The following is a 116,487-nucleotide window of genomic DNA, read 5'->3' on the forward strand; positions in this document are numbered from 1 at the left end:
CGTTCGTAGTGTGCGTGCCAGCAAAGTGCGAAATATAAGGCTGGCTAAAAAGTTTGGACGATTTTTGCGTGAATTTCAAGAGACGAAAGAAGCTTCAAGCTCAAGGTCTCTATAATAAAGAAAATAACAACAACAATTGCGTGAATTTCAAAACATCATTTAAGATACTTTCAATTGTCCGATTTGCTTCAAATATGCACCATAATGTCTCTCTTGTAGAAGGCTTAGTCGTTATTGGCTAAAAACTCGAGCAATCCATTTTTACAACCATTTGTTGATCTCAGTTTTGAATCAGAAATTGTGTAATGCGCGAAAAAGGTGTCAATCGCTTGGTGCAAGGTCCGGTCTATACGGTGGATGCATTAAAACTTCCCAACCATGCTCCCGGACTTTCTGGCGAATCACTAAAGACGTGTGTGGCATTTCGCTGTCATGGTGGAATACAAAACCTCTTCTGTTGGCCGGTTCTGGTCGTTTCTAACCAATCACCAGCTTCGAACAGTACAGTTCTTGACAGTAGAGATTTGAATTTAGTGTTTGGCTACACGGAAGCAACTCACAATAAACGATACCTTTCAAGTCCCACCATATACCCAGTAGAACCTTCCTAGCCGTTATTCCTGGATTTGCCACCGGTTAAGCTGCTTCACTACGCTTAGACCACATTTTCCACAAAATTACACGTAACTAGCTGTAGAGTATCGTGACCATAAACACCATGCACAATTTCAGCGACCGAGCTTGAATTTCCGCCTTTTTCAAACAAAAAAAGTGAAATGTACCCAATTTTCTCTTAGCTGACCTCCATTCTTAACACCGTTCAACTCACAAACGAATGGAACAAACAATAAACAGTGAAAGCATTAAAACAAGCTTACATTTGCAACTGCACGATCGATACTTCACGAGATATCGATCACTAAAGGCATCTATCGGGAAAAACATCCATGACTTTTTAGACAGCCTTATATTATTCGGAAGGGGAAGGGGAAGGGGAAATTATTATCTGGAAGGGGAAATGGGCGCGCAAAACGAAGCATAAAAAACAAACCTCAACTGTGCACGCACACCACCGTACGGCACCAAAGCTTGCTTTATTTACGAATACGGTGTGAAAAAACACGGCCCGATGAAGCTTTCGAGGGGAGGTTGACATTGGCTTTGCTGTTCGATTCCCCTTCGCAAACGCGCACTGGAAAATGATTGCGCTTTCCCTGTTTACAACGGGTCGTTGAAAGTTCCCAACAGAAGCTTGATTTCAAAATTACTATGCATTGCGAACAACCGTACATGGAGTTGTTTTATTAAAGCCTTATTTCGGACCTTCTAGCTAGTATTGGAATGTTTTTTGCTACAGCCACTGCAAGTGATGGTTTTCACCGAGCAGATGAAGATGCTCTTCCGGAGGCCGTTGATTCATGAAGAATCCTTTTGTGTGCAAACCTGGGCCTAGCTCTAGCCGGTGCAATCGCTTCGCTTTGGCACGTAACTCTTCTGCCGTCAGACCCTTGTAATCATCGAATGTTGTGTGGTCCGTTACATAATCGTAATCCTTTGGATATAGATCATCACCGGGCAGAGTGAGAACTGTGCCATCGGAAGTATTGTACGCTACAGGGCAGAATGCAGAAGATCCTTTACCACCGCGCGTTTGCTTAGCAAACGATATCAGTTTATCGATATCATGCACATAACTAAGCCGCTTAACTTCATACGCTTGCGGTGGTGTTAACCAGATGCGATTGGAGGCGTGTGCTTCTAGCAGATTGCTCGGAGTATCCCACTATTTGAAGAAGCAAAGTAATGTAGAATCCCTTTTACGTGACCGATTTCATTATACTCACGTAATGTTCCTTCACCTCGTTCACCTCCGGCAACACTGGTGGCAACGCATTCAATGCCACGAGAAAGAAGGCCGTTTCGAACCGCTTCTTGTGTATGATGGTTGGCGTTATCCAGGTGGCCCATTCGTACAAACTGGCAACATCCGGGACCAGCCTCTGTGCCTCACACAGCTCTCGAAACTCTCGCCTTCCATCGTGCACGTCTCGTTGCCAGAAAGCGACATCAAACATCGGGTTCCCGGTGGTCACTTTCCCGTACCCGCTAGTCTCTTCTGTGCCTGGCTTCTCGGTGGCCAACAGAACACCCAACTCTTCGAACGTTTCACGCAACGAACACAAACGCAGGGAAACGTTCCGATCAATAAAGGAAGGACCGTCTGTTTCGAAAATAGGTGACCGTGGACCTGAAACCTTGGCAAGCTGTTGGGTTATCTTCGGCGAAAGCAGTCCATTCCATCCGAGGGTGCAATCTTGTTTGGAAAATGCTCCTCCTGGAAACACCACCGCGTTCGGCATGAAGGATGATCGTTCAGGACGTTTAAGGACGAGTACCTTAAATATGCGGTTTCAATTAAAACATTTCTGTTAAAGCCGGAGGCGGGTTTACCTTGTAATTGCAACCAGTGGCATCCATTCCGGATCCGGTACGGGCGAGCACGATGAGGCTGGCCGAATCACGCCAAAAACGAGCAAATCGACGCATTTTCACTAAAACTTTTTAGCACTTTAAGAAGAAACCCTAACAAAGTTGCTAAATACATAAATTTGTTTGCAGCCTGATTAGATTGATAAGATGACTTAATTTAAAGAGAGTGGCAGCACACTGTATAGAAAGACGAGTCAATGTCGATCCCTAACAGTTTCGTTTAGAAGCAATTGGAGACAACATACCGCCTTCACGCACACAAAAGCATGGCGATGGCTTTCAGTGTGAACTCTACATAAAAATGTATGCTCCGCAAAATGAGAGCGCGTGTACAACACACTGATGTGCATTATTGCTCTCTAATTGCATTTTAATGAGGTTGCGATCAACAGGTTGGCTATTCACTAGTCTTCGAGTCCCGTATGAGTTATACTGTCTTTAGTCGAGCTGTCAGCATGCCACTTCTCCAGCAAAACCGCGGCACTTTTGGTTTTAACTTTAAGCCTTAACTCATGCCGTGAAAGATTATGAAACTGTGAATATGCGTAAGTATGCAAAACACTGGCGGGATTCCGCATCGCTGATCATCGTGGCACGCAATCACGGCAATGTGTCCGATGCCGATGGATACAATTACAAGGTAAACCTTTAGTATCCAGAGCGAATTGTTGCTGGTCATTCTCCGACGTAATAAACTTCCGTTTTAGGTGCTCGTTTTCAAACGCACCGAAAAAACAAGCTTCCTGCCGAACCACATCGTATTCCCGGGCGGTTCGTTCGATCCGCAGGACGACTCACCTCGGTGGTTGTCGTACTTTCGTCAGCAAAACGTTCCCGATAGCTCCGTACAAGCACTGGCCAATGTATCCGGTCCCCGGCCATACATTTTCCAAACCACCGACAGTGACACCCTCGACCGTAACCTTTCCCTCCGGCTTTGCGCCCTGCGGGAAGCCTTCGAAGAGCTCGGAGTGTTACTAGTATCCGACAGTCACGGAAAGCTCCTGGATGGTTTCAGTCAAGCAAAGAAAGAGTTCCCCGCGGTGCAATGGCAGCAAGCGATTCACGAAGGGGTAAAAAGTTTCCTAGAACTGTACGAAGAATTAAACGAACTTCCGGACATCTTTGGCCTATACGAGTGGTCAGTGTGGATCACGCCGACCACGTTTCGCCAGAAACGCTTCGAAACGGCTTTCTTTCTGGCGGCCCTCAACGAACAAGCAGCGATTTATCCTGAACCGTTTGAAGTGGCCGAATACATGGTGAGCAGAACGTAGGTAAGAAAATTTAACTCCTCTAACTTGCACCTACTTTTAGTGGGGTTCCCCCCGGAATCTGCTTGATAAGCATGCCGCAAGGGTGCTATGGTTAGCACCACCACAAGCCTACGAACTGCAACGTATGAGCCACGTGTACGATATCGATGAGCTTGTGGAGTTTGCTCGCAAACGGAAGGATCACGGAACGACCGCGTTCTGCCCGGTTGGTTACAACGCGTCTGACGTGTCCTTAGGAGTACTCCCGGGCGATGATCTGTATCCGGAAGACTACGATTTTATCAGCGCAAACGAGCACGTGGACCGATATAACGCACTGTCCGCCAACGAGTTGACCCTAATGGCACGGAATTTGCATCGAGTTGAACACCGTGATTCGAATGTTCAAAAATATCTTCACAACGGACCACCCGTAGACGGTCATTTGCATGTGCTCGGACATAACCGAGGCAAGCTAAAGGGAAAATTGTGATTGGTGCACAAATTATGATTTATAATAAACTACGGGGTTTCGGGTTTTGTTACTGTTATTAAGTGAACAACATCTTATCGTTACTCATTAAACTAGGTCCTTTCTAACAAAATAAGAACTAACCCTGCCACAGGACAGGTGAGCCGAAACTTACCGAAATCAGGCGCACACCTCCGGTAAATGTCGATTGTCTCCAACTAAATGAAGATGCCCATCGGGCTGTGGTTGGTTGAAAAAGTACGACTGTCGATGCGTCCCACGATGCTCCACCCGATGGAGCCTTTTCCCCTGTTGCCGCAGCTCTTCCAGGGGTAGTGCCCCGAACCGATCCAGATCAGCGTGTTCGGTGATGTGATCGTAATCGTGGGGATAGAGATCATCGCCCGGCAGGACGAATAGGACTCCATCGGCTGCGTTATACTGTACAGGACAGAGTCGCGTCGAAGCGAGCCCGTTACGAGTGGCCGCGAACCGCGCAATACGATCGATGTCCCGCACGTAGCTGAGTCGCGTCAACTCGTAACACTGCGGTGGTGCCAGCCAGATCTCCTCCCGGCGGTGTGCTTCAAGAAGTGCGGCCGGAGTGTCCCACTGCGTGGTAGAAGACAATGTTGGAAAAACAAATCCCCATTTGTCCTTGATCGTTCGATGATACTCACAAAGTGTCCCACTACTTCGTGTGCTTCCGGATAAACTTCCGGTTGCGTGTCGAGTAGCGCGAGATAGAAAGCGGTTTCGAATCGCCGTTTGCGAAACATCGCAGGCGTCAACCAACAGGACCACTCGTATAGGTTGAACAAATCCGGCACTGTCCCCAGCTCTGTGTGGAGCTTCACGAACGTAGCCTCCCCATCGTGTATCCGGCGCTGCCAATTGGTAACATCGAACGAAGCAAGACACTGGCTAAATGTCCTTTGATGGCCGCCCGTTCCTGGAGCTACCAGCAGAAGACCAAGCTCTTCGAAGGCTTCGCGTAACGCACACAGCCGTAGAGACAGGTTACGGTCTAGTTCTTCGGGTCTTTCGGTATGAAATATGTACGGCCGAGGACCACGTACATCGGAGAGCGTTTCCAATGCAGCTGGCTTCACGCCTCGATCGGTGAAGAAGGCTTTCCAGTCCGGAGAATCGTCTTGCTTATCGAAAGCACCACCCGGGAAGACGATGCTGTTGGGCATGAAGGACATCTTGGCTGGCCGTTTGAACACTAGCACCTATCGGGTAAAAGAACAATCCCATTGTTTGCAATTGAGCAAGGTTCCGAGCATTTCTACAGCCTTTGCTACCTTATAGTTGTATTCACAGGTCGACGCGGTGGGTTTTGAGCGCGCAAGGACCAGCAGAGACGCCGAATCACGCCAATATTTGCCAAACTTTCGCAGCATCTTTTTCGTGGTGATCTTTTACGAAACACGGTTCTATTGTTTTGGTTTCGTCCACACGATCAACTGTGGAACATTATGACGTTAGCAAACAGTAAGAAGACAAATCTTATGCAACGAATCACTTTTGATTGTTAAAAACAAAGCAGGGATTACTAAAACATCCAAAAAATTTATCAACAACCTTGCAAAAAACTTAAAACAATATTTTAAACCCTTCCGCGGCACGCAAATTCGCCGACATCAACAACAGAATTCATCCGCTCAGCTGACAGATGAACTCACTCAAAAATGGGATAATTTTAGTACATAGCTTTCAACCCGTTTTAGTACAATCCAACAAAACGGCTACTTTTGAATGATTATTAAGAATTTTTTCTCATCGAATAGGCATTAAAACACGCACATTTTTTCTTTTATTTATCGGAATAAACGATTTTGCTCTTTATTCATCTTTTGTGATAATAGTGACATCGTTCGTCGTTTTCATCTATTGCAGTCGCGCTGAGTTCGTATGATCGTTTGTTGACGGGTTTACGAGCGAGGCCTTTCTCTCTCTCTCGGGAATCTGATACTGCTTGGAAACCCATTGGCCAGAGAGAAGGAACGACCTGTCCTTATGTAAAGTAAAGGCTTAAAGTGATTAAAATTGTCGACAATATTTTAATAAATAAATCTTAACCGTATACACCGTACCAAAACAACGCGTACATTCTCACTCGTTCACACCGCTTAAACTAGGGGAAAAACTAATCGATAGTAAAACATAACGCTTTCAGTTTTGATTGAGGAAAACATTTAGAATGAAGAAAACGATACCAAGAATGATAGACAAACGTTCTGAACGGCCGATGCAAAGAACATAAAACATTCGACAGTTTACATCTTTGTTCCGCACGCAATGCGCACTCTGCATTCCTTCCGATAGACCAACAAAAGCATAAGCCACACGACACAGAGCCAACCTGACGTGCCCTGATACACACACTGCAGTCTTTCTTAACATTATTAACCATTTGTCTCCATAGTAAGCTACCGAAATATAAAAGAAATTCACTCCACTAAAAGCGTACAGTGTGTGGGGTTTGCTTCGAAATCCGTTCTCTTGGCATAGTTTAAATAGACAATTTTTTTCTGCTTCCCCTCTAAATGGCCATCGAAAAGCATTCACTTTCTTGAAACAAAAAAAAATCAGTAAACAACCTTTGCTCGTTTACCCCGAATTTTGCAGCTTTCCATCTTCTAAATTTAGCCCCATGTCCGTTCTTCATGCAAGAAGTATAACATTAAACTTAAAAACTCTTATAATCGACCCCGCTTCGCTTGTTGTTTGTATATAAAATTCGATTACTTCTGCTTGAATTTTGTGAACCGCGCGTATGTTGCCTAAAATAAGTGTTGTTTTTTTGTTTCTTTATATAATAAAAGTGAAACCTTCCGCAAGAATAATTTTGACCCTAAGCTCTAGCGTGAAATTTTGTCTTAATGTTACACCGAAAACCCAAGCTCCTTGCGAATTATTTTTAACCTTTTTTTTCATATGCCTGAATAATCTTATACGTTTACACCGGAAGAGCATTTGCCGGAAAGCAACCTTCAAAGCAACGCAGCAGTTAGTGGATGCACGCTTAGCCATTGGCGAATAGTAGTTTACGGGGTGGAATTCGGTCGTAAGTGTCAACATAATTTAGCTCTAATAGCGGCTACTGTGTCTGCATCATCGATTTTGGTCGTTTAACACCATACAATACATTTGAGAAAGAGAGAACAGATAATACAAAACGAAAGTTAAACAACGTCCCACTTATGGGACAGAGCTGGGAAGGGACGATCGAAGGACAGGATAGGACACGGGGTGCACTGTACTACAAACAAACACTCATCATTACATCAATTTAATAACATGAAATCAGTCTTGTAAGTTTCGTATTTCCTCCTCTTGCTTCCGTCGCTTGAACGCTCGTATTATCGCGAAGGTTTAGTTGTCTTCCCACTTGCACTACTTTAGAACCTTCTCCACTGTTCTGGTATTAATCGCTGTATTTACACTGTTGCCATGCGTAAGGAATGAGAGAGGGACCAGATTCAACAGGATTGTGATGAGCGATGGTAGAGCAAATGATTCAGATGATGAGCAACAAAAACTTAGGGAACAGGATTGTAGATCAATTTGTAACAAAAGCAAGAGAACATCGGATATCAGTAAAACGAAAAAATCCGACGAAGTGATCCTCTCGAACGGCACCATGCAGGATCATCAAACAGTAGCGATCGGTGATCTCTTTTTTCTTGCCCTCTTTACTCTCTGTCTCTCACTCAATGCCTCATTGATCGTTGAATCGATGATTTGGTTGCAACTAACAAAATAAATAGCACTAAACGTCTAGGAAATATTATATAATAGCAATACTTGTACAACGTTCCCCTCCGGGCTAATGCCACCGTCGTGCCACTTTCCGTTCGGTTTCACTTTGATTTTTGTACATCTTTCTTCGTGCGGCCTTTTCTTGCGCGACAACAACAAGCACAAGCGTTGAAGAAACAATGTTCACTTCTTGCGATAGGCGAAGCAAAAGCAACGCGGCCATTTATATGTTATCTCCCATAGGTTTGCGAGGAGAATAGTTTAACGAGACGAAAGTAAAAACGATGCGCTCTGTACAGTGGGGGAGCTGTGGGCAATTCTGGAGAAGACTCCAGAAACCACCGGGCAGTGTGTTTCCGCGGTTTGCACTTACGTTCGACAGGGAAGGTTCGCGAGATTCATAAGTACGGAGCTGAGAAGCCGTGGCGTTGAGTGGTTTGATCGCTCACTAGTGAAAGCAGCAGAACCACCCCGGCGTACAAGTCGACCGTCCGGGACGTTCCCGCAGCGTGGCCACCAGCAATCACGGCGGTGGCACCGGTGGCAGAGGCGGTGAAGGGTGCGACGGGACCGGTGGCTCACAGAGTGCCAGCCAGCGACCGGGCGCCTCCGCTGGCGCCGGCAACTGTAGATGGGCCGAGTACCACCACGATCAGGACTCGTCGGGATCGTTCTCGAAGTGGTGGTAATGGTGATGGATGTGCTCGTGCACGTACCGATGGACGGCCGTCGTTGAGGCAGCCGATGCCGACGACACGGAGTGCGGCCGACCACCACCTGCAGCAGAGCAGAACCGTTGTTGGTGCTGCTGTGCGTGATGCTGAGGAGACGCTGGCTGAGACTGGGACGATTGTGCCTTGCGTTGGTTTGACCGCTGAATGCCAGGCGCCTCTTCGTCGCCGTCATCCGACATGCGGATCAGATTCTCGCACTCACTCGGATCGGCATTGACCGGTACGGAACCGTACTGCAACTGCACCACCTGCCCCGTGGCACTGCTGACACCAGCAGCGTTTGGTTTTTCCTCCGCCATCAGCGCCGTACGCTGGTGGTGGGTTTTGATGTTCTTCTTCGTGGCGGACGCAATGAGCGATTCTTTGTTGTACACCTTCTTCGGTGTAACGACCGCGATCTCGGCAATATCCTCACTGATCTTCAGGTTCTCCAGCAACAGCTCGGTGGTGAGAAAAGTAGCCCCAGCAGCCTGCGGTGCTTGCTTGCCGCCGACCGCCGTCACTAGGTCTTCCTTGCTCTTCGAACGCTTCAGCGGGCGCCCCGATGCGGCCAGCAGTTGCACGGTTTCATCGGTCAGCTTGCTCTTCGTCACGAGCTTCGGGCTGCGGTGGTCAAGCCACTGTTCGACTTGGTTGATCGACCGCGTCAGCTTCTGTTCGGCCGAGAGATTCGGGTACTGCTGGTTGAGAAGGGCCGTGCTGAGCTTCACCGGTGTCGCGTGACTGCCGGTGCGCGCGATACTAGCCGCTGCCACCGTCATGCGGTGCTCCTTCCTTCGTGGAAAGAAAAACTATTAGCACATTCCGGAGTCACTTCCATTCGTCTTGTATCGGAAACAAAATACCCACCTTTTGGCCTTCGAATGATGGTGGTGCTGGAGCAGCAAGCGGTTTGGGGTGTGGGTTGCCAGTGGCATCGGTCCCACAGTGCCGGTGATGGCTGTCGTGGCCGCCGTGTGGGTCGCCAAATGTACGGCTGACGCCGTTCCATTGGTTGCCGCCGCTGCAGCACAAATCGTTTTGTGAAGGTACGAATCGTAGCCGCACAGATTGGTTGTCTCGTGGCCGGCAGCCACCGAGACGAGTGCTGTCGTGGCGGTGCCCCCGCACCGCCCTGCGCTGACCTCAACGCCGCGAGCCGCCACCAGGGCAGCCGCCGCCGGGTGGTGGTAGTTGAAGAGTACCTGATGCTGATCACCGACTCGGGAAGCTATCGTGTGCGAACGGTGGCGATGTTTCGGTGAACTTTCCATCGCTTTCCTGTTGGCGGACGGAACACAATTAATTAGCTCGCTCGTCACTCAACACCACGATCGACGGCCCCGAACTTACCGATTGGGTTGAAAACAGAGACTGTTCTTCACCATACTCTCGCGTATGATCTCGATCAGTTCGCGCCGACACAGCGAGCTCTTCCAGCACTCATCCTGGGCCACCTGCCCGATGACGTTCTCGTAGCAGTTCTCGTTTCCCACCGACAGGCTGCGGGCACGCGGTCGACCCGCAAACTGTTCGCCGCCCTTCCCCGTTGGGACCACCTTTCGCGAGGAGCGTGTCTTTCGCACGAGCTTTCGCTTCGAGCGGCCGGCAACGACGGCAGCGGTTAGGGCCACCGATGGCGACAAGACCACCGTCTGGAGGGACGGCAACATAGGGGTACCTGCTGCTGCTTCCTCACCGATACTACACTCCCGGCATACCAGGGCCGCCGTCGAGGCAGTCGAATGGTTCAATCCGCCGGCACCGGCTGACTGTGGCGAAAGCGGACTCCGGCCACCACCGGTTGCATTGTGCGTCGTCAACTGTAGTTGCTGCTGCTGCTGAAGGTTGCAGCATTTGAGGTTGGCAATGCTTTCGTACACGTTCTCTTGTCCCTGCTGCTGCTTAACGGAACTGGCGTTGTTTAGGGAAACCTTTGCCGTGGTGAGGTTGTTGTGGTACGTCGTCGTTTCCGTAACCGGAGTTGCCTCCGAGCTTTTGCTTAGTCCTGTCGAGCGGTGCGCGGGGCTCGATGCGTCGCCGGCCAATGCGGCCGCTTTGGAAAGATTCGATTCCTTCACCTTGACCGCAGCACCCGTCGACGCCACCGCTGGCGAAGCGTGATGGTGATGATGGTGATGGTGCTGCTGCTGCTGCTGCTGTTGGCCGCCACCGCTAGTTGGTCCGTTTTTTGGTGGTGTTCCCGCACCGGCGCTACCGCTGCCGCCATTGTTGGCTGCCGTCGCCCCGGGCTCGGTTCGGTTTCGCAGCATCCGCGGCACGTTCTCCGACGTGTCGCTCCCGTCGTCGTCGGAGATGAGCTTCCGTGGCCGGTAGCGGCGGCGGGGCGTGATGATGGCTTTCTTTATTGCGGCCGCCGCCGAAGACTTTGTGGCCGACTTGCCGTCCGGCGACACCGTCAGCCGAACGTTGATGGTTTTACTACCGTAATGAGGAACTACTACCGATTTGCCTATGGATTCGTATATTGTAGACACTATGCCGGCAATGTCCTGCGGGGGGTGAAAAGACGGCAAAACATTAGACACGGAACAGGAGCCAGGTGTGAAAGTGACTTACATCTTTGGTTATTTTTCCGTGACCATCCAGATCGTACAGGGTGAAGGAAAACTGTAGCGGCTGCGGCTTTTTGCCATCTTCCAGCGATACATCGCAAGTGAATTCCTGCAAAGGAAAAAGGAAACCAGCGGTTAGGTGACGTTTGGCGAACTCAGGGCGATAAATAATATATTTTGAGAAAATTTCAAACACGTAAACATTGTACCGAACATTGTTTGTGAACGCAGCTCATTAGAATTGCTAATCACCGATATTAACCACTCCACGATGCGATGCGGTAAGTGTTGCGTGTTTCGGTAAATTACGGTGGAGAATCGGTGAGAAGTTCGGCTCTTTGAAGCTATTGCTTCCCGCAATCATCCGCCAATCACCGCCGGTGGCCGCCATCGACTTATGATTAGACTGCAACCGGCCACTCAGCGCTGCTCGGGCGCCACCGGTGATTGACTGGTTCACAACCCTTGCCACTCACAGCTCGACCACACACAGTGTCCTACTCCGCATCGCAATCAGGTTGTGAGCGCTTTGAAGGCTAAAAAATCTAAAAGAACCGAAAAGTTTCCCATCCAGAGTGCTGGCGAAGTGTTCGGAATTGCGAACAACATTTGGGCAAGGTCGTTACCGGTCGCCCTGTGTTTATCGAAAGGTGGAAGGCCTTCTCGATCCCGCGACATCCCCCACCAACCCGGTTCCCCGCTCTCCCGGAGAGATATCACCGACATCGAGTGCCGCCCTCTGTCGGTTCCGATAAGATAACAGCGGGGGGCTTCGTTCCCGTCACAAACCCGAGGACGCTTGAAGTGAGGAGGACACGCTGTCGGCACTTTCCGGTGTATAACCGGTGTAGCGATGGTTCCGGTGTGCGCTTGGCGCGTTTCTCCGGTCCCGGCGCGGCGTTTATCAGCCGTCTAATTAGCAACGAGCTGCAATAGCGCCTGTACGACAACAGGTCGGCGTGGCGGCGCCTGATAAAGCGCGGCGAATCGATTTTTATTTGCCAGCCACACACATATTGGACACGGCACACTAGTGCTCGGCTGAGGGTGGCCCCGCTGGGGGTTCTAGTTTTATGAGAAGTTTCTTTGAGAAGCATAGGATAGGATCTTTTGGGGGGATTACTCAACTTTGGACCCTATTTCCTTAACTTCTCCGTTTGATTGATAGATTTGACAGACGAGCAAACTTTACACTGTGGATAATTCGTTTTTTTTTTCTTGGCAGATCTTTGCCCCTCTCCGAGCACAAGAGGGACAGAGACGGGTGCAGCATGCGGCATGTGTAAACAGTGATTGCGGATCGTCTCTTTTTTTTTGGAGGAGCATCGTGCCGTGGCCACAACTCATACAAACGACAAAAGAAAAAGAAAAAGACGTTCGCTTGTGAAGTAAGCTCGGGGATTAACTCGGGGAGGCCATTTCGTGAGTCAACAGAAACGTAAGCCAAACACAGTCCCTTCTGGGGCGGTCCCGCCTGTCCGCCTTCGAGCGGGGATGTGTAGACGACGACAAAAAGGAAAGCAATGCTTGGCCGCCAAATCCACGCCGCACCGATCACGGTGTAATCAATCTCCATATAAGACTTATCGCCGTCAGGCGGGACCTCGCGCGGCTCCCAGGTGTGGAATCCGGCGTGAGCCAACATAAAAATAAATGCTGCGAAAGGCAGACTGTGGGACATGAGGTCGCCGTTCAATCAGGCCGTTTTTACAGCGTAGTTACGGAAGGGCCCATATAAGAGAAGATGCGAAGGCCACCGTGAAGATGGTCCTATAATTATTAACCTTTGGCCAACCAACCGACGAAGGCGAAAGTGGCGTAGCTTTGGGTGGAAACTTACCAAGCCTTCTTCACAAACTATACTACAGAGATCGGCCATCAGAGCCCTAACCTCGCGAGTTCCATTGGCTTCAAACCTCCAACTCGGCCCAGCTCTGAACTACATCGGCGCCAGATTATCATCAAGCGCGCAAGACATCAATTTCCCTCGTAAGCACCGACCATCGGCTTCGGCCTTTTCAGGTTACGTAAACGACCCTCTCGGCGTGTCCCCGTGGGCTATCGATAGTGAAGATGTTCAATGAGCACGCATTTTAACGACAATGTCTCGCGGCCTATCGAAATGGCACATCTCCTCGTGAGGCGGCTCGGACGATGCTGCTTCTTGGGCAACGGCAACTGTACCGTCAACTGACCGCCTTCATTAGCGCACCCTGCTTCTTGGTCCACGTCCAGCCATTAAGTGGCGCGGTTTATGGTTTTCGCAGCACACCGACCGCGACGACCACCGGATCACGCTATCTCGTCCTCGAATCGCGGTTCGACGACGTGCGGCGCATCATTAGCGTCGATCGGAGAGTTGGGCGGTGTGTGCCACACAGTCGGTGCCTGATGGCCATCCGTTCGATGTGGTCGATAAAACATGGCGCAGATTTGCGCCGGTCCCGTTCAGAGGGCTTGTATCCACACAGTCTTAAGCTGGCCCATTCTTACGAGCAGGCTTTACGAGCTTACGAGCAAGTATCGGTTGGGATTCCGACTTACCCCCTTTTGGGTCTCCAAGAGTGTGAAAACAATTCCCCATTCCGCGCTCTCGGTTGTTGATGGCACACCCCGCGCACGGAACATGATTGGCGCGTCCGTCGTCATAGTTTCGTCGTCTGCCCAACCTCAAAGCGCCCCGCGAAGCGTGGCGGATGAAACTAGTTTGCTTCACTTTTTGTCTTCTGCTCACCTTTCCAAAGATGCCGGCGTCGTAATCAAAAGACGCTCCCCGCGAGGAGCAAATGGGAATTCGAATGGAATTCGAATATGACGCGCTGTGTCTACGACGGGATCGCGGAGAGGGACCACATTCCCCAGACGGCGCGCACATTTGGCTGAGGCGCCCACCAACCCACCACCAACTGCTGGAATGTCTACCCAGTTCCCCGCCCCGACTGTGGGGCAATTTACATAAATTCGATTCGACTCACATCATCCACGCACAACAACAGGACGGTCCCTGCTCCACGCATGAAGCGACCGACGGGTGCCGAGGCCGTTTGTGGATTTAAAGTGGAGTTAAATTTTGTAAACGGTCAAAGCTCGGCCGGTCGAGAGCTCGGAAGTCGGATTACGAATCGGGGTACAGACGAGGGGCAAAAAGGTGTTCATTTTTCGACACCAAAAACCCCCGGATTCGATGCAATGAAAACGGAACCATAAATGAGGTAGAAAATGTTCCCAAAAATCCCAACTAACGAATTGATGAATAACCAATATATAAATATGGAACATTAAAATGATCGAAAAAAGAATCCAAACACGTCAGTGTCCCTATTCCTATTCAAGGTACACATTCCAATAGAGTTGGTCGGCACGAGGTGACGCCGTTTTGCTCGAGTTTATCAATGAAACCCCCCTCAGCATCTCGTTCCAGCGATCGGCCACTCTCTGCCGCTCGTCCGGAATTTAATCACCCGGGTCACTTCCGTGAGTCGCGCGCCGTCTGATTTCACCTTCACCTTTTTGCATCACCCGCTGGGCAGACAGACTCGCTGTATCAGACTCTTTGGTCTGCCGTCTTGTTTGCCGGATGTTTCACCAAACAACAACGAGAGAGAGAGAGAGCGAGAGCGAGGGCACGGACAACGAGCATCAACAAGAAACAATCGTCAACTCTCGCCGCCGATCCAAAAGATGGCGGCCGACCGTATGGCGGAAAAATAATTTCAAATAACGTTCCGCCGGTGGGTTCGGGGAGAGAAAATAAATAAATCAAAACATCGTGCGTACCACCTCCAATCCAATCCGCGGTTCAATCAACAAACACATCCGCACTCACACACACACACACACACATTATTGCCGATCCTCACGGCCCCTGGTGGGGCCGCTTCCTTTTAAGCAGCCGCCGCCACGCGGTTGACGGGCCTCCCCGCCGAAGCGTCATCGCCGGTCTCGCAGTCTGGACCCCTGTCCTCTGCGATTGGCCCTCCACCTTGCGCTTGCGGTGGCGGTCGACATCACACGGCGCACCCGGCATGATAAGAGCGCCGTTGTCAAACGAGTGAACCCTCCGAGCCGTGTGTACCACACCACCTTCCTTTTCCCGTCGGCGGCCGCGGACGACAACACAGCACACTGACAGCTAGATACACCATCTCGCGGGTCGATGCCGTCGCCGGACGACGCCGACAGATGAATTGGACTTGCTTGGTCCAAGCAAATACCCTTCCCGGGTGCGTCCTTCGAATCACGGACCCGTGCCACGGTCGACTCACTTCAAACCGCGTCAGAGTCGGACGCGGTGGATTGATATGTTTCGAAAAGTCAGCAATTGAACGGGAATGAGAAAGTCGTTAAAAGCTCGAGAAATAGGTGCGCGATTGATTATCATCATGCCTAGCAGACGTACTTCTGACACAAGAAATGTCCCGCCAGGCTTCAGACTGACCAACAACTCGGGCAGAAGGCACAGACCATTCAACTATTCTGCTAGTGTGGCAGCAGCTCAAGTAGTTACCATTGTTTCATCGGCTTTTATTGCATTTTGATGATGGACTTGGCCGATAAACAAAGATTGTTGAACAGGTAAATCAACAATGAGAAAATAAACTTGAAAAGATCTCTCGCAATTATTGCTTTCCATTAGAGCAAACCCCGAAAGAGTTTGCCTGGCTAGAAACTTATCAATCCACCACTCTCCATGACACGCCACGCAGCATGAGTGTACTCTCGCGTACATCGGGGCCCACCTTATCTGCTGACCCCCCGCGCGCCTCACCAATAGCCCTATGCCTCGTAGAACCCTGCGCTGGCGGTCGGTCGGTCATGTTGATCGCGGGGCGATGCGACGCGATGCGCCGTGCGGTATGTACTCATTGAATGAATGTAATCGCGAATCATAAAAAGTAGTACAATAAATCGGCAAACTTCAAACGGCCAGCAGGGCAGCGCTACGGACCGGTGCGCTATGTTGATCGACCCTAGAGCGAGCGCGCATGAAAGGAAACCAGAAAAAAAAACATAAATAACCACGGAACCCGTCGGGAGACGGAACTCTAGAAGCGTGCACGCGCGATAACCGCGCGGCAGATTCGCGGTCACGCCGCCGGCATTGATTTCACGCGAGAGGTCGCGGGGCACACCGAGAATAGGCCATCAAGAGAGGAGGGTATGATGGCATAAATCTATCTATATTCCATGCGCTTCTTTTTCCGCTCGATTAAAGCAGAACAGCACCGCTAGTAGAAATCAAAGACCGAAAGGGGTGCCCTCTGACAGGTTGGAGAGTAACCATTTTGCATCGCATGGCACACGGTGGAAGAGGGAAGCATCGACAACACCGCGTCATACCGGACGCGAACAGATAAGGATAAGCATTTCCGACAACAGGGGCTAGGGGCTCTGTCCCAGTCACCGCTTATGGCTTTTTATAGGAGTGGACGGCGATTTTGTGTAGGTCAAGAAACAATTAAAGGCTCCCTGGTGGCTAGCCGTCCAACGCAGTCTTGACTTAAGACAGGATCATGGCACGAAGTCAATGTGAATTCAGAGGCAGGACTATTCGCACCAAGTAATTGGCTTGCGGGTTCTTCTTGGACTCACAAATGCTGCTATCTGTCCACACCGCGCTTCAACTCTGTGCTCTGTCCATACAGTATTTTCGGGTTTCTCGTGAGAAACTTCACTTCAGGCGACTCTAAGAATCAGCGATCGACCTACCTCCAGTCGCACCCGATCTGGATCGCTCCGGATGGTGGCGGCCGTCGTGTTCATCGTGTTGGAACCACCGGCCGCAACCACTGCCTTCCCGGAGCACTTGCGCAGGCCCTCCTTCTGCGATTTACTGTGCTGATGTTGTTGCTGCTGCTGCTGTTGCTGTTGGTGATGATGGGAGAGTGCTGAGTGTTGATTGGACTGCTGCTGCTGATGCTGCTGCTGGGCCGCCATCGACCGGAGATGCTGATGATGCGCCTGCTGCACGTGATGGTGATGATGGTGAGGGTGATGATGTTGGCCACCTTTGCCACCGGTCGGCCCACCGCCAGTGGAGGACGACTTAACCTTCAGCATCTGCTCGCGGTCACTGGTCAGCAGTAGATCGGGCGGGGCGCTACAGGCCGACGGAGCCCGTCCCTGGTAGATGAGCTCCTCCGAATCGGTCGCACATTCTTGCAGCACTGTAAATAGAACCAACCAGAGAGAGAGAGAGAGAGAGAGAGAGTGTGTTAATAGCTTCGTTCCAATTTTTTAGACAATTTTCTTAAGTACAGCCTTGTGACCACGTGCGGCCGATCGCAGCGAGCGGAAACGGTTTGTTTGTCCGGAAGAGACGATCGTCCGGATGTGAATTCGTTTGAAGGCAAACATGAAAGTGTGGCGGGAAAGAAATATCAAAGCGCTCCAATTTCCGTACGCTGATCGTTCGGTGGACGCCGCCGCCGCTAATGTTCTTAATTTTCTTCGCGCACACACATCGTACCGCTGGTAACGAGTCGAACCCATTATCCCGTTGGTTCTCGCTCCTTCCCAGGACACACACGAACGGAATGTGCGCCTCCCATGAAGGCCAGCAATCACAGCCGCGGCGCAGCACTTAGAGGGGCTTTGATCTTCAAACGGATGCTGCCACACACGCGCGCGGGACGCAATTTTCGCGTTCCTCGCCCGAAGATCGTCATCGAGGCGTTTACCGCTGACGACGACGACGGGGCGGCGATGATGGTGCTGGCGCGTGAAGGCTTTCGGCGCGTCGCGAGATATTTACAAACCGGCGATCCCCGCCGGCTCACAGCGACACAACACTTTTCCACTCGTTAATGGATTCTATTTTTCCGTCCAACGCTGCCCAGCTGCCGTCGTCGTCGCCGGTCGAAAGAATCTTCCAATTTGGGGCGCGCGGACCGTTGAATCTCTTTGAAGATCAAAACAGCGCAGTCCGTTCGGGAAAAAGGAAAAACCGAGAACCGAGATGTTTTCCGTGAGGAGTTTTTCCCAAAGCAAAGAGGGTTTGGCGCGAAAGAGGTGTAGCTTTTAATTGCCGTCCGTTCGGGTGACATTTCGCGCGAATGGTGTCTTTGTTTCGTCAGCATTGGAACGCCAGCAACAAGGTAAGGAACACAATCCTCTAGAGGACCTACCTAGGACGGCCAACGTTCCACTGAATGAAACATAATTGGTGAGTCACAGAGTCACGCTGCAGAAGTTTGCAGAAAACCGAGCGACGCTTTCTTTCACGTTGCTGCCTGCCTCACATTTCGTGTATGTTTCGTAATCTCCACTTTGGTGTCCCCGCGTTTGTCCCGAAAACTCCAACGAGATGACAGTCGACTGCGTGGATGTCAATCAACACCCGCGAACGATTTTCCCAGCATTTCCCAGGCGACGATATTTTATTTTTCCGGCTTTCAAAGTAATGTGTTGGCAGCGGCCATCAAACAACCCGGCCGGGGGGCGTTGTGCCAGATCAAAGGAACCGGGAGCGACGTTTGTTCCGGTCGGTCAACCCCAAAAGCGGATCGGTACCGATTGACGACGTTCAACTCACGAGGCGCGATCACAACAACTTAGCGAGTGCACAATCGCATCGCGAAGACTCAAAAGCCACGGGGTCTGGTGTCAAGTTTTCCGCACGGAAAACACCAAACCGCCTCTCGATATGCGATCCGACATCAAACGGCAGCAAACGGTTTCGAACGGAACTCTTCCGCCAGGTTAGGCGTCGGGCCGCGTGCTTTGAAGGATCGTGTTACATTTTCCCAATTGAGCACGGGAAAGCTTTGAAGTAGCGCATCTCTTTGCTGGAAAAAAAATTCCTTTGAAAGTGTAATTTACGAGGCGTGTTATCGTAAATACTGGTTCCGACACACACCACACCAAAGGTAAAAAAAATTAAATTCCTCGCCGAAAGTCATTACACAGAGCAACAGCGGAAAGCCCTCGTGTGTGTGTTCGGTCTGCGAGACACGAAAGTACAGCACAACTTTGTAATCAATTTACGAGTACACCCCTCTCGATCGATACCTCATTTGACTGATCCCGAATAATTCCACTCAATTTCCGCATCTCATTTCCATGCATCATTTCCACGTTTTTCCTCGTTAATATTAATGCTACACGGGATTCAGGGGGGGAGAGCCTTATCGGAAATTGCCTGCTCTGGCTGACACACTGCAGAAACACACACACACACACAGAACAGAGCTACGGAACTAATACCCGTGCGCAACTCTCCCCCCAACTATTCGTGTCAATAAACCTCCCTGACCGATTGAGGAAAATTTATCTCCAAATGAAATGTTTAATTAAAATTTAAATTGAACCGCCAAAAACATGCATCTCCCGGAATTGCTGCGGGGGCAGGCTCCGTGTGGGGTCTAAGCTGACGACGGGTGGGTCTCGGAATCTACCATCCCGGTGCAGCAAATATGGGCAGAGAGAGAGCGCACAGATAAAGTGGTTAAATTGGGCCGGAAAAGTGCCCGTAAATTGCGCTTCGCTGCATGGCGTGGGGCGCCCGACACACGCCGGGCGCAGGGGGGCCAAATTGAAAGAATCGAATCAAATTGATATTTAAATCCCTCCCGGTTCTTCGACGGTTCCGGAATGCTGCCAAAAATATCCTTTTGTCGGCGAACGGTGGGGATATTCCGGGCCGGGTTTGTCGAAATTTCGCACAGGACGCCGCCGATATCGATTGGTGCGCCGGGCAGCAACGGCGTGGACGTGATTGGTATCCTCAACGAAGGATTAGAAGTACCTTTCTGACCAACTTTTGTGCCCCACGAATGCACTACTCCACACATGAATGGACCTCCACAGAGGGAAACAGAGGTGCTCACATCGAGGGAAAAAACCGCCCCGAATGCCGGCAGGAAATCTGTGCAGAACCATCAGCGCCGGCATTCATCAACCGGCCAACCGGCCAGACGGAGTTCGTTTCGAGCGGTCGAGACACGTCGACACGACGTGATAACGATTGGGGTTTTGGTTCCGCCTCGAACGAGGCCGACAGACAGACGGCCGAGCGCTGGCACAGGATTTCCGTTTTTTTACACTCCACTTAATCGGATTTTGTGGCACGAGGTTTTATTCTGGGACCCCGTTAGTTTGCGAAGGACTTGGGCCTCGGTTCGAGTTGACAGACTCACTCAACGATTGCGCTGCTGCCACCGGTACCGGGATAGCGTATGTTTAAGTGTAAAAAGGACTCAAACATCATTCATCCGATCATCAAGGGGGAGGCATGTGGTCAGCGTGAAGCGCATTCAGACTGTTTAATTAAATCCCACAAAGTCACCGGACATCGGAGCCGAACATTCGAACATTAGGGAATGGCGGGTGAAGCGCACAAACGGTGTGTGAAATCATTTTACGATCCATCGACCAGACCGCAAGACCTGACCAGACCGCCGCAAGTCTTTCGGATTGGTCAATCCCCCACCGACCACACCACATTCATTTACTGCCGCGAGGTAATAAAACGTATCGATTTTTGGGAAACCCACGAACCGGACACCGATCGGGACAATTTGAATTTTCAATTCCAGCCCGATCGAAGGTGCCAAATCGATTTGGCACCACCGAAAGCGAAGTAGCCAACAACACCCGTCGTCTTAAAGGTGGTGCCGCGACGGCACTTGAGCCAAGTCGTGGCATAAATTTACGCAGCCCCTAAACGGGAACACCACACAGCAGCTGCCAGCGTCCTCGTAAAGGAGAATTGATTGTAATTGTTTCGGACCAACGGAAGGTTCGTCGCGCGCAAGAATAATTGGGCAGCGAGCAAATCCGGCACACAAATGGCACATAATTTTTCACGCTTTAGCATAGAGGACATCAAAAGGAGGAACGCATCCCAAAAACGCGCCACTGCACGGCTGGATAAATAGCTTTCCAGCCATTCTGCGCCCGGGGTCCGGAGAAGATCAAACGAACCCGCGGTGTAGAACCCCGCGGTGACAGCTGCACGCCCGAAACCCAACAAAACGGGGCCACAGAGCGATGTCGCGTAGAGGTCCCTCCTCCGAGGTCCAACCATTTTATTTCCGATTTTGCTTTCGATCTTTCATCTTACGGCGCGGCGCAATAAACCACATGCCAGCGAAGACGTAAAGTGCCATCGACGTCGGCCAGACCAGACCAGAACCGGGAACCGAATGCTATAAAATTCTAGACCAAAAGTCGGGCCATTTCGGTTCTCTCCGATTGATGATGACGTTTGACGCTCCACAGCCACAGAGCGAGCCGAACCGAGCGCTTCCACAAGACTAATGGCCAACATGTCAGCACTTCACAGGCAAACGAATCGCCCGTCGGGGTTCACGGATCGATAAATGTCACCATCTGTGGCTGATGGAACCGCCACAACTACCACCACCGCCGGCCAGCAGGACCGCCGATGGTTCTGGGGACTTTTTGTTGGAAACACTGACAAACCGCGGATGGCGGGACGGATTTGAAGATCGCCCGAAACACAACATGTGGCCAGAATTGAGCACCGAAAGTCGCGCAACAATCGTTTCAACAAAACAGCGAATTCTACAAAACGGTGCACTTCTCACTAGCGATGATGTACTGGGGCTGGGTTCTGTTTGCATCGGTGCGAAATGGCAGTTTGCAGATGTTGGTTCCGTTCGAGCGGAAAGCCAACCGCGTGCGATACGGCCAACATACCGCGAGCTGAATCAAAGAAAACGCCAGCCAGCCAGCGTTCGGTGCAACCGTTATGGACAATTACAGTTTGCGGAGTGAAAAACGCCGATTTTCTGTTGCTTTCCATGAGTCCTGGTCGCGGCCAACCATGTGGTTACGGCCGTACACGTAATCGGTGGACCTTTGCGAAGCGTTTTAATGGCGCCTTGTACGCTGCATTAGTAGCCGCCATTGGCACACACAGACCTAACACTGGATCTTGGGAAGAATCATTTGCGGCAGTTTTTAGGGAGTCTACTGTTGCACACCGGGCGCTGTTGCAACTGTTGTCAAATAACTTACCAACATTAGTGCACTAAAAAAAGGTGACCACCAAGACGGAACCATCGAAAACATTTATCTCCTTCCGAGCAACAACACCTACCCTGGCGCTGTCACGACCTGGCCTTCTTCCAGTCCAGCTTGCATCGAAAAGACCCGCGTTGTGTCCCTTCGGAATCCGTTTTAAGTGGACCGAAAAAAGTGAAACATTTTACAGGGCCCACTCTAGAGCCTAGAGCCGCGGCGGATCAGTAGCGCGAAGACCTCGCGCGGAACCCCCTCCGCGGGCCACCACTTCTCAAGTGGACTCTCGCCGACGGTCGAACAGATTGCCCGGTCTGGAATTTCGATGGATGTCACACACTTGAGCCGTGAGCTTGAACACGCCAACGAAACTAACTTTCAAACTAACGTTTTCCGGCCACGTAGCGAGAGTGAGCGAGACAGCGGGCAAAAACCCAATAAACCACAAAACACTCTAAATATTTCTTCTCCCCGTCTCCGACGGCCAAACACGCCGCATGTGGGACAGCATATCACTTTTAGTGGCCAACGTCGTGAAACCCACCGCACTGCACTTGGGAAAGGGGTGCTGCTGACGGAAGAGAGGCGATCGCGGCAACGGTAGCATACCGGAGATTGAGTGTGTGGTCGCGCTTCTGTTTCTGTTGAAAACGAGGCCATCGAACGGAAGGCATTAGGCACTTCAACAAGCCTGTCTAGGCCAAGCACAGGATTACCGCAAACGCGTTTTTGTACGCCTTCGACTAATCTTCTTGCCTTTGCTTGAACCTCTCTCAAGTGGCCTCAAAGGACCTTCGCCGTTCCCAGATTTCCCGGGGGACATTCTTCTCGTTTTCTTTTTTTTTCACAAAATTATTCACATTCCACGAAAGTTCCACGAATAAAAACTTAAAGCCATCACCACCACGCGACAGTGAAATATTAGTTTTCGTTCCCCGCGTGTCCACGACGCTCTCTACCCACGAGACCGAGGGCCATCCCGAAAACTGCTGGCGCAAAACATGCAAGTGTGTCCAAACATTTCCATCTTCACGCTTTTCCTAACTAAGGCTGCTGCGGCTGCTGATGGCAAATGTCACCGTTGGCTGCTCTGCTGCGGCGTAATGGCACCCATTTCGTACACTATTTTCGTGCCTGAAAAAACAAAATCATCTCCGTGTCGAGCCGTGACGAGCGTACGCGACGAAGACGTCCCGCCAGCCAGCCAGCTAGCCAGAGTCACGGATCAGATGGTGTGGTGCGCCCGGTTTTGGATGTGAGAATTAATCAAAATGTGTGTCACGCACGTCAACGGCCACGGCAACGTGCAGATGCACCAGGATGCACCACGGTGCTGTGTCTCTTTCGGGGCTAACATTTTGACGGTGCTGCATTTGTCTAGCTCACTGACGTTTTAGGTTAGAGAACAAAAACACAAGATTTATGGTGAACGCTGGTCGATGCGAACGAACGCACGATGATGTCCCGGAAAGTTGACCAGACCAGGACCATCAATCAATGTTTCTGCCCAACACTCTCTCTCTCTCTGTTACATTTTTGAAGTGTGTTTTTACAAAAACTCCTATCGTCCATTTTCTAAACAACTCACAAAAGATAGCTACAAAAGTCTCCAGTCTGTTTGAAATGCATGATGTGCTTGGGTCACACTAAATTTTGCCGAACTCCGCACCGAAACAGCGCAAACATAATTGGCCGCCTCCTTGCCAAAGGAACTCTATCATCATTCGTGCCAGTTCGTGCGCCATTTTCGTTGCCCACGAATGGTTCGTTCACTCACGTACCGATGTTTTTTCTTTCTGTGCTGCCTTATGCTTGATCGACGTGCAATTCTATCTCCTCACGACGCTGGGCGGCGCCGTGTCGTGGGTTCCCCCTCGAGTGTCATTCACTGTTACCATCATCATCAACCGGTGGACCCGGATGGTTTCAATTCCATCACCCAGCGGCGAGGCCCACCGCTCAGATTGCATCCGCGAGATTGTGCGCGAAATCCTTCCGCGTTCTGCTGACCGAATGGACCCATTTTTCCATGCTTCTTCTTTCACCAACTTTTATTGGCCAGTCGTGACGCAACTCGTGGCGAAGCACCATAGACCGGTCTCGGGCCCTCCCGGGACCGTTACATTTAATCAAACCATCATCAAGCGTTTTTATGGCATCCCATGGCCCGGTACTTTCGCCCGTCCCGAAACGCGAGGGGAGCAGCTGAAACTCATCGCGAGCATCAAATCGTTACCACCGCGCCGAGGGGGACGGACGCCGCTGCCGCCGACCGTTGGCCTACCGCGAAAATGTCATTCGCGGCCAGTGCCACGCCAGCCAACAACAATCGCAAGCGGCAACAACAAACCGCGGATCGTGAGTTGGTCGTAAAATAAAGTATTATAAAAGGAAGAAGAAAAGCAACAAATCCGCCTCCCAGAGGCCAGCCATTTTACGATGGAGCACAACGAACGCGCTGCACTGGGGCGGCGGCGTTGCACACAATTGCATTGACTAAAGAAGCAAACGAAAAAAAAAAGAGGACGGAATACGGAAAATGAAACGATGGCCACGGCGCCGTAAAACCCAGAGCCGGAGAGCGCGGCGGAGCGAAAGAAATTAGCATTCGAAAACATTAAAATTAAAACGCCCCAAAATGAAGCTCTAATGAAGCCGCGAAATTCACACCTTTCCTTCGGTCGGACCGGGGACCCCAACGGGGCAGATCATGTTTAAAACGCAGGCGGCGGCGGCGGCGGCGGCTCGGTGACACAGTCGGGCCTGACGACACCCGGAACGGAATCCGCGTTTCACACCTCTCGCTAATTAGTGGCCTCCGGGGGTTGGGGGTTGCTGCAATCCACACCGCCAAGCACCGTGCACCATCATCACAACTCATCGAAGGACCGCGCGCGCACTGTTACAACCGCCGACTGCTGGGCCACTGTGGCCGCTAATTAACTGTTAATTTAATAAGCGATCGGTGGTGCGGCACTTATCGCGAACTGATTACGATCGAAGTTTTGGGGCGATAAAAAAAAACGGGAAACGATTTGTTATTATCACCCTTCTCCGGGGGTGTCGTCACAAGAAAAAACGTTTGTGCCGTAAGGGAGCCGTCGTCACACCAAGGCTACGGAGGCTCATTCGTTGCAAACGGCCAATTTATCTTCAAACACACACACACGGTCTTTTGGTGGTCGGTAATTTGTTTTCGTCCTGCAAGCTGAGGCTGTTTTTCGGTGACGCACCACCACGGCACCAAAAAGGGAAACAATTATGCTGGCGTCATAAATGGTAAATGGAACCGAAACAAAAACGCAGCACACGATTGATGGCCATCATCATCACACACCCCCGTGTGTGTGTGTGGTGGTCACCACCCCTCCATCGGTCCGGTCGGTGTCCGGGTCATAAGTTTTGCGGAACGCTCGGTGCGTAGTAATGAAGGGAGAAAGAAGAACCGCTCAAATGGCCCCCACAACCTAGCAACATAACTTAAAAATCCACACGCGAAGGAAAAGAAAGTATTTAATTTAAGCACCGGGGGAACATGATGAAATATGAGATGCAATTCGGTTGTTGGCAGCACCGGCCGGTTGGCATGGCGCCGCACGACGGTGGACGCGTGACGTTAATGGTGACAGCACCGCGAAGGACCGCGACGCCGCCGGTGAGTGATGTGAATCGCGGATGACCCGAGCGAAAGAGGCACGGAAATTGCGTGAAATTGAATCCACCTCCGAGGGCCTCGAAGATACTTCTCTCTCTCTCTCTCTCTGTCGCTTCGATCGTTCCGGGTGATAGCCAGTTTGCGGGTTTAATGAAATTAGTGTCACTCCCCGGTCGGTCTCACTACCATGTGTCCGCTTTCGTTCCGGCCGGTGTGACGTATGACACAATCCCACCACTGTCACCATTAGCCGGAAATGAAGGACGACAAGTCCGTGCGAAGTGCCTCCGGTTTTTTCTTCGTGCACCATTCGGTACCTGTTCCCGAAAATGCTTTGAGCCCTCGCCGATGGAGCCGAAGCTCGACGAGAGCGGCTCGATTATTAAAATATTAACCGAGCTGTGATTTCCAAAAGGGACACGCTGGAACTAATCCGTTGCCGTTGCCTCGACACATAATGTGAACCCGTAGCCGTCTCTCGTAGCCACAGCACGAAAGGGACAGCAGGCAGACGCGATCGCGCTCACTTCAAACGGATCCCGGCGAATGGATTGGTGGTAAGATGGCCGCCGCCGCTGCCGCACGGCAGATTATAGCTTTCTAGCGTCCCGCGGGCGCTGCGCTGCGTGCGGCGTCGTGTGTGAGCCTTTTTAAATGGCGGTGAACGTAAACCGCGACGGCCACAAAAGCTCGTCCGCAGACGAGCCCACACGACGCCGCCGCACGGTCCCCTCTCGTTAGGTTCTTTTATTCGTTTTCCTTCCAGCTCTCTGTCTCTATGCGTGTGTCTTCTCTCTGTCATTCTCCCTGTTGCTGGCCGGAGAGCCGGTTCGCGGTTCTCGGGGTGGTGGTGTGTGAAGTGGTCGCCCGAAACCGCACCGGCACAGGTGATGGAGCCCAGGCCGCCGGTAAAGCGAGAAGCGAGAAGCTAATGAGACGGCTAAATGGGCTTTTATGGGGTGGAGAAATAATCTCCACACTGTTCCTTCAGGTCCCAGCAGCAGCGGTCACAGGCCGGACCCTTTTTGTCTTTCGTGTTCTTTTTTTTCGCTCTCTTCCCTTAAGCCGATTGCGACGACGGCTGACGATGATTTATTAGGCGCATCCACGCACTCAGGGCCCAGTCTTCGGATGTGCCTGTCTTCCTGTGCGTGTGTGTGTGATTGTGTGTGCCAGCACACACAATAGAGACTTGGACTAAGCCGATGAAGGATTCGGAATGATGAAAAGCTTTCAGTCAGGCGCGGGACCTTTTGGGCGTTCTTCGGGATTTCGAAAAACACGTTACCATAACGAGTGGCTTACAGAGTTCACCGACGATGGAGAGTCGGCTTCGGTTTTCATGATTTGTCTGTACTCAAGGCAACCGGTCAAGGCAAATTTGTTTAAAAACATGTTTCAGCTTTACAATTTACCGATTCACTTACTTCAGTCTACTTATTTGACGTTTCATTTAATTTGTCGTTTCGGATGCCAAAAGACGTATTTAATTTTCAGCGTTTTCTCCGCCGAAATATTTACCGAAACAGCAAATCCTACCATACGACTTCCCTAGCGTCTAACCCAGCAACATCATGTGACCCGGAGTGTCCTAGAAAGGTTGTAGACTCGTGGTTTGAAACCGGTGTAACCAAAACTTATGGTCGCATTTACATTTGAATCCCATTCATCATTCGCAGAAAGCAGATCGACCTTAATCGAACCTGCACAACATTGTTACTAGTTCCGATAGACTCCCACACACAGTATGTAGAGATTTAATCAAAAATTCAAATTCGACCAGCACACACCAAAAGGGTTCGTCCATAAATCATGATGCGGCAGGTGATGCGCGTGTAATGGTAATAAAAAAGCACAGAAAAAATATTGATTTATGATACTCCGAAGCGCTCGTTACACTAAATCATCGACCGGTGATTTGGTATGGAAATTAATTCGAAGAAGAAAAAAAGCAGCCTACGGTCATTGCGTCGAAAACAGGAAAACATATTTCACGACGGCGGACATCTGCTGACGAATATGTTGTGCGGGTGGATCGCTTTTGACCTCCATCTCACCGTGCGCCGGAGGCAGGCGGCAAGATGGTGGGGTTTGCACAAATAAAGCATGCCGCGATCGTGAAAACCTTTACTCTTAATCGTTGCAATAAAATCGGAACACGAAAAACGAAACATTCTTCTTTTCATTAAATAAGCCCTTCCCACGCGAGGTACTACTCCGAACGATTGGCCTCTCATCTGGAGCGTTGAAAAAATAAACAATCATAGCCGGCATTTTGGATCTTTTGCGTCTACAGCACCGCGTGCCCTGCTGCAGTAAAAAGGCCGACAAATTAGTGCCAAGAGAGGGTTACACTTCATCCAACACTGAACAGCTTCGGCAGTCTGTCAGAAAGACTGGCCAATTTCATCGTCGACCAACAACAACGTTTAGCACAGGCTCGGCCGGCGGTGTTTAAATGACGCAAAACGCACTACACTGAAATATAATTTATTTATACAATCAACTGCCATCCCGTTGCTCCGCTTCTGGCGCGGCGACACGATCGTCAAGATCTTCCAAGACGATTTCGCACCGACGACGGATGACATCCACTACTCTCTTACTCTCACTCACTGAGCCAAGAAACAAATAGCATCGCCCGCCGCTGACACGGTCTGTTGTTGTCTTCTGGTCTTGTTGCATTACTGTGACTCAACATTGGCCCATTTGTAATGGCGGGCCACATTCAGAAAGACATTGGCGCCCACCACCCGGAATGTGATGGGGCGAAAAATGGCCAGATTTAATTGAAATTAATTCCATCCCATGTCTCAAACGGCAAACCGAAACAGCTGTTGACGGGGAGGACCAACGCCGACCGTTGTGTGCCGATGATTGAAAGACACCATTAAGGTGGGATTTAAAGCGAAACGATTACAGTAGATTAAAAATCGTTCCTTTGGACCACAAGCGAGTTGTGGTGTCTTCCAAGTTATTGCAACGACTTGCTCTTTACTGTTGAGCCATAAAGCTGAATCTTTACAAACAGTATTAAAATATATCGGACGCTCCACTTAAAAGTATCAAAGACCTACGGGTTTAATTTGAACTCAATTTGGGCACTTTCATCAAGACCCGCCGCAAGGCGGAATATGCAAATAACTAAAATCTGAATTTATCGCCAACCAAACATTGGCCTCGGCACCGAAAAGAAGCACAGGCTTTTTTGCATTGAGAAGGAGGTGAAAAAAACCTTTATTTTGGGCGGACAAACTCAAAGTGTCGCCGATTCGCACGGCGCCCGTTTTTTTTTTTTTTTGTCATTCCGAGCACGAATTTGCACTAGACAAATATTTAGCTACCGGTGTTTGGGGAGGGTCTGCCACCGATCGGTGGGTCCCCGTCGGCCGACGGAATGGTTAATGTATGTTGCTCACGCGAACACACCGGCAGACCCCACGATCGAGACCCGATTTCTAATGCCCCGGTGACACATCGACAACGCAACAAATTGGCCGGCCACAAACCTCTCGCTCTCTCTCTCTCTCTCTTTACATCGAGCAAGGAATCGAAGGCGCCTCCTCCTTATCAACCCCAAGGTGGACCACAAAAGGGAGCAAGCAACAACAAACAAAAAAAACGGGCGGAATAAAATAAATAAAAACAAATCTCGCGACACGAAAACAGTCGCCGCCGCCTCGTGGCGAAATGTAAATTAATCACCTGCAATTTATGGCGTACACGGCGAGGCGAAGGTCTGTGGCCTAGGTGGCGGTGGCTGCGGAGACCCCCATAGGCGGTTTCTTTTGAGCGCGTGCCGCCCATCCGGTGACGATCGTGAACAAACGATAGCGAAACATGAGGGTGCAGCGCGCACGGCACTTTGCACCACTTCTGGCGCCATCGTGCCCCATCGGGGGACGACGACCACAAGCAATCCGATGCCAGTCAAATCGCTCGGAATCGAAAAGCCAGTTCTTGGTGGAGCCCATGTGTCTTTGGTGTCGATCGAAAACGGAATTATATTTTCGTATGTTTCTAAAGACAGGAGAATCCTCGGTAAATACTCTACGAACACGTTTAAAGTCGATTCAATGTTCGATTCAAATTGGGGCATGAAATTAGAAGAACGCCGAAAAGAGTTCTAGTGGAATAAAAATGTAAATAGTTAGTTAATTGCTAGGCTATATAACAGTGACATGTATCTCACCACTGATCGGCCATGAAATTTACGATTTCAAGTTAAAGAAAGGTTTTCATTGAACCCATATCCGCCCATTAGTCGAATTTTATTCAAGAGTTACGCCACGAAGATCGCACCGAAAATGAAACCAACCATTTGTCCAGCAACAACATAATGTTTCAATTAAACTCCCAGGCCAAAGGCTCAAGTCACAGCATTGGCAATCCGAATTCCATATCAATCCGTGCCGATCGACAGCGGTGACCGACCGCGCGGGCGACGGCACGGCATGCCTTTCCCTCTTGGCGGGGGCCCCGGGAGCGATGGACGATAATGAAAGTGCGGCTCAAGGACCTCCACCGCAGACCACGACTCCAGACTGAGCGCTGGGGGACCGACCGGGGAGCGGCCACGATGCCGAGGACAAACTGTGGCGCCGAAAGGCTTTGCGTACGCCCGTTGATAGATGATCTTGAAGCGGCCGAGAGTGGCGCGGACGATCGGCGAGGCAGGAAGCCGTGTCACAGGTACTGCAGCTTCAAGTGGTGCAGATAGTGTGTGCGCCGGTAGCCAGTCGGGGGGGGGGGGCCGAGAGCCCCTAACGAGGGCCATGTCGTGGGCTCATAAATCATTAATTAATTCATTGAGGAGACCCCCACGAGCAAGCTGAAAGGGCGGGACGGAGAGCACAGGGACCCCGCACCAACCGACAGGCGAGCTGGTTGGTTGGTTGGCGGCGTCAAACACCTGCTTTGCCCTCGCGCTCCCCCCCGCCGGCGGGCCTGTCTCACCTGGCGGCGACGGCGGCGGCGGCGATAATCTCCAGACGCGTTTGAAGCATGCCGCCCAGCCGAGCCATCGCCGCAGGACACTTCACCAGCCCACCATGCGAATGTCGGCTGTCCGATCGGTCTCGTCTCGGCGGGGCGCGTGTGTCGCTCCCCCCGCTGAGGAAGTCGCGGTGTGGTCCGTGGCCAACCAGACACGCCAATCGCTAATGACGGGCAACGAAATCGAACATCATCGAAGCGCACCACTCCGAAGTGATCCACTCGCGCGTAGGATTATTTATAGCACACCAAAGGGGCAAAAAATCCCGTGCCGCGGATGTCACGATGACAGGTGCCGGTTTTGAGCACCGAGTGTCTGGTTTGTCAAGTGGAACTCTAACCTGACCTCATCCTATCCGCCTCTCCCGTTTGAGATGCCTTTTCGCGAATGTATTTTCCAATCATTTATTTATTAACATAATTGAGAGAAAATTTCTCCGGTGCGGTTTCACTAACCTGGCCACGCGGCGTACCACACATGCCCTAAACACACGTGACAAGCATCGACAACAAGTATTTATTTGAAGGCCAGTGTCTTTCGGAACCTTGGGGCCAGAAAGCCTTTGAGGAATCTAAATTACCGACTCCCGGTGGACACTGGATTGATTTATGCGCACTTTTTCTTGAAAGTAGCCCAAGACATTGCATCCGAAAAATGGCTTTTTGGCAAAATAAATTAACAAACCAGAGGAAAAAAGATAAAACGAGAGAGAGAGAGAGAGAGACTGTTAACACGAGAAAACCAACAGAATAAATTGCCTGGACTGACAAAAATGGCCGATTTTTAATATTTAACCAACGTTTAGGCGACGGCGATCGTAAAAGTTTCAAACCGAGCATAAAATAAAAACCGCCGATCGCGGATCGTAAAGGCACGGCGGCGGCCGCAGATTATGATCGGCTCTTCGCGATATGCGCGCACCCGGCCGCCGGTACCTTCAGGCCGCCACTCGCAGCATACACCGTTTAATGGCTCCAAAACCTCTGGCGAGGATCATCCAGTCCACCGAAAGTAGCGAAGTAGTGGTGGTAGTAGTGCCACACACACTGCAGCTTTATTAATGGGCATATAAAAAAATATGGCCACCACCGCAGGACTTTTGGAACTTTGACTGCGTCACCTTTTCAGCGGCGCGCCACACCTTGACGGGGCCCGGCCCCCGTTGGCGCCGCGTATGGAACTCCTGAAAACGACCACCACCGTATTTTTTGCGCCTTCTTTCGCGGCCACATTGCAATATGGCATGCATTTGGCTAAATTGCGACCCCGAAGCGGTACGATTACGGCCGGCCCCAGTCGTGCGCACCGGTTCGTCGTACCCACCACTCCCGGCCGAGGCCGCCCTGTCGTGGACTTTGCCGTGGACACACGCTTTGCCTTCTTCCCGCTAATGCGGCGGCGAGGCGAGCACACTTAAGTGGCCTTTCGGTGGGGGCCCCCATTTTGGAGAGATTAAAACCTTCGGGGGCCGAGAAAGCACAGAACCATTAAAAACGTCGCCACAGGAAAGTCAGCTCTCGCGGAAGAAGGGGGACCCCGCCAAGCAGGACCCCCTCGCGCTGTGTGTGTGAGTGAGCCACGTAACATACCGACCAACGCGCGCGGCCAGCCGGCGGCGTGGCCATAAATGTAATATAATTTGGCGCTTTTATCTCTTTTATAGTGGCAGCCGGCGGCAGAATGTTCCTCGCTCTCTCGATTCTCTGTCTCCTGTCTCCTCTTTTTGGCCAATCAAAATCATGTTTAGTGCCATTTTTATGCTAAAAGTTTGAATTAAAATCCATTCCAGTACGAGCCCCTGTTTGAAGGCCTCCGGACTCACTTTTGAGAACCATAAAAGACGACCATTGGGCAAAATGGCATTGGGATTTTGGATCGATACCCAGCTTAACGGCCCATGGACCTTCAAATAAAACTCAGCTCAAGTACACGAAATGAAACAAAGAAAGGTACTCCTCCAGTTCCGGAGTGCAGCAATCTTTGACAATGACAAACAGCAGAGCCCCATCAAAGTTCCTCGTTGCCCCGAACGAGAAAAGAGATCCATCGGAAGAGTCCCCGTCCGGAATTTGGTCTCTTGAGCAACTGGCGCGCCACTTCAACTTCACAATCACTCTCTGAATGTGAAGTGTTCCGGTATGACCCCGCGAGTGACAATCTCGCACCGAGCAGCCGTCTCTGTTCGGAACAAACACACACGCGTAGCAGAGAGCCGACCGGAGTGGTCCTCAGGGAGGCATCCGGAAATACCGACGACTACAATCCGACCCGCTGAGGAACGGGAGCAGAGACGCGGCCCGAGATCAGACCCCTGGAACCCCGGGAAGCGACGGAATTCTTCACGACGACGATACACAGACCGTCCCCGTCCTCTGGCCGGACCCGAGGGAAAGAATGCACAGATGGGAAATATAGAAATCACGGCGATCGGCCCCGCCTTCGGTTCCCACTTTCCAGGAACTCCACTCGACCCTCGTAGTTGGAGGGCCCCGAAGAGGGATAGGGTCAGGAGGGCACCCCCCGGGAGGGTTTTTAATTCAACTCACGACGATCTACTCCGGCCACCATTTCGGGATGGTTCTAAATTATTTTCCCTTTTTTCGAGGGGTTTGTTTCGACGCGCACGGCGAATGTTCAAGTGTCGCTAGCTTGGCGGCCGAGAAGAGTGTGATGGGGTCGCGGGTAAGCTCGGGACACACTTCCTGCCCTTAGGAATCTTTGGCTCGGTGCCAGGAAGTTGTATTAAAGCCACGGAAGCGCAACGGTGGTCTTATCCTGTTCCTCAAAAACAGCGATCGAACGAACATCTTACGTTCAAACTTTACTATAGATAAGCTACGTCATCAGGCTATGTAAGTTCCTCAGTCTTAGTTAAGGAATATTTATTAAGGAGGACGCCGTTGATCGATTACCTCACTATTAAACGCAATGTCTTCTACTTGGGCTACGATCACTGGGGCACCGTCTTTCTGGTTTTTCATCGGTTTTATCATATAAAATCTTGAACTCCCGTATTGACTTGTCGATACTCCTTGCTCAACTTTTTGGCTCCTGGTCGATGTTTGAGAGGACGGCATGACCTGGAACTAGGAATTGTAGCCCGATCGTCTCTCACCCGATGTAAAGACCTGTCACTAGCTCTTTGTCGTTCATATTATATTTTTTCGTCACTTATTAACTTTAATATGTCCTGTTCTTAATCAGTGCCATGATGTTCATACTTTCAGGCCTTCATAGTAAGTGTTTTATTCATGTAGTTCTTTATACATCGGTTACCTTGTGATAAGTTGTGCGACTAGTTCTAAGTTAGACCTGTAAGTTGTCAATCAGGCTACGTTGCCCGTTGAGTCTGCTATTGTAATAAATAAATAAACAACAAATTGTGCCCACGTGGTGTAATCTTGGATGCTGCAAAAGTGGATCTCGTGATGTTTTCAACCGAAAGCGGCCGGTAATTAAGGTATGAAATGTCAATCCCGCGGCCCGATGGTCCCCATTACCACTCGCATCTCTCCGGAACCGGAACCGGAAGAATGGCCGCTCATGCCGCCCTTCACGAGCAGCTTACTTTTGAAACGACACCAAAAGTTTGGGCCGTTTCTTTCGCCACCGCCCGAAGACAGTGATTAAATAAAATCATAATCAATCATTCGCCGGCCCCGGTCGGTCCCGCCGTGTTTCCTGTGTCTTTCCGTTCTTCTCTTTCTTTCGGCCACCGTACCAAAGAGCGATTTCTTTTTCGTTTCCTTAACGTTCCCATTAACGTTTCCACCTATCGCATCTTTCGAGGGCCGGGCCAGTCCGGGCCACGGCCGTCTGGGGCATGATAAAGCGCGATCCATATAATCACCAGCGCGGCTTCGAGGGACCGGTCGGCCGGGGTCGTGTGTCACCGTTTTGTCACCGGCCCGCCGGATGTCTCTGCCGACGGCGGCGGCGAAGCGGAAGCTTTCGGGGGAGCGCGCACGACGCGTTCGGAGAGTTTGATTAATGAGATGCCATGGCCCAGGTCGAAGACGGGAGCAGACGGGGATATAAAAATGATTAAACATGGTGGACGAAAAAAAAACATAATCATCAAGAGGATTCACTTACACGGGAAAGCCGATTGCAGTAGTTCTTCCTCGAAGCCAAAATTGAAAACAGATGGAACGACGCCGACAAAATGGCAGACCGGGACTGGGCGGCGTACTCCATTTCCCAACTCATCCGAAACCGTACGCTCAAGTGTACAAAATTAATTGAAATGTTCCAGCCACGGTGTGGGAATAGAGTCGCCGCAGAAAATGGAACGTAAAACTAGGAGATCCTTCCAGCTACACGAACGCTCTGTCCCATCGGGAGCCCATCCAATATTCCGGCGGCTTCGGATCCAATCACCATGCCGCCCCACGAGGGCACGCGCCTCGGTGGCCATATGATGGATAAAATAAATTGAATTGTCCTCGCGTCCGCCTTGCCTATGGCCTGGCCTGCGAAAGCATTCAATTTCCACGATTTTTCCGCTTTTCTCGCTCACCCCCGGGGGGAGTGGGAATTATTGATTACTGGTGTGCGCCACGCCGGGATTTAGGATTTGGCGTACGCGGGTGGAGCCGAGTTTCGAATCGATTTCCGGGTCCCGCTTTTTCAGTCGACCGGAAAACCGACCGGAATCAAACATCAGCTAGGCTGAGCCGGGTGGTGCGACGCTTAATCCGTGGGCACGTGGGTCCGAGTCTAAAAAAAAGTGGACGGTGCCATAGGGAGCCTCATTGGGAGGCAATTTTCGATTTACATTCCGAGTCCCCGGTGATCCGACAACGCCCACCAATCGCACAGTACCAATTTTCGAGGATGAATTCAATGGTTTTATGCAACGAACCGGCCAAACAAAAAATTCCGGCCGCATATGGAGCAGAAAAAGGAACTGCCGGGACCGGGTGCAGTCAGGGGCTCATGGTAGGTAATTATACCCGGCGCCAGGGCGTGAACCAATCGGTGAAGCGTGAGCAACAGTAAGCGAGTACTTTAGTGGTCAATCATTCGTAAATTCCTGACGACCAAGTGGGCACCGTGTGTCCAATTATAACCCCAACCAGAAGCTCTTCACTCGCGATGCGCCTCGTCCTGGTCAGCAAACATACCTACGAAAGTGAGAGAGAGAACGAAAAGGCGAATTAAATATTTGACGATCATTAGTCAATCTGAAAGTGACAAGCGATGCACTTCCGCGGATATCGTCAGTATTTGGATGCTGCTCTTAATTTGGTTGAAGTAGCACTTTATTAGTAAAAACAGCAGCAGCAGCAGCAAGCAAACATTCCTTCCCCAGAGTGGTTCAGAGTGAAGGTAGAAGATGGTCCCTCCATTCCCTATAATTGAGCATATCATTACGGACCGAGAGCCGTACCACACGTCTGCCAGAGCAGGAGGCAGAAAAGGAGAACAAAATAGAGCTTCATCTTGTGACGATGACAGCCACCAACGGAGGCCAACCAACCTCGAGGCCTCCGCCTGGAAATGGAGAACCGTGCATTATGCAAAGCGGATTCAATACCGAATGCCTTTTGCATACGAAAATCGGAATCGTTGGTCCCGCTCCCTGGAGGTGACCTCTTCTCCTGGAGGAGTGAACCGGCGGATCCCGTGACGAAAGTCCTTCCACCAGCAGTCCGTACCGCGACACACCGGCCACCGACCGATGTGAATACTAATGTGCTCGCCCTGGGTCCTTGCCTGCTTCCGCCGCGTTCGCGTTCCGCCACGCCACAGGACACATCCTCGGGCGGCTGCGGCTCCCCGATGTGAGCGGAAAAGGAGCCCAGGACGTCCGTAAACGGCATGAAAAGCTCCCTAAATTAGCATAACAAGCCTCGGGGACCGGGAAGGACAACCAAAGGCCAGCAAAACACACGGAGCGAAAGTGGGAAGTAAAAAAACGGGAAAAAATGAGGTCAAAGCCGCCAAAGGATGTTCACCACAGCCAGCGTCCACACCCAGCTAGGGTCCGCCCCGTCGGGCTGCTGTGCCTTAGTCGGAATGCACAACGACCTATTGTGAAATGATATTTAAATATGAACGGACCAGCCAGCCGGGTGCGCAGCTGTGTTCAAAGTCCGCACATTTAAATTGGAAAATTCGAAGTTCGAATACCCGGCCACGTAGTTGCCACCGTGAGCGATAAATTAATGGAACAACACAGCGCCGTGCGGTGCGCCACACGGTAACCTGGGGGGTAAAATGGGGCCACCACACCCCACACAAGAGCCACCTTTTTTCTTCTCCCTTCCTCTCCTATTACTCCACAAGCCACGGATTTACTCTGTCTTCGGCCAGTGGATGGCGGAAAGTTTTGCTGAGGCTGGAAAGCCTTGGCCTGTGGCCTATCTCTGGCGGCGGACGGACGGACGAACACACGGCCAAAGGTATCGCCCGTCCCTTTTGGATGGTTTATGTAATTATTATGTAAGTCATGCTGGGCCTGTCCCAAGATGGAGCATTTTGTGGGGGACACCAGCTTGGAACCCTAATAACGCGGCGGGCGGTTCGATCGATCGATGGTCTCCGGAATACATCATCCATCCCGGTTCTCCAATCGCAATCCCGGTGTCGCACAGGGCCATGAGCACCGGGCTCTTCGGATGGCACTCTTTGTGTTTGCAATCCCCGCGGTCGAGACGATCACGTAGTGGGCTCTTCTTGGAGTGATTGAACACCACCCGAAGCAGGTTGTTCCCTGTGCCTGGGCCTGGCCCATTGGAGGGGCCCTGTGTCCCAATGAACACGCTTCACACGCTATCTCCGGGGACTTCGTACTGCGCCGCATGCACTCAAAGGCATTCCCCGGGTGGTCAAAGGAAAAGTCGTCTGCAAATGGTGGACGAACACAGGATTCGATCCTGCCAGACCCCCGCGGCACGGGGTACAGGTCGCCCCATCACCGGGAAACCATTGAACAAGCCGGGGACAGCAGCGACGTGCAAACAATCGAAAACCAATGCTTTGACACCCGTGCGAAAGAGAGGGAGAGCGCGAGAGAGAGGTAGCGCGCCTTGTAGAAGTTGGAAACTCAATCAACGTCGGGTTGGCGGCCCTCATTGACATTGCCGCCCGACCTCGGGGGCCTGACAATTACGGAACGGCAACTCCGTCAGATTTCGTTCACCGTTCTGGGAAAACGTAATTACATTTCCATCACCCTGTGTGCCGTCGTCGTGTCAACGTCGGCCCCGTGTACGCGACGATCACGGTGAAGAGATCTGCGAGACCGACCCGCACCAGGCCAGTCTCCTGTCGAAGATCCAAAACTACTCCCCGAAAGGAACCCTCGAGTCCGCGGTCCGTGGGGAGCTTACGCGAAAGAAATCACCGACGACGACGATGACGACGGACCACAAAGCAATAACGGGACAACACTGAGGTGAGTAGGGCCGAAGCTCAAGGAGCGCAACATAGCTTACGACCACTGAACAGCGAGACCAACGGCAGGGGGCTTAGGATTGATCGGAAATGCCGCTCGAAGACGACGACGACGGAAAGGAGAATCGCAACACTTGCTGCAGGTTGTTATGCGGAACGCGTTGGGCCAGGGATTGCATATGAATTCAAATTGGCGAAATTAGTCGTACGGACGTGATGTGGGTCATTTAGCAGTTTCCGAATCATTAATAAAACTTATTACAGTAACAGTGCATAACATCTAAGAGTTGGTTTTAGTGTTTCGATTTCAGTTCTAAAACTTCAAGAAACACGGAACAAGTCCAAAATGTCCGAACATCCCTCATGAACAGACCAACAACACAAAAGGTGACTTACATTAAGGGGTGCCATAAAACGAATAGCCAACAGCCCATCAGGAGCTTCCGTAAAATGGTCGTAACCAGCAATCGAAGACACCTCTCACCGTTGGCGGTCCCCGTCTGTCAGTCGCAATAATCCTCAGCATGGTCATTGTTGTATCAGGACGTGTCGTCGTCGTCGGGTAGACCCATCCCAAACGCCCGTCGGCAGGACACTCCGAGATGTTCCCTGGTGCGTCGGCTCGGGGAGCGAAAAGCGGACGGGCGGATGTACGGCGGACCATCGCTCCGAGTTAATGTCGTGCCCCGCCGTTCCGTGCTTCTGCTTCTTCGGGCTCCGAAAATACCGAAAGGCGATGAAAGTTGCTTCTTATCACGTTCCTCTAGCCATTGCGGACACGTTTACACAGTCCGTACGGGGGCCCACCCAGAAAGCCCGGTCTCCCGGCGACCACAGGAATCTATGTATCCGAGTGGCGCGCTGGACACACAAACACTTGCCTTGGTCCTTGGGCCTTGGGAGCGCATTAGCTTTCGCTCGCTCGGTGGATGCCGACGACAGGATGGATTCCGGGCCGCATTTTGGGATTGAATTACGGGGTTCGAGGAGAGTTCGGCTGGCTGGCGATGGGATACATAGGCTTAAACGGCCAGGGCGGTGGAGGACCAGCAATCGATAATCGCACCATCACCGTCACCCACCGGCTGCTGCTTCTGATGACCTGATTTTTGTGCCAATCCCGGATGGAATGGAACGGAATTCCGGCATTATGTCCGTTCGAAGAAAAAAGGATCCCCAGGGGTGGCCTAGGGGACCCCTGGCTGAGTGGGAGTGTTCCGAGAAACTCAATTATCAGCATACAAACGAAACCACAAGCAAATCGAGGACGAATCGGTCCCGAAAGCTTGTTACGCTAAGCTGCCCGTGAATGGCATCATTTTCGGACAACGTCCTCTTTCAAGAGCCATTCTCGGGACTGGGGAATCCAATGCTGCGGAGAAAATTTAGCATTGAGGAGTATGGTTTGAAGTTACGGTGTACATTGACAGATCTGAAAATGCAATTCCAGCTTCTGAGAAGCACATCCACTCGTAATCCCCCGAACACCGATTAACTGCAGCTTTGCTCCGGGGTGCTGTTCCTCGACGATGGCCTAGCAATGCGAATCCCCGGGGAGATGAAGTTCCACGTACGGGCCCAAAACTGCAAGGACCTCCCACATTTCGTCACGTTCCACACACACTTTCGCGCTGGACAAAGACCGGTCAATTCCGGGGATGAGAAGTTCTATGAAAATTAGCCGTCTCTCAGGTCGAAGAGAAGGGACCCTAAATCATTCCGCCATCGGGTTTTCGTTGCCTGACCCAGACAGCCAGCCATCCAGCAGCCCCGGGGGTTCCCGATTTCCCGTTACGACCTTAGATCCCTCTCCCGTGCAGCGCAACCAACGTTTCTGGAAGGATACCTCTTCGATGATGGCGGCAATAATGACGATGATCACTGCCTGGGACTCTCTCACACACAAACATCATGATGCGTTTCGGTGTCGCCGATGAGCCTCTCTCTCTCCTTGTCTCTATCTTGTTTTGTCGGTCCTTCGCTGCCAGGGGTCCAGAGAAATCCGGCAAATCTCCGGTGAACTTAGGGCAAGATTTATGCATCTTGGCGCAACACGCATTGCGAAACGAACGGTACCGTGTACCGGAGAACACTTACACACCGGGGCGCGGCTCCGTGTCAGGTTGTGTAGTAAAAGGCACCGTGCGGCAATCGATCGGAGCTACGTACGGGTATTACTAGCATTGGAGAAGCAACGGCCCAGTGGCACAGCATGGCACAAGTTGGAGATTTGGAAAATTTACAACTTCCCCCAGCACTATCCGCCACCACACAGCCGGGGGTCACCGGGTGGTGGTTGGCGGAAGGCCATAAATCGAGCTCCAGTGACGTTGGCCCCAGCAGGAAGTAGTTGGCGCACGCGGTCGTTCCCACGAAAGGTGGCCAGCAGGCGGCTGGCGCACAGTAGCCCCAGCCACGAAGTCTCTTCCAATCCCGGGCCGCGGACTTGCGCTCGAGACGTGGTGCCGACAGATACCGATTAATGGGCGGCCCCCCTCTATCAGCAAGTATTGCAACCCCCTGGCCGTGGCCTTCCAAAGGAAGTTCTTTCCCCGTCCGATCCGCCCAGGTCGTGTAATTAACGCAAGGCTCAATAACGCCGGGACGCACGAAAGGGGTCATTCCATTCAATTAGCGTAGGACCCCTCGCCGGGCGCCTGAGGGATGATGGCGATGTCGATGCTAATAATTGGCTTCTAATAAGATTACATCCACCGAGAGGGGTGTCAGTTATCGACATGCAGCGACATCCGCCGCCGGCAGAGAAAAATGAACCACGAACCGGTGAGGCGCGAGTGGCTGAGTGTATGCAAATAATTTAATTAGAAGCCCGACTCGAGTCGCTCTCCTCCAGTCGGCTAATGATCTGTAATGCACCACCAGCGATGGCGCAACGCACCGCAAGTGATTTGCGGCATAGAAATCTCACCTCACCATGCGCAGAGATAATAATGTTGCAAGTGTTCGCGGTGTCTCAGGAGTGGATGCGGCCCCGACTGCCGCTTTTTCTCGCCACGGCGGCGGCGGCTCCAATTATGTTGATGTGATGTGAATTGCTTGTACATACATTCACCAGCAGCACCGGACCGGTGGTGTCGGGTGTCTCGCGGCCTCGTTTGTAAGGGGCCATCGGGCCGATAGACAGTGGAGACCACTTGTCGGCTCGGCTCTTCGTCGTGCGTCGTGCGGATGGAGAAAGATGTCGCTCACAATCGAGATGAAGGAGGCCTCGACTCGACTCAGAAGGTCCCCCTCATCCGGCAAAGCCGGCAATTTGCCACCATTATACGAGAGAAAGGTGGGCGCGCTCCGGCTGTCTCCGGCGGTCCCCCGGCACATCCGGGAGCCAATGACTTCCGTGGACCGGACCGGACCGGCACCGAACACCTGAATGAGGTGTGGCTAATTGAGATGTAGCTGGGCATCGGGCGCACCTGCGGAAGACGGAGCGGGAGCCGGCGTCGGTCGCCAGGGAGGCCAGTCCGGCAGAAATGGGACTGTAATTATCTAGATGGTCGAGGGACGACAAAGACGGGCGAGGAATGTGGTGGTGTGCAAATGGTTGCAAAACCACAAGCCCCCTGCGAGCCACTAGCTGGCTGGCTGGCTGAACCACAACCTGGAGTCACTGAGTCGGCCTCCGGTAATAAAACCCGGACGGAATGAAAAAAGGCCTCGGTGTCGGGTGTGCAGAGTTGTGGAGATAACCTCGGAGGTTCGGACACCAGCAGACTTCGTGCAAGGGTATTTAAAATCTCAGTGGCCAGACTGTAATTCAAGGAACCTTCCTGAGGCGCCAGGAACCAGACAAATCCAGGTAAGGTGGTGTTCCGGCCCCATCTAGGAGCCAATAAGTCAAGCAACATTCCTGGAGACACCGTACAATCGAACATCATGATGAGGTGGTGGTGGTGGTCCACCACACAGCATTTGCGGCCGGCCGACCCCATCGTGGACAGTAACCCAGTTCCTGGCAGGTATAGAGAAGAAATAGATCTCTCACTCCGGCCACAGACTGACCCACAATGGAGGAATCGACCGTGTCGCCACGTGATGGGGAGATAAAAGCGCTCCACACCGGACCGCCGTCTTTAATGCAATTTTCATGTCACGCCGCCATGTGTCGGCGCACGCGGGGTGTGGAGGAATTTGCGGCACCGACCAGACATTGCGTGGACCGCCCAGCGTTCAAAAGTCTGACGCTTATCGACATCAGAAAATACGAAACCGAAACAGTAGCAGCAGCCAGCGTCAAGCGACCGAACGGAACCGAGACTGCAAAAGTGATTCTCTTGTCGTGACCTCGTGGTCTGCTGCTGTTGGGGTGTCCGGTGCAACCCCCTGCTGCTGTTGATGGTGCGTACTCGAACTGCAGGAACCCTCCGTGTCCGTGTGAAAGGGCATCCCCAACACGTATGGTCAGCAAGTCGGTCAGCAAGAACATAGCGCGCGCGTTCGGCTTCGGGGCGTGCGAGTCATAAATTGTACAATTTATGCCACATGTTATGCCGCCGCCGCCCGGGCATCGTCTGCACCCGAAATAGAACCCTACTGGGGTCTGAAGGAGTGCTACTTGGCGTGCGCATTGAAAGGGCTAAGTCGAAAAGTTACTCTCCCAAAATAGCCGGCCGACTCCGGCCGACACAAAAGGGGAATCAGAATGGTCCGAACCGCCGCAAACTCCAGAAGTTCGTCCAGGAGGCGGCCGGGTTGTTGTTGCGCAATTGTGTGGCATGCAGACGAAAACCAGAAGCTTCCGGTGTGCGTGCGCGCGATAAACGGGATCGTCAAAGATTTCGGTGCAAGGGAAGCGTTGTCGATTTCCGGCCGAGAGGTGCAGCAATGCCCGACGCCCGCCAGACCACTGCCCGGACCACGACCGGAAGTTGTCACAAACAGAACCATTTACGAGCTTGGCCGAGAAGAGCTGGTTCTGGAACGCATGGACGCGCTCTCTGGACACAGCCCGCTGAATGTGTTGTTTCTGGGAACGAGTCCAGATCAGTTCCACGTAGAGCTCGAGGTGACATCTTCCTCTCCGCACAACTCTAGGAGGCGTTTTACTCGGAACATCAGAAAATGGTTTTCGCTTCCGTGGCAATGTGCCGAAGACACGCACACTCGACACACACCACTCTAAGCAAGGCCGGGCCTCGATCCCGGATCAGTTTCCTTAAGCTACCTGCCGGCCCGTCGGTTCGAAGGGTCGTCTGTGGCAAACAATCAGTGCCAGGGCACCTGGTCCATGATGGATGGGCCTCTGCCTGCCCTGCTAGACCGATCCCTAGACCTTCCTTCCTAGTGGCGGCACACATTCCCAGAACCGGGAGAAGCTGCCAACACAGGCAGACATTCCATTCGTCCCGCGCTGAGGCCATGAAGACCAATTTAAGAGCCCCTCACAAGCCGCCGCCGCCGGTTGAATGGTGAAACCGCTTTCCGTGCGTTTCGTTCCGTTCCGTTCCGTGCGCGCGGAAATCGTCCGACATAATTAGTGAAAAACGAAACTGCGCCCCTGCCGCCGTTGCCGCCACCGGTCCCGTAAGACCGTAACAAATTGGCAGAAATTGGGATTCGTTTTTTTTGCCGCTTGCCGGAGTAGTCTCTGGTCTCACTGACCGTGGGGGGATCATCAGTCCCCCATCAGGCGGTTCTCGTGTGAGAGTTTCCGAAAAGCGAAACTCGCACCTTCGCCGCGCCGTTGCGTGTGCCTCGTAACCCGATCGAACGCGGTAACATGGCGCGTTTCGGAGCGGTAATAAAATGTAATGAAATTGGAACAGTCGATCAGTGCGATCGGAACCGAATCTTTGATTACGCGAAACATCACACACCTGATGTCGCGGTTGTGGCGCATGCGCGATGCGCTTCGGTTGAGCATTTTAACATTTTACAGCATCTCTTGGATTAGATAGATTATCGTGGTTTTGGTTCTATCTATAACAATCTATAGGGGGAGCCAAGAAAAAGGATACAAGAAACTAAAAATCTAACCCGACAGCAACAATAATACATCAAGCGATACACCCAATGCATCGTCGACATCTTACAGCCGAGCTAGCCCGGGATAAGGTCATTCTGAAGTAGAGGAAATGCCACATGCTTCTTAAGCTAATCATGTTAAGTTAGATTAAGTTAACTATTAAGTCAATTTAATAAATACGGCCCGGTCCGTTCTTCTAAGATTAAATAAAGCATATCTTGGGAACGGCCAGAGCCGTGTTAGGATCGTCACTCAATGTCCGGGGTTTCGAACTGACACCTTTCGCGATGATCTACGGAAGAGTCCTACCAGCTGCCTGGAACTTTTGGACAGAACAAAAGCCGAGCTCTGAACTGCAAAGTGCGTGATTAACTTAATCGATGACCCAACTTTAGGAAAACTCCTCTCTTCCTTTAGGACTCGTGAAGATGCGTTTTTCCTATGGAACTCAGCGTTCATCGCATCCGCAAAAGTTGAGCCAAGGGGCGGAAGAGCAAAAGATGAAGCCCGCAATATCGGTTCCCCGAACCGGGTGCACGCGGAGAGCAGATGCACACTTTGCCACAACCACCACCGTTCAAACGGTACCCCCTCGCGCCGCTCGGTCCGATGATCCTCGGAGCTCGTTCCTTTTAATTCGACGTGCGCCAAAAAGATCCCCGCGCGCCGTGATGGGCGTAGAGAAGAGAATGAGCGAGAGCACGAAGTGAAACGACACGATGATGGGGGGAGGCAAGAGGTAGCCCCACAGAGCTGGCCGGCACGGAGCCGAAGCAGCGGCACGCAGGAGCCGGTTCATGGTTGGCGTAATGGCGGAAAAACATTAAAAGCCGTCGAAAGAGGCTGGGCGGGTGAAGAAAGGAAGGAAGTGGCCGCCCCGTTCCGTCCCGGCGGCGGCTACCCGCAGTGTTACACCGCGGGCAGATAAAAGAGTGCGAACCGAAAGATGACCACCGAACGCGAGCGACAGAGAGAGGACGAGCGAGCAACGGAGAGGGCAAATTGTCTCAGGGCCACGCGGCTGGAAACCCCTCGCTGTTGGTGGTGAACGTGAACTTGCCAGTTTTTGGGATCGTGTCCCGGCGGTGAAACAGAGAGAGAGCGAGAGAGAGCCGAAGATGGATCAAACAACAGCAGCAACAACAGTCGAAGCCGCTGAACGCCAAAGATCGATTCGGTTCGGTTGGCGATCGAGCGAAACGAATGTGCCGCCACCGTCGCCGCGGCCCCCGCCACCGCGCACTGCTGAGTGATAGGGACCTGCGCAGCGCTACGGCCACGGAACACACGTCCAACCCGCGAGGCGAACGAATGAAACGAAAAGAAAAAGGAGAGAGAGAGTGAGACAGACGAGCGCACAGACTCCGGTCACGGATGATGATGTGCCGCGTTCCGTGGCCGGTGGAGCTAGAGCTCTGCGTGTGTGTGTGTGTCTGTAGGTGTGCGGTTGTAGAGCTTCGACAGCGAGCAGCAGCAGTTAAAAGCCGCCGACGATGAACGCCAAGACAGCGCACCACCCCGCCATCGTTTTGCCCGCCTTCTACATATCGCCGTCACCGCACACCTGGCCACAGCCGGCACGGTGGGTTCCGACAGATATCTAACAGCGCAGCAGCGACCCCCGCGACGAGCGCAGCCTCAAAATCAGGTACCGTATTTTTCGTGCGCCATAAGAGCGTGCACCTTTCTTTACTAGGTCTATACGTTGAGAAGTGAACTGTATTTAACACACAAAAAATGTTTATAAAATTTGTATGCGATTTTCTATTTTATTCAAAGTAAGTGCCATTGCTAGCTATACATTTCTCCTATCTCTCTGCTTAATCATGGATTTCCAGAGGAAAGAATTCTTCGACTTTTTAAGTAAACTAATTAGTCATCCCATTTCGACTTCCTCGTAGAAAAACGAAGGGCTGCTCAGCCAATACGTGTCCCATCGAGGAAAATGAATGGTATTCGGAAAGAACCAAGTCTGGCGAATAACGCGGGGAGGGATAGCAGCTTTCATCCAAGTGATTTGATAGTATCCTGAAACAGTTTTGGTTTTTTGGGCGCCTAGTGCTTGATTCCACGGGCCACCAGGCGCCCCCATCGTAACCCCCTAGAATTGCATTTTGGTCATTTTTCGATCAATGCATGGTTCAAATAGGACATTTGTTATCAGTAGCGATCGGAATTAACATTTGCATCAGGTTTTAGGAGCTTGTGAAACACCACACCTTTCTGTCCCATCAGAAAGTCCGTTTTTTGGAGTCCTTTAACGCTTTTTTTTGTTAAGTCAAAATCGCCATTTTGGAGTTTTTTAAACCACTTAAAGCACTGCGATCTTCCAAACACAAGTCCCGACAAGCGTTTGGTGCGATTCCGAAGCAGCTTTCTTCAAGAGGAGCAGAAAAATTATAATCCCCGCAAAACGTCATTTTCAGGCACAAAAGTGGACATAGTTTAACCCTTTTATTGATGGGTTGCACACCGAAATAATTTTTGTTTCGACCTGAAATCATTTACCTGATGTCAAAACAAGGTAATGATGAATGAACAGCAAAACTGGGAAGTCTCAATCGGCAGGTACAGCCATCTTTTGAACAGTTCACATCTCAACGTATAGACCTAGTATGTCTGCTTTCACCAAAACATGGAACTTATGTCAGGAGGCCAAGAAGTGATCGACAACGATCAATACACGATACTCAAATCGGGAACTAGGAACATTCAAACTGAATTTCAAGAATTGACCAACAGAACGATGTTGGTACAGCGAAAAGAGCAACTTCTTCTTCTTGTCCGCGACTATAACCTTCCCGAACCGGGCCTCTCTTGGCCTGCAACAGAAACAATGTTAATCTTCTGTTGCTTTCTGTAACGTTGTGCTTCTTAACAGAACTTTTTCAGCTATACCCATTCTACAGGGTGCGCTACGGCTTAATATTTTTTGTTGCTTGAACATGAGCTTCAATGAAATGTGCTTTTGACGAATGAATCTACGACGTATCACTTTTGAAATAAATTTTTCATATTTCCAAATTTTCTGTAACCAAAATTGTATTTTATACAAAAATGTTAAGAATCTACCTTTCAAAGGTAGAGGATCGAAAAATATTCAACTGTTTTTTTTATAACCAAATGGCTTGGATGGGCCTTGGATGGATTCACAAATCGGGAATATCCAACCCCGTGGGGCTCTTTCGGCCACGAAAATACGGTATACACAAGAAGGACGGATCGGAAGGAGACGCTCTCGAACGAAGAGGGAAACGACGGTGCTGGAGCGCTCCAACGGCGACGGTCCCGGTTGATGGGGCATTGATCAAACGGGGCGCGATCGGCACGAGATCTAACGGCGCACCCCAGAGCAACGGCGCAACGGCCCTGCTGCCTGACGAGCGAGAACGAGTTAAGAGCTCCGGAGCTGCCCCGAGTGCCGAGACTCCAGAAGATCCAGAAGGGAGATCGCGCGCGCGCGCTCGCGCCAGAAGAAAACATCAGACGGAAAAGATCAACCACCGACCGTGGGCCCCAGTCGGAATTCCGCAGTCCACAACAGTCCCGGGCTGTCGGATCCTTGCGCACGGACGGCAACTATTCTATAGCGAACTCCGTCAGCCAGAACCAGAGGGCGCGCGTGCGTGGGTAAAATTCAGGCGGCGATTACGGTTTGATCAGTCGGCGGAGGCGTCGGCGGCCTCTAGCGTAGTGTCAGCCTCTTTGCGACTCTGCGTCACTCGGGCCATCAATCGGCGGCGGCTGCAGGTTCCCGCGTCCCGCTTTCGACATTCATTTTAATTCCAATTTAAATTCAATGCCACAACAAAACAGCGCTGCAGTCGGAATGGACGGGCTTGTGGGCTTACTTGTGGCCGATTAAGAGCATCTTGAAGCATCTGCCCACTGCTGACCGGCCGAAAGAGTTGCGCGTAGAGACTATAAATATTTCATAAGAACGGTTCAACGGCGGACACACCGGGGCGCATATGGAACCGAAGCGGACGAAGAAAGGAAAACACACACGATACCTGGTGATCGCCTACATTAAAAAAGGGACTGCGGCCATTCCTACCGCCATAACCCTATAACCAGCGGGGCCACGCTCCGAGAGACAACGGCGAGGGATGTAGCATTTTTATCAGCCGCCCAAAAGCCGGCTGGCCATAAAACCGACCCGACTCCGGTCCAAGAACAACCACCGTACGGACCACCCTGTCAGACAGGGCATGGTTGCATCCTCAGGTGGCTTTAAAGGCACTTCGACGCGAAGCATAAAACCCTCTCTCTCTCTCTGTTGCACCGGGCTGCACCGGCGAGATCTTTTACGACCGACCGGGCGGACCGGACGGGACCGCAGATAACGACACGCTGGGCCGCAGCCACCGCCAAAGGTAAGGTTCTACCGCATCCAGCAGCCACCGATGCCGCCACGGCAGGTGGTTCTCGCTCCACTCCCCACTTGGTTCGTGAGATTTTTGGTCCGAATTTTAATTAGCAGTTAAAAGCCTATACAACGTTCGGCTCACCAAACGATAGTGTGTGGCGGCGGCCGGGGCCGGTGTCAAACCCGCGCCGAAGTCTAGTGAGCGCACCCCGGTGGTAGTGGCCACACCCTGGCCGGGATCATCGGACCGCGCGAAGGATTACTTCAGATGATAATAATAAAAACGACCAAGAGCACCACTCGTCGCCAGCCAGTTCGGTCGATGTCCCAGTCCGGCAGCATTCGAATGTGTGGTTTGGTGAGTCGGCCGACAAAAAGGGCAGAGTTTCGGGGAGAGCGCTGCGCGCGCGCTCGCCCGTTGTCCATTAAACGACAATCATCGTCATTAAATTATAGATCGTAGTGTGTGACCACGGATGACGGGTGGACCAGCACAAAAGAGACAGAGAGAGATCGAGAGAGACCAAGACGCGAGTTAAGCATCCGAAAGTCGCTGGCAGCGGCCGCTACCAAGGGCGACCCCGCGCGCACGCACCAGGAAACGTGTCTTTTGGTATGGGTTTTTTACCCTTTTGCTTTCTTGGGACCGCGTCACAGTTAATCGGATCATCCTACGAGCGTGTGGTGGTCCGAAAATCGGACATTGAACTGTCGCGCCCCCGTCACACGTAGAAGAGGCCGAAAAGGCTGACTTTTGGCTGAGTGAGCTGACAAAACAACAGCAAGAAGCGTCTTAAAGAGTTACGGCGGTTGGTGTAAGTGAGGAAATTACTGAATTAATTGCCGCCGTGTGTCCACCACGGACCCCTAGAAGTGTTGGCTGCTTACTACTGATGCTGCTCTGCTTTACTAACTCTGTTGTGCACAACGGATGGTTCAATTACCTGAAAGTAGAAATAAAACTCGGGATTAGAAAAAGGATTGATTACAAAGGTGGTTGAAAGATGGAGTCGAAGCTTTTGGGCGAAAGAACAGAAAAGTGAATCGGTTAAACAAAGAGGTAAAAGGGTTAGAAGACATTGATTGGAAAACTATGAAACCGATGAACTAACTTGTGTAGAAAAGTGTATCAGAGGGCGCCACTACTAGTCTAAATTTCTTTTGTTTGCTATGTTGGTACACTCTTCAAATGAACGTATGTGAAGTTTCATTTCAATCGATTACTTAATTATTATTTTTTACAAGCCATTTAGTATCAAAGTGTCACAGTATTTTTTCACAGTGGAAAAAATCGAGAATCGTGCAAAGATTGAACTTTTATTTTTGGAAGGTTTAAAAGCAAAAGAAATTTATGAAAAAAATGATGAAAGTCTATAAGGACTCTTCGCCTTCAATTAGTACCTCAAAAAGGAGGTTTGGGAATTTAAACGTACGACACAAGCCCCTCGAAGACGATCCACGTTAAAGACGTCTAAAAACAGCAACAATATTTGAAATCGTAGAAAACATATAGCATACTAGCTGATCCCGGCGCGCGTTGCCACGCCTCATTTCATCCTCATTGAACAAACAACGACGATGATGATGCGGTCGGGCGCGGTGTTACTCCTTATGTGCACACCACCACTGACACGGACTTTCTCCCGAGGACCGCCGGCCTTCACCGCCGAACGGATGAACATTGTTTCAGGTTCGGCCCAATCATTGCCGAAAAACCTACCGTTCCCCCCAAAGGGAGCTCTGTTTACACACCATGGCGATCGGGACACTTAAGTGCAGCCGGAACGCCGCCTGGGCGGCCATTGTTGTCATCGGCACCACATCAAACAACACACCATCATCATCCCCCATTTGGAGAGTTTCCGAAGAAGTGTTTCCGTTGGTGCCCTCTCTCGGTCCAGATCCGGGGTCCAAGAGGTACCTACCCGATGCCAGTGTTTGCTCTTTCAGAATCAGCCGCTCGAAGCGGAGCGAAGCCGCGCCCGCTACATTCCCAAACCGTGGCATTCCCGGGGTGGCGACTAAAGCAAACCCCAGAAAATACGCGCCACACGGAGAGACGCTCTCTAAATGGGTGGAAAACAAAAGTTGGGTAAACAACACGAAAATCGTGCTCTTTTTCGGGTTTCGGAAGACGGTCACCGGCATATCCTCTAGGCCTTCTGAAAGCCTTGGGATTGGGGACTTACTAGGGCACAACGGACTCTGTTCGCCAAACGACAATCTTGTCCGCAAAAAAGCAACTATGGATACGGCTCTCGATGGACTCTGTTCCATGCGGGCTGTCCCCGGCCCCACCAGGATCAGTACATACCACCTTTTGGGCTGCAGCAGCAGTATTGCAGCATTTATAATTAACACCAGGTGTCAATGTGTCAATGGACCACCGTCCTCTCTGCACGACGGCAAACCACCCCGGCCAACCAACAGAGGAGAGCCAGCCCCGACAGACGCGAAGGCCGGCAGGACAGGGACACACCCCACCGCGCTTGTTGTCGTGTCAAACGCAACCGACGACGACGGGGTGGTGTCATGCTGCGCGAAACCAGACACACAAGCCGCCACATTGGCACGAGGAGGGCTTGGCACAAAGCTTCTCGCCCGGCCCGGGAGATTGCGATCTCTGACTGACAGTTCGCCCAGGTTCGATTCGTTAACGTTTCGTGCCCACCGGCCCCGGTGGTAAACTACTATTGCCCAAGCCTAGACTGGAAGCCTGTAAAGGGGCACATTTGTGTAGAATTTATGCCCAACAACAATGGCCGGCGGAGGCCCAAAAGCCGACACATTTAGATGCCTATCGGACGCGGGCTCCCCCCAAACGGAGACGGATAGCTTTTAAGATTATCCGAGTTCCCCCGCCAAGGCCGGTACGCCGCTATTATGGGTCAATAAGACAAGTAACGTACAGCGTAAAAGATCATTAAAGCACCACGTTCCGAATTGCGACCCAGATTACCCAGTCCGTAACTCCCCAGGAGACTCCCGCCGGCTCAAGTGTCGTAAGCAACCCGGGGCTTACCCCGGGCGGAATGAAGCACTTTTACTGCTTCCCAACGACGACGACGATGACTACATCATTCTGGCGAGTATCTCGCGAGCAGGATAAAAGCGGCCCAGCGGTCTTTCACCGCCCGCCCGGCGGGAGGTGGTTCCACCTTTAGGATTCTTTTGATAGCTCGAGAACAGTTAGTTCTTATTCTACGGGCAATCCACCGCAGGTCTCCGGCAGCGAATCTCGGCCTCGCCGCCACTGTCAAGTGTTACTTACGCCATGTGCAGCCAGCTGAGCCTTTGTTAGCCCCCCAAAGGACGAGAAGGCCCTAGGACCCTAGACAAGAGCACATTCTGGGACGACGTTGTCGTCGTCGTCGTCGCCGTCGGGCGGAACTCGTTTATTTTATATTCATTCGCGCGTTTTATGGCGGTTTTTTTTCTCATTTATTGTGCCAAGGCGCGCCTCGGCGAGGCCATTCAATGCCGGGAATTTCCCCCCCCCCCGGGGAAGACGGGGAAAGCTACCCACTACTCCACAAGGATGCACCAGCGGAGCGCCAACGCTTTTTGCTAGCCAGCCTCCTGGTGGCAATTAACATTATCATCGAGGTGGGACACAGAGAGAGAGAGAGAGACCAGAAAAGCATAAAAGTACAACGCCCAACTTGAGCTGAGTGGAGGGACCGCGCTCCAGGTTGAGAAGCTGGAGCTTATGAACTTCTACACACAGGTTGAATGGGGCCGCCGCTTGGGAAATGGTTTTCTTTGAACTTCCCCAAGGACCCAGGATCTCTCGTTTTTGCGGAGAATTAGCGGACTCCCCGTGGAACTCCCTTGAAGTGGGCTGCTCGTGCAGTCCTCGAGAGATAGAGGCCTAAAAAAAATCATCAAATCACCACCGACATCATCGATCGACTGGCCGCGTGTTGGGTCTGGCCATAAATCGTGAGTTGCTTGCGCAAGGGCCCGGGCGATCAAAGCCGCGCCAGTCCACACAGCAAGCAAGCCGTTGGTTGATCCAGCCGTTGGTTCGATTCGTTTGATGCCGAAGACGATCGCCAAAAGAGACATCCCTGAAGCCCTGAACCGCATCCCCTCTGAGCGGCCTCGAACTGTGTTGTGCGTTGTTGTTCGTGGTTTATTTATTTATACTCCTTTGCGCCGTCGGATTCCCCGAGTCCGGGCGTGTTGATGAAGCACAGCAGCATGGAATGTGTCTCGCGGGGAAGACGCGAGATCACGGAATTCGCCGGCGTCCCAGTGAAAGAAAAAGGTCAAACGGTCCCCCCGGTCGGTTTGGCACAGCCTCGACAACACACGCCAAAGGTTTGGAATGTGGGTCATGCAAATTGTCGTCGTCGTCGTCCTGGGAAGGGTGTCTCGGGTTTTGCGGCTCACCTTTCCACTTTCCGCTTGGTTGCGTTCCAAGAATGTCGGTTTGAACGGAGCTTTTCGGAAAGACTAATATTTCGGCGGCGAAGGCGCAGAAATAGGAGCTACGTCGACGAGTTCTGACGGTCGCTGTGCTCTGCACTAATTATTCGATTGCACTAACGACCCGCAGAGAGCATGCCCGAGGAGCAACCTGTAATTTGGAAGTCCTGTAAACAATTTTACTTGATGCCAGGACCGAGCAGGTCCATTTTGCCTGACACCTGCCAGCTAGCTACCGTCCTCCTTTCGAGAGCACATCTTGCGGACACCTTACAGGGGGACCGAAAACTCGGGTGGTTGTCACACATCTTGTGTCCACCACCTGAACACTTTCCTCTTTCCCCGTCTGCGCTCTCACCTGTTTCATTCGGTTTGACACGATCGATCATCTTCGCGATTTGAAGCACGCGATACGCGATTGGAAGCGGTGCTGCTGTTGCTCCCTGGCCACCATCCTGACCACCAACCACAGCTTTTGCACCTTCCGGACCATAATTATAACTTGGGCTCGGGTGGCTGGCACAAAGATACGACACGGGAAAAGGCCAAACGTCGAGCCGATTTAATGACGTGGTGGCCAGCCGCCACAATAATGCTGCGCCGCCGCTGGTGCGGAAAAATGTCTGCACGTTTTATTACCCCACCCGGGCCCGGGTCGGTTCGCTGCCTTATCGCCGCCGCCTATCGGGACGTTCGCGAAAATTGCATCCCGTAGCTCCTCCTGTGTGTGTATGTGCGCGCGGAGAGGGCTCATTATTGTGTCTCCGAACATCATCACGCGTTCATCGTTCTTCGCACCTTCGACGGCACAAATTACCGAACCGACCGACCGGCGACGACCGGGTCCCAGAGCGCGGCCCGCCGTTATTATTGCTAATTATGAATTATTTTATACTTTTTCAGAACCGCGCGGCGTTTGCCTGTTTTTGCGTTTCTTTTTTCGACCTGGTTTTGTCTTCTTATTTATCGGACAAGCTGCGGCCAGTTTGCCAGGTTAGGAAGTAAAATGTTTTCCCGGGACACTTTTGCGGAGTTTCTGTTTTGAAGCTTTTTAGATTCTCCGGGAACTGGAAAAGGTTACCGAAGGAGGAAACGCGAATGCATCGGCAGTCGGTTCCTGCGCTCGGACACGGAGACGACGACGGGCTGCGGCTGTCAAACGGGGCGAACATTAGTCTTCGTCAGCCGCGGCTCGGCAGGGCTCTGCACCACAACTGTCAGCCACATCCTGTGTGCCGGTGTCCGACGACGGGGCCCCCTTCGTAGCATGGGTAACGCAGGTAGCAGCCGCTCACCTACATCCGCTCCTGGAAAGTCCCGAGCCGTGGAGACGACGGCGGTGGTGGAAGAAATCATTATTGTTATATGTTTCCGTCCGCCACTCTGACGCAACAACGACGTCCGCGGTTCGCGGTCTGCATTCCTCCTTGTCCAGCGGCAACCCCCATCGTGCCCCCCGTGCCGGGATGTATGATGACCGCCCGCCGCCGCCACCACCGCGCAAACCGATGCCTGCGCACTTTGAGTGACAGATGGATTCAATTTCACAGAAGCCGAGCCTCGACGGCAGCGGCGCGCGCGCGCGCGTCCCGTTTCACTGATGACCTTCTCTCTGCTCTCGGCGTTGCGCAGCCTCGAAAGAGCGCAAAAAAAACGGACGTACGTCCCCGCGGGACGCACCGAACAGGTCTCGAGAGCACGGCGCTGCTGAAAGGCAAGAATCGCGCATGAAAGCAGGAGCCGCCAAAGACAAGGGCACACGGAAACAGAACACCGCGTGGCCACCGCACCACAAAGAAACCGCGCGGACCACGGCAAAAACTGCACAGCCCAACCGGGACGAAGAAGACCACGGCAGACACTGTAGGGGATTGGCAAACCTGGATGGGGGATACATCTGCGGACCTGAGGCGCATGAGAAGGAACTTGTGGTTGGCGGATTAATTTGGTTTGCCGGACACTCTCGCCGGAATATTCCGGCAACTATTGATCCTGTTGCCATTCCAGTACTTTGAGTTCGAGCCTCGAGTTCAACATAATCCAATTGGTTATTAATTTTATTTTTTCACATCAAGACCACTGGCACCGTCGCAGTTCGCTGTAGCGTCATTAGCCCCGGGGGCGAGGATGGTTTTATAATTTGACAAATTGTTGCAACAATAACAGACCGCCACCCTGTGGCCCGCTGTGGTGGCGCGGAACCAGGACACTCCGTGTCGGCCACAGGAAAATTTGTACGCCGGACCGCGCCATCGGAGGCTGTGTGTTGTTGCCGCTGATGCTGTCCGTCGTCCGTGTTTCCTTTCATCCCGGGGCCTTTTTCGCAATTTTCTCGTCCAACTCTCTCGCCCCGTCCGATGCATTTCCTGCACGAATTGCGAAACGGAGCAACAAAAAAAATGAGGAAACGACTCGGCTCCATTAACTCGGCACAGAAAGACCCAACACACACACGGGGGAGACACTAATTGTAGGCTTTGGTACAATTATTTCCCCTGGCTTGCTTTCATCTTTGCGAACCGTCACATCAGCACGCCGGTGCGCGGCCGGCCTTTTGTTCGCGTTTCCCGTTGCGTTTTCCTGGAATCGGAAACCGAGTTGTTGGGTGTGGTAACATTGTACCTACAATGTAGCCCACAATTGCACGTGCACAACACGACGATCGGAAGCAGGCAAAGGATTGGAGCCTTTGATCATCAGCAACACCGGCGGCGGCGGCCGAAGCAGAGTGTGGTTCGAAAAAGAAAAGGAAAATCTCTCGAAAATGAATGACACACGAAAGCCAAGGCTAATGTGCGGAGCCCGCCTTTGCCAGCCCGATGCCGCCCCTTAAGCGACACATAATGAGCGCAAGAAGTCCTTGGCGCATAACTAATGCATAAACATCACACAAAACAACGGAACGCAACGCAAACCGCTCCGGATGAGAGTCGTGCATTCAAGAGTTTCATGTGGTGGTGGTGCTCCCTGGTCCCCGGCCAAGCAAAGTAGCTATAGTATTCAACCACTTCCGGAGCCACTTCTCCGAGTCAGAGCGAGGCGCTTTTTTTAAGGAAATGGACCGGAAATTATGTACCCTTCTGGTGGTAACCCCATTGCCACACCCGACGATTGGCTCGTAGCCTCACCCGAGTGGCAAAAGGAAGTGCGCTACGCTCTTCTACGCCGAGACGCTACTTTAGCCACCCAAAAAAAATGGGGAGGAAGAAAAAAGGAAATCCTACAAAAGGTGAGCAAAAAAAACCTACACAGCCCTTTCGTAACAATTGCCGCCAGATGATGGCCGCCCCTTTTCGCGTGTCGCGTGAAGGGATGCGTGCAAATCGCAGGACCCGCGCGACAGCGCAACGGTGTGTGCCACGGGGCGCGGAGGACGATGAAGCCCCGGCCTCGGTGTTGCTACCGTCATTATCATTATCTTAATTTTCCCCGCAGTTGCACTAATTTTTCGCTGCAGGCTGACAGTGCGCGGTGCAGCAGCCACCGTCGTCGTTGCTGTGTTCCATTGTGCACGGTGCAATTGCGCGAACACCTTTGTTTTTTGCGTTTGCATTCCACCCGACAGCGAGAGAGTGGCCCTCGCATGCGAGGCCACCGCTCTATGGCAACCTCTGTGTGCGAGTGTTGACGCAATGCAGCAGCCTGACTCCTGCACTGGGAGGCTTGGTTTGCAGAAAGCTGTACTCGTACGGTGAAAAAGGAAAAGTATTGCAATATCTGCGTGTCACAAAAATACAACCCGAATAACACATGGGATGAAAAGTCTCGGGCCTAACCTCCAAAATGAAGTTTTTAAGTTTGTGCGTTATTGTACTAAGAATGACACTACTTTTGTTATTTTCAAAACAATGAATCATAAACAAATGTTGTGTTTTAATTCTACATTACTTCTTGATGGGAAAAAATGCCGTTCAAGCGGAGCAATGGCTTGAAAAGAGTTATAAGGACTCCGCTCCAAGAGAAACAACAATTGAGCGTTGATTTGGTGACTTCAAACCTGGTCTTAGAGATTAGAGACACCGATGATGCAGAACACAGTGGACGTCCAGCACCAGAAAACATTAAAAAAAAACCCAAAATCGTTTTGAATGATCGGAAAATGAAGTTTTGTCAGTTAGCTGACATTGTAAGGATATTAACAAACGCGTTGGTTTGCATTAACCATTTCACTATGAGAAAACTCTGCTCAAAGTGACAATGAAACATGAAACATGGATCACTTCACTGCGGAATCAAAACGATCGTCATTTGAGAGGAGAGCTGAAACGTAGGCCTATTTTGAGGTCTACTTTTCATTTGGACGAATAAAGCGAATTTTGAGTTAAAAAACGCGTTCTCTTTCTCAGGTCCAGGAGGATCATCAGCATTAGAGAACTCGGAATCCCTTCTCCTGTGGTGACACCCAAAAGGGGATGGCCAGTTTCAATAGATTCTACTGGAATCGAACTGTTAGTGTTCTTTACCGGAAGTTGTCCAAACAAACGTCCATCAGACGATCCAAGGGTTTGCCGGTGGGAACAAGCCTTATTTTGAAAACTTCTCTTTAATGTATCATTTTTAGGTGTGCCGTATCTAATTCAGGATTTTCCGTAAACTATTCCAAAGATTCGGAAATTGGCCTCCACGTTTCATGGGAGAGAAGGTCGAACGGAACCGCAAGACCCGATCAGTGATCCGAAGAGGCTGCCTTCTCTAGCCCATGGCGGCGGGCGGGGTCTGTGCGTGCGTGGACGGCCACGCTAATGGGCGATGTGCGTAACCGAGAAACGCGCAGAGCGACTTGTTGCTGGTAAGCCATAGCTATTGTGACCCTCTAGGCTGCGGCGATGGCCGCCGCGGGGCGACCACTCTTTTGTTGGACCGTGCCATCGTCTGATCGACAAACACATGCCTGTGCGCACACACACGTACGGGCTACAATAACAACAGCAATAGCAACAGAAAAAGGTCCCAAAAGCGAGCCGCCACAGGCAAACGGCAAAATCGAAAAGAAACGCCGCTCCGTCGGATGCGAGAGAGAGAGAGCGACGGGCGAAAGGAGAAGAGCAGAGGCAGGAATGGAAGAGAAGCCCAAAAGGATGGAAAGATTGGAGGGCGAAAAAGAAAATAAAACCCAGAGGGGAAAAAAACATTCAAAGAACGCACGTAGTCCATCCCTGCCGGAGCCGGGACATAACCCGCGCGCGCCCGCGCCGCCAACCATATTTTCCACCGCTGGCCAACACACCCGGACACGGTACGGCGCAACCGGGAAGCGCGGGCGGGGGGGGACGAAAGAAAAATACCCAAAAGCAAAAGCAACGATCGGGGGAATGGAACGGAGGCCAAAGAGGCACGGAAAAAGAAGCTGCACGCGTAACAACCGGGCAAGAAGATCGAGAAGGACGCGCACCGCAAGGCGGCGAACACGGAGAGCCTGAAAGAGGCAAAGATAAAGAGAAAAAAAGAACCGCTCACACACACACGGACGGACGGACGTAGGAAAGCCGAAAAGAAGCCGCAAAGGCGGCAAAGGCATGAATGCGCCCGTGTGCGTCACTGGACCGACCGCGGGTGGCGGTTCGAGGGGCGGATGCGCGGGCCAGCGACGGCTGGGTCGAGTGGAACAATTCCGAAAACGCGACCGAAATAGGAATGCCGCGGCGCGCCGAAACCGCCGCTATCCGCAGCAGCGGCGGCGGCGGCCGCGGCTGGATCGACAACGACAAAAAAACGAAACGAAAAACGAAAAGAAAAGGAAAAAACGGCCACCTCTCCGACACACACCGGCCAGAGACGGAACGACGCATCGCGGCGAAGCGGGAGAAAAAGCGAGAAGCCGAAGCCGACACAGAGAGATCATAGAGGCCTTAACCGACACGGGCGATCCCGACCGACCGACCGACCATCGATCGCGATCGAGGCGGCGGCCGGAGATTCGATGCGAGCGATGATGCGTTGGTTACGGGGTTTGTGGTTTGTGCAGGGCGGCGGCCACAGGGAAAAGGATCCTCGAACGATCTTTGTAGCAAAATATTGTATCCTCGATCGCCCCCGAAAAGGCACAATACACCCCGTAACTTCCTTACTTTTGATTAACAAAACAGGAACCAACTTTTCTCCCGACCAAGCGGTGTATTCGGCGTTGAAAGAATTAAAAGGTCTTCTGAGAGGAAGTCAGTCGGTTCCAAACCCCAAAAACGAAGCATTCCTTTTTGCCAGGTAAGACCTCAGAGATTTCCTCCAGTGATACACGAAATGCGCATTCCTAACCATGGTTCTTCCCAAAAAGGGCACGCAAAATAAGGATCTTCCTACCGAGGTTTCCCGTCACGACCCGAAAGATGGTAAGAAACATCGAAAAACTAGGTCAAAACCGAGTTCCGAGTCCGGTGTGTGTCGGGTACGAACGAGCACGTACCGCTCGCCACGCATAATGTTCGCGTAAGCCCGAAAAGATCAAGCCGGACCCCCGGCGCACGGGAAGGCGAAAAGTGTGAAAATTAGCTACGTGAGTGAGTGACGGGAAAACTTGAAACCGCCGACACCAGCCACCAGATGGTGTGCTGGGCCATTGTTCCGACGAGCGAGAGGAGGCGCCATCTTTGACGAATGGCTGCCAATAACAACTGTGCGCGGCGTGCGTGCCAATTGACACCATCGTACAAAACGGTGGCCGCCCCCGGTGGTTCGCGTTCCGGGCCATAATAGGTTTTCCGCAACCATAAATTGGTTTCTTGTCTTTGCGCGTGACGCAGCCGACGGCGACGACGACGCATTGTGTCGTCAGGCGACGAAAAGCACACTCTTGCGAGTTTCTCGTTCTGCTGCCACTTGCGCACCGTGCCTGTGCCTCTGGCCGAGAACAGTCAATTTTCATTTCATCACCCCATCAGCAGCCGAAGGGCGGCTGCTGAGTGGGAGGAAAACTCTCCGCCGGGAAAATTGCGCCCCCGACCGCACTATACAGTTCGGCTCATTGGAGCCGCGTTTATCCATCCCGAGCACCGAGCACGCGGACGGAGGGCCATTATGCCGGAAAACTTTTCCCTCCGTCGAAAGGGGCTCATTTTCGTCGGCCGCCGTGCACAAGTTTCTTGGGTTGGGGTGGCGCGGCGATGCGACGAAAAGCCATTTACCGGGTTTTCCACCATCACGCCGTGCGTTTATATTTAATCCCTAAGCCACAGAGCCCTAAGACTGTCACACTTTATATAGCATCTTCCTGCGGCGACGCACAGGCCGTCGTCTTGATCCCGGGGATAAATGGATGAACGCGCGAAACGTGTACAAATCTTGTTAGACATTCGAGCCACGTGCTCCGTCGTTTCCGGCGAATGTTGTATGTCCCAAAATGCGCCAGAAGTGAAGTACCTTAAAGCATATTAGTGGAGTGAAAAGTCGGCCACTGTGGGATGATTTTCCTGCAAACATATCACGTCGAAACCTACCTGTAAACTGCTTGTAGCCGCCGAGGATCTTATGCTTCCACCATTTGACAATGTTTCCGGCCATCGCTGATAAAACAAAGTGCGTATCAATCCGAGCGGAGTTACGGTGTTTCCTCCCCTTTTTTCTCTTTCTCTCAATATCTCTCACTTTCTCGCTTCCGGCTTCAGTCGTCGAGGTTCGCTTCCCTGCGTCCCCATACCACACATTCGACAGAGAATTTCCACCCGGCTTCACTACTCGCTACTACCAAGGCCGCGATTCATTTCGCCATTTTCATTCAAACCGAGCGCACTCGGCTCACTGGAAAAGCCTCTTCTCTTCTTCCTCTTCTTCCGCTTTCCGTTAAGTAACACGCACTCTGAACACAAACACTCACACACTGTACACTTTTTTTGGTTTGCTTTTCCTGTTAATACACTATCGCGCCATTGAAGATCGCGCCTCGCGACGACTATCCTTTTGACATTTCACGCACCGCAGAACGCTGTGGGGAAAGAAAATGGAAAGAAAACTGTTACAAGAGAAATGAAAAACCGCAACAAACGGTGGATGGAGAAAAAGAGAGACAGTACAGCGCAAAGATGTGTTTCGAAAGGGCGAAAGTAAAAGTGCACCGGTGACAGAGTTTTCTAATCAATCCTGGTGCAACCAACGAACGTCCGGAGCGCAAGCCGACAAACACACACACACAGGGACACATCAATCGATGGTTTATTCAATCAACCCCTACACCTCATCTATTGCTTCGTTAGCCCTCTCTTTCTCTTTCTCTCTCTCTGTTCGCGTCTAACGCGTCTATTCGGGCACACAGAGGGCGCGGATGGCATTAGTTTGTCCCCCACCGGAAGCCAAAGGAATCGTAGCAACACATTTCACAACACGGTGCATCGTTCTTGCGCGTGTGAAGCTAAAAACCTAGAACGTACAATGGTTACTTTTACGGTTTCCTAGGCGACCGCGCGCATTCGCTTTTAATTTTCGACCGACGGATGACGTTTCATTGTTTTCCTTTGATTCAACCTTGTTTATATGTGGCTCTCACTAACACCACCGTCTTGCTCTCGTTGTCGGAAGGACGCCGAAGCTCGCTTTCCTTTTCCATTGCTCGTTTGGTGTGTCCTTTTCTGTGGAATTTGCCCAAATCCGCGGTACCTGGAACACGGGGTTTTAGCGTGAAACATTACATCCTCCCGAGGTGGGTGCGTGCGTTCGGGGCCAATACCGCAACGCACACACACAAGCTGTAGCGTGATCTCCTGTCGCTTTCGCCCCTGCGGTACTAGCGGTCTTCCGCGCTCTCGCTCGCGCTTCGAACCATTCCGCGCTTTCCTTCGCTACACACCAACACACACAGAGCGCGTTTCTGCCACCGCCACCAAGTCCGCACCACAGACCGTTTGATGCTGTTTGAAGGCGCGCGCGGCTTTCATTTGTGCCCCCCGTTCGTTTTCCTTGCTTGCCCGTTTTCTTCCCCCCTTTGGGCCGCTCGCTTTCGGGGTGCCGTTTTTGGGGCCGTTTGGTTTGATTGTTTGCTGGCCTCGTTTGCTGCGTACGGCGTACGTCATACGCACACACGCCCGCACGCACCGCCAATAATAACAACTTCACCACTACAGCCAACCCACCGACCGCGCTGCGGCCTGTGTTCGACGAAATATATGCTCGTTCCCTCCGAAACTCCGGCCAAAAGAACGCGCGTGGAACTCTCCGGTGACTCGATGCACAAGCTGTTTGTTGGTGCATCGGTTGCTTTGCTCCTTTGCCGAACGAAAACGCAACGTTGCACCGCGCCACCCAGCAGACCGGTAACGGTGTGTGCGTGGTCGAAGAGTATGTGGTAAAGATTGGCGCAACCCTTTGCTTCAGGTGTGCGAACAAAAACAAACGTGCCGGAAAACGGAACGATGCACCTCAAACATTTCTGCTGTTGTGTTTCTCTCTCTCTTTCTCTCTCGCCAAGGTTTGGATTGCTTACTTTGATACGCGCACAATGTTTCTGTTTCTCTTAGTTTCACTATGTAAAACAACACTTCGTTTGACGGTTTTCTCGATGCTGTCCCACGTGAACAAACCGCGGTCAACTCCGATACAATAGGCTCGTCGGGCAATTCACTGTTTCAACCAAGATTCGATCAATCATTCAGTACGAAAATATTAGCAACCGGACACTTGAATTTTTGAACAATAACTCCGTGAATGTGCAAACCGTTCTATTTCTAACCGGAACCGGAAAACACGTAAAATTCGACGTTATCTCCCACACGCGCACAAAAACGCGTCCGATCCGAAGAAAAGTTGCAATTTTTTTGAATGTTTCAGGTGCTTGAATCTCAACCGATCGATGGATCTAACTTTGAAACTTCGAACCTGATGACGGATCTGACCAACTCTCTTTTCTCTCTCGTTTCGCTGCTCTGCGTCATCATTATCTCTTTTCTCTCTGTATTTCTCTATTCTCTCTCATTGGTTTTCAATTCCTCTCTATATTCGCTGAACATGCTCTCTTTGCCTGTAAACTTTGGTGTTGGTATTCGTGAGTGAGAGGTTAAGGCCGGTCCAGACGCTACGATTTCCCTCTACGACAAATCGTAACGTCTGGACAGCGAAATTGCAACAATTTCGGTCGTTGTCGACCATCGACGCAGATCTAGAAAATCTGAGCAAACGAGCATTAATATCTGTCTCATTTCCATACAAGTGTACGTGTGCTGATGGTTCGAAGCGTCATTTTGCTATAGCAAGAGAGAAAGCAGATAGCAGCACGAGAGAAGGCAGAAAGAGAAAGCTATAGCAAAATGAACGTTTGAGTTTTAGTTTCAAAAGTGTTTTTTCCATGGCTGTTTGGACAACACTGAACACAACGTATCGATCTGCGATTGTGCATCGTTATGAAATCGTTGCGTCTGGACGCTCCGCAGATCGCTACGACAAATCATTGCGACAAATCGTAGCGATTATCGTAGCCGGGAATGGGCCTTAAACCTAACTGGAGGGCCAGACGAACCGTAAACCGTAAACCAAATTTTAACGTCAAATCGATGTGCTTGTGTCAAATCGTATATGAATTCGCAGACTTATAAACGATTTGACGTTAAAGATTAATGTCAAATCGTTTGGGAAGGGTAGAAAGATAGGGTAGAAAACATGTTTAAAAATGTTACGCATATCTTTCGAAATTAATAAAAGAAAACCTGTGTTTTGTTCATTCCAAGAAACCTGCCTCTGTTCTGTCAATTCAAAAGGGTAACATTTTCAAATCGTCGACAAGTTCAATTTTCCCCACACCAAGCTACTATCGAGACCAATGCGTTACAAATTGTGCATTCGTAACGGGCGTATAGCCAAGATTCCTTTGGCCATCCATTAGCGCCATTAGTTACAATTCACGCCAAAGCTGCGGGCGCGCGCGGACGTAATTAGAAAGTGTTGTGTTCTCAGCCGCCGCCGCCGCCGCCGCCGTCAATCATTCCTTCTTCCCTTTTTTCCGATCCACCACAATCGGATCCTCGACAAAACGTCGGCTTTCTTAACCTTCCTTTTCACCTACCGTCGACAATTGGCCCGTTCGATGCCCAAACTTTCGGGCTGTGCTCCCGGAACAAATTTGCGTTCCAGATTGGCCTCAGATTCTCTCTCCGTAGGGATGCGTGTGAAGATGAAATTCTTAACGCAGAAACCGCGTCGTCTCGGCATCTTCTCGAACGATAGCGAACCTTCTGGAACTTCTACTCAAAGCTACACGCCATGGGTACCGCCACGCACTCTGCAGCCAGAACGGTTCCCGGTTCCGGTCTGAAATTAAATCTGAAGAAAGTGGTGGTTTCACGATCGTCGTCGATCGTGCTGCGTGAACCTGGAGACAGTTTTCGGTCGGGTGTAGATTTCCCGGGACTCGCGCCGGCCGAGAAACAATGGCCGGGAACGCTCTATCTGCAATTCGGCACGGTCCCGGCGACCCAGGCGAGGCGGCGTCATTAGGGCAGGGGCAGCGCGATCGCAAAGCTTCGAATTACACCTTAATGTTTCCATCGATCAAAAAATTACCACGCGCGCGCCTGAAGGTGTCCCAGGACCGCATTTCCTTTCCCGAGCCGAAGAAGGTGGGACGAACTGTAATTTAGTTGGGGGAAGGAACGAAATAAAACACAGAAGAAGCAAATTACTATCCCGGGGAGGATGGGCCGCCGGCCGCTGTGGCCGCCACAGCTTCTCGCCGCCACATCTCTCTGTGAAGGAAGGAACGAACGCCGTGGGCACATTAGGACGATGGTTGTAATTAATATCGCATCCTACGCATTCACCGACGTTCCGGCGGGCCGAGCTGGGGCCCAATGGGTTTTTATGTTTTACCTCGTCGCCACCAACTCCAAGCCCGAGCTCACCACTCAGGGTCCTAAGGTCTGATCGCCGAGCCGCTCATGCCGCTTGCTAATTTATCGTTTCTTGGAGCGCACCGTCCGCACACGGTAGCCGGGCGCCGAATGAAGCCGAATTACGCTACGCGGACGACGAACAATTAACAAACAAAAGCACAAAAGAATCACGCAAAATGCACAAGATGAATAAAATATCAAAGGGGAAAATAAAAACAAAATGAGGAAGGCCAAAGATAGAAGGATGCCACAGGTACCTTTCGTTTTGATAGCGCACCAGTATGACCAACTTCAATTGCTAGATTGTACTCGGGGCAGATCGAAACTTGCGTCATTTCTAATGCTTTTTGATGGTAAACTTTCCAAAAGTGATTGTTGCCTATTTTTATAGGATAACATCTTCACTCAGTTGCTGATCCGTTTGGAACGATTACGGAACTTTTACCGGCATTTTTGGGTACGCGCGTTGATTGCGCTGCTATCGGCATATTCCTAGCTCCCTTTGCAAATAACAGTTTCCCTAACTAACTCCCCAAGGTAGGCAAAACCCAGACTAGAGTAAGGAACGGGGCGGTAAAACAGGGGACAACTTTAAGGGGAAGCGTGTGCAAAGTTGCGTCATAGAAACGAACGCCACATCCGAACGTCTCCAGTGTCCCAAGAACGCGAAGGGAAGGAAATTTAATCCCACGAAAAAATTGGCAACCACCGCCAAAGTTCAGTGAGCCAAGTGTCCACCAAGTCTTCAGATACGAAGCACCAGGGCATCGCAACCAAACCGAGCGACCGGCATTGCGGACATTTTAATTAGTCCCAGCCCCTTGGCGGCCCATGCGCTGTCGCGGTCCTTGGATCGCTGTCCATCATACCGAACCCAATCTCTAGATCGCGGCTCATCGGCTGGCACCTATCGTTGGCAGGCGATCGCAAGCTCCGTACCTGACGAGACGCCGATCGGATCGGCAGACATCACCCGACCGGCGAGCTTACGGGGCCGATGAAGGGGCTTCGACCGCAGCGCCACCGGTCTGGCGGCGAAAGATCAAAGATGGCCCAAGAGTGGCCGTGGCGGCGGCAGGAACCGGACAGGGCGGTGCAGCCCCCGTCGTAACCTAACATTTAACGTCGAGGGGCGTATATAATTTTTTAACCCGCAGCAGCCGACAACCACGACGCCGCAGACGACGACGGGACGCGACGACCACGCAAACGCAGCCCGCGCACGAAAACCAGTCGGCCCCCTTGTTGCAGGGCGGCCGAAGGAGGAGGCACACGGGGCACCGGAGCAGCCGGAGATGCTGCTTTTTGATGCTGCCCCTTGAAGTCGCGCTGCGTTTCAGTCGTTCCTCCGTTTGCTTATCTGCCGTTGTTTTCCGCCGCCACGGGGAACGGAACGCGGCTCGCTCGATCGTAAATGGGTTCCCGATAGACGGGCGACCGGGGACCAGAGAAAGGATTATGCCCTCCTCCCGGGGCCGGTCGCGGTCGCGGCATCAATTAAATGGCGGCTTCATTATTGGCGGCGGCGGCGCAAAAGAAGAAAAAGTGCGCCGCCGACGACGCCAGGGAACGGCGCGTTTGGACGGTTTGGACGCAGGTTACACGATCTTTCCGTACAGGCGAATCCGTAGCGACTCCTGGAGCTTCTACAGGAAGTTCAAGACCCAAGTACGGCAGTAAGGCTATTCTGCGCCTCCGAGCGCCTATTCCTGGAAACTGTTGCAAATGGCAGCCTCGTGAGGGAGCATCTCTCCCTACTTGGCACAGGCGCTACTTCCTAACTGTGCCGACAACAGAAATGGTTCCTACAGAATCAAAGGTTTCATAAGACCGGAATGCGTGCGCGATGACTTGAATGCGCACCAAGCGTCAAACTCACACGCGAAGTAGCGAACACTAATGACAGGGTGACCAATAATAAAAGTGTCTTCAGCTCGCTCGGAAGCGGCGGTACAGTGCCGATCACCGGATTGGCGGCATCTACGAGTTCAGGATTTCTGGGTTCCTGAATTGGGCACTATCTATACTTAAGATGGACTAGTGAATGGACTGTAATATTCAACACCAAAACCAATGAATCTGCCATCTGTTGGTTCCGTGGGGAAGTATGACAGCTTGGGACTGACGGCGAGTTTCCACAGCACAGCTTTCCACTTGAGATGTACTTTCGTATCTTTCCTTTTTCCGGGTCTCGTATCGTTCACGGTTCTGTAATATTTTCCGCTTTTTAGCGGTTCTGTTTTGTTCAGCATTGCAGATGGTTGCTTGGATGTAACTCTGGCACCTTTCACAGCGAGCTAAGGCGCAACGCTAGATTCGATCCCCGCGATCGTTGTCGAATCGAAATTATGATCACGCGAAAATTAGCCGTCCCTGTACGCGTGAGGCTGATTCGCGCGGTGAGACCAAAGCGACCCGCATCATCCGCGCGTCCAGTTCGTCGGCGGCAAGGTGTGATTTCGCCGCCCGTTGTTACGGTTTCTTGCGCGGTCGACCGGCATTGCCCCGCGGGCTTTGGTCCGGGGCCGACACCGTCTTCGCGCTCTGCACGCCTCCAATATTCATATTTTCAATCTGATCTTCTTCTCGGAGAGAACGCCAGCAACGCCGCCGCACCATTAACGATCGTGACGCCGTGACGCCCTTCTTGGGCGCGAACGGTGATGGCGGCGCGGTGCAGGCGCTTTCGGTGGCTTTCGAAGGTGTAAAATTTAGCATTTCCGTGGCAGTTGGCTGCCTGCCCCGTCCCTCTGCCACTCCGCTTGGAGCGGGTTTCGGATCCGAAAACAAAAAAGCAACCCGAACGAAGGAACCGCTTGCTTCCTTTGACAGGTATGAATTATTTTAACACGTCGCTCGGCGCGCCGAGCAACGCGGTTTTAACAACCGCCCCGATATTAGGCTCTTCTCTTCTTTTGTTTTCATTTTCAAACACACGCACCAGCACACTAAATTGGGGTCTTCTTTTTTTCATGGCCGTGGGCTCGTCGCTCGGGACGGCGAAGATGATACATTAATTTATGTGTCTTCGATAGATAGCTGCCGGGCCGGCCGATATGAGTCTCTCCATATGGTTACGTGGTTTCTCAATTCGTTCTTCGCGACGGACGGCCGGAGGGAAAAAACTGAGAGCTGATCAACTCAAAATCCGACCGAAAGACCCGCAGCATACACCTTTAATGTGTATCCTTTCCGCCGCTGTACGCTGTATTTTGGGTCGTTTTTTTACAATCCAAGGAGATGTTCAGGTCACCCTGGGATGCCTGGCATTATTATCAGTCGGGCAGGTTTCGCAATTATTTTATTTTGCGCCGTAGACACTAAACCGCAAGAGTTTGTCCGATTTTTGTAACAAGCCAAGTTTGAAAATAGTTCACGTGTTCATAGTTTGATTGTACCATCGGATAGCTCCAAGTTGAACTATTCGCACGACTATTTCAAATATTTCGAATATTTCGAATAAGACCAATGTTGATCATTTTGTACAACACTGTTTTGCAGCGCCAATAATTTTCCAGTTTAACTAACCAGCTGTGACGTTCTTCATCACAGCGGAGACATTCTGGTTTTCTATGAACATGGTCCAATATCTCCCTTAGAGGAATTACAGCGTATATTGAAAAGAAACTATTTAACAAACCTCAAGTTCTCAACCTCAAGTCTCAAACCCTTCTTCCAAACATCCGAAACCTTGCTGGTCCAACAAGGATTATGAAGCAAAGTTTTGAAGTTATTAAGAAAACCACTAGAAAACAAGTTTCGGACATCATGGAGTGATCATGGAGTGATTCTGAGATGCCGTTCGTTGGTTGTCTTTACTGGACACCAATCCCCCGGGGGTCAGGAGCGTAATCTTCAGCGTCGAAACTTATCACAAGAAGCGGAACCCCATGTAGGGTGAACGTGGGCCCTACATGGGGCGTCCCTACCGAATCCAGGATCTAATGGAAGTCGTGCAAGTGCCGGCGGGCGCTATGATTGTGAGCAATTGTGTGAGGGGCAAGAAATTCGAACGCGCCACTGATGGCGGCAGGCGGAAGAACGGCAGCAGCAGCCGGCTGAAGTCTTAATTAAAGGGTTCCGACCGAAGTCGTACCGGAGCGGCGCGTCAGGGGTTGCCCGAGAATTATTATAGTTTTGTCGGAATATTGTTCTTTGTAATTATGCTGGGCACTGGCGGACGGCCGCAGCCGCCAGGCATCGTTCGTGAAGCCATGCGGAGGACTCCGCGAAGGGTCCGCCTTGGCCGTCGCAAGACCGTGTGGGATTGTTGTGTCTATCGGACGAAGACAAGATACCGCCGGACCGCCGATTGCACGCTGGCGAACAGGGCGCGCCATGGAAGCGATGCAGAAAATTTGCGCCGTCGCCACCGCCGGCTACGCATTGCTGTAGGCTGCAATCCCACCCGCCTCCTGTGGCGGGCCAGATGTTGGAGACCGGAGGACCGCACACAACCAACCGGAACTACGATCGGCTTCCCGCTCGTACGTTCGGTCCCGCGATTTGAGCTACATCTCGGGTTTAGCGTGCCTTTTCGCTGCTTATCTGTCTCGCTCTCTCTCTTTCTTCTCTTTCTCTCTCACCCTTTCGGTCACGGCATTTTCATTGCATCTTTTTGCCATCACGCGTCACACGTAAGTCCGGCCAGTCGGTCGGCCGGTCGGTCTGCGGCCAGATTGAGGCGTATGAACGGCGTACATAATGGAGCTTTGAAGTTTGCTGCACGTGATGGGCTATTTGTCGTCCAAAGGCTGCCGTCCCCATCTCCGGACTTCTCCACTCGACAGCTACACAGGAACCCGCAGCCGCAGTGGCTATCGAGCCCGGAGCACGCCAGTCATTAAATGCAACGCGATGCGGGCTCAGCCTCGTGGTTTTGGGGAAATCATTTACGAAGCCATTACAGCGTTACCATTAGTACCTCTTTATGCCTACTTATTGAAGGGAACGACTTTATACCCCGTTTTGAATAAATTAATGCTGTGAGTCGCGGTAGGATCTCCGGGCTGGTTGCCCCATTTTCATTCGGACAATCAGCAGCAGCTCAACATGCACTCACGCGACCAATAAGTATATTACGCTAAATGCTATTAAATTACCCCTGGCCCTGGAGTCCTTGTCGGGACTGAGCGCGAATTTTACCGGCGGCTGGACCCGGAACCGGGACGCGGTTTCTCCTTTGACTCGGAACCATATCACAGCCCCCCCGAACGCCGCGACGTGCCCGGCGGTTGTGTTTCACGCTCGGTTGACCAGGCTCTTCAAGTTGGCGTGCTGGCGGCAGTGTTCCTTTGATGTGTTCCGGCCACCCTCCGGCCCGGTTTGCAGTTCGCACGCAGCTCACGCTTCATCGCACGGCGAGCTGGTTCGCTGCGGCCGATGCGGGTTTTTAGTAATTTCGGTCCGGCTCCCCTGAAGAACAGCGCCGGGGGCCTACCGATGCCGAACATTAGACGCGAGGCAACGCTTGGCCGGCACCGGCAGTGTCCTTCGGTTCCACAACAATTCTCTCGCCGTGATTTATGGAGTTTTGGTATTTGACAAATACCCAGTTGGACAGAAGGGTGAACGAAAGGCCCTAAACCTACAGCTTCGGGATGTTGATCTTTTACCTCTGGAAGATCATCGGTTTACTCAAAGACTCCACAGACCGTATTATAACCAAATTAGGCCAAAAATGGGACCAAAAGTTTGTTCTACTTACTATTTACAATTCTTTTGCAAGCTGAGCTGCTACAAGCTTCTCTGCAGAGCCGCGCCTTGTGGTTCCAAGTAGAGTACCTCCTCAAAACATTCAAACAACAATTTTTGAATATCTGAAGAACGATGACAAATCAGCATCAACAAACGCGTTATCCGATCTCACGGGACGAGATCGTACAGAAGCTTTCATTCATTACATGCAGGTCCCCTAGGGTTTTATCTTACGTTCGATTGGCCATCGAGCATGCCTTTATCGGGGAATGCGATGCATCATGGGGCATCCGTCTACAACAGGTCGTGACGTGAATCAGCAGCCACTCTGCCGAATGACGGAGCACACAGCAGCTACCCTAGGCCGGACACTCACACGACGACGGTGCGACAAATGCGGGAACGTGGGTAAACACTGGGGTCTTGCCACTTGGGCCATCTGTGTCGCAGGTAGGCAGAGGCAGAAGAAAGCGTTTGTTATCAGCCTCGCTGCGTGTGTGTTCTGAGTCAAGCACCGTTGTTGTTATCACCCTATCTTATCAACAGGTACCGAGCACCTACCCACGAGCCACATGGAACACGAGCCACCGACGTTCAGTTTGTGCTTGTTGGTGACATTCGGCAGTGGCCCTTTGAGTAGACGGTGACATACGAGTCGAAATGTGAATCGTTGGGCTGCGAAGTGTGCCTTGGAATCCCTCGAGTAGCGATTTGCGATCGGTTAAGATCGTCTCTCCATATCTCTCTTTCCGAATCGAATAGTTCTTGTGTTTAGTGAGTGAACTTAGTTTAAAGTCAACTGCAAGCATGTGGCGTGGTGTTGCGTTCCTATTGGCCACCTCATTGGTCCTTTGCACGGCCGGCCGTCTGGTGCCGGCCCCGCAGGGTGAGGTTTGCCCGAAACGCTGTAGCTGTGATATGGTGGAGGATCTAAAGCGAGCAGACTGCAGGTATTCCGGGCGTTTTAGGCGAAATCCGCGAACCAATTTCCGTGCACTGTGGGCCGTTTGGTTGCTTACTTATCTTTCTTTTCCATCCCCCTTGGGGAACTGATAGCAACGAGCGTCTTATCAGCACGCACACCGATGTCCCGGCCGGTGTTGAAATTCTCGATCTCAGCATTAATTTGATATCATCGATTGAGGACGATAGCCTCGCGGTAAGCACCGGGGCGGCCGGGGCGTGAGGCAACCACCACACCCGTGACTAATTCTTCGTGATTCGCATTCTAGCACTACGGTAATCTCGTGAAACTGTTTCTGTCGGAGAACTCGATCGAAACCATTGCACTGGACGCGTTTTCCGGGTTGCCCAGCCTTGCGACGCTCGACCTCTCGCACAATCGGCTGGAGCGCCTGGACGAGCACCTGTTCGAGCGCAACACTGAATTGTCGGAACTGAATCTGTCGCACAACAACTTCATGATGCTGTCCGACCAGCCATTCCTGAGGAGCCCCTCGCTTGCGGTAAGAGTGTACGAGCTGCCGTATCCTCGCTTCGCGCCATAAATCGAACCTGACTCATTACAGATCCTGCACCTCTCCGAGTGCCACATTCCCCACGTCTTCGACGCCATGTTCACGCACCTGCCGAACCTGCAATCCTTGGACCTGTCACGGAACGTGATGAACGGAATTTCAATTGCGCCGTTTACGCATCTTCGCAAACTGAGCTCGATCGATTTAAACGACAATCGGTGGGACTGCGGTTCGCAGTCGGTCCGCAGTACGGTCCGATGGATGAAAAAGCGGATAGCCAGGGTCCAGGTGGAAAGCTGCCGTAAGTGGTTAGAGGTTGCCTACCTGTGAAACGGGACTTTAAGGAGCTTCTTCCTGTTTCCCCCTTAGTGCTGACCGAGCGCAACGTTTCCGGCAGTAAGTTCGAGCGGATGATGGAAGATCCTTCGCTTGGCGATCACCATCGTGAGGAGGTGGACATCGAGGAAGTCTGGGGTAACGGAACCCGCGCGAAGACAGCGAACGACGGAAGCCTTCCCTGGCCAGCATTCATGAACATCACCTGCTCCTACAGCAACCACGGTCCATCGAAAGAGCCATGCAACCGATTGGTTGAATGCCAACAGAGCTACAGCGACCTGTTTAACTCCTACCGGGAGCTTGCGTCGCGGCATCAGCGCACCCTTGGTGGCCGTTACTCGCGGCTGGAATTGTTTCTCAGCGGCGGTATCGTGGGCATGCTTATCGGTGGTTTCGGCACGTACATAATCTACTGGGCGATCCGCAGTTGCCGCAAGCGCCACGCCAGGCGCCAGGAGCACACCGTTACCGACGAGCAGAAACAGTTCCACCAGGAGCTTCGGCGTGAGTTCCAGGCCCGCAATCGCTTTGCACGTAATTTGCTTTCCCAACCAAGGCCTCCGGCGTGCGTCCCTCCGGATCAGCCTAGTAACTGTGGTGCTTTCTCCCCTTCCTTCGCTTGCAGATAGTCGACTGACGGAATCACCGGCCGCCCGGTCGCGAGGGCCGCACAGATCGGCGACGGTGCGCGATGAGGAAATATACCAGAACCACGAGCACACGCGCCAGTTCCTGGTGAACCTGTTCTCCAAACGACAGCCCCGCTACGTACGAAATAATTCGCAGATTGCGAACATCAACAACAGACACATGCCACCCCGAGCTCCGATTGGAGGCCTAGCCCCCCACGAACCCCGCGAACCGTGCCCGGGCCAGGGCCTTACCGATGACGACGTGACCTGGTACGAATGCGTCAACGCCGAGAACTACGAACGAGAACGAACGCTGGTCGAGGGGACCAGCGAAGAACTGCTACTGCAACCAACGTGGGTAAGCATCATTAGACCGACGGTGGCCGGTTCCGGTGGCACACTGCCCCGGAATTACCGGCCACATGACATACAGACGGTGCCAGCGGGCGAAAGCCCACCGCCGCCGTACGCCGAATTTGCACTGAACATAGAACCAAACACCGAGCGCACCAGTATGCCCTAGCTCGGCGACGTTTGAAAGGATATTTCTTAGCATTTTATGTAATATTTATAAGCGAACAATTGTATAACCGGAAAGTGATAAATAACATAAGCAAATGTAACAACTTACTGATTTACTTATCCGGCTACAACCGACGAGCGGTCTTGGCCTGCATTATAGAATCCTTGCACCGCCCGCGGTCGAGCGCCTTCTGTCATCTGTCCTCTATCCATGAAAAGACAACATGTTGCGGATTCAAATGTCCATCGCAACCGTCGTTTGGAAAGAAAGAAACCGAAAATTCGAAAAATGTCTCGCTGTCTCTCTCGCTCGATGCTTTCATGCCAGATAAATCGGTGTTGCTCGCAATATTTACGAGCGCCCTCTGGCGATGAATCGTGAGCGCTTGGGTGGCTCAAACTGTCAAACTCATTTTGTCAAACACAATCGGCATTCGTGTTTGTTTACACAGGTATGCGTTGTTGGCCCCGATCGCGCTGTTATCGCGTTTCTGCGCCTTGATGGTGCGTATTTTTCTGCATTCGGATCAATCCAGCTAGAGTGATACTGTGCGGACACCAGTGGCGCACGAGGCACGATGCCAGACATCAAAATCACACCGCTCGGCGCAGGCCAGGATGTGGGCCGGAGCTGCATTCTGCTGTCGATGGGTGGCAAAAACATTATGCTCGATTGCGGCATGCACATGGGGTACAACGACGAGCGGCGCTTTCCCGACTTCAGCTTCATCATACCGGAGGGTCCGATAACGAACCACATCGACTGCGTGATCATCTCGCACTTCCACCTCGATCACTGCGGCGCACTACCGTATATGACGGAGATGGTGGGCTACACGGGCCCGATTTATATGACGCACCCGACGAAAGCCATCGCCCCGATCCTGCTGGAGGACATGCGGAAAGTGGCGGTCGAGCGAAAGGGTGAAAGTAACTTCTTCACGACGCAGATGATCAAAGACTGTATGAAGAAGGTGATCGCGGTGACGCTACACCAGAGCGTGATGGTCGACAGCGAGCTGGAGATTAAGGCGTACTACGCGGGCCATGTCCTGGGGGCGGCCATGTTTTGGATACGGGTCGGATCGCAGTCGGTCGTGTACACCGGCGATTATAATATGACGCCCGACCGGCACCTGGGCGCGGCATGGATCGACAAGTGCAAACCGGATCTACTGATCACCGAGAGTACGTACGCAACGACGATACGCGACTCGAAGCGGTGCCGCGAGCGAGACTTCCTCAAGAAGGTGCACGAATGCGTGGCGAAGGGTGGCAAAGTACTCATCCCCGTGTTTGCCCTCGGCCGTGCTCAGGAACTGTGCATACTGCTGGAAACCTACTGGGAGCGAATGAACCTCAAGTATCCGGTTTACTTTGCTGTCGGATTGACGGAGAAGGCGAACAACTACTACAAAATGTTCATCACCTGGACGAACCAGAAAATCCGCAAAACGTTCGTCCAGCGCAACATGTTCGACTTCAAGCACATCAAACCATTCGACAAAGGCTACATCGACAACCCGGGTGCCATGGTAGTGTTCGCGACGCCGGGGATGCTGCACGCCGGTCTGTCGCTGCAGATATTTAAGAAATGGGCCCCGAATGAGAACAACATGGTTATCATGCCGGGCTACTGCGTGCAGGGAACGGTGGGCCACAAGATTCTTGGCGGCGCGAAGAAGGTGGAGTTCGAGAACCGACAGGTGGTGGACGTGAAAATGTCGGTCGAGTACATGAGCTTCAGTGCGCACGCAGATGCCAAAGGAATCATGCAATTGATACAGTTCTGCGAGCCGCGCAACGTGATGCTCGTGCACGGCGAGGCGGTGAAGATGGAGTTTCTGAAGGAGAAAATTCGGGAGGAGTTCCGCATCGAGTGTTACACGCCGGCCAACGGGGAAACGTGCACGATCAGCACGCCGATTAAAATCCCGGTCGAGACGTCTCTGTCGATCCTGAAGGACGAGGTTAAGAAGTACAACGCGCAGCCACCCGATCCGAAACGGCGCCGCATCATCCACGGCATCCTGGTGATGAAGGACAACAAGATCTCGCTGATGAGCATCGACGAGATCTTTAACGAAGCGGGCATCGATCGGCACGTAATCCGGTACGGGTGTTTGTCGAGAGACGGTGGTCCGACAGTTGGGAAACGGTACTAAATGCTTCTTTTGTAGGTTCATTTCGAAAATCAAACTGGACGATCCCGGACCACCGATGCGTACCATAGAGAAGCTGTACAACATGCTGAACGAGCGGCTATCCGGAGCGTGGACGGTGACAATGAATGAGAACAATTCGATTAACGTCGAGTCGGTGAACATTAAAATTGAAGCAGACGAGACTGCGCTACAGGGCAGCAGCAGCAGCGGCGGCGGCGCCGCTGCTGGACACAAGATTTGCAATGTTTCATGGGTCAACCAGGATGAGGATTTGGGGAGCTACATTCTGGGGCTGTTGCAGAGCTTATGAAAAAGCGTCTTAGTTCCAAAAGCCTTTCGAGGACAGGAATGGGGTTAATATTTTTCAGTGGCGAACAAATTCGCCCTATGAAAAAGCTAAGTGTTATTGGAAAGCGCAAAATAAACTGTGTAATCCTGAAAATAAAACCGATAGACGGATTTGCACGATCCGTAGCGTTTGCACTGTGGTTCGACTACGCATTTCGAGAAACGCGCTCCGACTCCGAAACTCTGACGGGTATTACTTGCCCGTTGCGTAACGGCCAATTTAAAAGTTTGAAGGTTGCCGGACGTGAGTGCTCGAAAAGGGAATTTCATTGAGCAAGCGACCGTAAGAAAGAGACAGAGCTAAGTTGCACATTTCGCGCGTGCTTGCCGGCGAAGAAAGAAAGAAGCGTAGGCTAAACGGTTTTGGTAGCGTGAAATGCTGTAGCTCAGTTGATTCGGCTCACAACTGTGCACGGTGCGGGATTTTGCAATTGTTTGCCCCGTTCCAGCGTACAGAAGGCCGTTTTTGTGCTCCGTCGTTCTATTGTGTACTGCTGTGTAGGCGACAGAGAGAGAGTGAGACAAATAGCCATCGCACGCGTGCGAGATTGAGAGCCCGGGTGGACTTGCGAAAAAGGAGAACTTCCGATTGCGAACCACTCGCAAGAAAACGCCGTCGCGATCAGAAGGGTCTCTTTCGTGTGAACGGCATCGGAACAGAATCGCGAGTTGGAAAAGTGTAAAAAAGGTGGATTTGTGGCGTTCCTAGAAAGTGCAGCTAACCCCAAAAACAGCAGCAATCCGACCGTTGTCCATATCCCCGTGTGAACGAAGTCAGAAACTGCTCCCATTTGCCAGCAGCAGCACCACCACGATTGATTTCTCCTCCGTGCCCCGTGGGTCGTCGTTTTTTTTGTTACTCTCCCTCTTTCCCTCCTCGTCTCATATCAAATCGCTAACCTTTTGGGCCTTCGAGTGACGGAATTCGTTCACAGTGCGTGCTCGTAGTGCTAAAAGTCGAAGGAAGGGAAACCTTTCACGAAGCTAGACGAAAACTCAGCAGGCTTGGTGAAGAGAAAAGTCCTGCACCCAACGCAATTCGACGGCGACCAACACAGCTTCACAGATCGTTCCATGATGCATATTGTGCAGATTCTTGAAAAAACCGTCTCGCCAGGTAAGTTGGACTGTCTCCGTGCACTCTTTTCATCTTTTCGCCGTGCCCACCCGATTGACAATGCGCGCGGTGATGGCGTGCTTGGAAAAGAATGGTGGCCGAATGTTGTGCACGCAGGAAAAAGCCAGCAGATTGTTCTGGAAATTGGCGCTTGGCGCGCGTCACCCATCGATATCCTGTCGGGCCGTGGTGTGGAGCGTAGGTTTTTTCGCAATACCCAACACTCCCCGGTGTGAACAGAAAGGATCCGGAAGGTGTGTGGTGTTGGGTGAACATAGTTACCTTGAAATTACGTCTCGCCCTGCCCAGACCCTGCCGCTGCAACGACGGCGGCTGTTCGTCATCGCCGCTTCGTTACCAGCGGTCGCTGTGCGTGTGTAGGCGCGCGTGTGTGCGAGCGCGCGCGCACCAGATAGCACCACTCGTGTGAGTGTATGTGAGTTTTGCTCTGTGCGTTGCTGAGAGCGTGTGTTGTGTGCGTTGCGAGGAGCTGTTGGTGGCTGAGCACCACCAGCGCCGACGAGAGAGGAGCCAGCAACGCAACATAACCTGTAAAATGGTTTTAACAAACTTTCGTCAGTAAATGGCGTTCGCTGCGGGACCGCTGCTGGCCACGAAGGCCTGGCGTTAGGTAACCGCCCCCCAAGGGGGCAGTGCCGTGGCATGGCCATTGCAACGGTTAATCACATTTTTAAACTGAAAATTGTTGCGGTTTTTTGCCACCAACACTGACGTTGTTGCAACTGCAACATTTGGCTTCGGTTTGACATAATTTGCATTTATGGCGATACCTAATATGCTCCGCGATGTCGTTTTTCTTCCCAAACACATTAATTTAGATCAAGATGAATTGCTTGCGGCGAAAAACTTCCTCGAACAGGCAGCCGCCACCAACCTGCCAGACTTCCTGCGGGCGCTTTCCGATGTGCTCTTCTATCCGGGCAACTCGACGGTCGCCCGTATGGCGGCCGGTTTGCAGCTAAAGAATCACCTGACGAGCAAGGACGAAGCGAACAAACAGCAGTACCAGGAACGATGGCGATCCTTTCCGGAGGAAGTGAAGGAGTACATCCGGAAAAATGTAAGCAACGGAACGGGAGTGGAAAAGCATGTGGCGACGATACTTAACTATCCTCTTCGTCCTCCTCCTCCTCCTTGCAGATCCTTGGCACACTCGGTACGGAAGAATCGCGACCCTCGTCCGCCGCCCAGTGTGTGGCGTACGTTGCAGTGGCCGATCTGCCAGCGCGTCAGTGGCCCGATTTGATGCAGAAACTGGTCGACAATGTGGTGAACGAAAAGTCGACCGAAGCATTGCGCGAGTCAACGCTCGAGGCAATCGGGTACATATGTCAGGACATTAAGTCGGAAATTCTGAAACACCAGTCGAACCAGATCCTGACCGCCATCATACACGGTATGCGCAAATCGGAACCCTCGAACCACGTCCGGTTGGCCGCCACAAACGCCCTGCACAATTCGCTCGAGTTCACGAAGGCCAACTTTGAGGAGACGGCCGAGCGGAACTACATCATGGAGGTGGTGTGCGAGGCGACCCAGTCCACCGACACGCAGATCTGTGTTGCGGCGCTGCAGTGTTTGGTGCGCATTTTGACACTCTACTACCAGCACATGGAAGCGTACATGGCGCAGGCCCTGTTTCCGATTACGCTCGAAGCGATGAAATCGGATAACGAACAGATCGCCCTGCAGGGTATCGAGTTTTGGTCGAACGTCAGCGACGAAGAGATCGATCTCGCGATCGAAGCCCAGGAAGTGGCGGAAACGGGGCGCCTGCCGAACAGGGTGTCGAAGTATTACGCCCGCGGTGCGCTGCAATACCTTGTGCCGGTGCTGATGGAGAAATTGACGCACCAGGAAGAGTTCGACGATGAGGACGACTGGAATCCCGCCAAATCTGCCGGCGTTTGCTTGATGCTGCTGGCGACGTGCTGTGGGGAGGAGATTGTGGCGCACGTGCTCCCGTTTGTGAATGCAAATATCAAGTCGACGAACTGGCGGTTCCGCGATGCGGCCGTCATGGTGTTCGGGTCGATACTGAGCGCGCTCGAGACGGACCGGTTGAAGCCGATGCTCGAAACGGCGATGCCGACGCTGATTGAGCTGATGTACGACGACAGTGTGATCGTGCGCGACACGTGCGCGTGGACGTTCGGGCGCATTTGCGAGGTAATTCCGGAGGTCGCCATCAAGGAACAGTATCTTGAGCCGCTGCTCAAAGCCCTGCTGAACGGTCTGAAGTCGGAGCCGCGCGTTGCCACGAACGTGTGCTGGGCGTTTTCGGGCCTGTCGGAGGCGGCCTACGATGCGGTCAACATCGACGATGACCCACCGCAGACGTACTGCCTGTCGAAGTACTTTGACTTCATCATCACCAGCCTGCTCGAAGCGACGGATCGGCGCGATGGGTCGCAGGCTAACCTTCGCTCGTCGGCGTACGAGGCGCTGATGGAGATGGTGAAGAACTCGCCGCTCGATTGCTACGTGTCGGTGCAGCGCACCACGATGGTCATTCTCGAACGCATCAACCAGGTGCTGCAGATGGAGTCGCACATTGCATCGCACAGCGATCGGCATCAGTTCAACGACCTGCAATCGCTGCTCTGTGCCTCGCTGCAATCCGTGCTGCGAAAGGTGGAGGCCAAGGATGCGCCCCAGATTTCGGACGCGATCATGATGGCGCTGCTGACGATGTTTAGCTCCAGCTCGGGCAAAGTGTGTGGGGTTCAGGAGGATGCGCTGATGGCGGTCGCCACGTTGGTCGATCTGCTGGGCGAAGAGTTCATCAAGTACATGGACGCGTTCAAGGAGTACCTGTACATGGGACTGAAGAGCCACCAGGAGTATCAAGTGTGCTGCACGGCCGTCGGTTTGGCCGGAGACATTTGCCGCGGTCTGAAGAGCAAGATTTTGCCGTACTGCGACGAAATCATGACGCTGCTGCTGCAGAACCTTAGCAACCCTAACTTGCACCGTAGCGTGAAGCCACAAATACTGACCGTCTTCGGCGACATGGCACTGGGGATCGGGCCGGACTTCAAGAAGTATCTGAACGTGGTGCTGCCGATGCTGGCCGCTGCGACCCAGGTGCAGATCGATCAGCACGACTACGACATGATCGACTATCTGAACGAGCTCCGTGAAAGTGTGCTCGAGGCCTACACCGGTATCGTTCAGGGTCTGAAGGGGCCGGAGAAAACACCACTCGAGGATGTGAACTCCCTGCTGCCGCAGGTGCCGTTCATCATCAACTACATCGCCTCGATCGCCAAAGATTCGGAGCTATCCGATGGAAACATTGCGATCGCCGCCGGCTTGATCGGTGACATGTGCAGCGCGTTCGGCCACATGATGCTACAGTTTGTCGAGGATCCGAGCATAATGGAGCTGCTGAATGATGGCAAAACTTCGCGCACCTCACGTACCAAAACGCTTGCTACGTGGGCACTGAAGGAGATCAAGCGGTTGAAGCATTTGCCGGTCAACACGAGTTGGTAAGTTGTGCACTGTTGGCCAAGGCTTGCCACACGACCCACGATTGTCGAGGGCAAGAAAAGCATGAACATTACAAAGTCGTCCCTTTCGAGTGCAGTGGCACTGAGCGCTCCGGATGTGAAGGCTTCATCTCCGATGTTCGAAGAAGGAAGAAGAAGCCAATGTAATGCTTCTTCTTCTTTTTTGGCGCTACAACCGCTGATCAGTCTTGGCCTGGCACCAGAGACAATGCTAATCTCTGATGCTCTTCTGTAACATTTAATTTTTACGGACGGGATTGTTAGCCCCGCGCCAACCCCCCTGTCACGCCGGTATCGGGAATCGAAACCATGGCCGGTTGAGTTACAACCGATCCCGAGATTCGAAACCCAGGCCAGCTGCGTGACAGCGAAGAGCACTACCGACTGCTCTATCAGCGGGGGTGAAATGCCAATGCCAATGTAATGCTATCATTCTTTATGTTTCGTTCTCTATCACGTACAATTACCATTGTTTTGTCCACACCTATGAATGACGTGTACCCCTTTTATCGCTTTTTAATTTACCCTGTGCTTCTCCTTAGGTAATGAATGCAATGATGAGCCGGAATTGTGATGAAATCTTTGTAACTGTACGCAATAGTGCGTGCCCAGAATGTGCTGAAGAAGAAGACCGATTGGGCAGAATTCAATCGATCGAACCGAGCAGAGCTCAAAAGGAGGTGGGGACGATAGCCATTCTCTAATTTATAGAGTTTGTCGTGAACGCAGATTGAAGTTTTTTACATTGCCACAAATTTGTTTGCAATCGCCAAACGGTTGGATAACACGATATCCACAAGCATTGGTTTTTTTTTTCATTTACTCAATTTAACCGCCAAGCTTCGAACCCTGTTTGCCATGGGCGACTATCCACCGTGATTCCTAACTCAAGGTGAGCGCTTTGGCAGTGGACGGCATATGCTTTTTCGATTCTGCATCAATAATAAACCCGATCCTGTTACTCTGTGGTGTGTGTTTGTGTATTAACCGATGATTAAAAAAATTCTATAAGATATTTTTGTGTGTCAGTTCTCTGTGCCGCTTTTACTCCTTTATGTTGCTGTACGTTTTGTTTCGGAATTGTGATGGCCTATTTACATCCTGAGCCCCCCTTGCTTTTGAGACTAAAGGTGGTGATGTGTCGGACATACATTAGGCTCACTTCATCGTCATCCGTTTGCACCATCTGCCTCGAGTTTGAGTGGGGTTTTCATTGCATCCGCCAGCATATTACCCAAATTAATCGAGGCTACATTAATTCTGTTTCCTATATCTTGTAAACTCCCCGTAAAAGAGGGAAAGGTACGTCCCTACCCGATTGGGAGTGGGTAAGGGAACAACAGAATGCCGAAATTAAAATACACGCGTCACACCAGACTCTGACCGCCGCGCGGATCCTGTAATTTTCGTGCTTTGACTGCCTCGATCGTTGCTCGTGTAGCCGCCCAACCCATCCGTAAATTGATTCTCGTCGCTCATTGCAGATTTGACCCAGCATCAACGGTAACACGATCAACTACGCCAACAACAGCAGCGGCACACCGACCACCACCGTACCAGCCACCTAATTCTACACCCGTCATCCTGCAGCGCACTGTCGCAACTCATCCTAACAGCAACGAAGCCACCAATTATCATGATCACTACTTTCATCGAGGGGCGATCTTATCATCGCCCTCTGCCGCCGTCATTCTTCGTGGCGATGTGGTCGAAAAGAAGTTTCCTTTCGTGCTGCACGGTGACCATCTTCGCAGAGCACCACCACCACCACCTCCCCGGCCTGCTTAAAGAGACCACAAATCACCGTCAGCAATATCTGCATCAGAGCGGTCCTACTTGACATAATCCCAATGCCCCCACTGCGCCGGCGGGAAACACGGAAGTTAAATTGTTACAATGCACGTTTATTTATGAATTCTGCTGGACAGTACTCAACATGCAACAAACGCCGGGACAAGAGAGAAACCCATAGTTGCTATAGTTTTCGCACCAAATGATCATCGTCGAACAACGATCACACCCCGCCATCCGTGTTGGAGAAACTGCAGTCATCGTCGCGCCCATTTCGCCCTTTTCCAGTCGAACGATCTCTTCCAGTTTCAAGTAAGTTTCAATTTGACGTAAGTTTGGGATGTGTGGGAGAGTTGTACCGAAACAAAGTGCTCGTCCCAGTCGGTGCCGAATGAGGCTCACAGCAAACCAATTTCAACGTTTACCCATGCCATGGTGCCGTGTCCTGTTTTCCCTCCGTAAGTTTTTTTTTGAAAATACAATCACATGTCTTGTGACGGAGGAGAGTGACTCGCTCACCCCGTCGTGATACTGCTTCCGGTTCTCTCGGTTAATACCGTACCGATGTTTTTTTTTAAATGATCTACACTTTAATAATAAATCATGGAGATGGAAATTTCAGTGGCGGGTTCAGTTGCTGGCTTTTAGCAACTGCACCCAGGCCCATCGCATACGATGTAAATTTTGTGCTGCGTAAAATGGTGAAAGTGAGTAGCACATCGAATTTCCTTGTTTTTTTTTTGTCAGGACCCAAATATTGAATGAAGCGCTTGTAAAAAGAGAATCCGTGACTAGTCTCCCCGAAACCTTTCGCTAGTAGCACCCCTTTTCCATTGAAATGATGGTTTCAAAAAAATGATTATCACTAAAGTGATTGTTTAAATTTTAGTTTTGATCGATTCACAAATTGAAGGCACGGCTGGGCTGGGCGTATCACAAATAAAGACTCGCACTCGACCAACATTACATAGGTAGGGAAACGGAGGAAATGGAACAGTTATTCTTTTCTTTAGAGTAGCATATCTGATAAGCACACTTCCCCCCGGAGAGCGATCCAATGCTTTTGGCAATTTTTTTTAACGAAAATAAACGGAATGTTATGGAAGAGCGTTGGATGGTTTGTGGGCAGATAGAGGTGTGCGTGAGAGCGTGCGGCATGTAAGATCCTGGCGTGAATGAATGTGGATGATGGATGCGATATTGTGGAACACGAGATGACGTGTGCCATAGAGAAAATGAGGGATGAAAACAGATTGTTGTAGCGCAGGATTGTCGTTGTTTGAATATAGAATAATAAACAGAGAATAAACAACACAGCGTTGCCGTTACAGCAGTGTGAGAGGATATCATCCTGCACCTTGTTGGATGTCGGTTAGATCTAATTATCCTTTTTTTCAATTTTTTTTATCAAATCTAAATATACAGATTAGGTGGCACTCCTAGTGTGTGTGGGAGTGAGAAAGTAGATAATTTTTTGATGCACTCGCTCTTTTCGTAACACTTTGATCATTGAAAGCCCCTTACTTTGTCCGCGGTGGTCCCACGACGCGGTAGTCTTATGGTTTTAGATAGTGTTGAATTGGGTAGGACTTCTTAGGCCGAAGGACAAGCGCCGAGGAATAACTGAAATTTAATTTAAAGCACAATGCAACCGAAGAAAATATGAACCCCATTTTTTCTCAACCGATCGATGATCAGTCGCGGTGAGGAAAGGCTCGGTCCATATTGACATTACACTGATACTTATTTTCGACTCACTCTAGCCAGCCCTACTTGCGGGGAAAAGAAAAGTGTTTACGTTTTTCCCGCCCAAGCTCCAAAATAATATAAAATTCTCATTTAAGAATCACATTGCTAGCAGCACACAAAGCAGTAAAAGAGTACGACACCAGAAGATAAATAGAAAAGAAGCAAACACAAAAAGCCCAAACGGCAAGAAGAGTGCGCAACTGCGTACAACTAGCGGAAACAAAACGAAGAAAGAAGCATGAAAATAGCATAGCACTTAAAACAATAATCTCTAGTGTAGTGTGTAGCTCAAGATTCCAAAATGAAACAGAAAATTAACAAAAAAAGGAGAAGTCATGCAATTAGTAGGTAGTCTTGTAGTAGTATGTTGTGCAGGATATGAAGAGATTGTACGTGCAAACAGAAAAACGAGCACAAGGAAAGGGGAACGAATGAAAAAAATAACGCGGACAGAGTGAGAAGAGATTAAAAAGATAAGAGCATGTGTGTGTGTATGGGTGTGAGCATTAATATGCGTGATGAATTCCATTGCTTCTCTTCTGGGTCAGTAGCGCGACCAACGAGTGACTGATGTGTGTGTCCTGCGTAAATCGGTATGTTTGGTTGCGGACAACGAACGTGCGATCTCCAGTAAGGGTGTGAATGGAGGAATGCAAACGATGCAGTTACTAATGATGATGATGATGATCGTATGATCGAGCTTTAAAATTAGTGTACAATGCGTGAGTCGTCGAATGAAGACGAAATGATGATGAGGGTGGTATGGTTTTCGATTATTTGTTTGTTTTCAACCATGTTGTATGTGGCGATGAGCGTTCCAACAAGAGGATAACCGAAGGATGAGGATGAGTGTGTGATATTAGTATGTGTAAGAGAATCGTATGCATGCTTTTTTGTGCGCGCGTGCATCGTATATAAACTGTGTATGATCTGTGACCAATGTATGCGAGTGAAAGGAAAACCAATGTTTGGTAAATAAAAAAAATTCTGCACTAAATAATAAAATCGAAACGAATGTGGTTCACGATGCACGGTGATGGGAGAGAGAGAGCGAGTAAGTGAGAGTGCGTGTATATGGAAAATGGAGAACTGCATGAATGGCAGAGACTTTTTCACTACTTGCAAAACCCTTGGCATGCGTTTTGGCATGATAGAATTGAGATTTCAGTCCCATCGAAGGGTTCTTTGAAGAACTAAACTGCTCTTGCTTAATAAGTTATGGATCCCAAATCGACTATTCCGAATTTTTTTGCGGAATGTTGAAAAATTTCACCGGCAAACGATACTCTAGTTTGCTACGATGTAGATATGCAGTATTTAAAAACCAACAGAAGATTTAATCTCCTAATCCGATATCGTGGCATAGTAATCCGAAAGAAGAGACAAACTTAAGCTATATGGAATGATCTTACTCGGCTGCATAGCAGCGAATTGCATGGGAGCTATTGCTAAATTTTGCCCACACCAAATGTTTCTTCTACTTGTGGGACAGGGACTTGGGAAAACAGAGCGAAACCCCACTCTGGTACGATCCACTTTTGTTGGGACTTTTTAATCAATGTACAAGTTCCTAATGCCATATACCGAGCACCGGGCGGGGCGTATAGCGAAAATGTGGAGTCTAAAAGCCAACAACCTATTGGACCTATATTGTTTCTCGATCGATTGTGTATTGTCGATGTCTTGAATGTATTGCCGATAGAAGCGAGTGTTTGTCGATGTACGTTTTAGTGCGAATGACTGTGAACTTGCGACGAATTGGCGTCCGGCGATAAACCAGCCGGCAATGTGTGAATGAGAAATGCGAGTAGGAACGCTTGTGTGCGATTTCTTCCCTTTCCTCCGGTCGCCGACAGTTTTACGAATGCATTAGTGTGTATCTAGTTATTTAAGTGCGTAAAGTAAAATAAAACCATGAACCATTCCGACCATCGACATGCAAAGAGTGAATGGGGAACCGGCTGAACGAATGGGGTGGAACCGTTCGGTGTGTGCGCTGTGTAAGTGAAACACGGTACACTTTAAATGTATGAGACAGATCGAACATTATTCCGTTAGTGTGGTTTCGACCCGCGCAAGGTTCCGAAACCGCAAAGGATTGAATGAAGGTTTGCCCGCTGATTTTTAATGTGCGTGCGCGTGGTGGATGACTAGTGGAACACTCCGAAATATATCATTAGTATATAGGGCCGAGCCGAGAAATGTGAAACGATACAATAATAACGCAAGAACGAAAAATAATAAACAACCCCGAATGATGAACGGGAGAGGGTGCATAAAGTAATGGGAGAACAGAGGACAAACAAAGAGTTAGAAACATTACAAATGGACTAAGAAAGTATACACTTGCTTCCATTGTCGAAAGAGAACAAAAAAACACTAAGGAAAAAGAAACAAACGATAGGCTTATCATACAACACAACAAAAAACACAAATGTCGACTGAATATACTAGAGTACGAAACGAGAACAACACTTTTAGGCGATCGTATGCAACTGACTACATGTTAAGGTGCCGACTGTCCGCACGTACTGTTAACCCGGCTTTCCGCGATCAATTTGGGGAACCGTCGGGGAAGAAAGGCATGTTCGGCTTTATTATGTGTTTTTGTATAAACATCCAGTGCTTCTTGGACACTGCGGATGTACGTCAACACCAATCGTGCTGCTAAAACCTGCGATTGCTGGAAAGCAGAGGCGCCCCCCATGTATGCAATAATGTTGAAACATACCGACCCGGGCCATTTTATCAGCCGGGCACAACACTGTATTGTTAGCTATTTTAACTTTTTTTAATGTTGTTTTTAGATCAATTGTTTGATTCATTACTGTGATGTGTATAAAGACAAAAGGTAGCACGATGCGAGAGGGGGGAAGACAGGAGAAAAGCCAACAGTGGGGCTCGGGAATAGACGAAACATTCGGAGCGACTACGACATCGCGGTTACGAGTTTGACATTGGTTTCGAAGCACTCGTGGGTTCGTTTAGCGAACCAAAGGCGGACGACCGTAGTAGAGGAAAGCCCGTGGCTCTATATAAATGTACACACAACTCTATATACAAACAATAGAGGACGTATCGAAACACTTAACACTAATGCTACAATTCACTCAGGAAACGAAGCGACAAACAACGCGCGTGCTGGTGGTGGTTAACAGAAAATTGGGAAAGGAACCTTAACTAACGACCTACGCCACGAAACAAAGCTCGTAAGGCACGCAGCAAGCAGAACCTAACAAATCATTTTTTACCAAACATATTTCATACAAACAGATAACATATAACAGCAGACAAAAAACGCGCAACAACAAATGAAACATTACATACTCCAAATCATATTAACTGCATAACGGTGAGAAGAACAAACAACCAAGACTACAATTGTTACCTAACGGAAGTGAAAAACAGCAGACAAACCACGACAGTTTTCGTGGACAAATAATGCAACCTATTTTTTGAAAATCTTTTCTTCTTCAAATGAACACAACCGCGGTAGCGTTCGTTTCGTTGCACTTGCGTGCGTGCGTGCGCTCGCCATTCTCTTGCCCGCGCGCGGACGTACGGTTGGCCTTTCGCTCATCAACGTGATCGCGACGTGTGGTTGAGAAATGATGATGATGTTGATGAAGAATGATGATGCGCTGTCGGTGACGCTCGAAGGCAATATTGTGCTAGATCGTTACGTGACTAATAGACTCCTTGCACTTCCTCGACAAAGGCGGGGTGGGTGACGGCGAAAAACAGAGACGATTGAATCGATCAATCGAATCGATGCAGGGACTGACTTATTGTACACACGGAGGACGAATATATGAAGTGAAATCAAAACTATTATTAGTAAAATTGGAATTTAAAAAGTGCAAAAACACTAGCAAAACTAGCAATCAAAGAAAGGGAATCGACTGTGACGAGGAAAGCACATGAAACAAAACAGTACCAAAACGACACTTACTCCAGACGGACTCGGAGCTGGAGGAACAACAAAACAATACTAAACCTCTAAAAGCGAAACACGCAAGGAAAGGGATGAAGTTGAAGCGAAAGTCAATGTAAAAATTTTTCATTCTTGCTAATATTGTTGTATCCAAATAAGCGAAAGCGGAGCGTGCTGGGAAACGAGTAATGGTGGTGACTGATGATCGCGGTATGATTGCGATGTGTTCTCGTAAGCTGTGTACGAAGAAAACGCGACGAAAACTGTGAGGAGCGCGTAGCTTTTAAGAGTGTAAATGGGTGAAAATGTGCGAAAAAATGCCTCCCAAACCGTTGACGAACAGAGTCTCCTAGAGACATAGTTTAACAGTTTTCGTTAGTTTCTAATTTAAGTCCAATGCAGTCCAATTTCGTAACAAAATTGAGGATACAATAGTGCGTTCCATTGTCTCACATCTGCAGTGTTTGTTTGCGTTGTTCTTTTGTTATCAACGAAACTCAATTACTAGTTTACATTTTTGCTTTTTTAACGCATAATCCGGGAGCGCGCTGGTGTGTCCTCCTTTCGTAGATATTAACAAAGATCTAAGCGGTAGCTTTTTCTAAGTTAGGTAAACCTTCTTCCAGCACTAACTAAAACGACACACTATTAGGCGATCAATCTTCCACATTTGCAAACTTTTGGCCAATGTGTGTGGTTCGAAAAATCAATGTTTGTGTGACTGAGACTCATTGCGTAAACTTTTAGGATATTCAAATACGAAACCGAAATTGTGATGGAAACAAAACCCAACACGTTTGTAAAATACTGACATTGTGATGTTGTAGAGATGGAAACGAAAAACAAAAACCCTTCGAACGTGCGACGACAACGAAACACAAGTACACCACTGATTGCGACAGAGACAAAACACCTATCGGAGGGACAGCTGCTGATCTTGGTACCAAACGGATCTGCTTTGGTGATACCATGAAAGATCGAAGATCGCCACTGGCGGCGAACTATTCTCTGCAGACATCTGATCACCCCTGAGACTGACAGAAAAAAGAGTACGAATTTTAGCAATTACTAAACTCTTCGTAGGCATCGGAAGCTCCTTGGCTCCGTGATCCCTACTGACTATTACTTAGCAAAACAAAAACAGGACAAGTTACTACTCTGCATTGTGCCTGGAGCAATGCGCAAACGACCAAAGACTCAATCTGCATGTGGATGTGTGTGTGTGTGTGAATGTATGTTAGTGTGAGGTGTGTGCATAACTAAATGGTAATGAATTGACAACGATACCCAAACCCTTCCCACGATTTTGTCTCAGTGTGGACACGTGAATCAGCTCAGTTAGGATGTGTTAGCTTTTACGTAAAATGCACAACGGTCAGTTTGGATTGCAATCTTCTCATTTTCCACAGAGGTTCCATGATGGCCAGTCAGAAATAGTTAGCCTGTAGCAAGGACTACAACACTACACCCCTCACAAGTCGAAATCCATCGGTACTACTTGTCTATTGCTTTTACGCGTCCTAACCTACCCTACCACATACATACTGTGCTGTGAAAAGATGAATGAACCAAATCGTGTGCAAGGACGACGAGTGGTTGAATGGGTGACTTGTGTGAAGCGAAGACGATGATCAGCAGTCGGGACAAATGAGAACCAGAATGTGGATGCTGTGAATACTTAGATTATGCTAGTAGTATGTTAAAGCGAAAGAAGCGAGAAAGAGAGTGTATTTTGCCGTCTGTAAGAGCGTTTGTACATTTGAGAGGTATAATGCGACATAATGCGAAGAGTGTGCGAGATGACGATGAACGGATATGATGATGCAAATGATCAGTGTGATGATGATGACTGAATAAAAAATACATGACTGCCAAAAAGCGACAAAACAGCTTTCTTTTTATTTTGTTACACTAACACTTTTGATGCCATCGACATATCGTGTAAGAGTCTTGTAATGGCTTTCTTCGCTGGAGCGATAATAAATCTAAAAGTGCAACGTTGAGCGGATTGTTTCCGATGGTACTGCACAGATGTAGAGTAAAATTTGGAAAATTCCTAACCTGTGTTTTGTGCAGTGACGAACGAGAATCGAGAAGCGTGTACATGCCACGAAATTAGTGGTGCTGGTAAACTTAAGGCGAAGGACGAAGTGGATCGTACGAACTTTTCCAGTGACAGTAAGTGATAAAGGAGAATAGTGGAACCCATACATCATCCAAAATCGGAAATGCTCAAACGTTTTCACTGAAAACAATAGAAGGCTGTGCTTGTTCAAATTATTCGCCAAGCGATTACGGAGATTGAAAGTAGTGTTTTGTGCCATGATATGACTTAAGCCGTTACTAGGCTTTGTTTTTTACTATTTGTGCTCCTTTTTTGAAGCGACTATTTTTGTTAGTGAATATTACGAAGAAAAAAAATTATATTTCTTTAATAAAACAATAGCGTGTTGTGTTTTTGTATGGTTTCTTTTGGAAGGTAAGTGTTCTTTCAAAATCCAGAAAAAGTCCATACATCATGAAACACTAGAAAGAAATAAACCATTACAGCAATGACCGACCCGGTCCGTTCTTTCTACGATAAAAAAGAACAATGAACGAAAACCGGATGATAGCGATCGACGGTAGGAATCAGCACAATAGAACGCTGCAACGAACAGTACGACGAGGCGAATAAACAACCGAATAATGCCGAGCGATATACACTTCTATTGCTTCCATTTAGTGAAACGGAAGCTTGGAGTTTAGGTTTTTTCATCCTGAACGATTTTCTCTTCGATTTATTCCCCATTTCATTCCGATTCTCACAAATGTGTGTGTGTGGTGTGATGTTACCGTGCATGGATGCTTAATTGGGCGGTAGATCATTCGGAGCACAGCACGTAAGGCATAGTTTACAATGCAATTCCCAGTGTACACACATTCGTATCCAACTCCAGCGCAGGACAGCTCCATCACACCAAACAACACCGTTATGATAATTCACCGCTCTTCATCTCGGCGTCAACCTTTGTTTTTACATTTCACGCAGACGTCGAACAGCCGAACGGACCGAAGCGGCAGCGGTGGTCGAGTAGACCCAAGCACCACCGGCAACGACACGCTTGCACCGCTTGCACGCCCAGATTCCGACGCAGGATCGTTTCATGGCATCCTGAAGTGAAAAAAGAACTGGATTAGAAACTGCACTACGCTCGCTTTGGTGCATCGTGCCCACCTTGCCGCAGAATGTACAGGTATATTTGGAGTGCTGGGTGATTTCCATCTTCTTCACCATCTTACGTAGCGAGGCACCATACCGGGTGCCGTATTTACCGACGATTCCAACTTTTCTGGTACGCTTGGCCTATAAAGAAATTACAGTTAGTGTTGGTTACTACTTTCCGTGCTCCACCTTAAGCCTAGACCACTGGGGAACACTACGCTAAAGAACTACAGCCACACTGCCGGCACCAAGAATGAGATCGGTCTTTTGCTGGCTGGCGCCTTGAACCACAGGCCTTCACACCACCCCTGGGCCTATTTTGAATCAGGTTTCTGCACTGAAAATCCCCTCCGAGCGTGGCTTGCAGTGTGTTCCGAGTGTGGCCCAAGTCGTCCCCTTTCTGTTGAAACCCAAAACTAACCATTTCGACGGGATATTATCCGATCTGGATTGAATTAAAAAGCAGACACAAAATGTGTGCACTTTCTTCAATCGAAAGGTGACGGAAAAGAGACCGATTGACAACAAGCGGAAGTAGGCTCGCTGTGACAGTGACAGTTGATTTTGGCTGGCAACACTTTCGTACGCAGTACGCAGCCGTTAAATTAAATTTTTTAAATTCTTCTTGTTTGTTTTTTCAAAACAAACTACACATTTTCGTTAGTAATTTTATCTTTTGTTGAAGTTGAGTGCCTTCTCTTGAATTTTGATGCACTTTTTCTTGGAAATTGTTTCTAAATTTTCCTTCAAATCGATTTTATTCTCTCTGACGAACAACGGGCGAATGAGTTGGAGCACGCACACAGAGCACGGTGTTGACGTTTGACGTGTCGTTTGCAAATCGTCGAATTTGCTTCGCGTGCAACAAAAAAAGGCTACAACATTTGGCTAGAAATCAGTTCGTGGGCCAGCAGCAGCAGCGAAGATCGAACAGAAGAAACCCGGAAGGTTGGCCTTTCGGTGGAAGCCAGAAAAGAGGTTATTTAGCCCACTAGCGGGCCGGGCGATCGGTTTTTCGTGTAGTGCAGTATAACTGCGTTGCTAAGAAACGATTACTACATCAGGTAACGAAACGGTTATAAGTGTTCGCGGTTTCGCTGTGATGTCGTGTCGGTGCATCATCGCCGTCGTCAGGTGGTAGAAGGAAAAGTCGCTGGCGTTTGTTAGTGCATCGGTACGTAGATTTATTTTCGATGCCCACTCACCGCAGCAGCGCTCTAGTTCCTCGCCGCTTACTGCGCTGCACGAAAAAAACGTCTGCGGTTGGTGTGTCGTCATCGCGCCGCTTCTGCGTCAGAAAAGTTTGTCGTCGCTCAATAAGTATTTTCAACCCGTATTTATTTCGCAGTCCAGGACGGAGATTGAAAAAGTGCTACGTGGTGCGTGGTGTCAAGGAAAGGTCCCGTTTTTTTGGGCAAATCTCCGCAGCTGGCCTGTGACAGCAATACTTTTTTCGACGTCGATCGACACACCATCGGAAACGGAAAAAAACACATCCAGCCGAAGAGCGTAGGCTTTGTGTTGGTGTACGCGCGTTCTAACGTCTGGACATACGAACACACAACACGAAACATGACAACGAGACACTGTTCTGTCACCGCCGGCAAGATGGGAAAGCTGAAGCTGGCGGAAGCGATTACTATCGTCGTTATCTTCGCCGGTTGCTTTTCCGATGCGTTCTATCTGCCGGGACTGGCCCCGGTGAACTACTGTAAAAAGTCCGAGATGCAAAAATCGTGCAAGGTAGAACTCGGAATGATTCATTGTTTTTGGTTTGATATTTTAATCACTTCATTTCTCTGCTCTTTCAGTCGGAAGTTACACTGTACGTGAACCGACTCAACACAGAAGAATCGGTTATCCCGTACGAGTATCATCACTTCGACTTTTGTCCGATCGATGAGAGCAATTCGCCGGTCGAGAATCTTGGCCAGGTTGTGTTCGGTGAACGTATTCGGCCGGGGCCGTACAAGATCCAGTTTCTGGAGGATGTGAAGTGTGCGAAGGCCTGCGTCAAGCACTACAAGGGAGGTGATGGCGACAGTGATCATCGGTTGATGGTGCTGAAGAAGGGAATGAGCTTGAACTATCAACATCACTGGATCGTGGACAATATGCCCGTGACGTGGTGCTATCCGTTGGAAAACGAGCGCCAGTTCTGCAGCACCGGCTTTCCCATGGGGTGCCTGGTTCGACGCCATCCGGATGGTGAGGATGGTTGCATGGCGAACCCGAACTATAACCGAGCTGGGTACTACTACCCGTTCAACCATGTCGATCTGACGGTCACATACCATAGCGGGGCCACCGAGGAGTGGGGCGTTGCGTTCAAACAGAACGGTGGCCGAATTATCTCTGTGAAGGTGGTTCCGTCGTCGATTAACCACAAGGATGGTGCCGAGCTGAACTGTGACAGCAAAGAACCGATCGAGATTCAGTCGAGCGCTCTTCCGGCGGGCAAATCACTTGATATCGTCTACACGTACTCGGTGCACTTTACACAGAACAACAAGATAAAATGGTCGTCTCGGTGGGACTACATTCTCGAGTCGATGCCGCACACCAACATCCAGTGGTTCAGCATCCTGAACTCGCTCGTGATCGTACTCTTTCTGTCCGGCATGGTGGCCATGATTATGCTACGCACGCTGCACAAAGACATCGCACGCTACAACCAGATGGACTCGGGTGAGGACGCGCAGGAAGAGTTTGGCTGGAAGCTGGTGCACGGCGATGTGTTCCGACCGCCCCGCAAGGGTATGCTGCTGTCGGTGTTTCTCGGTTCCGGTATTCAGGTGTTCTGTATGACGCTCGTGACGCTGGCTTTCGCGTGTCTCGGTTTCTTGTCGCCCGCTAACCGTGGCGCGCTGATGACGTGTGCGATGGTACTTTTCGTGCTGCTTGGAACCCCGGCCGGCTATGTGTCCGCTCGCATCTATAAGAGCTTCGGTGGCATCAAGTGGAAAAGCAACGTGCTACTCACGTCGATGCTGTGCCCAGGGTATGACCAATTTTCTGGAACTCGAGCCGTGATATTTACACGTTATCATTTTTTTTACTGTGCAGTGTCGTATTTGGGCTTTTCTTCGTGATGAATCTGATACTTTGGAGCAAGGGAAGCTCGGGAGCGGTTCCCTTCTCGACGCTGATTGCGCTGTTGGCGCTCTGGTTCGGTGTGTCGGTCCCACTGACTTTCGTTGGGGCATACTTCGGTTTCCGGAAACGGGTAAGTGTGTTCTATAGTTTTCTTCATCACATTTTCCGGCGTTCTAATTTTATTGCTAGATATGTGTCACGATGATCAATCATTTTAAGTTTTATGATGTTGAGTTTGTTTTACTATTATTTTGCGATTGATTTTGGGCATCTTCGTAAGTCCGTTCAACGTTTGTTTGAACTGGCCATAGCATCAACCTTTCTAAGTTTGCGAGAGAAACCTTTCATAGCAGGAAAGAAGAAATAATAGGGGCTTAAGGGTCATCCCTGCACCGCAAAGTTTTTTCCGCAGTCTTCGCGCAGTACTCTGATTCGATGATGACTCACAGTTGATAAACAAACAACTTAGGGTATATTTTCTTCTTCTCCTTCTTCTTATTTGGCGCTACAACCGCTGCGCGGTCTTGGCCTGCACCAGAGATAATGTTAATATCTCTAGTGCTATTCGTAACGAATCGGTTTCACGGGCGGGATTGTAAGCCCCGCGCCAATCCCCCCGTCACACCAGTATCGGGAATCGAAACCATGGCCGGCTGCGTGACAACCGGTCCCGGGATTCGAACCCAGGTCAGCTGCGTGACAGCGGCGAGCGTTACTGATTGCTCCATCAGCGGGGGTTTAGGTATATTTTTAATGTTCTCTAATTCAATGCTCTCTATCAGTGTAGTGTCATTCTAATTCAGTGTTTATTTTAATAATGAAAATAAATTTTCGTTACTTAATTTATACTTTAGGCTAGAGGTTCAGCTAGAAAGCTTAAGCTAAAGGTTGTTCAGCTTAAGTTAGAGCTTAAGCTTCTCCAATCAGCTTCTTTGGAATTATTATTTTGCTTTTTCTATTAATACTATACTATCAAGTAAAATATTTGCAGAAATCATTTCTGAAGAACCAACTGAAAAATTCTCTCCTTAAACAATATCCGTAGTCTCTCGAGCATCCGGTACGAACGAATCAAATACCACGCCAGATTCCGGACCAATCGATCTACACGCAACCGGTGCCGGGCATTATCATGGGTGGAGTGCTGCCGTTTGGTTGCATCTTTATCCAGCTGTTCTTCATTTTGAACTCGCTCTGGTCCAGCCAGATGTATTACATGTTCGGATTCCTGTTTCTGGTGTTTCTCATCCTCGTCATCACGTGCTCCGAGACCACCATCCTGCTGTGTTACTTCCATCTGTGCGCCGAAGACTACCACTGGTGGTGGCGCTCCTTCCTAACGTCCGGCTTCACGGCCGTCTACCTGTTTGTGTACTGTTGCCACTACTTTGCGACCAAGCTTCAGATCGAGGATGCAGCTTCCACTTTCCTGTACTTTGGTTACACGATGATTATGGTATTTCTGTTCTTCTTACTGACCGGTTCGATAGGATTCTTTGCCTGTTTCTGGTTCATCCGTAAAATTTACAGCGTAGTGAAGGTAGACTAAACCTCTGGCGCGCAGATACGGATGTGCGCAATGACACTCTATTCTCGTGTCACTTTTAAGTAACTCTTCTTTAGTTAACCTTAAGCCGATTCGATTTTTACGTGGGGTCGCAAATGATCTTTTCAACTGTGTTTGATTTCAATTCACGCACGACACGACACAAAACATTACACTAACCGAAACTTTCGGACGACGCGAAAGTTTCGTTGTTAGTGAGTCACGCTTATCGTGCACGAGCAGAATAGGCAACAACGACAATACAATTGTTCCGATCGGATGACCGAGCTGATCGGTTCCGAATTTTGTTCACCGTCACTTCGTCTATGGTGGGTTGGCTTAATTCGATAAAGAAAGGCTACACATGTTTTGTTTATGTATTTCTTCAAAGCGAATGAGAAACGTCCACCATACGGATTTGAAGAAAGACGAAATGACAGTTTGATTGAAAGATTCCTGTGTTTGCTTTCGATGCGATTTCTTACTAGAACTGCTCAGAGAGTTTCTGTGAAGAACACAAATTCCGACTCGGTGTTGACCGCTTTTCCAAACCTTTATTATAATTATCGTCTGTAAAGAAATCGGTGTACTGTTAGCCAAGGTGTGTCAAGCACAGAATATGAAACATGGCGAACCTTGCAATCCTTGCATTGGCGTGACGGTGTTTTGGCTTATTTCATGCCCCAAACTTATCCTCTTTTAATACACTCCACAAAACCCAACTGAGCACGGATCACGTGTAATGTCATCGCACACGTACAAGCACACACACACACACACATTTGCAAGAAGCAGCTGGTGTGTTTTCTCCAAAAATTAGATTAGTGGTAGCACGATGACGCCTCCAGTGAGAGAGGGTGATGAAAATGAGTATTAGAAAATAGAGTGAATGGAGTCCATAAGCACCAGGGCGAGATAAAGTGGGTAGAACAGAAGCCAGTTTTTTTGCATTATTGCGTTCTTTCGGAGAATAAAATTTTTGATGACCTTGCACCGTTGTGTGTGTGCATGAGCGCGATCCCGACAAGATTTCTTCTCGGTCGCACAACATCGTGGGTGTACCCCTGTGTCTCCTTGTATAAATTATTGATTAGACTTATGTTTCTTCTTGCACCCTGCCCCCCAAGCACTCTCGCGACTCGTTGAAATATCGGGATAAAAACAAGTTTTGAATTCAAAAGTCAAAACCATCCCTAAACGGTTGCGACGGGTGGTGCTTAAATCGTTAACCGGAAGGGAACTAAACATCGAATGGTGTAGACGGGAGGACGATGTGATTAACAGGTTAACTTAATACCGAAGGGCACTGTAACAGAGGGCATAATTAATATTATTATTATTACATAATGGTAACTAAAATAATAAAAAGTAAAGAAAATCTACCAGATTTCGTACGTATTTATGGGAAAGATTGAGAAACATGATTTCAGATTTGGAGAGTTTATTTGTTCAACAATTTTCAACAAAATTGTCTTCCTTGTTCTTAACCGTGAATAAACTATCGTACAAAGTGTAGGTCAATTTGCAATATCAGATCGTCTATGACTTTCAGGCCTCCTTGCTTAGAGTGGCCCACAAGTGGCAAGCCATGGCTCCACCGTCACTAACCATCGCCCGGGGAACAACAGACAGTAGGTCTAGAATCGATTCTTTTGACGAAAGACGACGGTAGGATGGTGTGCTGAATGCAGTTCCGAATGCAGCCAACCGTCTCAGGGTCAGTTCCTCTTCTATATCGGCTTCCAGCGCTTCCAATCGCTCGACAAGCAGTTCATAGTTGCCGCGTCCACAATGAAAGTAGTCATTCATATCTTCTCGCACATCGTCGACGAGCGGTTTCATCCAACCCATTTGCCAACGTGTTCGTGCTTCGTCGGAAAGACAACGGACTTTTCGGAACTTTTTCTCGAGCTCATCTTTGCCGCGTGCCGCAGACTCGCGTGTCGGAACTTTGGTTAGTTGGAGTAGGTTTTGAATGATGTACTTGGCTTCACGGAATGCGGCCGGGACAATGCGTGCTAAAAGTAGCCACCCATTAAGGTAATCAAATAGCTTTGGGGCCTCCAGTTGCATGGAAAGTAGTTTGGACCGTTCACCATCGCACGAGATCGAGGGAACGCCCTGGTAGGTCAGTGGCAAGCATAATCGGTAGTGGTCGGAGGTCCTCATGGAGGATGTCTTGGGGTAGATGGATACGATTGCATGGTGCGAGTAACATCGAACATAGTCGCCATCTTTTCCTAACCGCGTTACTCGATAGCAGTTATGAATGGTGGAATCAGATCTCCACGATTTACTGTCGTGTTTCTGATCAGTTTCTTCATTCAAAGCAATCATAGTAGAACGTGCTGAATCCGTACTCTTCTCAGCAAAGGTGAACCAATTGTATGGCATGTTGAAGATATCGAAAACGGACCCCATTCTGCCGGCACCCGAAGAAGTAACACTCTGTTGTGTGTAGTGTACATCCATTGGAAAGCCCTCCAATCGTAGTGCTAATGGCTGATTAGATACCTTCGCGAACACCGGCTTAACGACACGATTTGAGAAGCCTGTCGTTGTGACGGCCGTGGAGAGAATTTGCAGGAACACCGAAAAGCCAGGCACTGGACTTTTATCATAGCTCTCAGCCATTCGTAGCGATACGATGAACGTGTAGAACACTATTGGTAATATTCCGCGTTGCAGATTAGCTATAGCCAGTGCATTCGTCCTGAGAATAAAACCGACGTTACTTAATTTCGATGACCAATCGCCTTTCATGAGCCGATGTGCACGGATGAATATTTCCGTGTCTGCGAACCGGTCCAGTGAGGTTCTTATCTTTGCACCAAAGCGCCTTACAGTGTTGGGTACGTTGCGAACAACGGTTAGTATGCTGGTGACGCTCACGAACGCATCGAACATACTGTAGTATAGGCCCGGATCACTAAAGTCCCACTTGGTAACATCGAATTGACCTCCCATCTTGACAACCGCGAACAAGTACGCGAACGTGAGGCTCATCCCAATTTTGGCGGTGACAAACAGTGCCCGACCGAGGACACTTGTGATGGACTTAAACGTATTGTATAGTGAGTTTGGGTTCCTTATGACGAACGCTGACATCGCAACGCCTCCCAACAGTGCATTCCACGTAGCAGGACTCGTAAAATCAAAGTCGGCTGGATTCCAACTTCCGTTAGCGGCGGCCATTGTGAAGTAGGCCAGGGTAATGCCCGAGCAAACCATGATACTGATCGAGGTAGCCAACGACAGGCCTAGCCCGACAAAATATGCCACCGACGATGCAATGTTATACGGAATTGACAAACCTGATAGGGCACCACCGATTAGCCCAAGCCAGAGTCCCGTGGATTTCCAGTCCCACTTCAAAGGATTCCACGATCGAGCAACTGACGATGCACCGATGTAAGCGCCGATCAAAGCCATTACAATGCATGCTATAGCGAATGCAAATTCGCCATCCGGATCCACGAGCGAAACAGGCGAGTTCCCGGCGTACACGTACGGACTGGCGTACTGCTCCTTGGGATCCATCTGATAGAACCTCCCAATGTCAGGGTCGTAGAGTCGGGCTCGGTAATTGTACAGCCCGATCTCTGGCTCCCATTCCTGACCGGTGTATAGGTACGATATCTGTCCATCGAAGTCCGTCCCATATTGCCGGAATATCTGACCATAAGGAAGATAGTCATAAGCAGCTACAACCTCACCGTCCTTGATGACCACCCGTACCGATCCTTCATGATCGGTAATAACGTTGTATAGCTGATCATCACGCAGGAATCCTATCAATTGCTGATCCTTGTAGATGTAACTTGTTACTCGCGCATCTGGTGGCTGATCATTTTCGAGGTAGGTCATTTCCATGGTTACCAGCACGACACCGTTGCCATCACGAATGTAATACTTCTCGTGCTTAACGGATCCATCAGCATCCAGAACTTGTTTAAACGTACGCTCTCCCCGGACATCGTACTGGAACTCCAGCCTGCGCCCATCAAGCATCTCGATCTTCGAAACACGATGCAAAATACGATCGTACTCGATTTTCTTAATACCTTTGTGTTCCGCCTTCACTACCGCTCCATCGCTGTTGTGCTCCATCTCGAACGATTGTTCTTTACGCTGATCACGATCGAGACTCAGGCGATGCACTTTGGTGATCTGGTTGGTGCCTTCACGGTACTCCATACGGTAACGTGTGGATCCGGTGTAAAACATTCGATGATTTCCGTTCGCATCGATCTCGTACGATTGAACATCTCCAGCCGACCGACCGAGAGCCGTAGCGAAATGGTGTGTCAACACACGTACAATGTCTGGAATTTGATGTGAGAAGCTCCTCAGGACACTCACGAATTCTTCTTGTAAGGTCGACAATGGCCCTTGCGGATTGTTTCCTAGCACACGGTTGTGATTCAATGTCTTTTTCACACTTTCACATCTGGCGATCACCACGTGAGATCCTTCGATCCATCTTTGGCATTTATCCATAAAATCCTTCTCACTCAACGCCTTCCTATCGACGATCGCTTTCGATAGCATAGTCTCCAGGTGTTTGTTGAAACGATGCCGTTGAACGAACGTCTTAAACATCGACTTGCTTCCCTGCCGACCATGGCAAAGGCCTGGATTGGTACAGTCTGTACTCAGAAAATCACTTGCTGTCAATGCATCCCAAATTTTCTTCGAATTAGGCTCATCGATTGACTGGATCTCTCGTGCAAAGCTTCTGTGCGTCAGAGGGGTCAGCTTCAATTCGTCTTTGCCGTGAAAGTACTTGGCTTTCATCATCTGATCATGATCGTCATAGTCGTATCGATGGCCGTATTCATGCGGGAAACTCTTGCTACTTAAAACTCCGGTGAGATGATTCATAGGAATGCGATCCCCACAGACGAAGGGCAGGTCGTCGTTCCACTCGCCGTAAAACGTTTTACTGACCAGATTGTTGTTCTTATCGATGTATCCCATTCGTTGAAGTGCCTCGAAACAAACTGTTGCTTGTTTGAGATTAGTCCGATCGTTGAGGAAATATTCCGGGAAGATACCGTTTCGAAGGGCACTTGCCGATTGTTGCCAATGTGCCGTGAAAAATGTCCTCGAGATCAGACCCTCGTATATTGGTGTATACGAATCTTGGCCGTAAGAGTCCGTTTCAAGGTAGCTGATCGTCTCGCTAAGGTATTTATCGTCAATTTGCACCAGAAAACCTGGCTCATTGTAGGTGAAGTTCCGCTGGAAGGAGTGTTCCGTCCCTGGTTGCATGGTCGTCGTCTCCAGCATTCCATCTGCGTTGTACGTAAACTCAAACACAGGATCTTTGTTGGCCGTCATCCGGATTGAAGTAACTTCGCCATGTCCATTGTAGTCGTAAATATACTTCATTGACCCCTGACCGAAACTGACCGGATACTTTACCGACCGCAGCATATCGTTTTCCCACTCGAAATCGATGGAGTACGTCGTGTTGATCGTATTCACTATGAATAACTTTTTCAACAGCAACTCCCGCTCACCAAAGATTAAATACTCCGTCATTTGATCGTCGTCGATGTATCTGGTGGCAAGCTGCGAGCGGTAGCGCGTTGCCGGCAGCTTATCCTGCTCCCCGTAGAGCGTTTCAATCGAGTTGCGCGATTCCGGTACCGTGCCATTTTCCGCAATTTGCTTGCATTGGTCGTACGTAAGATTTACAACAGCCTCTCGGGCTACTTTTCCATTGGAGCTGTACAAAAAGTGTATTGCTCGGTCGAGCGTTTCATTTTGGTCCTTATGTAGAGTGAACCGCAGTGCACCATGACGGTCGTAGAGGTAGTTGAAGATACCACCGTCCGGAGTTCTTTTGCGAATCATGCGCTGCTGTTCATCGTAGTCGTACTTCACTTCCCAGAGTTTTTGCAGCGCCTTTTGGTGATCTGTAAAATTTCGTGAAAAGTATGGCGTGCTGAGTTCCGCCAAAGATCGGGCTGTTGAATGATACAATGGCGGCAGTTCTTGAAGAAGCTTTGCTGCGGCGCTGTAACGGTAGGTAGTTAACCGATCCTCGAAGTTGCCAACCTTCGAGTATTTGGCCACCTTATTCCCTAGGCTGTCCTCCACGGTTAGACGAAGTGCGCCTCCCGGATGTTCGCCAACCTTGTGGTAATACCCGTCTGTTGTCGGGAAAATGTTGTCTAACCACTCACTCGGCGGCCTGTTGGAGTATCGCCTCTTATACTTTCCACCCACTCCGTACTCTTTCCCGGGAAGGCCTTGCAGGTGCTTGCTGTCCGTCGGATCATTTCCATAAATTGTACGCGTGTACGGAAACCCCTTGCATGCGGGATGTAAGTCTGCCACAATTCCGCTTATTATCTCCGTTTTATTGTCCATATTGGCGATAAAGTTTTCGTAGAAGCCAAAGAAATGCGATACATTGGGTTCGACCCGCACTTTGGTCCATTTCGTTTGCATAACTGGTCGTTCTACTTGATCGTACCAGATCTCCCGTACACGCACCGTATCAGCATCTTCGTACACCACTAGCTGCACAGGATGGCCGGAAAAGGTGTGATAGGTGATTTTGGTGCGTGGCTCGTACATCTCGAGAAACTCAGCCATCGCAAACGAGCCGTTGGTGTGTAGTTGAAATATATGATCATTCGGGGCAGAGCTCGTAAAAACAGTTTCACGGAGCAAAACACCATCCAGCCAAATGGATGCCCTTGTTTCAGTAAAGACAATTAGAATCTCTCCATGCAGTGGAGGCAATGGGCAATTGAACGGCTTATTGTTGATACAGTACAATGGGAGCCTTTTACCACGCCAATCGAAAGACAGCCTCACTTCTTGTTTCTTTAACTCGTACAGAAAACGAATTCCTACAGTTTTGTACGATTTCTTGAACGATTTCGATATGGTAGATTCTTCGGTTCCGGTGTAAGAAACAAACCCCTTTTCCACAGTCCAGCCGGGACCGGCCATGTGCCATGGTTCCCTTTGAAAATCATCCAGGCTGCCGTAACGCGGTTTCATCTCCACAGAGCATGGCCTGCGGCGTGACTGGCGGGTGTACATAATCTTCGACTCCATCGAAAACTCCAGAACTTCGCCTTGCTCCGAGAACATGATCGATTTTTTTCCTTGTGGATTGTAGAAACAGCACCGCAGGAGACCGTTCCCATTCAGCACCGCCCGTACCTCGCCCGTGATGTGTTTGTAAATGTTGATCGCCAACGGCAGGGATAGTGGAGAAAATCGGATATGATCGACCTCGATAACCACCAGAGTGTCAGTTGGTGCAACGGCTATGAGGAAGTTGAGTTTTGTTGCCGGAGGGAAGTGTGATGCGTCGACGATTGTTTCGAGGTAGTTCCAGCGCCCAATGCTATGTTTAATCTGTGCCGCACTTGATGTCATTACATTAGTGTTTTCCATATTTTCGGCGAACCTCCTAACGTTTACCGTTAGGACGCCGCGAGTTTCATTTGCCTGCAATGCCAAAGAGGCTGCCGGCACCCGTATCCAGCAGGATACGACAAATGTAGTATTAGGTTCCGCAGGCATAAACACGCCGGTCAGGGTTTGATTTTTTCCCGTCAGCCGCAGATACCGATTCTCGGACTCCAAGCGTACAACGGACTCGTTAAAGATCCATCGTGTCTTCGAGCCAAAGTGATTGTTCTCGTACTGCTCGAAACCGTAGTACGAAACCATTTCATCTGCCAGTCTGTACGGCCCCAAGTCTAGCACCTGCAGGCGATAACCCCTATCCATGATCGTCCGATCGTGGTTGCGCAATTTCGACCCGCTGTCCTCCGTTTCTGACTGCTGTTCTTTTGTGTGCTGCTCGCGTAACTTCGTGTCGATCACTTCGCGACCGTCGGCAGCAAACGCTTTCCGTATGGTGTCACCTGTCGCTAGATCGATGCTCTGTTCGTACCAACCGAAACGGGTCCTGTTACCACCGGGCACTATTTGCAATTTTTGGAAAATAAATCCATTCGCCGCCAGCTGCAGATCCTTCGCATTATACTGGAACTCTGTTATCAGTGGCCGCTCGTTCGGCGACGTGAGCGTTTGCTTTTCGAGCACAGTAACGTTACCGGTGATGAAGTATTTAACCGAACGGAAGAGCATGTACGATCTACCGCGGGTCGCTAGTTCTCGTGCCGTTGTGATAAGGACAAGCTGGTTACTGGCACGATGCATCGTTTCGTTCACTGCGAAAGTGACCGTTTGTTGGGTATCAAAGAAAAACACCTTCAAGCGTCCTCCGGGACGTTGTGCTTGTGCGTAGTACGGTAGCACGAGTTGGATCTCTTTCGGGCTGGTGGTTCCCATATCGAAGACCGTCGTATTGTGTGCACTGGAAACGATCTTGAAGTTGTCATACTTGTGCTGCTTCACCAGCCTGTATGCAGCAGACAGTTGCTTGTCTACTTTGTACAAACGCTGGGTTTCATCGCTGATTCGTTTCTTAGGCCAACTATATCCATCATTGGTTATCTGGTGACCAGCGACGAGCACGCCTTCCTGATTCGTCAGCATGCCGAACTGCGAAAGATCCATGGCAAACACAACGGATTCCTTAACCTTTTTGTAGATGCGAACGTACTCTTGCTTGATGAGTGTCACCGTTTTGTTCCAAAGCTCGGCCCACTCCCGGTAGTGCATTGTCGATCGGCTTTGCTGTACTTCGTTGCTGTACCTGTTGAATTCGTCCCGGTGCGGACCGGTTGAGTTGCGTACCCGTAGATGATACTTACCGCCGTGCCATTGATAACCCAGAATGAACTCATCATTGTCTTGCGTGCGCACGGTGTACTTAAAATCACGCATGTTCGCCATTTCTACCTTTGTCGTGTAGTAATACTGCACCAGCGGTGCGTGTGCCTTTAAATCGATCACTACAAATCGGACCCACATTTCGAGCAACGGTTTGGTAAACTTTGGAGCTTTCAGAACGATTGCATGGCGGTAGCTACCCAACATGTCTGCCACCAGACTCTTGCGGATCGAATCTGCCAGTTGTTCGTTGATGTCAAACGAACTGATGAAATTGTCGATAGCAGCAAAGGCATCCCAGTTAATACTGGCAGGTACTTCGAGCCAGTTTCCACCGTCGCGCAGTAAAAATATACGGAGCTCACCATCGTAGGTAGCGTAACCGTGAGAGAATGCATGAATCACAAAATTTTTGGGAAGCTTCGTACGTACGATGGCATCCTGATACGCACCAGTCTCGTTAACGGACAACACGTGCAATTGTTTGGTGTCTGATATAAGGACAAACCTATTCCCTGTCACTACCATGCCCTCCAGAGGATTGTTCTCATAGTACTGCCGTTGTACCCATCTCTGATCGGAGTACTGTATGACCGTCACGACCTTATGCGTACTATACACCACGTTGACCACCACCAGACACTCAATTGCGTGTACGATGTGATTTTTGAAGTTTGGCTCGACGATCACGCTAATGGTTTGATTCATCTTCGGTTCATGCAGCGCACCCACAGGGTCGCGTATGTGCAACTCTAGCTTTCCGCGGACATGGTTTGCATCCACGATCACCATATAGTCCGGTCCGTAGAAAATCGATGCTTCGTGATTGATGGCGAAGCGTTTTTGTAGCGCTGACGGATCGATCGGTAAATCGATGTAGTTCGGTATCCATACCGCTCCGTTTGGGAGTACCATTTTCGATAGGCGATTATCACGATCGTACTTAAAGTCGAAAAGAGGGCGATCACTTTGCGTAATTGCTCGCAGCTGTCTGTTGTCGGCAGTATAGTGGATGTGAACAAACTGTTTGTATTTGGCAGTTTTGACGGAAAATTTGTGAACGCGACCATGATCGTATACCATTTCCACCGTCGAATCATCCTGCAGCGTTATTTTGCTAAGTCGTATATCAGTTTCATTCTTTACAATTTCGTAGTCATAGCGTGCCTTACCTTGCCCGCTGTGATCGTATTCCGTAGTCAAGTACCAAATAGTATGATGCGGTACCTCCTTCGTTGAGTTAGTACCGCAAAGAGGCCACATTATGCAAACGTTTAGCATCTGATAGTTGTTAATCACACTGTATATCAGAGTGCGCTGGTCGATCGTCACATTCCATTGGTTCGTTTCCTGTTGATAATGAATCTTCATTTCGTCGTATCCTTCTATTTCAAAACCGATCTCATCATTTTGCTCTGTCTGGCCATGCAAGCGAGTTAGTATGATACGTTGGTTATCCTTAACAAGCGAATAAACATGATCCTCACTGAAAGCGCTTGTGGTGCGATCGACCATAATGGCGTCCAGCGGAAATGACCATCCGTGACCGAGCTCGTTGCTGTAGTCGATATTTTTGTATTGGAAAATCTTTCGAACATTCACGCCGAACGGGTTACGGACTTCAATCAACGGTAGTGTCAATTCTACTGTTCCGGAGTGTGGGTTTAACGGCTGCAACATGTTACTAAGATCAAGCTGATCATGTAACCATAGGGTGTAGGTGCGTTGGGCGACAAGCTCTGGTATGGATCGTTCGTTGTCTGGTCTTACATCCTCTGACATAGCTGGTTCACAAGTGTTACAATTTTGTTTTAGTATGTACTGCACCGCCGTGACAGCGCTCAATCCTTGTGATGTGTGCAAAAATACTTCAATTCGGTTGGACGATATGTTCACTTTTCGAACATGCTCCGGTAAAGCGTAGCGAATGGATTGCCCGGTTATACGTTCGTCGAAGATGTTATTCCATGCGAATCCAAACTCATTCGAATCGGCCTGTAATGCTACCAAGCCCTTTGGTCCCGACGCTAACAGCTCGTCCATCTCATCGCCCACAATGTCGATCGTTGAAATTGTCTCGATGGTGCGCTTGGTCCAGCCGCGTAGCGTGGAGAACGCCGTCGAATAGTACACTCTCTCAAAGGCGGCCATTGTCTCGTTGTAGCGATACATCATCAAACCAGTTGGTGAAAAGTGGAGCAAGTCGTTGAATTTGGTTTCGTCGATCTTGGCAAAAACAATCCGATCGTACTCCTTTGCAATTGGTGGAAACTGCAACACAGTGGCCAGCTTCACCAATTCGTGTTTTTCGTTGAAACGATACAGTTGCAACTCCGACTCGGTCCGCAAGCCAATGGATAGTTGCGCCTTGCCGTCGATGTTCTTTATCAGGGATATATGTGAAGTAGATTTACTCCACTCAGCACTCAGTCCAGGAGGCTTCTGCAAGGCTTGGAGAGACTTGCTTGGCGTACTTGGATCGAGAGACCGAAATTCCACGGACGACGAAGGCAAACGGGTCAGGATGCCGATATTCACATCCGCCGGGAATATCTTTCCCATTAGAAAGGTACTAGCCTGGTCATCGTAACCGTACGCGTCGTGGTACTGCGAAGCGGTCAACACCGGGTCCAGCTTGCGGTTCTTCCAACGATACACGAACACTCCTTCCACCGTGCGTACCACCAGCAAACCATCGTCGTACACTTCCCACGGATAGTTGGACGTCAGACACGAGGGGGCGAAGAAACCCTCCACCTTGTGCACTTCGGTCCAAGATTCATTATTCAACTCGTAGATGATCAATAAGCGATTGACTCGAGCGTAGAGTTTAGAGTCATTCTTGGATCCCTGTTTCACTTCCGTTACATCGTGAGCGTTAATTGCCTTTAGTACCTGCCCAGGTGATAATAGTTTGTAACGTGCTTTGATCACATTAGTTCCTGACCGCCTTTTCAGCATTGCTCAATTTATTCACGTCAAAACTAAATCCACTGTAGCAACCTCACTGCAGATGCTATATTCGTTGTTGTTGTAGATAGTTCAACTTAGCACAACTGTGCAGCTTGCCTTGTGTTCATCGGTTGATCTTACCAAGGAATCTGCTGTGTACTTATGGAAATAAGGTATGTTGCCAGCTTTTATAGTGAGTAAAACATTGCTGAACTGTGATGTTGATTTTATTGTTGCGGGATTGAATATAAATATCTTGACAGTAAATGTTGACTGACGATGTTTGTGCAATGTTTTAATTTAAAGAGTACAAGATGTTCGAAACAGTTACTGTTACTGTAGTGTGGTATCTTCTGTGTTTTTCAAATGTTTGGAGTTTAGTATTTATAAGGTATTAAACAATATTACTATTTAAACCCTTAAATTTTTGTAAATTATATTCGTGACACAAATTGTATAGCCAGGATACTAGTGAATTGGTTCTTGACACGATCGTTGCCAATCAAACCGAATGGACTGTGCAAATATTCGATTTCAAATAATAAACGTTATACAATGAAGACTTAGATAAATATGTGTTTTACACCTGAAACACATGTTTAAACTTTTATTATATACCCTTCTAAGAAGTCTCATATACAATTGTATCAATCAGTGATGTTTTTTACATCTGTTTCTGAGAAAACTAGTTTCTTGCATTAATTTCAAAAGGATCTTACGACCAGCCGTCCAGTTTTCTTTCGTTCATCGAAACAGTAAAGCAAGTGACAGTGCGTTTTTGCAGATCCGACACGTGGCATCGGCAGCTATGAATTCGACGTTGTATTATTACACCTTGCAGTCGGCAAGTCAGGTCCTTGTCAACATTCCACCGTCTCATATTGTGGAAATGAAGCAAGAGCCTAAACGAGGAACTCATTGTTTCGTTCGTAGATCAATAACCGCGCATTATTGATGTACGAGCTGGCGAACGGCAAGAGGTCTGACATTGTCTGACTGGTCTGACTACATTACTACGTGTTACATTGTTGTTTGGGCAATCACCTACAACCTACGATACTTCTTCGAGCGATTCTACAGTTTCGTTCCGGTCGGCTACGCCGAAATCAGAGGAACGATCCCCATACAGCCTGAAGAATTGTTACCGCGTTCACGAGGAGCAGCATCCGGATGGTTTGATTCAATGCTACGGCCATCGTACAGTTCTTTCGATTGCTCCAAAGCTCGAATCGCTAGGACCCGAACAAGAGGCACTTGACCACTTTAGATACTGTGTACCGTTGACATATGATGGCCATCCCTCAGTATCTTGTGACGGTGAATGGTCCTCACTGCTGTACACACCGCATGAAACTCCTCGGGTATTCGACTTTGTAGATAGGTGGATCCTGCTGGCCCAAATGAGATTAAACGAGAAATCAAATATGAAAAGCCTAAGAACCCACAATATCGTGACGTAATAAGCCCAAACGTACAGTTTCCAGCTCGGGTTCTACTTCAGCAAAGCAGCTTCTTGGCCACCATAAACAAATAATTAGCAAATATAGGCTCCATGTTAGATTTAAAGTATTTTTTCCTGAAAAAGAAATTAATAGGCAATTTCTAACTCGGCATAACGCTGCCCAGATGCCACGGCGTTTCCTTATTTCTAGTCATAAGCATTATTGTTTGATCTTGTTCGAGTCGAGCCGGTTTGTTGTTGTTTTGTAGTTAGTTTTAGTTTTTCAACTCTTTCATATAATTATTAATAAAATACTAAAGTAACTGGAAATAAGCAAACTGAGAAGGGAACGCATTGCAACCGACGCCACGTGTGTGTGACATCCTGATAGTTAACTTACTTTTTATCCGGCAACAACCTCCGAACGGTCTGGGTTTGCAAGAGCGCCAATGTTAATCTCAGTTGCTTACTGTAACGTTGTAGTTTTGTGGGAGGCGTTGTTGCCAACCCCTGAGTCGAGGTCTAGGCGAACAGTCTAGGGAATCGAACCCGGGCCAGCCGCGTGAAAACGACGAGCTTTACCGATTATTCTATCAACAGCGGCAACGGATAATTTAGCGCAAAAACAAATTCCTTTATGACAAGTTTGCCAACGAAGGTACGACTATCGCTCGGCGGTTGTAGTGATGGATTCTAACAATGCCTGCAATCAAGCATTTGAAACTTTACATCACTGCAAGACGAGTTCGGTGTCCGTCTTGTCAAGACAAGGTTTAAAGGTTTTGCTGCATATTAAGTCATTAAATGTGAACGGTGCGATGCTTGGATGGCTGCAGGCTGATGTTGACTTAATCGATATCACTTCTAGCTGTGCGGGAAGTACTAGTAGTATGGACAAGTAGGAGGAAAAAGTGGAAACGTTTAGAGCGAGAAATGGAAACAATGTTGAACTGATTCTTGATACAGGCGATCGTTTCCATCCAAGCCCAGCAGACTGTGCAAATAATCGATCACAAATAGCAAACATTATTCAGTGAACGTTTCAACAAATACCTGCTTCTCACCTGGATACACATATTGAAACTCACTTTATTCAACAGTATAAAAGAAAGCCTCACATACGATCGTGTCAATTAATGGTGTTTTCACATTTGTTGAAAAGTTTAGCTTATTATTTCTGAGAAAACTAGTTTCTTGCATTCATTTCAAAAGGATCTAACAACCAGCCGTCCACTTCGTTCGTTCATCAAAACAGGAAAGCAAGTGAGAGTGCGTCTTTGTAGATTCGACACGTGGCATTGCCATCGGCAGCCATGAATTCGACGTTGTATTATTACACCTTGCAGCCGGCAAGTCAGGTCCTTGTCAACATTCCACCATCTCATATTGTGGAAGTGAAGCAAGAGCCTAAACGAGGAACTCGTTGCTTCGTTCGCAACAACCGAGCATTATTGATCTACGAGCTGACGAACGGCAAGTGGTCTGAGGTGCACAAGGTGGAGAATTTCTTCGCCCCATCGTGTCTGACGTCCAACTATCCGTGGGAAGTGTACGACGATGGTTTGCTGGTGGTGCGCACGGTGGAAGGAGTGTTCGTGTATCGTTGGAAGAATGGGAAGCTGGACCCGGTGTTGACCGCTTCGCAGTACCACGACGCGTACGGTTACGATGACCAGGCTAGTACCTTTCTAATGGGAAAGATATTCCCGTCGGATGTGAATATCGGCATCCTGACCCGTTTGCCTTCGTCGTCCGTGGAATTTCGGTCTCTCGATCCAAGTACGCCAAGCAAGTCTCTCCAAGCCTTGCAGAAGCCTCCTGGACTGAGTGCTGAGTGGAGTAAATCTACTTCACATATCCCTGATAAAGAACATCGACGGCAAGGCGCAACTATCCATTGGCTTGCGGACCGAGTCGGAGTTGCAACTGTATCGTTTCAACGAGAAATACGAATTGGTGAAGCTGGCCACTGTGTTGCAGTTTCCACCAATTGCAAAGGAGTACGATCGGATTGTGTTTGCCAAGATCGACGAAACCAAATTCAACGACTTGCTCCACTTTTCACCAACTGGTTTGATGATGTATCGCTACAACGAGAAATGGCCGCTTTTGAGAGGGTGTACTATTCGACGGCGTTCTCCACGCTACGCGGCTGGACCAGGCGCACCATCGAGACAATTTCAACGATCGACATCGTTGGCGATGGGATGGATGAGCTGTTCGCCTCGGGACCGAAAGGGCTCTGTTTGTACATGCCGACCTTCAACAACGATGGCTTCGAACTGGCCAACGTTTTCGATCCCACCATTGCCGATTTATCGATACGCTACGGACTTCCGAAACTCGCTTCAAAAGGAGAAAGAAAAGATGAACACAACGTGTTGCTGTATACGGGAGAAAAATTGATCAACGTGAAAACCAAATTATACCAACCAAAACCGGACATAGTACCGTACGTTGAGTCAAGCTTAAGCAAGACAGATCATACTATTCCGCTGCTCGTTCCGCAACCAAAGTACATCCTATGGCTGCACGATCATCTCGATCTAACGACGCTGCTGCAACCTCTGAACCCACATTCAGGCACCGTCGATCTGTCAATACCCTTGATCGATATACAGAACGCATACGGTGTAAGTGTGCGGAAGATGGTTCAGTACAAAAACGTCCCCGTACGTAGGATGTCTCGGTCGTGGATGGTCTCTGCCGCTCGACTACATCACCGTCGACCGCAAAGGAAGCGGTTTCGTGCAAGATCATCAGTATGCAATCCTTAAGAACAACAATCGCATCTTATTGAAGGCTCGTCCTACGAGAGATAAAGGCTACGAACGACACTTCACGGTGGACGGTTATCCCAACGCCCAGTTCGTATACTACGAGGACAAACAGATTTGGGAAGTGATGATGGAAGACCACAAGTTTGTGTACGGCTCGTGGAAAAACCTTTCGGCCTATACCTCTGAGAAGGGGTGTGGTGCGTGGCCATTGTGTGGTAAAAAGTCCAAAACGGTACGAAGCCTGCCCTCCAAATGGTTCTTGGTACACGAGGAAAACGCAGCTGGTAACTACGCCAGTTATTATTACGATGCGCTGGAGGGTGGACTAAGTTATCGGTTGGCAAGCATACGCCTGGACAACCAGTGCTACGTGAACTTCAAGTATGCGAGCGATAATAAGCTGACCAGCTTCAAGCTCTCCACGGCGGCCTTCGAACAGAACGTGAGTTTTTTGTATGACGGGAACAATTTAAAGGAGATCAAGCAGGAGGATAAATCGCTGTTTAAATTTGAGTACGAAAACGATCGCCTTTTGAAGATCTTCTTTCCAAATGGTATGGATGTAAAGCTGGATTACAGCGTCGTAGCGATTGATCGGAAGCGCTTGGAGGAGGTGATCCCTGTAGAGAAAAATCCGTTGATCTACTATGGACCGGACTACAGTGTCATCCTGGCTACCGATGACGCAGGCGGTACCGAGCACAAGGCGATCACCATCCGTACTCTACTTGGAGGTACTGATAGTACAAAGGTAACGAAGAAGAATATACGCCTGGGGAAACCAGGTATAAAAAATCAGACCGTTTTCGCACTAGAGAATCTGCTCGTCATTGTCCTGATCTACGAAAAGTATAAAGAGGTGACGGTGCTGCAGCATACGAGCGGTGACTGGGTCATACAGAAGCAATTCGATGAGTTCCCGTTGCTCGGTACGATCGGTGCGGGCAAGCGATTTGTTGTGATGTGTGACTTCAAAATAGTTCAGGCTATATCGATACTCGAGAGCGGAACGCTCGATATCGCTACGCTACAGAATGTAAACCACGACGACTTTCTGTTGCGTGAGTTCGTGAACGGCTTCGTGACGTATGAGGAACCTTTGATGAAAGATGGTGAGCTAACAATATGGGCGAAGACCCAAAATGATCGTTGGACTAAAGTCAAAACAGTACCGAAGTTGCGTATTTTCATGGAGGTCGAACGGACGACGCGAATGTTCGAATATACAGACGAGCTCCGCTACATATTCCGCAATGGGGTGCTAGCAGATGCGCTCACAATATACCAGAATGCGGTGGTAATGCGGGCGGTCACTCTGTTGTGGCAAGTGCTAACTATAAACCTGCATATCGTGAACTTAGATTTTACGAAAACCTTGCCCGAAGTTAGTGCTACACAGGACGTCGCCATTACGGTGGCTGATTTTCGAACGTACGAGTACAACATGACCACCAAAGACGGTGACTTATTCAAGTTGCAGTACAAACACATTGGTAGTGCGATGAAGATGAGCGTGAAAAGTTCCTCCGGTCCGCTAATGAATATGCTCGAAGATCAGCGGAAAAAGGCATACAAAGAGGTCGACGACAGTGGCGCAAACCGGAATCAGAAAGAGCAACATAAAAAGGAAGTAGACAAGAGTTTGGAGGAGGAGTTGCAAAAGATCTACGGTACAGTCGTAGAGAAGGTCCAGTTCGCAATGGACTTGTCACAGTTCGGTGTGTTGACGAATCCAAACGGAATCGTCACTGGCAACACGCAGCTCACGTTCGATGGCGAGACCTGGCACCAGAAGCGCATCGATGAACGCAGCATGCGCCTTGAACAGGTCGATGAATCACTCGGCGGAGGTTTTAAGCTAGTACGTCATGGCCATCGGGATACGTTCAAGATCTACGATACGTCTCGGAACAAGATGGTGTTCGACACCGAAACTACCAACCCCAACGAATTGCAGATCGTGGCACCTCGATATGTGCAGGCACAAAACGGGGCCAGACCATTACGAGCCTATTTCTTCAAAACAGGTGAAACTGTTAGCTTCCCGCGTAACGAAAAGATTTGCCGCGCCAGTAATAGCGTCGCCCTGGTGATGGTGCGTTCCTTTGGTCCGTCCGCCAACTACGTCATATTTCGTCCGGTCGATTCATTCCTGTTGAAGGACACTACCGTTTTCAGCGGTCAAACGGTTCGTCTGGATGCCAAGGAGACGCGCGTTACAAGTTATTTGTTCGATGGAGCTGATGCGCACCTTTCAAGCGAAGGTGCCATGTTTTACCGTGTGCGGATCGCACCAGGAGGAAACACGACGCAGTACGGCTGGCATGAGCAAAAAACTGACTCCATAACTGGAAAAACAATTGAAAAGTCGTTCTCTGGTGACGGGCGTGAAGTGACGGCACGTGAAAAGAAGGACAGAGATGAGCAGGCTACAAGTGACAACGAAACAGTTATCTGGGATCGCAGTCAGCAGTTAAAGATCGTCGAGCTCGGATATTTTTCGGTAGCTGATCAAACCGTCTCTTACTACGGGTTTGAGGAGTACGAGGTGAACCGCTATGGTGCCGTAAAAGACAACTTGAGCTGGAAGTTCAACAAGAGGGAGATTTATTTGGAGGGCGAAAACCACTATCTAAAACTTCTCCAAGGTCAACCAATGAAAGGTTCTTTTAGGCCAAAAAACCCATTGAACGTATTCATCGTTTCGTGCTGGGTTCGAGTAGGAGAGGGCCAGTCGTGCGCGATACCATCGATATCCTAAAAGTAGACGTGGTCAACGAAGTAACCCGCGAACGCCACAGTTTTGCAGAGGCGAAGGTTCAGAAAGCCATCCAGAATTGGTACTACATCGAGACGATCATCGATACAATGAAATACCCACAGCAGTCGAAACTGATGATAGACATAACCTTTGAAGTGACCGCCTTATATAAAACGGTATGCATCGATCACGTTCGCTTTTCGCCGTTGGACTTTAATTTTCGAGCAAGCATCTACACGCCTGTAATGGGAGAACTTCGCGCCATGCACTTCAACAACGGTCTGCTCAAGCAAAGTCTATACAGTCCTCGTTGCAAACGGTCAATACTTTTGTCTGAAGACGGGTACGTAGTGGATCTTGCACTGCAGTCAAGAGCAGTATTCTCCGAGGCGATCGGTGCACGACAGAGCCTGGTAGAGATGAAACCGCGAAGAGGTGTGTACGATCATTTCGAAGAGTCCGAATGGAAAACGGCGAAGCCTAATGAATGGTTCTTCCGGTACGGTACGCTTAGCCACAAGAGTATTTCGGGCGAGCGCAGAAATACTGAGAGCGATCAAAGGACCTTTTAATTCGGTGGCCATCCGTTTCATGTACCATCTGAAGTCGATCGGTGGAACGCTATCGTTCAAATGGAACACCCACCACTTCGGACTCATCTGTGCCACTACAACTCACAATTGTCGTCGTCCGTCAGACATAGGCGAAGTTGTAATCTTCATTACACCGCTACGTGTGTCCGTTTGGGTCGAGGGAAGTATAATAAGTGAACGGGTTGTGTCAACCGGACAAGAAGTAGGTGCTATCGACAAGGGTGAACTACGTCTTCTACCTTCGGGACATTTTACGTTTAGCGAATTCTTTACGCTCTACGATCCTTGGGTAAAAGTGACGTATCACAACCGGATGGGTCGCCCGGTGCAGTTGATTGAGTATGACAGTCCGCGGACGGTACGCATTCGTGAGATTCTGTACGACGCAATTGAGCGGCCGAGAATTCAGACAAAGTGGACAAAGTTAATGTGTGTAAGGGATACATTCTTTGGCTTCCACGAGGAGTTTGTCACAGGTATTGCTAGGACTACTAAACGTATGACTGGACAGGTTTCGGCATTCAACCCGTCCTGCAAGGGCTATCCTTACTCTCAGACCGTCTACGCAAACGATCCAACCGAAAACAAGGAGCTACAGGGTCTGCCAGGCATAGACTACACGGTTCAAGGAAAGTACAAAAGACGTTACTCGACGAAACCAGAGATGGCCCTCTTGAGAATCCTGTTTCCTGAAGCCGATGGCTATCGGCAGAAGATTGTCGAACGTCCTGGTAGTGCGATACGCGCCACGGTCGAAGATCTCCGAGGAAATAAGGTGGCAAAGTACTGGAAAGTTGGCAATTACGAAGATCGATTGACGACATATACCTATGACTCCAACAATCATTTGATCGAGGAACTGTCTCCGCAATATCATGTGTTCGCGAAAACAAAGTCCAGTCGAGTATCGTTTCGGGAAAAGTGTATACAGCCGAGGAGATGAAACTAAAAAACCTCTGGAAGTTTGCGCATACTTACGACGGGGATAAATTGGTGACCAAACGAACACCAGACGGCGGTAGTTATGAATACATCTATAACCAGCACGGAATTCTACGATTTTCGCTACATTACGATAGAACGAACAAACTCGACCGAGTGATCCACTTCTCATACGCGGCCAACAAGAA

General features: G+C 50.1%; 9 protein-coding genes and 1 pseudogene across 9 annotated transcripts; 6 read left to right on the top strand and 4 right to left on the bottom strand.

Annotated features, from left to right (window-relative positions):
• Window positions 1-3,022: 3,022 nt before the first annotated feature.
• LOC128273898 (acyl-coenzyme A diphosphatase NUDT19-like) lies at window positions 3,023-4,239 on the top strand. The gene is made up of 3 exons (XM_053011969.1): window positions 3,023-3,130; window positions 3,198-3,752; window positions 3,808-4,239. Exons 1-3 carry the CDS (start codon window positions 3,032-3,034, stop codon window positions 4,237-4,239), a joined length of 1,086 nt encoding a protein of 361 aa, XP_052867929.1. The 5' UTR covers window positions 3,023-3,031.
• A 159-nt stretch (window positions 4,240-4,398) lies between these two features.
• On the bottom strand, window positions 4,399-5,624 carry LOC128270858 (acyl-coenzyme A diphosphatase NUDT19-like). The gene is made up of 3 exons (XM_053008285.1): window positions 5,526-5,624; window positions 4,899-5,453; window positions 4,399-4,830 (listed from the first exon to the last, which is right to left on the bottom strand). Exons 1-3 carry the CDS (start codon window positions 5,622-5,624, stop codon window positions 4,399-4,401), a joined length of 1,086 nt encoding a protein of 361 aa, XP_052864245.1.
• A 3,014-nt stretch (window positions 5,625-8,638) lies between these two features.
• On the bottom strand, window positions 8,639-60,590 carry LOC128273223 (protein naked cuticle homolog). Its single transcript, XM_053011158.1, has 6 exons — window positions 60,527-60,590; window positions 16,985-17,442; window positions 11,280-11,384; window positions 10,053-11,212; window positions 9,570-9,980; window positions 8,639-9,494 (listed from the first exon to the last, which is right to left on the bottom strand). The coding sequence occupies exons 1-6, from the start codon at window positions 60,588-60,590 to the stop codon at window positions 8,639-8,641; spliced, it is 3,054 nt and encodes a 1,017-aa protein (XP_052867118.1).
• A 10,643-nt stretch (window positions 60,591-71,233) lies between these two features.
• LOC128273419 (uncharacterized) lies at window positions 71,234-73,581 on the top strand. Its single transcript, XM_053011375.1, has 6 exons — window positions 71,234-71,547; window positions 71,654-71,756; window positions 71,830-72,063; window positions 72,127-72,376; window positions 72,445-72,948; window positions 73,040-73,581. Exons 1-6 carry the CDS (start codon window positions 71,405-71,407, stop codon window positions 73,567-73,569), a joined length of 1,764 nt encoding a protein of 587 aa, XP_052867335.1. The 5' UTR covers window positions 71,234-71,404; the 3' UTR covers window positions 73,570-73,581.
• Window positions 73,582-74,059: 478 nt separating this feature from the next.
• LOC128272296 (integrator complex subunit 11) lies at window positions 74,060-76,153 on the top strand. The gene is made up of 2 exons (XM_053010075.1): window positions 74,060-75,681; window positions 75,749-76,153. Exons 1-2 carry the CDS (start codon window positions 74,147-74,149, stop codon window positions 76,041-76,043), a joined length of 1,830 nt encoding a protein of 609 aa, XP_052866035.1. The 5' UTR covers window positions 74,060-74,146; the 3' UTR covers window positions 76,044-76,153.
• A 937-nt stretch (window positions 76,154-77,090) lies between these two features.
• Window positions 77,091-82,302, top strand: LOC128272971 (importin subunit beta). Its single transcript, XM_053010865.1, has 4 exons — window positions 77,091-77,198; window positions 78,038-78,279; window positions 78,360-80,713; window positions 82,230-82,302. Exons 1-4 carry the CDS (start codon window positions 77,156-77,158, stop codon window positions 82,300-82,302), a joined length of 2,712 nt encoding a protein of 903 aa, XP_052866825.1. The 5' UTR covers window positions 77,091-77,155.
• Window positions 82,303-90,942: 8,640 nt separating this feature from the next.
• LOC128275257 (60S ribosomal protein L37a) lies at window positions 90,943-91,918 on the bottom strand. Its single transcript, XM_053013697.1, has 3 exons — window positions 91,835-91,918; window positions 91,426-91,554; window positions 90,943-91,362 (listed from the first exon to the last, which is right to left on the bottom strand). Exons 1-3 carry the CDS (start codon window positions 91,835-91,837, stop codon window positions 91,225-91,227), a joined length of 270 nt encoding a protein of 89 aa, XP_052869657.1. The 5' UTR covers window positions 91,838-91,918; the 3' UTR covers window positions 90,943-91,224.
• Window positions 91,919-92,293: 375 nt separating this feature from the next.
• Window positions 92,294-97,409, top strand: LOC128275247 (transmembrane 9 superfamily member 2). Its single transcript, XM_053013685.1, has 5 exons — window positions 92,294-92,587; window positions 92,767-93,156; window positions 93,225-94,414; window positions 94,480-94,639; window positions 95,555-97,409. Exons 2-5 carry the CDS (start codon window positions 92,986-92,988, stop codon window positions 96,056-96,058), a joined length of 2,025 nt encoding a protein of 674 aa, XP_052869645.1. The 5' UTR covers window positions 92,294-92,587; window positions 92,767-92,985; the 3' UTR covers window positions 96,059-97,409.
• Window positions 97,410-97,498: 89 nt separating this feature from the next.
• On the bottom strand, window positions 97,499-107,791 carry LOC128270859 (uncharacterized). Its single transcript, XM_053008286.1, has one exon. The coding sequence runs from the start codon at window positions 107,789-107,791 to the stop codon at window positions 97,604-97,606; it is 10,188 nt and encodes a 3,395-aa protein (XP_052864246.1). The 3' UTR covers window positions 97,499-97,603.
• Window positions 107,792-109,860: 2,069 nt separating this feature from the next.
• The window catches only part of LOC128270861 (uncharacterized), a 22,961-nt pseudogene continuing 16,334 nt past the window's right edge, over window positions 109,861-116,487 (top strand).

Source organism: Anopheles cruzii, chromosome 3 (assembly GCF_943734635.1).
Source record: "Anopheles cruzii chromosome 3, idAnoCruzAS_RS32_06, whole genome shotgun sequence".
Taxonomy (NCBI): domain Eukaryota; kingdom Metazoa; phylum Arthropoda; class Insecta; order Diptera; family Culicidae; genus Anopheles; species Anopheles cruzii.

Bases quoted from the DNA above. Each gene is read 5' to 3' on its own strand.
- LOC128273419 (XM_053011375.1), top strand. From the start codon at position 71,405: ATGTGGCGTGGTGTTGCGTTCCTATTGGCCACCTCATTGGTCCTTTGC. The intron at 71,548-71,653 runs GTATTCCGGGCG...GGGAACTGATAG, and splicing joins CTAAAGCGAGCAGACTGCAG to CAACGAGCGTCTTATCAGCA. The intron at 72,377-72,444 runs GTAAGTGGTTAG...TTTCCCCCTTAG, and splicing joins GGTCCAGGTGGAAAGCTGCC to TGCTGACCGAGCGCAACGTT.
- LOC128273898 (XM_053011969.1), top strand. From the start codon at position 3,032: ATGCGTAAGTATGCAAAACACTGGCGGGATTCCGCATCGCTGATCATC. The intron at 3,131-3,197 runs GTAAACCTTTAG...CTTCCGTTTTAG, and splicing joins CCGATGGATACAATTACAAG to GTGCTCGTTTTCAAACGCAC. The intron at 3,753-3,807 runs GTGAGCAGAACG...ACCTACTTTTAG, and splicing joins TTGAAGTGGCCGAATACATG to TGGGGTTCCCCCCGGAATCT.
- LOC128272296 (XM_053010075.1), top strand. From the start codon at position 74,147: ATGCCAGACATCAAAATCACACCGCTCGGCGCAGGCCAGGATGTGGGC. The intron at 75,682-75,748 runs GTACGGGTGTTT...CTTCTTTTGTAG, and splicing joins ATCGATCGGCACGTAATCCG to GTTCATTTCGAAAATCAAAC.
- LOC128272971 (XM_053010865.1), top strand. From the start codon at position 77,156: ATGATGCATATTGTGCAGATTCTTGAAAAAACCGTCTCGCCAG. The intron at 78,280-78,359 runs GTAAGCAACGGA...TCCTCCTTGCAG, and splicing joins AGGAGTACATCCGGAAAAAT to ATCCTTGGCACACTCGGTAC. The intron at 80,714-82,229 runs GTAAGTTGTGCA...GATTTGACCCAG, and splicing joins TTGCCGGTCAACACGAGTTG to CATCAACGGTAACACGATCA.
- LOC128275257 (XM_053013697.1), bottom strand. The intron at 91,363-91,425 runs GTGGGCACGATG...TTTTCACTTCAG, and splicing joins CCTGTACATTCTGCGGCAAG to GATGCCATGAAACGATCCTG.
- LOC128270858 (XM_053008285.1), bottom strand. From the start codon at position 5,624: ATGCTGCGAAAGTTTGGCAAATATTGGCGTGATTCGGCGTCTCTGCTG. The intron at 5,454-5,525 runs GTAGCAAAGGCT...TTTACCCGATAG, and splicing joins CCTGTGAATACAACTATAAG to GTGCTAGTGTTCAAACGGCC. The intron at 4,831-4,898 runs GTGAGTATCATC...TCTACCACGCAG, and splicing joins ACGAAGTAGTGGGACACTTT to TGGGACACTCCGGCCGCACT.
- LOC128273223 (XM_053011158.1), bottom strand. From the start codon at position 60,590: ATGGCCGGAAACATTGTCAAATGGTGGAAGCATAAGATCCTCGGCGGC. The intron at 11,213-11,279 runs GTAAGTCACTTT...CACCCCCCGCAG, and splicing joins ACGGAAAAATAACCAAAGAT to GACATTGCCGGCATAGTGTC. The intron at 9,495-9,569 runs GTGGGTATTTTG...CTTTCCACGAAG, and splicing joins CATCATTCGAAGGCCAAAAG to GAAGGAGCACCGCATGACGG.
- LOC128275247 (XM_053013685.1), top strand. From the start codon at position 92,986: ATGACAACGAGACACTGTTCTGTCACCGCCGGCAAGATGGGAAAGCTG. The intron at 93,157-93,224 runs GTAGAACTCGGA...CTGCTCTTTCAG, and splicing joins AGATGCAAAAATCGTGCAAG to TCGGAAGTTACACTGTACGT. The intron at 94,415-94,479 runs GTATGACCAATT...TTTACTGTGCAG, and splicing joins ACGTCGATGCTGTGCCCAGG to TGTCGTATTTGGGCTTTTCT.
- LOC128270859 (XM_053008286.1), bottom strand. From the start codon at position 107,791: ATGCTGAAAAGGCGGTCAGGAACTAATGTGATCAAAGCACGTTACAAA.